The sequence below is a fragment of the Phyllobates terribilis genome, unplaced genomic scaffold, assembly GCF_046119375.1.
Source record: "Phyllobates terribilis strain yellow unplaced genomic scaffold, ASM4611937v1 Scaffold_4__5_contigs__length_816908805, whole genome shotgun sequence".
Classification (NCBI taxonomy): domain Eukaryota; kingdom Metazoa; phylum Chordata; class Amphibia; order Anura; family Dendrobatidae; genus Phyllobates; species Phyllobates terribilis.
In genome coordinates this window covers 261,656,043-261,800,221 of record NW_027362764.1, presented here as the reverse complement: position 1 = coordinate 261,800,221, position 144,179 = coordinate 261,656,043, and positions in this window count along the sequence as shown.

Below are 144,179 nucleotides of genomic sequence, written 5' to 3'. Positions count from 1 at the left end.
ACATCTGGGACATCATGTCTCGCTCCATCCATCAATGTCATGTTGCACCCGACTGTCCAGGAGTTGGCGGATGCTTTAGTGCAGGTCTGGGAGGAGATCCCACAGGACACCATCCGCAACCTCATCAGGAGCAGGCCCAGGTGTTGTAGGGAGGTCATACAGGCATGTGGAGGCCACACACAATACTAAGCCTCATTTTGACTTGTTTTAAAGGACATTACATCAAAGTTGGATCAGCCTGTAGTGTGTTTTTCCACTTTAATTTTGGGGGCGACTCCAAATCTAGGCCTCCATTGGTTAATAAATTTGATTTCCATTGATGATTTTTGTGTGATTTTGTTGTCAGCACATTCAACTTTGTACAGAACAAAGTAAAGTATTCAATGAGAATATTTCATTCATTCAGATCTAGGATATGTTATTTGAGTGTTCCCTTTATTTTTTTTTTTTGAGGTATGTATGTATGTATGTATGTATGTATGTATGTATGTATGTATGTATGTATGTATGTATGTATGTATGTATGTATGTATGTATGTATGTATGTATGTATGTATGTATGTATGTATGTATGTATGTATGTTTAAAAACGTTAATTGTAAAAGTGGCAAAAGATTAAAAAAAAAAAAAAAAGATACATAAATATGGTTTCGCTGTTATCGTACTGACTCCAAGAATAAAGCTCCTTATCAATTTTACCAAATGCAGAGCAGCATAAAAGGGAAAAAAAAAAAAAAAGAAGAACAAACAATTCGTGAATTGCTATTTTTTGTTAGTTCTGCCTCCCAAAATTGGAATAGAAAGGGATCAAAAAATGTCATCATGTGCCCAAAAATGATACCAATAAAAACTTCAACTCGTCCCGCAAAAAACAAACCCTCACATGACTGTCCACAGAAACATGGAGAAAAAAAAAAAAAAAAAAAAAAAAAAAAGCATCTTTTGGTGTGTAAAAGCAGCCAAACTATATAAATCTGGTATCGCTGTAATCACACTGATCCGAAGAATGAAGTCGTCTAATCACTTACACTGCACGAGAAATAGCGTAAAAATAAAAAATTCTTAACTCGCTGTTGATTTATTCATTCTGTCTCCCAAAGATCGCAGTAAGGCTCAGCTCACATTTATCCTGCGCTCTGCACTTACACTGGGGTTTACGTGTAAATCTCTGAAATACGTGAAGCAGGCTGAACCACCGGCTGAAGATAAGCTAAAATGAGTAAGATGGAGACACTAGACATGGTCTGGCCTGTGATCCAGTGGTGTCCGTCTTTTTAGAAAAGGGAAGACGGCCACAGTTGTGTGCACTTCTGAAAAGGAAACCGCTGAGCAGAGACCAGGGCAACTCTGCTGCCTCATTATAGTGAATGGATCCCTCTGGGGTTTTAGCTAAATCACGTCACTCGGAGATTTAGATGGCAATGCCGATGTAAGTGCTCAGTGTAGAGCGCCGGATAAATGTGATCCAAAATGTTATGCAAAGTGTTCCCAATTAAAGTTTCAGCTCAATCCACAAAAAAGCAAATCCCCACTGAGGTCTCATCTGTCAATGGAAATATAAGGGGCTTCTACATTACTGGTAGCACAAATACTCTGAAAAAGCGCTATGGCTCCTTTCCCCCCCAAAAGAAATTCAGCAAATTCGGCACTCCCAAATCCAAATGCCCCCCTACCTTCTGAGCCCCAGTGTGCCTAAACTTAAACGTGGGTGAGGGTTGGCCACAGGACAAGAGGTATAGCAGCAATCAGCAGACACGCATAAAGATTAGATAATATAATATGAACATTTACTAACCAGTTTATTAAACAAAAAGGACAGGATGGTAGGTAAACAGCATATATAACAAATACAATGACAGCAGCTACTCTAAATAACACCGACTATACACCGGTATAATTAACATTTATATGCAAGCAAAAATACATGTGATTAACCCTTTCTATGCATATATCCATAAAACGACAGTATTGTACCAGTACTTTAGTAATCACATGCTAGGAGCAGATTTTTAGTGTCTCTTACAGAAGAGGCCTTTTCTCCTAACTAGCTAGACCTCCATAAAGTTATTTATATATGCGCATATATATTCAGCTGTAAATGGTAGCGGTACATCCTGAGACTGAAGTGTCCTTGTTGGGCTGAGTCCTGAATAAACAAACGCTGACTTGAAGCTCTTACAGAATGCAGATCTCTCAAAGGCAGGACTTCTCTAAGTCCTTAGAAATAAGGCCTCACGTGGCCTAGCCCAAGATGCTGTGTCCTTGGTTATGCTCAGAGTCGGCTCATGTCAAACCAAACAACGCGTCCCAGAATCACCAAAAACAGATCAGAGTAGCACCGCTCTATCCAGACCTTTTTCCATCAATGCACAGCTTCACTCTCTCCTTGAACTTCCCTAGCAACAGTCACCAAATACCAAACCCCAGCGCTGCAATTCTGGCCTCTCCACTGTCTGCTACTGGCCAGATCATATTACACCACAAATCTCCAACAAATACAGTAAACTGTGATTAACCCTTACATAATCTGCAGTTAGCGTCCACATGTTAGGAAATTCTGTAGCGATTAAAGCCTGCCTAATTTACGGGTGCATGTCTCCAGAAGCATGAGCTGGGCACAAACGTACTGGTCACTACGACGGTAGTTAGCAGTTTTCACTCAGCAACATCCACTGCTGTGTCACGCAAGGTGAGGGAAGGAACACGTGTACAACGACGAGAAGTAGGGGAAGGGAGCCCAACAACTAGGGAAAGGGGGAGTGGAGACTCCTAGGAAGATCTAGTATCACCCTGACTACCCCATTGTCCCTATATAGGTTCCGCACCTATCGCTGAGCAGGAAACCTAATCCCTGAATGTCCCTAGAGCTAGGCCCCAAGTAGGGAGGTGATGGGGTGAACACTAGTCAGGCCCCACTTTAACTAAAGACAACAAGGTAAACAAATGGGACACACTAAGCTTGAGAAGACACCGGAGACATAATGCCAACTGTCCTCCAAGGGAAGTCCAAGAAGAAACTAGCCAACTACTAGGACTCCAGGCATGAACAGAGAAATGAAGAACTATCACCGGCGACTCTGGAAACAGAGTTTTTAACTACCAAGCAATGGTGTGTCAATTAGCAGCAGAAGGTGGAGGTCGCTGCTGGGTCCTAAAGGAAGAAGGGTATCACTACTGTAACATCCCTGGCGGCGTGCTTGCATGGCTTACCATCTCCCACCATGCAAGACCGCAATCTTACCTCTCAGGCCAGGCTGCACATTTTGCTCCAGTACCTGCTGTTTGTATGTCTCTTGTCTGCTGGATTAGGGCGTCGGCGCTGTTGCTTTCTGATTCTTAAAGCTACAGTGTGCGCAGTCCTAATGCGTCCCCAGTAGAGATGAGCGGTGTTCGACTCGAACTGTTCGCCAATCTCAATTTCGAGCTGTTTTGGGCGGTGTTCGAGCCGTTCGGCGAACACGAACGATTTGAAAAAAATTTGGCTGTTCTAGGTTATGTTCGATAACTGTTCGTGCACCAAAATCAGTAATGCTGAAAATTAATGTTAATACGCAGTTTGAGTGTACAGCGGGGCGGGGGGAGGGGCAGGGGATGGATCTCTGCAGAAATAATGAAGATCTCCATTTTTTTTCTCTTTCCCGCATTTACAGTGGGGAGGTGCAGTCTGTCTGATTATCAGCAGCGCACAGACGGAGCGAAGTGCTTTTTTTCACACAAGCAAGGGCATGTGTCATTGGCAGTGAATGTCACATGTCCTTGCCCTATAAGATCCAGCCATTTTCCCCGTCGCCACCATTTTCTCACTGCTGCAGCTGCGTGTTAGACGGCACCGCTGTTGCTGTGTGCGCTATACCTTGTTAATTTCAAGCCAATTTTTGCACAAATCTACAGATAGCTTGGGAGTAGGGAAGAGTTGTAATTGCAGTCCTTTTCAGGGCTAGGTTACATCAGTTCCTATCACTTTTTGCCAGGCAGGTCTGTACCAGTGCTGTGCAAGTTTTTTTTCACAGCATTTGGCTAAATCTAGCAAAGCTAATCCTTTTTGGCCTCTTGCAGAGTGTGTTAGTCAGTGGAGTAGCCTATCTGTGTTGTAAGCTACACCAAGTGTGTATAGAATACAAATTTTTTTACTGCACCTAGTGAAGTAAAACCTTTTGGGCATAGCATTATTCTATTAGTCCATCTATACTAACCTCCATCAGGTTGCAAATTCAATATAATTTTTATCTGCATCTAACCCAGCCAATACTTTTGGGCTAATACCACAGTTTGGCCACTCAGCTCTGCTCGGTTCCCATCCATTGTTTTTTGTGCAAACAACTCCAGAGTTGTGAATTAGTTAACCACCAAAATGAGTGGGAAAAGGCCTGCTGCTGGTGGAAAGGGGAATAGGCGTGTTGGGAAGGGAAAAAAGGTTGTGTCCGTGGGGTAGGTGTTAAAGCAACAGTAACATCTGCAGAAGAAAGACCATCTTCCAGCCAAACTAAGAGGTCTACTTCTTTTAGCGGACAATGTGATAAGATCCCTTTCTTACGGCCATGCCAATCTCTACAAATTCTAGATGATGCACAAAAACAGCAGGTGCTTCAACGGATATCAAGTGCGCCTTTAAGTGGGCTCTCCTCCACATCAACTTCAACATCACAAATACTCCAGTCCTCAGAGGTGTCACCCCAATCGCACTTGCTTCCTCACAGCTCCCAAGTCTCCAGCTGCCCATCTGAGTATGAGGTAGAACAGATGGTTGAGTCTGCAGAGCTGTTTACTCATACTACAGCCTGGGAATCAGAGGTCGGCTCCAGAGCTTCTGTGAATCCAGACGAGGAAGTGATCTGCACTGATGCCCAGAATCTTTAGGAGTCAGATCCAGGACCAGACGCAGAAGGTTCTGACCATAAATGTAGACCCTCGTTCCCAAACTGTAACTCCTGTTGGTGGAGACAATGAGGAAGACTATGATGAGACTCAAATACCTGATTGGAGCGACAACTTGACTTTTCGGTCAGGGCAGGAACAGGTTAGCTCTGAGGACGACGGGTGTGAGAACACACAGGGTGATGATGACGAGGTTGGAGATCCCACTTACTGTCAACCCACAGTCAGCCAAGAGATTAGGTCAGCAGAGGAGGTGGAGGAGGATGCTAGTGACGACGAGGTCAGGTTGCACCTTCCTGGACAGAGACGTAGTACTGGAAGCACGTCAACAACTGCATCCTCAAACACAACTCTGCCTCTCACCACAAGTCGTGGTGGCTCTTCAGGTCGCATGGGTGCTAAGCCTTGCATAGCCTGGGCATTTTTTCAGATCGATAAAGATGACCCAACTCGTGTTATCTGTAACATTTGTCAGAAAAAGCTAAGTAGAGGCCAAAAAATACATAGTTTGAGTACTTCATGCATGAACCGGCACATGGATATGAAGCATAAGTAGGAGTGGGAAGCTCACTGTGCTACAAAGCGGCCAAGCCGGCCGGGCCGACCACAGTCTGCCACATCTTGTGCATCCGCGGCCTCTTCATCCTCTGTGACTGGGGGGACAGCAGTCACCTGTTTTGGGACGCAGACCTGCCACCTCTTTACCCGCAACAGCCAGCGAGATTGGCAGTTCATCATTTTCTTTGGAGGTGGAAACACCAGCTGGTGTTCAGCGCTGTCCGACATCGATAGCACCACCTTTGGATCAAGGCAATCTAACATGTCCACCTGCATCTTCCTCATAGACCGGCAGTTTGCCGGGTACACCCTTCTCAACCCCGTGTAAGCACAACAGCTAGCCCTCGGTCCCTCAGATGTGGACAAGTAAAAGGCCATTTCCTCCTAGCCATGAGAAAGCTAAGAGGTTGAATTTCACCATCTGCAAGCTCTTGGCTACAGAAATGCTGCCTTTCCGCCTGTTGGACAGAGGATTTTCGAGACCTTATGTCCGTCGCAGTGCCCCAGTACCAGATGCCCAGTCGGCACTACTTCTCAAAGAAAGGTGTGCCTGCGCTCCACCAGCATGTCGCACACAACATCACCGCTTCTTTGAGAAACTCTGTGTGTGACAGGGTGCATTTCACCACAGACACTTGGACGAGTAGGCATGGACAGGGGTGTTACATGTCGCTGACTGGGCACTAGGTAACTATGGTGACAGCAGGACAAGGGGCTGCTGTCCAAGTCTTGCCGTCCCCACGAGTTGTGCGTCAATCCTCTTTATGTCAAAGTTCCTCCACTGCTTCTGCCTCCTCAACCTCCTCTCGGTCCTCCACCTGCACCCAAAGCCTGTCTGGTCATGCCACAAGCTTTCTAACTGCGCAGAAGGGATCCTGCACACCTCCTTACTATGCTGGCAGCAGGTCTCATTGTCATCAGGCGGTTTTTACTTTGAAATGTCTGGGAAATGTGAGTCACACAGCTGAGGAGTTGTGGTCAGCTCTGGAGAACCAGTTTCATGAATGGCCGTCTCCACTGGACCTGAAACCAGGGAAGGCCGTGTGCGACAATGCTGCAAACCTGGGTGTGACCCTTCGCCGGGGCAATGTCACACACGTGCCTTGTATGGCTCACGTATTGAACCTGGTTGTCCAGCAATTTTTAGCCCACTATCCTGGACTAGATGGCCTTCTGCAGAGGGCACGGTCGCTGTGTGCTCACTTCCACCGTTCGCATCCCGCAGCTCAGCAACTTACATCTCTACAGAAGTCGTTGGGCCTGCCACTTCACCGGCTAAAATGCGATGTGCCTACCCGGTGGAATTCAACTCTGCACATGTTGCAGCGACTGTGGCAGCACCGACAAGCCCTGGTGCAACATATTGTGACGTATAGCCTGGGCCAACGAGATCCAGAGGTGAGGCAAATTACGCTGGAGGAGTGGTCTCAGATCAGGGACCTATGCACCCTTCTGCACAGTTTTGAAATGGCGACGAAGATGTTTAGTGCTGACGATGCCATTATCAGAATGACTATTCCGGTGATTTACATGCTGGAGCACATGTTAAACAGAATTCGGAGTCAGGTGGTGGCACAAGAGGAGGAGTTGTATGCAGAAGGGCTAACATCTGCAAGGTCCAGATGGTCGGCAGCACCAAGGCGGCAGACATGTGAGGGTGGGGGAGATGGTTTTACCAGGGCGCATGGTAGTAGCCAAACTAGTGAGGAAGGTGCAGGAGCCCAGGAAGAAGTGGAGGACGAACTGATGGAAGACTCATCAGATGAGGGAGACCTTGATCACATTTCTGTTGTGCGAGGTTGGGGGGAGAGGACAGAGGAAGGAAGCATGATTATTACCTTGCCACCAACACAACAGGGACTTGGTGCTCCTGGATGCGCAAGACACATGAGTGCCTTCTTGCTGCACTACCTGCAACATGACCCTCAGATTGTCAGAATTCAAAGTAATCCTGACTACTGGGTTACCACACTCTTCGATCCCCCACAATCTTCGATCAACCTTTTCATTTTAATAAAGAACCAAAAAATGGTCATTTTTGAAATTATAAGCAATAGCAGGTTATTAGAAACTGAAATCAAACAGTTTTCAACTCAAAACTTTATTCTAGGTGATGTTACATTTTCACATAGGACCCCTTGTTCGAAAGGAGCTTCTGAACTCTTCCATTGAATTTGTCAGGTTTTGGATGGTTTCTGATTCAATTGTTTTGCATGAGGACAGAATACCCTCCCAGAGCTGTTGCTTAGATGTGAACTGCCTCCCGCCATCATAGACACTCCTTTTGATGATGCTCCAGAGGCTCTCAATGGGGTTGAGGTCAGGGGAGCATGGGTGCCACACCATAAGTTTGTCCCCTTTTATGCCCATAGCAGCCAGAGATGCAGATGTGTTATGTGCAGCATGAGACGGGGCATTATCATGCATGAAAATGATCTTGCTGCGGAACACATGGTTCTTCTTCTTGAACCATGGCAGGAAGTGCTGTTTGAGAAATTCCACATACATTATGGAGTTCATCTTTAGCGCCTTCAGGGATCCTAAAGGGGCCGACAATCTCTCTCCCCATGATTCCAGCCCAAAACATTACTCCACCTCCTCCTTGTTGGCGCCGTAGCTGTGTTTGCGTGGGGTGTCCATCAACCAGCCATCCTCCACTCCATCCATCTGGACCATCGAGCATTGCACGGCACTCATCCGTGAACAAAACAGTTTTGAAGTCAGTCTCCATGAATTGTTTGGCCCACTGGAGCCGTTTCTGCTTGTGTGCAGTGGATTGAGGAGGTCGACAGGATGGCTTACGCACAGCTGCAAACCTCTGAAGGACTCTGCATCTTGTTGTTTGGGGGACGTTGGAGGCACCAGCAGCTTCAAAAACTTGTCTGCTGCTATGACAAGGCTTTTTTGCCGCTGCTCTTTTAACCTGACGTAATTTCCTATAGGAAAGAGTCCTCAATTTTCCCTTATCAGCACGCACACGTGTGTACTGTGAATCAGATACATACTTCTTGATTGTGCGATGATCAGGATGAAGTGTCTTGGCAATGTTGATTGTAGTCATGCCTTGACCTAAACACTCCACAATTTGTTGCTTCTCAGCAGCCGACACATGCTTTTTCTTTCCCATTTTGGCAGAAAATGTAGGCTGCTTAATAATGTGAGAGAGCCTTCTTAAGTAGTCTTGCCTTTCATTGGACACACCTGCCAAACTAATTAGCACAGGTGTCTGCAATTGCTTACAGTGATATAAAGAGCCCTGACACACATCACCATCAATGAGTTTAACTGACAAACAAACAAATTCTTCCCTTATCACTCCTAAACACTTTTTGCATAATAATTTGGAACACAGTGTACATGTGCTTTTCCACAAAACACCAGTGGTTCACGTAGTGAATCTTACAGTTCTAACTTGCCAACCGTGGTCTGTATGGAGTTGTTCAATAAAGGGCCCAAAATTAAGATAACATAGATGGGAGAGGTCTCTATGAATAGGAATTCCTAAGTATTTGATACCCTGTGAGGGCCAGGCAAAGGGAAAGTTGGACTGGATGGAATCCTATATGGATTTGGGGAGGGAGACATCGAGGGCCTCAGACTTCGCTGCATTGATTTTAAAATTTGACCATGTAACAAAGTGATCTATTTCAGCCATAACAGCAGGGATGGATATATGTGATTGAGTGATATATACTAGGACATCATCAGCAAATAGAGAGCACTTGTACTCGGTGCCTCCCACCACAATCCACCTAATATTGGGGTTATGGCGAATTGATGAGAGCAGGTGCTCCGTAACTAGGATGTATAAGAGAGGGGACAGAGGACATCCCTGCCTTGTCCCATTGGTGATTATGAAAGATGATGAAAATGTTCCATTTATCTTCAGCCTAGGTGACGTATTGCGATACAGGGCTGTGATTTTGGCTATAAAAAGGGTCCCCTAGACCCCAACCCCAAGCTTTTTAAGGGAATAATATATGGCGTGCCAGAAGACTCTATGGAATGCTTTCTCAGCATCCAACGAGAGTATCTAATTACAAATTTTTAACTGCATCTAGCCCAGGAAATACTTTGTGCCTAGTAGCAGTGTCTGCTAGTCAGCGGATTATCCCAGCTGTTAAGCAAGCTATACCACCTGTAGTTTGGACACTTAATTTTTTCAAAGGAAATGCTTCGGGCCCCCGGGACACTCCGTGAAGAGCATCGAGGAGGCACCCCAAGGCATAGGGGCTGGGACTGGCGGTAGGACGCCTTGCGGTGGGCCGCCGAGCTCGATCCTTATAAAAGCTTTTTAACTGCAGCAGCTTTAGTGGACGCTACTGGAGCTGGAATTACGTGGCTGCTGGCATAAGACTTGCCCTCCAATAGATCCTTGTAAATGGATTTAAAGTGTATTCATTCAAATTAGAGAGACAATTTAAATTAAAAAGCTTAGAGCTGCCTCCACCACAGGGGGGCTCGCTCAACCCACCAGCGGACAGGCACCAGTATTGGGAGAGGGGGGCTGGCTGTCAGGGTCTACCGCAGCTCTGGCACAAACTCGGCGACACGGAGGTCGCACGGGCAGGAACGGACTGGCCGTGTCGGCTTCGCACTTTTTTGGTTTTAGAAGGGCATGACATGCCTATATATCTGTGTCTCCCCCTCCTTTTACTCCTCCACCTCTTTTCTTTTCGCATGACTATATGTACTTGTCACTTTTCCAAGTGTTAGTTTTGTCTTCTGAGCAGTTTGTCAGCTTTTGGACACCTTTGAAGGTGTTTTCTATGTGTTTCTATGCGTTTTTGTTTGCCTGCCATTGGTTTTAACCGTGTTCGACGAACAGTTCGGCGAACATACGGGTGTTCGACGAACCGAACTGAACTCGAACACTACGGCGGTGGCTCAACACTAGTCCCCAGCCTATTGCTGTGAGTCACTGGATACTTAACCCCTATATCCCTAGAACGCATGACCATAAAAATCTACACTTTCACATACCTGGGGCCTTTTAGGCCCGTGTGCAAATAATAAATAAATGACCAACTGGAAATGACAAACAACTATATACCTGAGGAATACCTACAGTTTCAAAATTCTAACTAAAGAAATCTTGCAGAAAATAGAAAACAGGGCAGGCCTGCGAGGCCCCAGGTATGCGTTCTAGAGTTAAAGCCCATGACGTACTAATACGTGTCTGTGCCCTGTGACTTAAGAGCCTGACCCGTATTAGTAAGTCATCGCGATCGCGCGCGCACACAGGCTGTGCGGGCGCGATCGCCGCCGGGTGTTAGCTGTGATAATGTGCAGGGAGCGGTCCCGCACCGCTCCCAGCACATTAACTCCCGCAATGCTGCGATCGAAGTCGATCGCAGCATTGCGGTGGCTAAGGGAAGGTAATCGCAATGCTCACCTCCTCTTCCGGCCTCCAGCGCTGTCTGCCGTGGCTTCCCGGGTGTTGCCATGACAACCCGATGTCGTCATGACAACATCCGGGTCACCAGACAGCAGGAAGATTTTTTGGTCATGCGCAGTGCATGACCAAACAATCTTCTCACTGTGCAGCGCTGACAGCCTGCATGGCACAGGGATGGTGCCCCATCCCTATGCTATGCAGGCGATTAGAATAAAAAAAGTGAAAGTCCCAGAGTGGGACAAAGTAAAAAAGTAAAGAAAACTCAGAAAGTGGATAATAATAATAAAAATAAAAAATAAAAATAAAAAATAATAATAAAATTAAAAAAATAATCCACCAAAAATAAAAATATAATGTACCCATCAATAAATATTATGAAAAAACAAACAATAAAAGTACACATATTTGGTATCGCTGCGTCCGGAACGACCTGACCTATAAAATTGTCCCACTAGTTAACCCCTTCAGTGAATACGGTTAAAAAAAAAAAAAAGCAAATATCAATGCTTTATCATCATACCGCCAAACAAAAAATGGAATAACACGCGATCAAAAAGACGAATATAAATAAAAATGGTACCACTGAAAATGTCATCTTGTCCCGCAAAAAACAAGCCGCCATACAGCTCCATCATCTGAAAAATCAAAAAGTTATAGCTCTCAGAATAAAGCGATGCAAAAAAATGCTATTTTATTGAAAAAAATTTTTATTGTGTAAAAGCGCCAAAACATAGAAAAATGATATAAATGTGGTACCGCTGTAAACGTACTGACCCGAAGAATAAAGCTACCTTATCAATGTTACCACATGCGGAGTAGAATAAAAAAAAAAAAAACAATTCCTGAATTATTGGTTTTTCTCTATTCAACCTCCCAAATCTGTCACATGCCTGAAAATGGCACCAATAAAAACGTCAACTCATCCCGCAAAAAACAAGCCGTCACATGACTGTCGGCCAAAATATGGAAAAATTATAGCTCTCAAAATATGACAATGCAAAAACTAGATTTTACAAAATATGTGTCTTTTAGTGTGTGACAGCTGTCAATCATAGAAACCCGATATGATTCTGGTATCTCTGTAGTCGCACCGACCCGAAGAATAAGGTAGTCTATTCACTTATACCGCACTAGGAACGGCGTAAAAAATAAACGCTAGGGCTGGGGTTGGGGTCAGGGTTGGGCTAGGGTTGTTTTTTTTTCTTTGTTTTTTTTTTTTACTTTTGAAAAAAACAAGACAACGATATGGCAACTAGTGTTGAACGCAAGTGCTCGCTACTTGAGTTTGCATCGGGTGCTCGGGTATGCATTGAGTATCGCGGGTGCTAGAGTCTCCGCCCCATATGCTTCACGGCCAAAAAAACCTAGTGGGGATTGCCTGCCATGCACGAGCAATCCCCACATGTTTTTTTTGGGGTGTCTAATAACCGTGAAACATGCGGGCGGGGACTCGAGCATTTCACTTGAGCACCCGTGATACATGGTGCATACCTGACTACCCGATGCAAACTCAAGTAGCGAGCACTTGCGCTCAAGACTAATGACAACTTATTCAATAGGATGACCTAATGTCATCAAATTCTATGTCGTACCTCTGGGTTCAAAATGTTCACTATACCCCTTGAGGGGTGTAGTTTCCAAAATGGGGTCACTTGTGGGGGGGGGGGGGGTTTCTACTGCTTAGGCACATCAGGGGCTCCCCAAATGCAACATGGCATCCACTAATTATTCAAGCAAATTTTACATTCAAAAAGTCAAATGGCGCTCCTTCCCTTACGAACCCTGCCGTGCGCCCAAACAGTGGTTTTTCCCTCACATATGTGGTATCTGCTTACTCAGGAGAAATTGCACAACAAATTTTGGGGTCCATTTTTTCCTGTTACCCCTGCGAAAATAAAAAAAAATTGGGTCTAAAGTAACATTTTTGGGAAAAAAAGTTAAATGTTCATTTTTTTCTTCCGCATTCCAAAAATTCCTGTGAAGCACCTGAAGGGTTAATAAAGTTCTTGAATGTGGTTTTGAGCACCTTGAGGGTTGCAGTTTTTAGAATGGTGTCACTTTTGGGTATTTTCTGTCATAAAGACCCCTCAAAGTGACTTTAAATATGATGTGGTCCCTAAAAAAAAAATGGTTTTGTAAATTTTGTTGGAAACATGAGAAATCGTTGGTCAACTTTTAACCCTTATAGCTCCCCAATAAATAAAAAAATTTGGTTCCAAAATTATGCTAATGTAAAGTAGACATGTGGGAAATGTTATTTATTAACTCTTTTGTGTGACATATCTCTGATTTAAGGGCATAAAAATTCAAATTTTGAAAATTGCAAAATTTTCCTTTTTTTTTTTTGCACAAATAAATGCAAGTGATATCGAAGAAATTTAACCACAGTCATGAAGTACAATATGTCACGAAAAAAGAAACTCAGAATCAGGGGGATCCGTTGAAGCATTCCAGAGTAATTACCTCAAAGTGACAGTGGTCAGAATTATAAAAATTGGCCTGGTCATTAACGTGCAAACCACCTTGGGTTGTAAAGGGGTTAAACCCCCTGCACCGAGTAGGAGGGGCCTGAGCAACACTTTCTTGCAGTGTGTTCTGTGCAACTGTGAGTTGCCAGGTCCTGTCCTGACTCTAGTCTGTTTCTGCCATCCTGGGGGCTGAGTTCCCAGGCTCATTCCTGTATCTTGTTCCTGGTTCAGGCCCTGTCTGAACAGTGTCCTAGTCCGTTACTTGTTTGTCTCTATGTCTGTATCTTCCCCTTTTCCTGCAGTATCTGAACCTGCACCTAACTCCAACTCGTTGTCTCTGTACTTCTGTTTGAGTTTTTTTTGTCCACTCGCTACTTCATTGTGTATGTGTGTATATATATGTGTATGTGTGTATGTGTGTATATATATGTGTATGTGTGTATGTGTGTATATATATGTGTATGTGTGTATGTGTGTATATATATGTGTATGTGTGTATATATATGTGTATGTGTGTATATATATGTGTATGTGTGTATGTGTGTATATATATGTGTATGTGTGTATATATATGTGTATGTGTGTATGTGTGTATATATATATATATATGTGTGTATATATATATATATATATGTGTGTATATATATATATATATATATATATATATATATATATATATATATATATATATATATATATATATATATATATATATATATATATATATATATATATATATATATATATATATATATATATATATATATATATATATATATATATATATATATATATATATATATATATATATATATATATATCTCTGGTTCCCTACCTCTGTATCTAACTCCTTTGTTTCAGCTATCTTCTTGTGTATTCCAGTCTGTTCCATGTGACTAGAGCCTGGTCCTGTCTACCGCATCTGCGGGTTTTGCTCTGCTTTGCTTGCTCACCGCATCTGAGGGTTTTGCTCCGCTCTGCTTGCTCACCGCACCTGCGGCTCTGTTCCTGTATCCCAGTCTGTACTGGTCCCTATCCTGCCTACGTTCCTACTTGCCAGTACCCGCCTGTCTGCATGTCAGCCGTGCCTGCCAGTGCCCACCTGTCTGCATACCAGCCGTGCCTGCCACTGCCCACCAGTCAATATGCCAGTTTAACCTGCCTGTTCCTGCATTCCCCGCTGTGGTTCAACAGCTGTGACCGGGGTCTGACCTGGAGTAGCAACCTGGTCCCTCTCTGGTTCACGGAGTTGACTGAGCCGCCATGCGACCTTGGTCGGATCGGGTTGATACTTAGTTACGCCCCTCCAGGCACTCCTCGGTTCATGGTACAGTGGGATCACTAATCACGCTCACGCTACACTACAGAGATGAGAGGGTCAAGAAGGTGTCTGCAATGCCAAGTGCAGTGACCTTGTACAGCCGGATCCAGAGAGACTGTCTGTCACACTAAATACACTCGTGACATGCCACTTGTTTCTGGATAAGACCCATGGAGTCAAAATTGTCACTACATCTGTAGATAAATTCCCAAAGGGGTATAGTTTCCAAAATGGGGGTCACTTGAGGGGGGATTCTGCTATTCTAGCACTTAGGGGCTCTGTATATGGAGTCCACATACTATTCTAGGAAAATGTGCTCCAGGATACAACTAGTGCTCCGTCCCTCCCGAGTCTCGCTGTGTAACTAAGCAGTACTGTACAGCTACATGTGGGGTATTACTACATTCAGCAGAAATTAGGTACAAATGGCACCAACATTTGCCCCACATTTCCCAGTGCGAAAATGTAAAATCTGGGGCTGAAACAAAATTTTGGTGGGAAAAAAAAAAAAATGTAATTTTTATCTTCACTTCCCAATGTTATAAAATTCTGTGACCCACCTGTGGTGTCAATATGATCACTGCACCCCTAGATGAATTCATTGAGAGGTGTAGTTTGTAAAATGGGGTCTGTTATGGGGGTTTCTGCTGTTCTGGCACCTCAGGGGCTCTGCCAATGTGACATGGCACCTTCAAACCATTCCAGCAAAATCTGAACTCCAATATGTTGCTTCTTCCTTTCGGAGCTTTGCACTGTGCCTCAAAAGTAGTTTTCGACCACAAATGGGGTATTGGAATAAACAGGAAAAATTGCACAACAAATTTTGGTGTCCATTTTCTCGCGCTATCCTTGTGAAAATGAAAAAGTTTGGTTCTAAAATATTTGTCGGAAAAATATATATTTTTAATTTTTACCGATACACTTTGTAAGATTCTGTGAAGCACCTGGGGGTTCAAGATGCTTATCACACATCTAAATAAATTCCTTGAGGGGTCTAGTTTCCAAAATAGGGTCACATGTGGGGGTTTTCCACTGTTTAGGCACATCAAGGGCTCTCCAAACGCTATATGACAGCCGCAGGCCATTCCAAAGTCTGCATTCCAAAACATCACTCCTTCCTTTGATCCCTGCCATGTGCCTAAACAATAGTTTACACCCCCATATAGGGTATCTGTATGCTCAGGAGAAATAGTATAACAAAATTATTCCAGCAAACTTTGCATTCAAAAAGTTAAATGGTGCTTCTCCCCTTTCGAGCCCTGCCATGCACCCAAGCAGTAGTAGTTTTCCCCCACATATGGGGTATCGCCACGCTCAGGAGAAATTACACAACAAATTTTGGGGTCTATTTTCTCGGCTTATCCGTAAAAATTGAAAAATTTGGATCTAAAGTAAAAAATTCTGAAAAAAAGTCAAATGTTCATTTTTTCCTTACACATTCTATTAATTCCTGTGGAGCACCTGAAGGGTTAATAAGCTTCTTGAATGTGGTTTTGAGCACCTTGAGGAGTGCAGTTTTTATAATGATGTCACTTTTAGGTATTTTCTGTCATATAGACCCCTCAAAGTCACTTCAAATGTGATGTGATCCCTAAAAAATGGTTTTGTAAATATTGTTGGAAAAATGAGAAGTAGCTGGTCAGGTTTTATCCCCTATAACTTCCCAACAATATATAAATATATATATAATTTCCAAAATTGTGCTGATTTAAGAGTAGACATGTGGGAAAGGTTATTTATTAACTATTGTGTGACATCTCTCAAGGAAATTTTACCACTATCATGAAGTACAATAGGTCATGAAAAAACAGTCTCTGAATCAGTGGGATCCATTGAAGCTTTCCAGGAGTTATTAACTCGTAAAATGACACTGGTCAGAATTGTAAAATTTGGCCCGGTCATGAAGGTGAAAACAGGCTCAGGGATGAAGGGGTTAAAAAGGAAAGGTGCCTTAAAAAAAAATTCTCAACAATTGAAAAAATTGTAAAGCATGTTTTTTTTTTTTTTTAAAGGTACATCTGTTTTTAATTAAATAAAATATGGAAAATGATTTATGAAGGTTTGCCATTTTGCACTTTTAAACACTAGGGGGGAGCAGTTGCTGAAATTTGCCATGGTAACCTAGTATAGTGCTAGCTCACAATAACACTGCAGTAAATGAGGGGTGGATCTGCTCACTTTTGTGACATCACTCCTCCGCTCCAATTCTGGATGTTTGCAAAAGGATAAAAATGGATGAAGTTTAGGATCATAGTGCAGAGCCATTTTGTTGGTGACTACAAAGTGATAATCATAAGTAGACTGTCACCGAGGACAGCCGGCAGCACAGATTCTGTTAGTTGGTGCTGCTTGCTGTATCATAAGCTGAGGTTAGATACGTGGAGTGTATCATGTGCTGCGATTAGATACGCTTAGAATAACACACACACTGGGATTAGATGTTGGGCTATGTGGAGTTTATCACATGATGGGATTAGATGCGCAGTAGTTTATGTATGACCCCGCTCCATTCACTTCCATAGCTCCCAACCGTCCTGAATTCTACGGGACTGTCCCGTCATGGCTCAGCTGTTCTCCCAGGTTATATTTATACTCCTCTCCGTTGTCGCTCCGTAGCTCCTCCTCGGGGGGCAGGGCCGCTTACTGGTCAGTGAATAAATTTAATCATATTACACACCTCTGTGAGCGCACCTACCCAGGACTCAAACTGGGAACTCCGTTTTTAGAGGCTGCAGCTCTAACCACTGAGCTACAGCTCACAATGGTGAACATAGGAGGATTTAGTTAACTTGACTCTACAATGCAGTCAATGAATCCGGAGGCAGAGTATACATCTCCATAGAAATACATTGTGTATAGCAATGTATTTTTATGGTGCCTGTATACTGAGCTGAAGAAAATTATTTTTTGGTCCTATAAAAGAAAAGTAGTAAATTTATGAGCAATTACAAAAATGTGTTTTTTTTGTGAGTCCATGGTCTTGAACCCACAACCTTAAATCATTACTGACACAGACACTTAACCTGCAGAGCCAGAAGCTGTAGTGATATCATTACTAGAATTCGGTCTGCTTGATCTGTCCTGCAGAATCTGCCTAGGATGATAGAAATACACTGCTGTGTACAATTAATGTACTTTTATACATACAGTGGTGGCCAAAAGTATTGGCACCCCTGCAATTCTGTCAGATAATACTCAGTTTCTTCCTGAAAAAGTTTGCAATCACAAATTCTTTGGTATTATTATCTTCAATGAAAAAACACAAAAAGAATTGTCCTAAAGCCAAATTGGATAAAATTCCACACCAAACCTAAAAAAGGGGGTGGACAAAAGTATTGGCACGGTTTGAAAAATCATGTGATGCTTCTCTAATTCATGTAATTAACAGCACCTGTAACTTACCTGTGGCACCTCACAGGTGTTGGCAATAACTAAATCACACTTGCAGCCAGTTAACATGGATTAAAGTTGACTCAACCTCTGTCCTGTGTCCTTGTGTGTACCACATTGAGCATGGAGAAATGAAAGAAGACCAAAGAACTGTCTGAGGACTTGAGAAACCAAATTGTGAGGAAGCATGAGCAATCTCAAGACTACAAGTGCATCTCCAAAGACCTGAATGGTCCTGTGTCTTCTGTGCGCAGTGTCATCAAGAAGTTTAAAGCCCATGGCACAGTGGCTAACCTCCCTAGATGTGGACGGAAAAGAAAAATTGACGAGAGATTTCAACGCAAGATTGTGCGGATGGTGGATAAAGAACCTCGACTAACATCCAAACAAGTTTAAGCTGCCCTGCAGTCCGAGGGTACAACAGTGTCAACCCGTACTATCCATCGGCGTCTGAATGAAAAAGGACTGTATGGTAGGATACCCAGGAAGACCCCACTTCTTACCCCGAGACATAAAAAAGCCAGGCTGGAGTTTGCCAAAACTTACCAGAGAAAGCCTAAAACGTTTTAGAAGAATGTTCTCTGGTCAGATGAGACAAAAGTAGAGCTTTTTGGCAAAAAGCATCAACAGAGTGTACAGGAAAAAAAAAGAGGCATTCAAAGAAAAGAACACGGTCCCTTCAGTCAAACATGGCGGAGGTTCCCTGATGTTTTGGGGTTGCTTTGCTGCCTCTGGCACTGGACTGCTTGACCGTGTGCATGGCATTATGAAGTCTGAAGACTACCAACAAATTTTGCAGCATAATGTAGGGCCCAGTGTGAGAAAGCTGGGTCTCCCTCAGAGGTCTTGGGTCTTCCAGCAGGACAATGACCCAAAACACACTTCCAAAAGCACTATAAAATGGTTTGAGAGAAAGCACTGGAGACTTCTAAGGTGGCCAGCAATGAGTCCAGACCTGAATCCTATACAACACCTGTGGAGAGATCTCAAAATGGCAGTTTGGAGAAGGCACCCTTCAAATATAAGGGACCTGAAGCAGTTTGCCAAAGAAGAATGGTCTACAATTCCAGCAGAGCATTGTAAGAAACTCATTGATGGTTACCGGAAGCGGTTGTTCGCAGTTATTTTGGCTAAAGGTTGTGCAACCAAGTATTAGGGTGAGGGTGCCCATACTTTTGTATGGCCCATTTTTGGAGTTTTGTGTGAAATGATCAATGATTTGATTTTTGCTTCATTCCTTGCAAGCAAATTAAATGAAGATAATACCACCAAAGAATTTGTGATTGCAATCATTTTCAGGAAGAAACTGAGTATTATCTGACAGAATTGCAGGGGTGCCAATACTTTTGGCCACCACTGTACATTGTACACAGCAGAATAAGATTTTTTCAGCCTATAAAATTGTTAAAAAATAAGGAAAAAAAAAAGTTTTTAAGGTGTTTTGTAAAAAATAATGATCACCACAAATCAGCAAACACAGACTTACTTGGTGTCCCTGTAAACGTAATGACCCGCAGAACACAGAGATCAGATTTATGGGGGATCGGTAAATGACGTAAAAAATAAAAAATGGCGTAATTGATATTTTTTCTCTATTAAATACATAAAAAAAATAAAAATAAAACTGTAATGCTGAGAGGCAATGTTCACATGTAGCATAAATGCTGCATTCTTTCTGCAGGTGTCCGAACCACACGACGCAATAACAATCTTCTATGACTATTGTGTGTTTGCGTCATATCTGCCCCAAAATTGCATCAAATAAGCAAGAAAACGCATAAAAGAAACGCAGCAGAGTTAACGCTTTTTAATAGTACAGAAAAACTTTGATTCAGCGCTTAAAAATGCAGCAGAGTTTTTTTTTTTCAGAACAAGCCTATAGAGAGAAATGCTCCAAAACCGCAGAGTATTGATGAGCGAGAGTGCATTGTTAACCCTTTCGGTGAGCATGCTCAGGTGCTCGCAGAGTATTTTCGGTGTGCTCAGCATCTACGTTTGAGCCGCAGCTGCTGCATGTGTTGCGGCTGTTAAACAGCCACACTAACATTCATGCCGAGCACGCTGAAAATACTCGGCAAGCGCCCGAGCGTGCTCGCTGAAAAGGTTAACAATACATGCTGGCTCAACACTACCACAGAGTTCAGCAGCGTCTTCGGACGCTTCTATGTGGAGCCTAAAATAAAAACGCATATATATTTCATTAAGTGCAAAATCAAGCTTTTCTGTACTATAAAAAGCACCATCTGCTTCACATCTGCACCAGAAACGCATCAAATAAAGGTGAGAAGATTGTTCTTGTGTAGTTAGGTGCGGACATCTGCAGGATGCACAGATGACGTCGCGTTGCCCTGAAAGATAAGAAAATTGCGGCCTCCCTACAGCCGCCAGGTTGCACTGATCTGGACGCTGGACCAGAGACCTGGGAATCCATCCGCTCATCTCTAGTCCCAACTGTCCTGGATTTGGGTCTGCACCCTGCAGTCTCGGGCGTCTGCTGAATTTTCCTCACTACCACCGCCCCTCTGACAACTCCTCCTGCCAGGGGAGAAAGATAATGGTAAATGGTCGTGGATTGGGGTGTGGCCAATGTTTGCCGCGGCACGCGTATAGTTTGTCCCCCTTTCTATTCTTCAAAAGTTGGGAGGTATGCACTTATGTGAGCAGTGGTGTAATGTGTGACCCCGGTCTGTCCACTATATTACTACTCTCATAGAAGTAGACAGAGTGGGGTCACACATCTCACTACCACGCCCTTAAAAATGTGACCCCGCTCTGTCTAATTCTATGGGAGCAGTGATGTAATGCAATGGGCATTAGATACACGGCTCTGGGTGGTATCACCAGGGGCGTACATAGAAATCATTAGACCCCATAGCAGAAGGTCTAAGTTGCCCCCCCCCTCCAAAAAAAAGAAATAATATTCAGCAGGGGGGGGGGGGGGGGGGTGTCACAGAACAGCATATCTCATAACTTGCAGCCCTTGCAAAGTAATTTTTGTCCTCTTGAACACGCTAGTGCACCATACAGTAAAATGGACCCCACGCAGTACACCATGATGGGCATTAGATACACCACTCTGCTATGTCACTGTAAATTGACATAGCAGAGCCGAGTCAGAGCATAGCAGTGTGAGGATATCTCCGCTGTGCTCTGAACATGTCAGAGAGCGGTGATCTGCAGCCTTGTATTGTACTACTGATGTCAGGCTGCGCCACCAATATTCACCTCATCCAGGACCTGAGCTCCCTGCAACTCCTGTCACTGCTTGGTTGGCGCTGACGGGGGAGGGGAGTGTAGACTGCAGCATATGTAGTGGGCTTCACAAAAAAGGCGCTGATATCCTCCAACAGCTGTGATTTGGACTGCCCAGGGGGATGTGCCAATGTCACAGCAGGAGGCAGCCGCAGTGTAAGAGATGCCTTCAGACAGCGACCCCAGACTTCTATGTACAGGGGCTGCTGTATTTGAAGTGTGCAAGTGTGGCGCCCCTGAGGGTTCAGTCGCCACAGAGGTACTGCACCTCACCCCGAGGTGTGGCGTCTCTCTTCTCTCAGGTAAGGAGGGAGTGCTGCCCAGAACCCCTACACCTGCATCCAACACTACACTACTCCAGGCCAGCAGGAGGGGCAACATGCAGAGCGCAGCTGCTGAGCCCTGACCCTGGCTGGAGTGGGGGGGAACCAGTAGTGGGTGTGGGAGGAGGAAGTAGTTAAAGGAAGCACTTTGGTAGGAGTATAAAATAGGGAAGCCATCTTAGGGTGGCAGTTCAGAAGAGGGAGATAGTTCAGAAGAACAGCTCGGGACCGTTCAGAAGAACAGTCTGGGAGCAGACTTTCATTAGGAGCTCTGCTCCAAAAGTAGGGCCAAGTCTGGAGGCCCAGGAGGGGAGCAGGGAGTAGGCTCCGTTCTAAGAAAGGATCCCAGGGGGTACGGCGAGTGCAGGAAGGCACCCGTACGCCCCCCATCTGCCAGAAGACAGAGGGATCGTGAGCCGCATTCTAATCTCCAGGAGGGTCAAGCAAGTCAGGGATCCGACGTACAGGAAGGACTTCAGAGCACCCGAGCGGGATTGAGAGTGGGCAGCGCAGGGCAGGAGGGAGAAAGGCCCAGTGTGAAGTCGGTCTAGTGAGGAACACGAGAAAGTGGGGTTCTGCCAGGCATTCCCAAACCCCCCCCCCCCCTGAGGAAGAGCTGGACCCCTGTCGGGTGAACGCAGCACGACGTGGGAGGCTGTAAGCTCACAGTGCACCCTGTGGAACTAAAGAACTGAGTAAAGACACGGATGACTGCACCGCACCGCCTCTGTCCAGTTATTTCGTCTGCGCCATCATTCCCTCCCTGCACTACAATGCCCAGCGCAACTGTAGCACCCTGAGGATTCGGCTGCTACAGGGGTATTGCACCTCAACCCAGAGGTGTGATATTCCACTCCCGGGTAAGGATGGAGTGTGGAACTGAGCTCGGTAGGCTGCATGCACTACACACATCCCATTTCCGAGGAACAGGCCGACGGTACTCCCACTTAGAAATGTGCAGGTACGACCGAGTCTGTTCCTGGCTGGAGTGGGAGGGGGGTGGTACATCCCAAGTAGTGTAGGGGCAGATAGGGGGAGCAGCCTGGGTAAAGATAGGAGCTCATTGGGTGCTGGTCACCTGAGCTCACACATAGAGGGTGTATATAAGGTGGGCACCAACTAAGAACAGGGTCAGATGTAGAGAACAAGTCAGATGCAGAGAACAAGTCAGCCAGCAGAGGAGAAGAGAGACCCAGAGCGAGAGAGGAGAAGAGAGACCCAGAGGGGGAAACAGAAAAGAGGACTCCAAGAACCCAACTTAAATCCCCGGGTGAAGAGTCGGCACAGGGTACCGGATCCCAAACTGGCGGGGGCAGAAAACACACCCTAGCCAGAGACCGGAGGCCGTGGGCAGCATCTGCCACGGCCACCCATCACATCCACCCCGAAGGCACACCACATGAAGGGTCAGGGAACCCAAGGCCAAGGGTGTCCCAACAGAAGGCCCGAGGGAGCTGGACCTAGGTGGATCACTGGTGGGGACGGCCAGAGAACGGGACAGAAGGAGAGCTCAGGGCCACGCTCCGGACTTGTTTGGGGGTTGGCTGGATCCAGGACCTGGTGGATGCAGCACGGCTCGGGTGGTCACTCGAAGCTGGAGTGACCAGTACAACATCTGCAGTAAGTAAACACCCTTAACTGCACAACCCGACTCTGTCTTCATTGCCGTCTGCACTGCACCACCACAACTCCCATCCTCTGCACCTGTCCCCCCTGAGGCTATACCCCTCCCGTTGGGGGTTATCCCACCAAGCTGCGCACCCACCATCAGCCTCAGCGGACCCTGCTGCAGCGGCGGCCACAGTGACCGCATCACAACGGGTGGCGTAGTCGACACAAAAGAACTCTTAATAACATCTGTAGGACTGCCACATAACACTGAGTTTGACGCCCTGGGCACGGGCCGGGTCACAGCCGCTCGGAGACTACAACCCCCCCCCCATCTGATCCGGTGCCGGGTATTCCCCTCAAAAAGGAATATGTCCCAGGGGGCGAGTCACAACCACCACACCATCTTACACTGCCCTGGAGCTAGCTCTACCCGTGGAGAGCCACACCATCCCTGCTGCCGTAACACCAGCTCCAGAGGACTGCTCCGCAGCGGCAGCTCCCTCTAGCCACGATCCACGGATGGAGTCACGAAAACTTAAATCCCTTATAAAAATCCCCCTTTCTACTGACCGCCCTGGGTCACGGACCGGGCCAGCCACCGTGATATCCCCCAGCAACCAGAGGCCCGGCTGCTGAGTATCCCACGGCCCTGGGGGCGCGTCACAAGTGTCATTACACACCAGCAAATGGCAGCCCACAGTGGCTGCAGGAAAACAAAAAACAACCTTGAAACAGTAAATTTAATTTTGAAATAGAAATTATAAAATATAGTCAGTTATTTTTAATTCAAAATTAGCCATCAGCGCCGGGCAGAAGAGGTTGTTAGCTAACAAATACCTGCCTGTAAATTCTTAGCCCCTTAGGGGAAAATAAGAAAAGTCCCACAAGACCCAATTAAAGAAACATCACCAAAAAGGGTACAAGCACACAGATGCCACAGGCAACTACAGTGTGATGCACTAAGCCAGCAGTTGGCGCTGTATTTAAATTGCTTGTAATTACCACATTATTTTGGGGGTAAATGGTTGTGTAACCCATAAAATTGCATGACCTTTTTACAAATAGGTGATTTCCAAATCAAGGTTACCCTGCAAGCAAACATGACCTGTTCAGTGTTTTTAACAATGGTAGACGTGTGCAACCATATAGTTTACAGTTGCACATGTATTTAGGCTATACACAAAGCGACCTAAAAAACTCCAGAAAATTGTCGAAAAACCCTTGACAAGTCGCAACTTTTGTGCAAAACTAAGTTTTTTGACTTGACATTTTAAACACCAGCTTAAGTATGCTTTGCCAAAATGGGCAGAGCTAAGGCATGGTCACATCCACCCGTCAAATTCATCAAGTGTGCTGGTGTTTTGTACGCCAGGAATGCTACTCCAGTCAGTGACTAGAATAGCATTTCTAGCGCAAGCCAATAAGAAAAGGTGCCGAATTCATTACACAACAAGGCCCTTTTTTTTTTCTCCTAGTTGTTCGGATTTTTTGTTTGTTTTTGGGGGGGGGGGGGGGATTTCACTCAATACATTCTATTTGTCTTTTTTTTAAAGTCCATTTTATACATGTTCGCCTATTTGTTTTTCCACTTTGTCAGTGGTGTTTAGCGATTCCGCATGTTTTTGTCTGATTCAACTGCAACATTTTAAAAAGTTGCCAAATTTGGTGCAACTCCACTCCAGCTCCCCGCTAGTATATTTTTGAAAATGGCAGTAATTTTGCACCCTTTTACAAAATGTTGTGCCAAATTCATGGATTGCGTGTGCCATTTTTGAAGAATTTGACGCAAGAAATGTCAATTTACACAAGACAAAAAAAGAAAGGGAGTTGCAAAACCACCACAAATTTTGAATCAGGGGCCAGAATGCGGTGTGGACCGGGTTGTTTTTTTAATCAATTTTTATTGAAACCATTCCAATATTTTTTTTTACATTTTCTGAGATAAAACCAAAGTACAAGCCAAAAGGCATGCAAGTAGGTAATGTACAGATAAACCGACGACCAAAACTCCCTCCCATCCACATGAGATCTGAGACCGCACTATTCATCTAGAACAGGGTTTCTTTAGTATTGCATGGGTGATGGAATTATAATCAAGGCATCAGAAACTGACAGAGGTTCTCTCATATGTGTAATGCTAAGGAAATCCAGACTACATGATGTGTTAGTGTGTTGGGGGCCAGTGAAGACTAAATTTGGGAAACACGGATCTAGACTATTAAGCAAAAAAAAAAAAAAGAAGCAAATAACTGCAAATGACGCAACAACAATATGCACTGCTTGTTTGAAGAGAACACTTCAGGCCATATATGTGGCTTTTTCCTGAAGAATTTTTTTTATTTTTTTTTGCAACGCTTTCATGACCGCTTGCTGTGTTGCTTAACTGTTGGCATTCTCCCCCATTCCCCTCATCCTCTTTGGGTCTTATTAAAGTAACACTATAAAAAATAATGCTGGAGTGTTGATTTAAACATGGAAACCTGAATGAGGCCTTTAAGTGGGTAATCACAGAATGACTGCTCTAACCAAGTACAGGCGCTCGGTGCACCCTTGGCGTGGCCAAAGATTTTAGCGCACCTGCCCACCTACTTGTTTTCCATCCATCTTTGCCTCTCTCCACAGTCCCTTATTTGATCGACAGCTCTGGCTTTTTATTGCTAGAGAAGGGTGGAAATAGATGGAAAACAAGTTGGTCAGAATGTGCACTGAATTGTTTCGCCATGCCAAGGGTGGCCCGAGCGAGCACCTGTAGGATCACTTACGTCCAGGCTACATAGTGATTGTAGGGTGAGAGTTACAGTAAGACCGCTGGAATACCACAGTACTATCATTAAGAAAACCCTGCACTATGTGAACAAGGTCCTGCTCCAGTTTTGTAGCAAATCAATAAACTTTGACAATTTCATGAACTTGTTAGAGAGTCAGCCGAACCCATGCAAATTTGATGGGGGGGGGGGGGGTGTCATTCAACCAACTAATGTATACAGGCTCCCCACCCCACCTTTCAACATCATTAGGCATTCTGAAGCGGAATACCTGAAGATAATTTTCTGCTAGAGTTGTCTGGCAGCACAGTAATCCATTCTCCCCATTAAAAAAAACACATGTACATTTGGCTGAACCAAGTGTTCATTTGTGTTTGGGGTCTTGAGAGATGGCCATTCACTTCATTGGTTGCTGTGGTTGAATAAAACACAATAAGGCTATGTGCCCACGATGCAGAAATGAAACAAATTTTCTGCAGCGTTTCTGCATGTTCTTGTCAGTCAAAAACGCTTGCGGATTTTACACACGTTTTTCAAATTCATTGGGACCTCAAATCCGCATGCAGAAACGCACAAATGATGGACATGCTGCGGATTTTCCCGCAAGGAATTCTGCAGCATGGGCACAGAACTTGCAGATTTTCATTGGCGATCATGGGGCATGGATTACCAAGCGTTTACGCTGCGGAAATTCCGCATCAAAAACGCATAGTGGGTACAGCCTAAAAACGCCTTGCGAAAACTCAGCCTCGTTCAGACGAAATAATACTCACCTGTGCTGCCTGCATTAAAGTTTGGACAGCGTACGGATTAACCCCCTTCACCCTCAAGCCTGTTTTCACCTTCATGATCAAGCCAATTTTTACGATTCTGACCATGGTCACTTTATGAGGTAATACCTTTGGAACGCTTTAACGGATCCCACAGATCCTGAGATTGTTTTTTCGTGACCTATTGTAGTTCATGATAGTGGTAAAATTTGTCCAATATGACTTGCGTTTGTGAAAAAAAAAAATGCTAAATTTTCACCAAATTTCCAAACTAATTTTTATGCCCTTAAATCAGAGTTATGTCACACAAAATAGTTAATAAATAACATTTGAAGTGACTTTGTGGAAAATGCCTAAAATTAACACCAATTTAAAAACTGCAAGGTGCTCAAAACCACATTCAATAAGTTTATTTACCCTTCAGGTGCTTCACAGGAACTGAAGCAATGTGGAAAGAAACAATGAACATTAACTTTATTTCACAAAAATTTTACTTTAGACCCAATTTTTTTTTATTTTCACAAGGATAACAGGAGAACTTGCACCATAAAATTTGTTGTGCAATTTCTTCTGAGTATGCTGATCAAAAACTACTTCTGAGGCACAGTGCAAAGCTCAGAAGGGAAGAAGCGCCATATTGGAGTTCAGATTTTGCTGGAATGGTTTGACTGTGCCATGTTACATTGGTAGAGCTTCAAAAGGTGCCAGAACAGCAGAAACCCCCATAAGTGACAACATTTTACAAACTACACCTCTCAATGAATTCATCTAAGGGTGCAGTGATCATACTGACACCACATCTGTGTCACAGAATTTTATACCATTGGGCAGTGAAAAACAAATACATTTTTACCACAAAAATTGTGTTTTATCCTCAGATTTTACATTTTCACAAAGTGAAATGGCACTAAAATCTGTCTCACAATTTCTTCTGAACTTGGAAATACCCCATAAGTAACTGTACAGTACTGCTTAGCCACACGGCGAGACTCGGGAGGGATGGAGCGCAGATTTTCCTAGAATAGTATGCAGACTCCATATACAAGCCACTGAGCGCTAGAAGAGCAAAATATCCTCAAGTGACCCCATTTTGAAAATCATACCCCTTTAGAAATTTAGATACAGGTATAGTGATGATTTTCACTCCTTGGGTGTTTTCCACAAACAAGCAGCAGTGAATGCTGGTGTGAAAATTGCAAATCTGCTATTGTAGCGCCAGTACATTGTAGTTCCCAGTAAATTATACCCAGTTCATGCGTCTGGAGACATGCACCCATAAGTTAGGCGAGCTCTCATCGTTACAGAAATGTCAAACATGTGGACGTTAAATGTGGTTTTGGCACACTGAGGGGCATTTGCATTTTGGAGCGCAGAATTAGCTGGATTTCTTTTCGGGTGTGAGGAGCCGTAACGGTTTTCCAGAGTCTTTGTATTAACCGCAACATGGAAGCTATGCTTTATAACGGTCAGTGCTGCACTGACAAATGCTAGTTAGAGCATGCATTGCGCATGATGTAACTAGCTCTGGTGACCCGGATGTTGTCATTATGACATCGGGTCACCATGGCAATGATTAGCCCCACACAATGACGTCACGAGGGTGCTGATCAGAGGACAGAGAGATCCCCATGTCTCTCCCTGCCTCCTAAATGCTGCAATCGATCGCAGCATTTAGGGGGTTAAACTGCTGGGAGTGAGTGTTGGGTGTCAGCTGACCACCCTGCTGCCAACGCGCGCACAGCTTCAGTGCGCGCAAAATCGCAATGACGTAACCATACATCTAAGGTAGGGAAGCACTTCCTGGATATATGGATACGTCTAAGGTCGTGAAGTGGTTAATGTTTGGGCTCATGCAGATGTCTGTGCAAATCGGTCTGATCTCAGACTGCGATACTAGGATTGGTGCGGCTCTACGCAACTGGAGCATCATAGCTTCATATATATTTCTATGAAGCCATCAAGCTGGGGTCAGGAGACCCGTGGCCAGTCCAAGCATTGCAGTCAGATCTGCCATCTGCATGAGATCTTATTCATTTGGGATGTTCAAATACGTTTATACACACAGATCAAGTGTCAATGAGGAAAAAAATAAATAATCGGATCCCATACAGATAAAGGGAACTATTAAATTAGATTATTAAACACAAGAAACTATTTGATATTGTATACTTTAAATTGTTGATGTATAAATACAGATACCACACGTATGGAATACTGATGAAAATCGCTAGAGTTTTCTTGATGGAAAAAAACAAAACATTTTTTTCCATATGCTCGCCTGTATCCAGCCTAACAGATTACAAAAGCCTGAATTAGAAAGAAGCAGTCAAGATGTCGGCTATTGTAGGTTTGTAATATTTTAAAGAAGAACACAAATTGTGGCTTAGGAGTGTGAATACAAAGCCAGATCAGACAAAGAATGAGCAACTACATTACAACTTTACTTTTATAGGCCAATCAATGACTGATTTGGCTGGTATCCATTGAAACCGCTCTTACTTTCTAGTCTGTGCTTTACCTAAATCACAGGCCTTCTTTTCCTGCTGGTATTCAATAGGAGCATGTAGCAAAACAGTAGAGTTCTCCAAGTTCACGGGCATCCAGAGACTTGCAGCCATACTCTCCGCTGACAAATCAACATACGCCTCCATCTCTGCTGCAGCCAACATAGTCCTACAGTGTTTCATCTGCTGTGTGGTCGACCAGCCTCCTAACCACACCTGTACTACTTAACATGGCTCATGTGTCTGTAACCAATGCCTCATTCAATGGGAATAGGGTCTTCTAATATTCAAACACATGTGTGAACTTTCACACTTTTCTGGAAAACTAAGTCCTCAATTAATCAAGACCAGAGTTGTTCACATGGGTCTTGATGAGGACATGTGTGCCTCCTCATGAATCAGGAGCCTCTGACGAGTGGCCTGAAACTCTGTGTGCGCCACACCAGAAGGCTTACTCCAGTGTCTGCTGGAATAAGATTTGTGGCGTAGTGAACGTCGTTTATAGTCATGACTTTGAGCAGCGGTCGACACGCCCCATCCCAGGTCCGCATACTTTTGTCAGAACTGGGCAAAAATTACGTGAAAGCACCAAAGGTCACCAATAGGTGAGTTTACACAGCATAAAAAATCAGAGTGGGCATGAGATTTTTATAAATCCCATCCACTTTGCTACAACTAGCCAACTGCACTTTTATTTATTTTTGCTATGCTGTGCAAGCGAGATGCGGTGCGTGTTTCAAAACCGTAACATGTCAATTTCTCTAGCAAGAAAGTTGCATTTTATATGACGATTTTCCCAATAGAATATCATTAGATGTGGAAATGCATTAAAAACGCATAATTTTAATCAAAGTCAAGTACCAGGAAGTACCAAAATCAATGCAGCTTTATTTAAAATGTGACATACCAAAAAGAGACAAACTACAAGTGAAAAACATGATAAAAATGCAGATAAAAATGCAGTTAAAAATGGACGTTTACCTAAGGCCACGTTCACACGTTCAGTATTTGGTCAGTATTTTACATCAGTATTTGAAAGTCAAAACCAGGAGTGGGTGAGAAATACAGTAGTGGTGACGTGTTTCTATTATACTTTTCCTCTGATTGTTCCACTCCTGAGTTTGGCTTACAAATACTGATGTAAAATACTGACCAAATACTGAACGTGTGAACATGGCCTTATAGGTGCAGAAATGCTGCAATATTAAAAACTCACATTGTGATAACGCAGTCTGAGACGCTGCATTTTGGCGCACGGAAACTTTGCAGTCAATGAAAACACATTGTGGGAACCAACCTTATACAAGCAGATTTTTAACCAATTAAAAAAGAAAATACAATAAAGGACACTTGGAGAAAAATGCTACCAATTAATAGAAAAAAAAACATGATACTAAGGCTATGTGCCCACGATGCAGAAATGCTCCGGATTTTTCCTGAGCGTTTCTGCATCTCCCTGGCAGAAAAAACGCATGCGGATTGTACATGCATTTTTCCTGCCAGGGACATGCGGATGTGAAGCGTTCTTCACATGCATTTCCGCATGCGGGTTGTCAAGCGCTTTCCAAGCGATTTTACCATCACTTGGAAAGTGCTTTGCAACTTGGTCACACTATATAAATCCATGCAACCAGTATGGATTTATATAGTGTGACCGAAAGAATGGTAAAAAATAAATATTATACTTACCTTCTGATGGCCCCCGGTGTCTTTATCTGATGCGTCCTGGCTTGCCGGCAGCTCGCGGTAGACTAAAGGACCTGGAGATGTCAGCGGTCGTGTGACCCGTCACATGACTAAATGACGTCATGGCAGGTTCTTTAGTCTACCGCGAGCTGCCGGCAAGCCAGGACAAAGACACCAGGGGCCATCAGAAGGTAAGTAGAATGTATATTTTTTATTTTATTCTTTTTTTACAGGTTCTATGGTACCTGGGCCCAGAGGAGAGTCTCCTCTTCTCCAAACCCGGGTACCATCCTCATATTGAAACGCTTGGATTCCGCATGTACAGATGCAGTGATGCGGAATCTAAGCGTTCCAATGCAAGTCAATGGCGGCTAAAATGCAGCGCTTGCGCAAAATAATTGGTAATGCTGCGTATTTTTCCGCAATGATAATCCGCAGCAGAAATTTCCGCAGCATGTGCACAGCACATGCGGATTATCATTGGGGAACATGGCAGACCTTCTACCAAGTGTTTTTTAAGCGTTTCTGCAGCGGAATTGCCTCTGCGGAAACGCTTAAAAAATGCATAGTGGGCACACAGAGTTACAGCATGCTGCATTTTAAAAAAAATGTAAACAATAAAAAAAAAAGTGTATGTCCAGTATATTGTGATGTCTTACCGACTTGTAGTCAATGTCTGTTTTTTTTTTTTGGAGGGGGGTTAATTATTGTGTAAGGACAGGCTTAAACTGCTTATTTTATCTCACAATTGCCCACACCTGCAGATTGTGATGTGGATCTGCATGCAATCCAAAACAGGCTTTGCATGATGTTGATTTTGTTGCAAAAAGTTCTGCAACTGTTTTAGCACTTTGAGGCTACGTTCCCATGATGAGCTTTTGACCCTGCATGTTTTTGCTGCCTCAAAAACAGTGTTTTAGGGATTGTGCACACGGTCAGGAATGGCTGCGGATTAGATGCAGCGCACTTGCGCTGCATGTAATCTGTAGCAGCCAGATATTAGAGCATAGTGGATGGGATTTCAAGAAATCCCATGCCCACTATCCGTTTCCATGCTCCTGCGGCTCACCCGCGGACACAGACATGTGGCGTGTCTTCACAGACAGAAGTGTGGCGCCCCTGAGGGTTCGGTCGCCACAGAGGTATTGCATCTCATCCAGAGGTGTGGTATCTCACTCTCAGGTAAGGAAGGAGTATGGCACAGGACCCTAAGACTACATCCACTACACCACATTTCCGGGGAACAGGGCGAGATTGCTCCTACGGGAGAGCACAGTCCCTGATCCCTGGCTGGAGTGGGGAGGAACCACTTAGAGAGGGGGAACTATGTAGTGGATGGGTGGAGGACGTAGATCCTGGGAGCACATGTGTAGAAGATATAAAAGTAAGGAACCATCTTAGTTCAGACAGTGAGAGAAAGGAGTCTTAGAGTGCAGTAGCAGGGGCTCAGTAGGAGCTCTGCTCCAGAGGCGGGTCTAGTCAGGAGGCCTGAACCTGAATGAGAAAGGAGAGAAAAGGGGAGCAGGAGAGGCTCCAGGATGAGAAGAGAAGGGACCCCAGGGGTACGGGCCGTGCAGCAAGCCACCCGTACGCCCGCCGCTACCGGGAGGTAGGGGCGTCAGGCCGGAGAAAGGGAACCGGTCCCTTAACTAGCCAAGAGCTACAAGGCCTAACTAGAGAACCGGAGGCTGCAGCATTTCAAATACCGCAGACCATAAGTTCATACCAGTGTACTAGGAAGGTAGCCGCATAGGACCCAGGGGACGGAACACACGTCACCCACCAAGACCCGAGGACACCGGACAGGAGTGCTACTAGGTGTGAGGTGCAGGGAGAAAGCCAGAGATTACACACAGAAGGGGGTCCTGATAAATACTCTGGAGATATCTGAGGGTCGTCCGAGCCCCTCACTGCGTGAGCACAGAACGCCGTGGGCTCTTACAGTGGCCCTGTAACTGGAACTGCTTTAACCGTGAGTAAAGGATCTGGGACTGCATCATTTGGACTCTGTGATTATCCTTTCACACTGCCCTGAAGCTACACTCTTCCTGTGGGGAGTTACATCAGCTTGCTACACATACCACCAGCTTCAGCAGACTGCTCCGCAGCGGCGGTTCCCAATAACCGCATTCCACAGGTGGTGTAGTCGGACTATACGTAAACTACCTTGGTTTGACCGCCCTGGGTCACGGACCGGGTCACCGCCACGGTGAGTAAACCCCCAGCATCTAGAGGCCCAGCTACGGGTACCCCACGGCCCAGGGGGCGCGTCAGCAGCATGTCAATTTCTCTTGCGGACACGTTAGTCTCCGCAAGAGAAATTATAACAGTGTAATGTATAGGATGCGGTGAATCAGCATGTGTTCAATGAACACATGCGGATTTACCTGCATGCAGTGCTTTGGACGCAGCATAGAGTATGCTGCGTTCAAAGCGCTGCCAGAAAGGATTGTGTGCACATACCTATACAGTTCTAGCAAAGTGGATGGGATTTATAGAAACCTCATGCACACTGTGCTTTTTTTTTTAATGCAGCATAAACTGACCTGCAGTGCATTTTTCAAATCTGTAGCATGTCGATTTCTCTTGCAGGTACGCTCAGTTTTTTGTGCAGATTTTCCCCATAGACTTACATTAGATAATCGAATAGGATTTATAGAAAATTCATGCCCACTGTGCTTCTATTTGACGCCGCATAAACTAACTCAATTATCTGCAGAGGAGATGCTAGTCTCCGCAACAGAAATTTCGCCAATAGAATGTATTGGATGCGGTAACTCCGCATTGTTCAATGAATACATGCGGATTTACACGTGGGATCGGACTCAGCGAAAATATGCTGCGTCTCAAGCGCCGCTATAACCTGATTTTGGTCACATACCCTAAGGCTATGTGCCCACAATCAGGAATAGCAGCATTTTGGAAGCAGCGTATTTTCATTGCTTCCAAAACGCTGCGTTCTAATCACACAGGTAAACCAGCATGTGTTCATTGAACCATGCGGATTTACTGCATCCAATACATTCTATTGGAGAAATTTCTGTTACAGAGACTAGCATCTCCGCAACAGAGATTGACATGCTGCGGCAAAGACGCTTGAAAAATGCATAGTGGGCACACAGCCTAAGTCACATTGCAATTCTCATAAAGTCTGTGTGCCCACTATGTGTTTTTTAAGCGTTTCCGCAGCGGCAATTCCACTGCAGAAACGCTTAAAAAACGCTTGGTAGAAGGTGTGCAATGTTCCCCAATGATAATCCGCATGTGCTGTGCACATGCTGCGGAAATTTCTGCTGCGGATTATCACTGTGGAAAAATCCGCAGCACTACCAATTATTTTGCGTAATCACGGCAATTTTCGCCGCCATTGACTTGCATTGAATCTCTTAATATCCTCATGACTACATGTGCACATGCGGTTATTAAGCAATTCAATGTGCGGATGGTACCCGGGTCTGGAGAAGAGGAGACTCTCATCCAGACCTGGGTACCATGGTACCTGTTAAAAAAAAAAAAAAAAAAAAAAAAAAAAAAAAAAAATTAAAATAAAAAATATACATTATACTCACCTTCTGATGGCCCCCGGTCTCCATAGCGATGCGTCCTGGCTTCCCGGCAGCTCCCGATGGTCTAAAAGGACCTGCCATGACGTCATACAGTTATGTGACGGGTTACGCGACCGCTGGGAAGACCGGACGCATCGGATAAGGAGACCGGGGGCCATTGGAAGGTGAGTATAATGCGTTTTTTTTTTTGTTGTTGTTGTTTTTTTTTACCATTTGTATTCTTTTTTTTAACTAACTTGGTCACACTATATAAAATCCATGCCGTTTGCATGGATTTACACTGTGTTCCAAATTATTATGCAAATAATATTTTCTCAGATTTTCCCAAATTACCTATATGAATTGCAGTCATTGTAATTTTCCAGTCAAATAACTATTAGAGTACAATTGAAAGGTTTTTGTACAAACTGCCTATGATAACAGTATATTTTTAAAAAAATAAAAAACTCAAACTGCACTCGAAATGCATGTTCCAAATTATTATGCACAGCAGAGTTTTCAACCTTTTCATTTTAATAAAGAACAAAAAAATGGTCATTTTTGAAATTATAAGCATTAGCAGGTTATTACAAACAGAAATCAAACAGTTTTCAACTCAAAACTTTATTCTAGGTGATGTTACATTTGCACATAGGACCGCTTGTTCGAAAGGAGCTTCTGAACTCTCTCGTCCATTGAATTTGTCAGGTTTTGGATGGGTTCTGCTTTAATTGTTTTGCCTGAGGACAGAATACCCTCCCAGAGCTGTTGCTTAGATGTGAATTGCCTCCCGCCATCATAGACACTCCTTTTGATGCTCCAGAGGTTCTCAATGGGGTTGAGGTCAGGGGAGCATGGGTGCCACACCATAAGTTTGTCCCCTTTTATGCCCATAGCAGCCAGAGATGCAGATGTGTTATGTGCAGCATGAGACGGGGCATTATCATGCATGAAATGATCTCGATGGTCCAGATGGATGGAGTGGAGGATGGCTGGTTGATGGACACCCCATGCAAACACGGCTACGGCGCTAACAAGGAGGAGGTGAAGTAATGTTTTGGGCTGGAATCATGGGGAGAGAGATTGTCGGCCCTTTTAGGATCCCTGAAGGGGTAGAGATGAGCTCCATAATGTATGTGGAGTTTCTCAAACAGCACTTCCTTCCATGGTTCAAGAAGAAGAACCGTGCATTCCGCAGCAAGATCATTTTCATGCATGATAATGCACCATCTCATGCTCCACATAACACATCTGCATCTCTGGCTGCTATGGGCATAAAAGGGGACAAACTTATGGTGTGGCACCCATGCTCCCCTGACCTCAACCCCATTGAGAACCTCTGGAGCATCATCAAAAGGAGTGTCTATGATGGCGGGAGGCAGTTCACATCTAAGCAACAGCTCTGGGAGGATATTCTGTCCTCAGGCAAAACAATTAAAGCAGAACCCATCCAAAACCTGACAAATTCAATGGACGAGAGAGTTCAGAAGCTCCTTTCGAACAAGCGGTCCTATGTGCAAATGTAACATCACCTAGAATAAAGTTTTGAGTTGAAAACTGTTTGATTTCTGTTTGTAATAACCTGCTAATGCTTATAATTTCAAAAATGACCATTTTTTTGTTCTTTATTAAAATGAAAAGGTTGAAAACTCTGCTGTGCATAGTAATTTGGAACATGCATTTTGAGTGCAGTTTGAGTTTTTTATTTTTTTTTTAAATATACTGTTATCATAGGCAGTTTGTACAAAAACCTTTCAATTGTACTCTAATAGTTATTTGACTGGAAAATTACAATGACTGCAATTCATATAGGTAATTTGGGAAAATCTGAGAAAATATTATTTGCATAATAATTTGGAACACAGTGTATATAGTGTGACCTAGTTGTCAAGCACTTTCCAAGTGATGCTAAAATCGCTTGGAAAGCGCTTGACAACCCGCATGCGAAATCGCATGATCAAAACGCTTCACTTACGCTTGTCCCTGGCAGGAAAAATGCATGTACAATCCACATGCGTTTTTTTTGCCAGGGAGATGCAGAAACGTTCAGGAAAAATCCTGCGCATTTCTGCATCGTGGGCACTTAGCCTAAAGGGTCGATAGTGACTTGTAGGATCGTTGCTTCCAACAGGTGGCGCTATAGAGTTCTAGTTATCTTCCTCACTAAGGCTATGTGCCCACGATGCAGAAATGAAGCAGAAAATTTCTGCAGCATTTCTGCATCTCCCTGGCAGAAAAAATGCATGCAGATTGTGCATGCGTTTTTCCTGCAGAATACATGCGGAATACATGCGGATTCACATGCGTACCCACATGCGTTAACGCATGTGTTTCCGCATGCGGACTGACAAGCACTTTCCAAGCGATAGCATCACTTAGAAAGTGCTTGACAACTAGGTCACACTATATAAATCCATGCAAACGGCATGGATTTATACAGTGTGACCGTAAAAATAAAAAAATAAAGCTATACTTACCCCCGATCCCCCGCCGCGTGTGCTGTCGCACTCGTCCTGGCTTCTTCCGGGTTGCCGGCATCTCGCAAGACAGCCTGAGGTCACATGACCGCGACGTCATCTCAGGTCCTGGAAGGAGAAGCGCTGCTGGGGCCGCCGGACAGGTGAATATAAACTTTATTTATTATTTTATTCTTTTTTTTACAAGTACAATGGTACCCAGGTCTGGATGAGAGTCTTCTCTCCTCCAGAACTGGGTACCATCCGCACATAGAGACGCATAAAATCCGCTTGTACAAATGTACAGACACGGATTCTATGCGTCTCAATGCAAGTCAATGGCGGCGCTTCCGCAAAATTAATGAACATGCTGCGGATTTATTTGCGCTGCAGAAGCGCTGCGGAAAAATCCGCAGCATGTGCATTGACATTGCGGAATGCCATTGGGGACCATGGGGTGCGGATTACCATGCGTTTTTTATGCGTTTCCGCTGCGGAAATTCCGCAGCATAAACGCATGAAAACGCATCGTGTGCACGCAGCCTAAAGTGGCAATTTGCATATTTAATTTTCCAGAGGAGCATTGCACGGTGAATAAGGCTCCTTCCATTGGCATGCCTGAGCCAGTGTGTCACTCTTCACAAGGAGAAACCTTACCTCTCATTATTTCCTATAGTGTTGCATTGTGACCTACAACCTGCTACTGTGATTTGTGTGTGAATTATCTGCAATCTGGATATTTTTTGTAGCAAAATCACAGCTCTAAATTGGCTTCCAAATGACTTTGGTCTCACTAATTGTCTGAGAATTGCGGCCACGAGACACGTCGTTGTGTACCCCTACCCTATGAATGTGTTCTTTCAAAAAATAGGGATGACGGTTGCAGAATTTTCTGCAACAAAATCTGCAGTGTGTGAATTCAATGAGGATACGTGTACAAGGGACTTATACTCAGAGGATCATTCATCCTGATTTTTGGGTTGAAATCCACTTTTTACTATAGTAGCAGATATTTTGAAATCTTTGACTTCAATGGAAAAATCCATCTTACTTTTCATATCATGTGTTTTTGAGAGTGGTGGTGAAATTTACCAAAGTTCTGAAAACAAAAAAAGAGATTCCTGAAGTAAATTCTTCTTGAAAACTGCATCATGTTTTTCCATTTCCAAAAAAGCTCAGTGTAAACATTCCCAAAGACAATGTTCACATGATATGTGTTCACATGATTCCAGAAAACTGTGTCAAAAAACTGCATCGCAAATGCAATGTGTGAACGTGGCCTTACTGATCTTAATACTGATCGCAATGCAATATGACCTGTCAATTAAAGTAAATTAGGTGCGGTTGAAAACCATATGTGGTTTTATCATGAACTGTGGAGGTTTTGCAATGCAGTCATTGAGGATGCATTTTTTACTTGAGAATTACATTTTACATTTTTCATGGATACCACCAGAGACCAATAAAACTGGTGCAATTTATTGTATTGCCATGTACAATGTCATATGATAGGACACCTGTAATTGAAGAGCTCTTTCTCTGTTGTATTTTTTGTCATTTTGAAATTACACTTGTAATAAACCAGAGTGTGTTGTGGTAAAGCGACTTGCTCGGCTCTCCGGAGGCAGACACAGGACACGCTGCTCTGGTAAACTTCCTGCGGGTTTATTGTGTGGCATAAACTCCGGCAGCGTCCCATGAAAAAAATAAACAAGCCCTCTTGGGGTTAACGGGAAAAGAAAAGAGAAAGTACAACAGAGTCTATTAGCAAGCAAGGCTCGGCCTGCTCCAGGTAGCATGGTGTTGCTCTCTGGCTTCAGCTCAACACAGCCTGGAGACTTCCCTCTCCAGACCACACAATACACAGAACAAACTACTGACTGAGTACTTAACTCTGCTCAATCACACCCTAAGGGGAGGTAGGGGAATGGCCTCCCACCCTCTTTGCCATTCCCATAAAACCACACCCTTTAAGAGAGTTAACCCCCAGCATATAACATGTTGGCAGAAATGTAGTAGGTTTCAGTTCACACAGGAGAGCAACCTGAGTGACACATACCTCCCCTCGTATATCATACCAGTGAATCTGTCACATATTCCCCCCCTCTGCCCAAAGCCGGGGGTTTGGGCACCTTCCGATACCAGACAGGGAATCCTAGAGAGAGCATCCGCGTTCCTGTGTAACTTCCCGGGTCTATTCTCCATGTGAAAGCTAAAGTCCTGAAGACCTAGGAACCATCTAGTTACCCTGGCATTTTTACCCTTCTTTTCCCTTAACCATCTGAAAGGGCCATGGTCTTGCACCAACTTAAACTTCTGGCCTAGTAGGTAATATCTTAGTGTATCTACGGCCCACTTTATGGTAAACACTCTTTTTCCACTATTGCATAGTTCTTCTCGCAGGACAAAAGTTTCCGGCTCGGGTAGAGAATGGGATGTTCTTCCCCATTTATCTCTTGAGAGAGTACGGCTCTTAGACCAACCTCCAAAGCATCTGTCTGGACCACAAACTCCTTCTTGAAGTCTGGTGCGACCAGGACCGGCTGCTTACACAATGCTAGCTTCAACTGTTGAAACGCGGTCTCTGTTTCCTCCATCCACTTTACCATAGTTGATCTGGTGCCTTTTAGGAGATCCGTCAGCGGCACGGCCATCATGGCAAAATTTGAGATAAACCGCCGGTAACATACCACCATTCCCAGGAATGCTCTTACTTGCTTCTTGGAGAGCGTTTGAGGCCAGGTCTGGATTGCCTCCACTTTATTGACTTGCGGCTTTATTTCGCCTCTCCCAGCGACATAGCCCAAGTACTTGGCCTCCTCTTTCCCAATGGCATATTTTCTTGGATTTATAATAAATCCCGCATTCCTCAGTGCATCCAGAATGGCCTGTAGTTTAGGTAGATGACTAGCCTAGTCTGGGCTAAAGGCTACAAAGTCATCAAGGTAGGCTGTGGCATACTTCTTATGTGGAGCTAGGATCCAATCCATAGCCCTCTGGAAGGTGGCTGGGGCCCCCTGTAGTCCGAACGACATCCAAGTGTATTGAAAGCACCCATCAGGTGTCGAGAAAGCTGTCTTCTCCATGGCCTACTGGGACATGGGTATCTGCCAATAGCCCTTCGTCAGGTCAAGAGTGGTGTGATGTACCTTGACGGTTCAAGCCTCTCGATGAGTTCAGCGATGCGGGGCATCGGGTATGCATCACACTTGGACACCTCATTCAGCCGGCAGTAGTCATTACAAAACCTCCACTCTCCGTTGGGTTTTGGTACGAGGATGATTGGGTTTGACCATCCACTCTTTGACTCCTCTATCACACCGAGGTCTAACATCCTCTTCACCTCGTCGGAGATCACCTCCCGGCGTACATCCAGAATCTGGTATGGCTTCAGATTCACTATTACATGTGGCTCCGTCAGTACGTCATGCTCTACCACCTGAGTATGCCCTGGCACCTCTGAGAACAGTTCACGACTCTACTGTAGTAGTTCTGGACACTGTTGCCTCTGGGCCGGCAAAAGAGTCTCTGCTATAGTGCCCTCTTCCACCTTGCCTTCGGGAGTGGCTTCCAGGCAAGGAGTTTCCACAGGTTCCCGGTCCCGGAAGTTCACATGGTATACTTGCTGCGGCTTTCTTCGGCCAGGCTGGTGGACTTTATAATTAACTTCGCTGACTTTCTCAACCACCTCATATGGACCTTTCCACTTGGCCAGGAACTTGCTCTCGACTGTAGGGATTAGCACCAAAACACGGTCCCTGGGCTGGAACTGCCTCAGCCTCGCCCATCGGTTATAGACCCTTGCCTGAGCTTCCTGCGCCTGGAGGAGATGAGCTTTCATGATCGGCATCACTTTTGCTATTCTTTCCTGCATATGGGCGACATGTTCAATGATGCTCCGGTGTGGCGTAACCTCTGCTTCCCATGTTTCCTTCGTGATATTCAGGAGCCCTCGCAGATGTCGTCCATACTGGAGCTCGAACGGAGAAAAACTGGCTTGTGGGACCTCCCTTACCAAGAAGAGCAGGAAGGACAGCAGTTAGTCCAAGTCAAGTCCATCCTTCTCCACGACTTTCTTGAGCATCGCTTTCAGGGTCTTGTTAAAGAGCGCTCTACTAAGCTGTCTGTCTGCGGATGGTACACAGAGGTTCACAGCTGGGTACTCTGGAGGACCTTGCACAGCGCCTTCATTACCTTGCTCATAAATGGGGTCCCTTCGTTCGTTAGGATTTCCTTCGGCAGACAGGTCCTGGCAAATATATGGATAAGTTCCCTGGCAATGCATTTACTCGATGAGTTTCTTAGCTGCACCACTTCTGGATACCAGGTCGCATAGTCCATGATCACCAGAATGTATTGATGGCCTCAGGCTGATTTGACTAAGGGCCCTACTAGGTCTATAGCAATCCTCTCAAAAGGGATCTCTATCACCGGTAGTGGAACTAATGGACTATGGAAGTGGGAAGATGGAGCAGTTATTTGGCAGGCGGGGCAGGACCTACAATAGTTGATGATTTCTCTGTAACATCCAGGCCAATAAAACCTTCTTAAAATCCTCTCCTGAGTTTTTTTCGACTCCTAGGTGTCTCCCCAGAACATGTGAATGGGCCATATCCAGTACCCTCCATCTGTATGGCCCCGGCACTAACAGTTGTTCCACTATCTCACCGCCCCTTAGTTTGGCCACCCGATCTAACAACTCCCCCTGAACTGCAAAGTGGGGGAACCTGGTGTTGGCCCCCGGCTCTTGGGCAACCCCATTACATACAGTAACCTAGTCAAATGCCCCCTTTATGGGCAGGTCCCAAACTTGAGCAGTCCCAAAGTTCTCTCCGGATACATCCAACTCAGGGAGGTCGGTCTCCTCAGTCACCATCTCGCCCTCATAGCCGGCAAGGATGCACAGTGGGAACTCATCCACTTGAGACTTCATCGGGGGTTCTTCTCCAGAGAACTGTTTTTTTATCCACACTACTTAGTCCGGTTCTCTTCCCCCCCCACAAGTCCCAAAACAAAGAAAAATCACGGCCCAGTATGATGGGATGTATCAGGTCCTTAATCACCCCGACCTCGTGGGACTGGGCACCACAGTCTGTTCCCACTGTCACTGTGGCCACGGGGTAGTCCTTGGCGTCCCATTGGATGCACTGATCGCCCACAGTTTTGGAAGGGACCAACTGGTGGGGAAGGGTATCTCTGATTTAAGCTCACCAGATTCCCAGAGTCCAACAGTCCAAGCACCTTTACTCCATTAATGGATATGGCACACGCCTGCGGCTCCTCGCAGGTCGACCATCCATGCTGCAGGCTGGATAAGCATAATAGGAACGCTATCTGCCTAGACTGCAGTCCATGGGCTCAGGGGATATATGACACTGGGCAGCTACGTGTCCAGGGTTCTGACACCGCCAACAGACTATATCTTTAACCACAGTCCTTGTGGCACCTTCAGTGGGAGTGGGATGCCCCCAAGTGGTGGCTCTAGACCCCTTCCGTGGTGAACCCGCCCCCTTTTGGGTATCCCAGTACAGTGAAGTGACTATATCCGGTTTCCCGAGGGATTTCTCAACCACCTTGTACCTCTCTACCAGGCCAATGAAGTCATCTGCGTTCTGAGGATCGCTGTTGCTGTAGCTGATGCTGGAACTGCGCTAGCTGCTGCTGGTGCTGTGTTTGCTGTGCCTGCAACAGATGCCTAAGCAGGTTCTCCATTCTGTTGGACTTCTCTGGCTGGCGGCCTTTACCCAGGACATCCACTGTTCTCTGTGGCAGGTACACGTGTTCCTGAACACTTGCCCGCATTCTCCACCAACTGTGGTAAAGTGACTTGCTCGGCTCTCCGGAGGCAGACACCGTACATAGGGTTCTGGTAAACTTCCTGCGGGTTTACTGTGCAGCATAAACTCTAGCAGCGTGGCATAAAAAAATAAACAGGCCCTCTCTCGGTTAATGGGAAAACAAAAGAGAAAGTACAACAGAGTCTATTAGCAAGCAAGGCTCGGCCTGCTCCAGGTAGCACAATGAAGTCTCAGCAACACCAGTCCTCTGGTGTTGCTCTCTGGCTTCAGCTCAACACAGCCTGGAATCCAATGGAAGAAGTCGACACTCCGTTATCAAGTGGTGGTGCACGTGGAGAGACACAGTTCATAGAAGAAAGGATAAATAAATAAATCCCGGCACTCACATCTGTTTCAATGCTTCTTTAATGAATATCCACAAGGAAGACATTTCTGCCCATCCCGAGCTTTTGTCAATTGTGGACAAAAAGTCACAACAACAATTTATAGTGTACAACTCTGGAAATGGTATACTAATATTTAAACAAGAATATCCAAGGAAAGAAAACTAAGATGAAAAAAATAAAAAATATAAACATTCCATTTCCATATCACATTTCCACAATCATGTAAATCAGTCTATCATAACAATATCACATACATAATTCTTTACAAAAGTATGTGAAAAACACTCATATATGGCATATCAGATTTAATTAAGTTACCCCACTTCTCATTATCCATATACATATTTATGCATACATGATCAATTACAGCGTCATTCTCATATAGAAAATTTATATACATCTTAATGACTAGATCATTTTTTTAGATACGTCAAAATATGAAAAAACATACCATATTTCATTTTTCATATCATATCCTTTTTTATTTTTCTATATTTTTTATTTCATTCTTTATTTCCTCTAACTAAATTGAATAAATCTTTCATTTTGGATACTGGAGATTTTCTTGAAAAATAAAGAGGGTTAATGACATCTCTCCCACTGCTATTATTACCACTATAGATGTAGTGAGCCTATATACCTCTATTGAACACACTAAAAGTATTAATGCAGTGTTATGGGCTTTGAACCAACACAATTTTCCTAATGAACAAAAGAACTTCAAAATTGAAAGTTTGGAATTAGTTTTACATGAAAATGATTTCCTTTTTCAAGATACGTTTTATAAACAGAAACAGGGTTCGGCAATGGGCGCTAATGTGGCCCCCCATATGCAAACATCTATGTAACCACCCCTTTAGTGTTACCACGGTACACTGGGTGTTATGGGGGGTCTCGCCTCTCTAGGGCGCAGTGCCTCCACCCTAATCTTGATTGGGGCTCTCTCTCTGGGACTGCAGAAGGACTGTTATCTTTTGCCAGGGGCTGATTCGGGAAGCCCCTGACACAGCTCAGTACCCACTCACAGGGAACAGGAGTAAAACCGTTTAACAGGTTTATTGCTATGCAGCAGAATTGAGGTGGGTTTAAAGGAATAACTTACAATACAAGTAACAGTGCTCTATAAAAGTCATATACACATCACAATCTACTTCTACTCCGACCCTGCAAATATAACGTAGCAGGTTTTCCCTTTTTGCATTAACTCAGTCCAAATGTTGGGGCCCAGTTGCCACGGATGTTGGCGCGCAAATGAGAACCGTTGGTGCACTTAGATGAATATTAATGTCAATAGTCGGGGTTGTAGTGTACTCACTGTAAATTGCGCTGGTAGAACCACAAGTCTCAGAAGGGCACTCACTGTGTGTCTCAAACGGTCGGATGGTTCTCTGGACACCAGCTGGGGTGGCAGGATTCAGGCCTTTATATGGTGGGAGTGCCGGTAGAACTCTCCGAGTCCTTGATGTAACTTGCTTCAGAGGGTGACAAGACCACGCCCTCTCCAGCAGGGTGGGTATCTCAGAGGGGGCCGCTACACTCGACAGCGTAGAGGAATGCAGATCCACACCGCTCCGTCCCTCACAGCAAGCTGCCACGCTCTTTTTTTTCTCTGAACTTTCACTTTTACTTCCTGCCCAGCTCCCTCCCCCAAGTCCCTCCTCATCCAATCCACTCTCTCTCCATCTATCCTTCCAGGCTGTGTCATCTGACTGAAACAAGGGTCCCTGGGAATTGTAGTCCACTGCAGCTCAGGGGAAAAACTGTTAATGTCTGTAGGTCCCTGTTTAACAGCAGCTGCAAAGCACTTCTTAGTGTCTGTAAGTTCCAGTATACCAGTAGCTGCCCTGACAATTCCCTGTGAGGGTGTTACATTCTCCCCCTGGTGAGTCATTGAAAGTGTCCCATCATGACATGAGGACTCACCACCTGAAACATGAATGGGGGTTAAGGCATCCTGACTAACACCAAATTTACATGCACGCAAACCACCACCTGGACACATGGGAGATACCTGGAAATAAGGCCAAACAGAATTTGAATTGGGGTGTATCAGCCTGGGGACCTCAGTGGTATGTCCCATTCTATCATAGGTCAGCATCATGGGTGGCCTAGTGTCCCGTTTGGGACGAGTGTGTACCGAGGGGGCCCCCTTCTCAGCCCCCGACTCTTGTCTCTCAAGAACGGGCTCCTCCAGATGGATCTCTTCATTCAATAAATGTCCTTCTTCTGAACTCTCCCCCAATTGTGGGCAGAGCACCCTTGCCTCCTGACAAATGTCCTTTTTTCGTCTTTCCACTTCAGGAGTCTGGTTTACAGGGTCCGCGCCTATGGGGCATGGGTCCTCGGTCCATCTGTAGCTCCATTAACCGTCGGGTCCCCATTCATCCCCAGACTCGCTGTCACTTCCTCCTGAGGCAACCCCACGCTGGGGTGGTTGTTTACACCTACGACTTCTCCTATTGCACAGAAGGGTTGTATGACCTCCTTGGGTTGGCAATGGTGGTAAAGGGATGTTTTTTACCACAGGCAACAGATGGTGTCGATGATAGCTTTTGACAGCTCGGCCCCCTTTTCACTCTGTAGGCCGGGACACCGGGCAGCTTCTCCATCACCACATAAGGGTCAGGACACCACCGATCAGCAAGCTTGTGCTTCCCGGGAAGGCCCAGAAGTTGGATACGGACTCTGTCTCCAGGCAGTAAAACTTGTTCTCGAACTCTACAGTCATAGCGAGTCTTATTGTGCTTCCCTGACCAACAAGAGGCCTGCTCTGCCAATCTGTAAGCTTTTTTCAAATCTTCTTGTAGCTGGGACACATATTTTAAGTAGGTCTTCCCATTAGAACTGTCAAAAGATGTCCCAAAACTAATATCCACTGGTAGCCGGGCTTTTCTTCCAAACATGAGGAAATAAGGCGAGTATCCAGTTGACTCATTTGTGGTGCAGTTGTAGTCATAAACCAACTGACGCACATGCCTGCTCCAGTGTCCCTTCTTCCTGGGATCCAAAGTGCCTAACATGTTCAGAAGGGTACGGTTGAACCTCTCAGGTTGAGGGTCCCCTTGGGGGTGATATGGTGTGGTTCTGGATTTCTTGATCCCACAGATGGCGCATAGCTCCTTGATTAGTCTACTTTCGAAATCACTTCATTGATCGGTATGGATGCGGGCGGGCAGCCCGTAATGTACGAAGAACTTCTCCCATAGTGTTTTTGCCACAGTAATTGCCCTTTGATTTTTAGTGGGGTAGGCTTGGGCATATCGGGTGAAATGGTCAGTGACCACTAACACATTACTGACATTGCTTTCATCAGGCTCGATGGAGAGGAAATCAATACACACTAGCTCAAGTGGGCCATCACTGGTAATGTTCACAAGGGTGGCTGTTCTCAAAGGCAAGGTTTTTCTCAACACACACCGGGAGCATGATTTGCAGTATTCTTCAATATCCGCTTCCATCCGAGGCCACTAAAATCGATCGGCCACAAGACTCGTGGTCTTTTTGATGCCAAGATGTCCATGATCATCATGCTGGGACTTCATGACCATCCTCCAAAATCGGGTGGGTAACACCAGCTGTCTGCGGACTCCTCCCTTCTGGCGCTTTGCCTCCCGGTATAGTAGTCCATTTCTTACTACTAGAGACTCTAGCTGCCGACTCAGCAGGACAGACTCCTCTGTTCTTAATGCATTCTTTTGAGGCCTCCAGACCCTCTTAACCCACCATCGGACTACCCCCACCGACCGATCCATCTGCTGCGCCTTTCTGACTTGATTACGAGTCAGTTGAGAGAGAGTCTGGGGTTACATTTGTCACTCGGCAGTACAACAACAGGAGCGCTCAACTGGATACTCCTAAGAATTTAGCATAGTACTGCATAGGGAGGGCATTAGTTTGATGTCTATGGCACAGAGTCTTCACCTCAGGGGCAGGGACCTCTATCCATCCTCCTTCTTCTTCCTCATTTAAGGGTTCCTTAGGCAGGCGAGAGAGTGTGTCTGCATCAATGTTACTGATCCCTGGTCGATATTTTAAGCTGAAATCGTACAAAGAGAGTGCGGCAAGCCACCGGTACCCCGTGGCATCCAGTTTTGCTGTGGTTCTCACGTAGGTTAATGGATTGTTGTCGGTATGAACCACGAAGTGTACCCCATAGAGGTAGTCATGCAGCGTGTCCACTACAGCCCATTTCAAAGCCAGAAACTCCAGTTTGTGAGCTGGGTAGTTGCGTTCACTGGGAGTCAATCCTCGACTAATCTAGTAAACGGGACGCAGACAGCCATCATGGTCCTGATAGAGAATCCCTCCTAGTCCGTCGAGAGAAGCATCTACATGTAACACATATGGTTTACTGGGGTCTGCATAGGCCAACACTGGAGTTTGGGTCAAACATGACTTCAGTTTCTCGAATGCCTCATCGCATACAGGTGTCCATCTTTTCCCAAAAAGTTCATTAACTCGGAAGTAGACTCTCTTTCCTGACCTTGAGGAGTGGGCTGTCCTCCCGGAAGGGGGATACCCCTGGGTAAGGGCAGTTAACTGCTTCGCAATCCGAGAGTACTGGGGTACAAATCTTCGGTAATATCCACAAAATCCTTAAAAGGACCTAAGCTCCCTCAGTTTGGTGGGCTTAGGCCAGTTTACAATAGCCTCCACTTTGGCGGGGTCGGTGGAAATTCCTTGTCTGCTGACTATGTGCCCCACATATTTCACAGTCGTCCAGCAAATCCGGCACTTGTCAAGGGACAACTTCAACCCAGCCTCCTTCAACCAATCCAGCACCTTGAACAACCGCTGGTTGTGTTCTTCCAGAGTTCCCAAAAACAATAAGATCATCTAGATAAACCAGGACCTCACATAAGTGCATGTCCCCACTACTTTGTCCATACATCTCTGAAAAGTGGCCGGAGAACCTCTCAGTCCTTGAGGCAGTCTCTGAATCTCGAAGAACCCAATGGGGCAGATAAAAGCGGTCTTCTCTTGATCTTCTTTTGACATGGATATCTGATAGTAGCCACTCCGGAGATCTAACACAGAAAACAATTGGCTCCCTTGCAGGCAGTCCAAAGCTTCATCGATTCGGGGCACAGTGTACTGGTCAGGGACCGTACGTTTGTTCAAGATACGATAATCCACACACATCCGAATAGCTCCATTTTTTTTTTTTAGAGCTATCACGATGGGGGAAGCATAGGGGCTACTAGACTCTATGATGACTCCTGTGTCTAACATACCACGTAGATGCTGCCTGACATCTTCGATATCCGCCGAGGCCAATCTTCGGGAGCTCTCTCGGAAAGGCTTTTGATCCTTCAACCGAATGCAATGCTCTACTCCTTGGGTGAGGCCCATGTCCCATTCGCCTAAAGAGAAAGCTGCCCACCGCATCATCATGCCGTCGATGACCAGCTCCCTCTCTTCTCCTTTCAGCTCACTTCCTTCAAAACAAGGGTCAAAGCTTTCAGGTTGTAGTTCCCTCTTCTCCTCCTCCGTTCTCACATAGGCTTCCAGACAGACTGGGTGGATGGATAGGGTCTGCGAGTAATTTTCTCCCCCAACTTCCCGACACCACTGAGCTAACGTACGGAAGATGTTGGCATTTGTTCCCACTATGACAGGTGTTGGTCTCTCATCTGCCTCTGCCTCCGGGCAGATTAGCATTATGACGGGTATCTCTTTATCCACTCCAACAACAGTCTTTGGGAATCGTAGTGTCACGGACACGTACCCTCTGTAGGGGTAGCTGTGCTCACTCAGTCCCCACACCACGACTCCAGACAATGGTTTCAGAGGCATGTTGGATAAATATCTCTTATACCATCCTTCAAAGATGATGGACACTTGAGACCCGCTATCCAGCAATACTGTACAAGGTTGACCATTGATATATGCGGGGACATGTGGGGCTGGTCCCACTAAACCTTCAGGCAGTGTTTTTGATGAGGCACTAGTGGATGGGGCGGTAGAGTAGGTCTTAGTTGCTGATGGGGGCTCAGTATGGGGTTCTACTGGCCCCCTTTCCTGTTTCACGACTGCCTCTGAGTGTGATGGGGAAAATGTGAAGAGCTCTTTGAGCTCCACCTCTTCGGACACTGACGAGCTATATGGCCTGGTCTCCCACAGAAAAAGCACCCTTCTGGTTTCCTACTCTCTACTTTAGAGGTCATCATTCTCACTTCCTGAAGCCAGGGTTTGCTTCTCGGCTACCTCCGCAGCACTTTGTAGCCGCTGTATTGTCTTGGCCTGGGCACTTAACAATTGTGTAATCTGCTCCCCCTGTTTCTCGATGACTTTCAACAGTTCGATCTCTCGGCAGTCGGCTGCTGGCTTCAGGGCAACAGTAATCACCAGAGGGGATGTCTTCTCTCTTGCGGCCAAAATAACCTCCTCCTTGCGAACTTCCTTAAGCAACTCATGAAAAGAACCAGGAATCTTCTCTCTATCACAAGACCTCATCCGCTGGGCAATTGGATCATGAGTGAGAGCTCCTCTGAGTACTTGTTCCAGACGACACTGATCAACTTCTTTAGGGCTGACTCCGCCTTTAGATACTATTCTATGAACCAACTTATCTAGTCGGTATAGATAGTCGGACATCTTCTCATCTGGCTGTTGGTAGGTGGTACGGAGTTTATAGAGTAGATCAGTAGCATCTTCAGGGGATTCAAAAGCATCTTCTAAAGCACTCATATAATCTTGATAAGTTGCGAGTGGCTTGCTTCGCCAAGCAGCCTGCACCACTTCCATAGCAGTATCCTTCAAACTTTCTACTATTCTCTGCTTCTTTATGGCATCAGTGCACTGCCACTCTTCTAGGCACAGTAAAGTGACAACCCTCCAAGTATCATATCCTTCTTCTCCAGCAGGGGTGGGGAGGGCACCCGAGAAAGTTCTTAGACGATGGTAGTTCCCTTCTGGCTGCATCTTTGCAAACTGACTGACTAACTTTTCCATAGCTGTCATAAGCACATCAGCAGGGGCCGCTGTCTCTTCAGGACTGGCTCTAAGTGGAGTAGAGGGTGGACATATACTAGTCTTTCTAGGCTGAGTGGTTGATTCCTGTTGCCGGGTCTCAACTTCGGCTCAGTAGGCCAAGTGATCTTCCATTGTCGACCATACTCTGGGGACACGGCTACCATGGATGGGAAGTATTCTTTCCTCAAGATCTGCCCGGTTGAGATCAGGGCTGTGGGTAACTGTCCCCCCTTTTCCTTCCTGCGGTCGACCACTTTAGGGTGGGCAAGTTCAGTGAGTCTGTTAAATATTTTCAGTATCTCTTCATCAGACGCATCACAGAGCTCACCACTCACTGCAAAGCTTTGTTTAGCTGTAACATCCATCTCCTCACACCACAAATACACTTCTTGCTCTGTTAAAGTCTCCATACTAAATACTCCTGTGTTAGTTCTGGATCTCAGCAGTGCCTCCACTGTAACACCCCTTTAGGGCTACCACGGTACACTGGGTGTTATGGGGGGTCTCACCTCTCTAGGGTGCAGTGCCTCCACCCGAATCTTGATTGGAGCTCTCTCTCTGGGACTGCAGAAGGACTGTTATCTTCTGCCAGGGGCTGATTCGGGAAGCCCCTGCCACAGCTCAGTACACACTCACAGGTAACAGGAGTAAAACCGTTTAATAGGTTTATTGCTATGCAGCAGAATTGAGGTGGGTTTAAAGGAATAACTTACAATACAAGTAACAGTGCTCTATAAAAGTCATATACACATCACAATCTACTTCTACTCCGACCCTGCAAATATAATGTAGCAGGTTTTCCCTTTTTGTATTAACTCAGTCCAAACATTGGGGCGCAGTTGCCGCAGATGTTGGCGTGCAAATGAGAACCTTTGGTGCACTTAGATGAATATTAATGTCAATAGTCTGGGTTGTAGTGTACTCACTGTAAATAGCGCTGGTAGAACCATAAGTCTCAGAAGGGCACTCACTGGGTGTCTCAAACGGTCGGATGGTTCTCTGGACACGAGATGGGGGAGGCAGGATTCAGGCCTTTATACGGTGGGCGTGCCGGTAGAACTCTCCGAGTACTTGATGTAACTTGCTCCAGAGGGTGACAAGACCGCACTCTCTCCAGCAGCGCGGGTATCTCAGAGGGGGCCGCCACACTCGGCAGCATAGAGGAATGCAGATCCACACCGCTCCGTCCCTCACAGCAAGCTGCCACGACCTTTTTTCTCTGAACTTTCACTTCCTGCCCAGCTCCCTCCCCCAAGTCCCTCCTCATCCAATCCACTCTCTCTCTCCATCTATCCTTCCAGGCTGTGTCATCTGACTGAAACAAGGGTCCCTGGGAATTGTAGTCCACTGCAGCTCAGGGGAAAAACGGTTAATGTCTGTAGGTCCCTGTTTAACAGCAGCTACAAAGCTCTTCTTAGTGTCTGTAAGTTCCAGTATACCAGTAGCTGCCCTGACAATTCCCTGTGCAGGTGTTACATCTATATGTCTTATTCTGAGGAACATTTCATCTATGTGAATGATTTATTTAAGCAACATAATAAAATTTGGTATAGATTTATAGATGATGTGTTTTGCATATGGGAGGGACCACCTGAAACATTGCTCACATTTTTAAAGGTGTCTAAATTCACAGTGGAGTGAATTACAATTCACTCTAGAAAATGATAATTGTAAGATTAATTTTTTAGACACAGTTGTTATCAAAAATGTGGGGGCATTGATGTGGATTTGTATAAGAAAAAAACGATAGAAACAGTGTTCTCCATTTGGATAGTGCACATGCATATTCTCTTAAATGGGCAATTCCAAAATCGCAATTTTTAAGGGTACATAGAATTGTTACTAATCCCATCACAAAGAAAAATAGACTTAAAGGGGTATTCCCATCTCCAAGATCCTATCCCAATACGTAGTAGGTGTAATAATAATAATATTAGCAAATAACTCCAATTAGAAATGTAGTATAGTATTTTTGATTCGCTATGCCACGTACCTCATGTGCAGGCAATACAGGACCTTAGGTGTCCACGGTTACGACCACTAGCAGCTAGCTAACTGTCACTTTATCAGTGGACTTAACCATGGATACCTAAGGTCCTGCAATTCCTGAACATGAGGAAAGAGACATAGCGAAACAAAAATACTATACTACATTTCTAATTGCAGGTATTTGCTAATTTTACTATTATTACACGTACTTCATATTGGGATAGGATCTTGGAGATGGGAATACCCCTTTAATGAAATACGTAGAAATTTTTAATCTAGAGGGTATCCATTACACCTGTTGCAAGAAGCCGATTTGAAAGCGCGGACTCAACAGGAATCCAATATGAATAAAAAAAATACAAATGGTATACATGTTTTTTTTTAAGAGAATTTCATCCGTGAACTTGAAAATTGATCATATATTAAAAAAATATTGGCATATTCTTGAGCGGGCATATCCTTGTGTCGATGAATTCAAAAACCCTCCGTTAATTTGTAATAAAAGATTACCAAATATAAAAAATAAATTAGTATGAGCCGATGTAGGGAGTGCTATTAAGAGTTTGAAATAACCTCTTTTTTTCTCATAAAAATAATGGTACTTTTCCGTGACTGAATTGTGCCGAATGCAACAATGTGATTAGAGGCCAATATTTCACACATCCCCATACGGATAAACAATTTGAAATAAAAGGTTTTTATACTTGCAAAACTAGCAATGTCATATACTCAATTAAATGCCCTTGTGGCTTGCTTTACATAGGTGAGACTATGCAACAGGTTGGTAATAGGATAAACAAGAATAAGTCAACTATACTCTGCAATGATCTTACATTGTCCCTCCCTCACCATTTCAATGAAAAGAACTATAGCCCAATTAAAATATCAAATATTTGAACAGGTTAAAATGCCCAGGCGTGAAGGTAACATAAAAAAGATTCTTTGGCGAAGAGAAGCGTATTGGATTTATATTTTAAATATATTAACCCCTAATGGTCTAAGTAGAGAGTATGAGCCAAATCGCTTTCTGTGACTTGTAGTCCGTTTATTTATATCATGTTTCTTTTCCAGACATCGCAGGCACGGTATTTCTGAGACTAAACAATGTCACTATGAGTGGACAAGAATGGATATGAATATTCTTTATATAGCAAACTATATTGATTTATATCTAATTAATGCAAGTTTATATAGTGATAACATCGTAATATGAGTGGGTAATCGAGATATAAAATGAAAAGGAGTAAATGAAAAAATTAAAATAAGGACATTTTTATTAAAAAAAAAAAAATTGAAAAAGAATGAAATAAAAAATATATATAAAATAAAAAAGGATATGATATGAAATAAAAAATGAAATATGCTTCACATGTTTTTTCATATTTTGATGTACAGTTATATGAAAAAGTTTGGGCACCCCTATTAATCTTAAGCTTAATGTTTTATAAAAATTGGTGTTTTTGCAACAGCTATTTCAGTTTGATATATGTAATAACTGTTGGACACAGTAATGTTTCTGCCTTGAAATGAGGTTTATTGTACTAACAGAAAATGTGCAATCTGCATTCAAACAAAATTTGACAGGTGCATAAGTATGGGCACCCTTATCATTTTCTTGTTTTAAATACTCCTACCTACTTTTTACTGACTTACTAAAGCACTTTTTTTGGGTTTTGTAACCTCATTGAGCTTTGAACTTCATAGCCAGGTGTATGCAATCATGAGAAAAGCTACTTAAAGTGGCCACTTGCAAGTTTTTCTCCTGTTTGAATCTCCTCTGAAGAGTGGCATCATGGGCTCCTCAAAACGACTGTCAAATGATCTGAAAACAAAGATTATTCAACATAGTTGTTCAGGGGAAGGATACAAAAAGTTGTCTCAGATTTAACCTGTCAGTTTCCACTGTGAGGAACATAGTAAGGAAATGGAAGAACACAGGGACAGTTCTTGTTAAGGCCAGAAGTGGCAGGCCAAGAAAAACATCAGAAAGGCAGAGAAGAAGAATGGTGAGATCAGTCAAGGACAATCCTCAGACCACCTCCAGAGAGCTGCAGCATCAACTTGCTGCAGATGGTGTCACTGTGCATCGGTCAACTATACAACGCACTTTGCACAAGGAGAAGCTGTATGGGAGAGTGATGCGAAAGAAGCCGTTTCTGCAAGCATGCCACAAACAGAGTCGGCTGAGGTATGCAAAAGCACATTTGGAGAAGCCAATTTCTTTTTGGAAGAAGGTCCTGTGGACTGATGAAACCAAGATTGAGTTGTTTGGTCATACAAAAAGGCGTTATGCATGGCGGCAAAAAAACACAGCATTCCAAGAAAAACACTTGCTACCCACAGTAAAATTTTGTGGAGGTTCCATCATGCTTTGGGGCTGTGTGGCCAATGCCGGCACCGGGAATCTTGTTAAAGTTGAGGGACGCATGGATTGCACTCAGTATCAGCAGATTCTTGACAATAATGTTCAAGAATCAGTGATAAAGTTGAAGTTACGCAGGGGATGGATCTTTCAGCAAGACAATGATCCAAAACACCGCTCCAAATCTACTCAGGCATTCATGCAGAGGAGCAATTACAATGTTCTGGAATGGCCATCCCAGTCCCCAGACCTGAATATCATTGAACATCTGTGGGATCATTTGAAGAGGGCTGTCCATGCTCGGCGACCATCAAACTTAACTGAACTGGAATTGTTTTGTAAAGAGGAATGGTCAAAAATACCTTCATCCAGGATCCAGGAACTCATTAAAAGCTACAGGAAGCGATGAGAGGCTGTTATTTTTGCAAAAGGAGGATCTACTAAATATTAATGTCACTTTTCTGGTGAGGTGCCCATACTTATGCACCTGTCAAATTTTGTTTGAATGCGGATTGCACATTTTCTGTTAGTACAATAAACCTCATTTCAAGGCAGAAACATTACTGTGTCCAACAGTTATTACATATATCAAACTGAAATAGCTGTTGCAAAAACACCAATTTTTATAAAACATTAAGCTTAAGATTAATAGGGGTGCCCAAACGTTTTCATATAACTGTATCTAAAAAAAATATCTAGTCATTAAGATGTATATATATTTTCGATATGAGAATGACACTGTAATTGATCATGTATGCATAAATGTATATGGATAATGAGAAGTGGGGTAACTTAATTAAATCTGATATATGCCATATGGAAATGGAATGTTTATATTTTTATTTTTTTCAACTTAGTTTTCTTTCCTTGGATATTCTTATTTAAATATCGGTATACTATTTCCAGAGTTGTACCCTATAAATTGGTGTTGTAACTTTTTGTCCACAATTGACAAAAGCTCGGGATGGGCTGAAATGTCTTGCTTGTGGACATTCATTAAAGAAGCACTGAAACAGATGTGAGTGCCGGGATTTCATCAGTGGGGTCCCATTTTCACAAATTGTCAGAAAGGAGAGGATGGAGAATTTTTTTTCTCCATGTACGAGAAACTGATGACACTGGGACCACACTCTGATTAAACTCTGATTAAAGTCTGATCAGAATAATCAGTCAGTTTTTCTCCTACATACAATACCAAAAGGTATATGGTAATCACTGGGCCTCACAGTTTTCTGTGTTTTGTTACATTCGAGTAACTAAATCATTGCAATTATTAGGAAGACTCATTATGCATCTATAACAAGTGCATAGAATATATTTGAATATGTATAATGAATATAGAACTTTTTTCAGAAGTATGAATAGTTGCTTTCAATATTGTAATGCTTTCAGCCACAAGAGGGCAGAAAAATAACTACAGATAGAAACAGTGAAATGGTGAATGGTATCATCTAGGAATATGTTCTGCGACTAGGAATATGTTCTGTAATTATAAACTATGTTCTGTCGCTTTTTATTGCGGTGTAGCTTACTATTTTTCTTTTTTAAGTCTTAAGTTTAACCCCTTCATGACCTTGGGATTTTCTGTTTTTGCGTTTGTTTTTTTGCTTCCCTTCTTCCCAGAACCATAACTTTTTTATTTTTATGATCAATATGGTCCTGTGAGGGTCTGTTTTTTGCGGGACAAGTTGTACTTTTGATCGACACCATTGGTTTTTACCATATTGTGTACTGGAAAATAGTAAAAAATTCCAAGTGCCGTGAAATTGGAAAAAAAAGTGCAATTCCACAATTGTTTTTTTTTTTACCATGTTCACTAAATGCTAAAAGTTACTTGCCATGATGATTCCCCAGGTCATTACGAGTTCGCAGATAGTAAATATGTATAGGTTCTTTTTTATTTAAAGGGAATCTGTCACTGCCTGGGACTTTTCAGACCGCTAATATGGGCATACATGTGATAGAAATGTGAATCTATACTTACCTGTATGGCCCATATTAGTGATCTGGCTGCTGTGTAATAGTTTTTTTATTAAATTATTTCTGCTAAGCTTCGCATCCCCCGGGTGCCAAGAAATCCCCGCCTATTAGCCCTATTTCCATACTCAGCCCACCTCCCCTGCACGTCACAGGGCCCTGTGACGTGCAGTTCACGGCCGGATCCCGCGCCTGCTCTGTTTCCTCTGTACGGACGGGGCTCTTCTCCCTGCCGCCAGTGTAGTGTTTTGCAGCAGGGAACTTGTGCGTAGGTGATGGTGAGTCACTCTGCCTTCCCTTATGATGCGCTTCCGGTAAGTGCGAGTTAAATGCCTCTGTCAGAGATTGACAGAGGCATTTAACATGTTAACAACCGAGGGTGGATCGCGGCTGTTAGGGGCGCATGACAGCTGATCAGATCAGCTGCCATGTGCCTGAAAAGATGTGGACTCCGCGTCAAAGCCCGCATGGAATGCAGGGACTTGACCTATGATGTACGTATAGGAGTTAAACATATAATACTTAACAGAGTTGGGAGTGTGGGGTGGGCACCCGCCTAGGAACCTACTTTCCTCTTGCCTTCCCGAGGGGACACACTTTAGAAAAACAAAAAACGTGACAATGCTGAATGCCTGCGTCCATCCGGCACCTTTCTCCAGCCGCAGTCATTCGGCACACTGACTGCCAGGGCTCACGCACAAAGGTGAGCAGTGTCAGTCAATAACACCGTTCACTGCCTGCTCCCAGCCATCGCTTCCTCCTTGCACTCAATTGTCTATAAGATGCAAATACAATTGATGTGAGCGCTGCCTGGGACAGGAGCAGAGGAGCTGTAATCAACTCCCTGCTCTGTTGGTAACTCTATCAGAACACAGGCCTGTGCTCTCGTGGAGACAATGCATGCAAGCAACGTTGCATGGCACATTGACGTCCAGTCCACTCAGTCCAGTTCCCACTGCTGTACCTGGGAGCTTGGATTAGGTGAGAGGCCATTATAAAGTATCAGTGACTGGGGGGCCATAATACTGTATGGGGTGCTGAAGGGCTATAATACTTCCTGGGGGCTGTGGTGGACATCATATTGCATATGAGGCTCTGGTGGACTTCATAGTGTATATATGGGGGCTGTTGTGGATATCATACCGTATTGGCGCCTGGAGTGACCATCATACTGTGTAGGAGGACAATCTGAGGAGGGAATATAGTTTGGAGAGGGCAGTGTAGTAGTCAGTATGAGGGCAGTGTATGAATAGGGTGCACAGACTGGATATGGAGAGGGGGCAACATGAAATGGGGGCTCAGTATGGAAAGAGGTTAGCATATGTGTAATGTATAATGTATAATAAAAGCTGTGTCTGAGAGCAAGGGGGAGGTTCTCTGGTCAGGGACCATTAGCATGCAGCACCTCCTGTCCCAGGCCAGTAGGCTGCCCCTATAAAAGCTGGAACTGGTGGCAGGATTAGAGAGTTCTGGACAACCTGTCTCTGGAGTGAGAGGTGTCCCAGAGAAGGGAGAGCCAGTTCAGCTGAGGCTGAGGAGGACGAGTGGCAGCAGAGTAGCCACAAGCCAGGGACGGAAGGCAAGGGAAGCCTGTCCTGGCTGAGCGAGAAACTGAACTGAACTACCGGACTTTGGTTTCCGAGGCTGTTAGGATTCCAAGTCCTACAGAAAATAACCAGTCCGCAGGGGATTGTATGTTCCTTGGCCTTAGAAGCCCGGAGGTTCCGCCACAGCAGAAGGGACCAGCAGAGCTGCACCAAGCCAAGAGTAGAAAGGGACCCAAGTTGCAAGCCATACGGGCGAGAAGACACGGTGAGCTCAGGAACGTGGGTTGTTACACCACAAGGAGGGAAATAGCCAGAAAGAGCGCAGAGAGTACGGTAGGCCTTCACCCTCACCCTGACCAGGGCCAGTTTCCCACTAGTTCTCAGACATCCAGGCCCCCTCCTAGCCCGGACTGTTCTTGGGTCGTCTCACCTGTTCTAATAAAGACCCTGAACTGTTTAAGAGGCCTCCATTTCCTGGCTATTGCGGTCGGAATCATCCCCTCCATCATCCATCTATATACTGCCCTGGGGCCATACTCCTCCCGTGGGGAGTTGTACTATTCAGTGCTGCACATTTACATCTGCCCCAGCGGTCTGCACGGCAGCGGCGGTTAACCGTGACCACAATCCACGGGTGGCGTAGTCGGACATTGCAAACCATATAAATAGACTGCCACAACAATTGGTCTGACCACCCTGAGCCACGGACCGGGTTGACACTACTACCCCCAACATTGCACTGAAGCCCGGTTCCGAGTGCCCCACGGCCCACGGGGCGAGTCAGCTTTGGCGTAGTCGGCAGGATTATGACCAACCCGCCACAAACGGGTATTGCGTACCTTAAAAAGAGGTTTCCCGCCATCCGGAGCCGTTTCCCGCCATTTTCAGCCGTCTCCCACCATCTTCAGCAGTTTCCCGCCATCTTCAGCCGTTTTCCCGCCATCGGACGCCATCTGCAGGACGCCGCGCGGGAAGAAGAGGGGCGTGGACGTCCAAACCGCCGAGACCTGAAGCTCCGCCCTACGCACCAACGCTGCGCAAGGTCCTGGAAGGGAGAGAGAGCGACGCTGACGACACCAGGACGCGACGCAAGGTCCTCGTCCAGAGCAGCACCAGCGGAGCCGCGGCCTACAGAAGAGGATCATCGGAAGGTAGGCCACGCTTAACTAGGGGGGAGGAAGATGACGGACGCGGAGGGACCTTCTACCACCAGTGTGGCTGCAGCAGCGGTGATGCCCTTCTCCATGCCCTACATCCCCGGAGCAGCCTGGCTGCCCCAGTACTCAGGGGAATCCCATACATTAACTGACTTTTAAGAAAGACTGCATAGTTTATTTAAAGTTGATCCCCTGACAGAAGAACAGAAAGTGAGCATTCTGACGGGGCAGCTAACAGGTGCAGCCCAGCGGGAAGTGAAATCATGGTCAGATGAAGAGAAAAGGACTGTAAAGGACATTCTGACCCGGCTGCGGAGTACCTTTGATACCCGTACCTCAGCAGAAATTAAAATGCAGTTCTATGGCTGTAAGCAGCGAGCCCAGGATAGTATCAGAGACTATGCCTTGAACCTGCAAGAAGCCCTGAGAGCTATCAAACAAGCTGACCCTGGTAGCATGCAGGACACCGATAAGCTGTTAACTGACCAGTTCATAGAAGGTCTGCTGTCCAGCGCCCACAGGACCCAGCTGTGCCTCATGGCCCTACAGAACCCCGATTTGACTTTTGCGCAGTTCAAGGATAGGGCCATCCAGGTGCTCCGAGAACCCCCACCAAGTGGCGCTGTAGCTTCCCGGCGCCCTGCCATTACTTACCACCGGGGGGCGGCGCCCTACCCTGCAGACCTTGTGGGGGCTGATGCGCAGGTCTCAAGCCCATCCCCGCCCGCAGACCTGCACCATCAGGTCCAGGAACTAACCAGAAGTGTTGCTGCATTAACCAGGACCGTACAGTCGTTACAGGTGGACCCATCAGGACCCATCAAGCTGGCTTCCAGTCCGGAGGATGTCCCGTGGCGTCGACAGAGGAGGATCCCGCCGTTCAGAGGGAGGCCCGCCGACCGCTACACTGAGGATGGACAGCCGATTTGTCGCCGTTGCAGTCAGCCAGGGCACATAGCAAGGTACTGTACTTTAAATGGGCCCGACCTGGGGCAGAGGGCCAACCCCCAGGCATAAGGTCACCAGGCCCATCTAATTGGCGTGATAAGTACGTGGGGGGATGCCCGGTCTTACCCGTAGTGCTGGACGGTATCCCCATGAGTGCACTGCTGGACACCGGGTCTCAAGTGACTACCATCCCCTACGTACTTTTCATGCGGTACTGGAATGACGCGGATATAACCCGTTAACCAAACGATGACTTAAGCATCATCGCCAGCAATGGCCAACCTGTGCCGCAAGTGGGGTTCAGAGAGATGACCATCAAGATTGGTAAGGTTGAACTGCCGGCACAGGGAGTGATCATTGTGGACATTGATCGCCGTGAGAGTCACCCTAAAATAACTGTGGGTACTAACGTGATTGAAAACTGTCTTTCAGAAGTAATTATGATTTTGCAGCAGGTGGCGATGAATGCTAGTTCCAGCCAACAGAGAGTCCTCAACAAAGAGATAAAGGCTCTGATGAGACGGCAGCAGGTAGAACTGTCTGGTGGTGAGATCGGTAGCGGCGTAAGAATGAGTGACCCATTCCCCATTTCCATGCCGCCCAAAAGTGAAATGATGATCTGGTGTCGGACTGCAATCAGGTTGAGAGGCAGAGACTACCAAGCCATGGTAGAACCCGTGTACTCAGACAGCAGGCCCACCATTTTGACAGCCCGGGGGGTGATTGATGTCCGTCATGGGAGGGTGCCCGTTCGCATTCTCAACATTGGGGAGAGGGAGGTACACTTACCCAGGTACGCTACACTTGCCAAACTGTTTGCTGTTGAACACAAAGCTATCAGGGCCGTGGAACCTTTGCCTCCATCTCCACAGGCGGAGGGTAATGGCTCCCAGAAACAAAAGGAGGACTGGTGCCAGGAACTCCATGTGGGTGCTGACTCCACTCCCCTGCACCAAAAACAAGGAGTCTACCGGGTGGTACAGGAGTACGAGAGAATCTTTAGTAAGCACCCGCTAGACTTCGGCAGAGTAAGAGGGATAGAACACCACATCCCCACGGGGAGCCACCCACCAATAAAAGAGAGGCACAGACCTGTACCCCCTGCACATTATCAGAATGCAAAGGGCATGCTAAGAGAAATGAAAGAAGCTGGGGTCATTAGAGATAGCTGTAGCCCCTGGGCAGCCCCCTTGGTTCTGGTAAAAAAAGAAAGACGGTACCATGAGAATGTGCGTGGACTATAGACAAATCAACCGTATCACCCATAAAGACGCGTATCCGTTACCTAGGATAGAGGAGTCTTTAGCAGCCCTAAAATCAGCTAACTTCTCTACTTTGGATCTTACTAGCGGGTACTGGCAGTTTCCTGTGGCAGAGGCTGACAAGGAGAACACCACCTTCACCACCCCGATGAGACTGAGCGAGTTCAATTGTATGCCCTTCGGGCTCTGCAATGCACCAGGGACCTTCTAGAGGCTGATGGAATGCTGTCTAGGGCACCGAAACTTTGAGACGGTCCTACTTTACTTGAACGACGTGATCGTCTATTCGAAGACCTATGAGGACCATCTAAAACACCTGGCAGAGGTGTTCGAAGCCCTGGCAGGCTATGGCCTGAAGGTGAAACCCTCAAAGTGTCATCTGTTGAAACCGAAGGTCCAGTACCTGGGACACGTGGTGAGTACAGAGGGAGTAGCCCCCGACCCCGACAAAGTGACAGCCATCAAGAGCTGGCCAAGCCCCTCTAACATCAAAGAAGTGAGGCAATTCCTCGGGTTGGTGGGCTACTACCAAAGGTTCATCCCCGGATTCACTAAGATGGCAGCCCCTATGCAGGACCTCCGGATAGGACAGTCTAAGTCCAGAAGCCAAAAAGCCACCCTTCAAGTGGGACAAGCCGGAAGAGGAGTCCTTCCGCCAGTTGAAGATGGCCCTCACAGGGGATGAGATCCTGGCCTACCCCGATTATAGCCAGCCTTTTATCCTCCACACAGTACGGCTCCCAGCCCCACATTACTGGCGTCCATCACAAAACCAACAGGGCAGAGAAAGGGTGATCGCGTACACCAGCCGGAAGCTGAGACCCACCGAGAGAAACCCGGAGAATTACAGCTCTTTCAAGCTAGAATTCTTGGCAGTGGTGTGGGCCGTAATGGAGCGTTTCAAGCATTACCTGGCCTCTGCGAAGTTCACTGTGTACACGGACAACAATCCGTTAACGCATCTGGACAATGCTAGACTTGGTGCCCTAGAACAGCGGTGGATGGCCCGGCTAGCAAATTATGACTTCACCATCAAATACCGGGCAGGCCGAGCCAATGCTAATGCAGATGCCCTATCGAGAATGCCCCACTTGCCCGATGAGGGAGAAGATCCGGACGAGCTGGAAGAAGTAGAGCTCCCTGCATTCCACCGGTATGGGGCCACTGAATACTCCCACTGCATGAAGGAGGAAGACTTAACAACCATCATGATCAATCCCCTACCTCACTACAGCTGGGCCAAGACCCAAGATAGTGACCCTGCAATCCGCATGGTGAAGGACCTGCTGACCCGAGAAGACGCCCGTCTAGATCCGGATGCTCCAGAGGAAGCCAAGCAACTATGGAAAGAGAAGAGCAGGCTGTTCCTCTATGAAGGTAAGCTGTGCCGAAGACTCGTCAACCACCGGACGTACGAGCTGACCTGGCAAGTCGTGGTCCCAAGGCGAGATGCAGCTATGGTCCTGGAGGCTTACCATGACAGAGCGGGGCACTTCGGCTGGAAGAAACTGGAGTTCCTGCTAAGAGGACGGTTCTTCTGGATCGGCATGAGAGGGGCTGTAGAGAAGTGGTGCAGAGACTGTGGCCCTTGTAATCTAAGGAGGAAGGACCGCACCAGCCAGAAGACACCCTTGAGGCCCATCGTCACCAAGCAGCCTCTTGAGCTGGTAGCTCTGGACCACGTCAAATTGGCTCCAAGCCGGTCGGGATACGTTTATGCCCTGACAATCGTGGAACACTATTCCCGATTTTTAGTGGTGGTCCCGGTAAAAGACTTGACAGCTCAAACGGCAGCCAGAGCCTTCCAGCAAAACTTCTGCCGCCCACACGGGTATCCGGAACAGGTCCTGACAGACCAGGGTCCAGCGTTCGAGGCTGAAATCTTCCAAGAGTTCTGCAACCTCTATGGCTGTAAGAAGATTCGGACAACGCCTTACCACCCACAAACCAACGGGATGTGTGAGAAAATGAACAATATAGTCATTGATCTCCTGAAGACGTTGCCCCTGGAGGAACGCAGCCTGTGGCCAGAAAAACTGCCGGACCTGATAGACTTATACAACCATATCCCGGTGAATGCTACAAACTGCACCCCGGCTTACCTGATGCGAGCCCGACCAGGTAAGCTTCCCATAGACCTGGAGATGGGAGTCCTAACACCCGAGGACACCTCCCCAGATGCGGACTGGGATACGGAAAGGCGACTGAAGTACAAGAAGGTACAGGAGAGTGTGGAGAAGAGCCTGGCCCAGGTGAGAGAAAGGCAAGAGAGACTCTTCAATCAACATGCCCCTGCTGGTCCCCTAGAACCAGGTGAGCAGGTCCTGAAGAGAAAGAGAAGGCTACACAAGCTGGACGACCAGTGGGAAAGGGAACCCTACACAGTACTGCAGTCTGATCACGACAACCCGAAGGTGTGCGTGGTCACTAAGGATGGAAGAGAAACCACTAGTGCCGTCTCCAGAGACCACCTAAAAAGGTGCCCCGAGCAACTACGGAATGCAGAAGAGGATCAAAGTGACCTTGAACCCGCAGAGGACAAGGAAGAAATGATCAGCACCGTTCTCGGAGAGTTCCCCCGGACCTGGACTCGGATAAACGATGCCGTAGTGGTACCCGTCCTGCATTTCCTGCAACCAACTCAGCAGCAACCTACACCAGAGAGGGAAGGTGGAGAAGAACAAGCAGTTCCAGAGGCAGAAGAGCCTGTACCAGCAGCCCAGGAGAATCAACCCTCTGCTGACAGTGAGCCTGCCATGCCTGCGGTAAGCCAGAGGACCCGCAGACAGCTGCCTGCCCTGCCTGTAAGTCTAGCCAGTGATTGCACCCCGAGCGCTAGTGAGAAAAACCAGGTTAGACCACCACCAGACAGTGGGTTACGTAGGTCAACCCGGAGCACTAAGGGGCAAATACCAGCTCTCTGGAGAGTAAATGATAGCAAATGTAAATAGCCTGCCAAATGTTGAATTGTTTAAAATGTATTGCATGACCAGTAACTACGCGTTTTCTCAGTTTCTTTCAGTTAATACATGGACTAACAGGTTATGAACTGTGAGTAACCGAGACTTTCCTATAAATACGTTTGTAGCTTAACCAACAGAAGGAACAAGGACTCTCAAGGACTTGGGGCTACGGCAGACCCCCCACCTGGTAAAAGCTCCCCGTTGTTGTTGCTGAAATGGGCACCCGGTCACAGACCACACTGTGACCTTAAGAACTCAACCTGTGCGTCGTTTGCTTTTACTTGCCTAATAATGTTTTTATGGTCATGTATACTACTCTTGTTTTAAGCTTAGTCCCGGAGTACTAAGTTTTACTAGGGGGGAATGTGTCACCCTGGCCTGGATGCCACAAATGTATAATAAAGCTGTGTCTGAGAGCAAGGGGGAGGTTCTCTGGTCAGGGACCATTAGCATGCAACACCTCCTGTCCCAGGCCAGTAGGGGGAGCAGGCTGCCCCTATAAAAGCTGGAACTGGGGGCAGGCTTAGAGAGTTCTGGACGACCTGTCTCTGGAGTGAGAGGTGTCCCAGAGAAGGGAGAGCCAGTTCAGCTGAGGCTGAGGAGGACGAGTGGCAGCAGAGTAGCCACAAGCCAGGGACGGAAGGCGAGGGAAGCCTGTCCTGGCTGAGAGAGAAACTGAACTACCGGACTTTGGTGTCCGAGGCTGTTAGGATTCCAAGTCCTACAGCAAATAACCAGTCCGCAGGGGATTGTATGTTCCTTGGCCTAAGAAGCCCGGAGGTTCCGCCACAGCAGAAGGGACCAGCAGAGCTGCACCAAGCCAAGAGTAGAAAGGGACCCAAGTTGCAAGCCATACGGGCGAGAAGACACGGTGAGCTCAGGAACGTGGGTTGTTACACCACAAGGAGGGAAATAGCCAGAAAGAGCGCAGAGAGTACGGTAGGCCTTCACCCTCACCCTGACCAGGGCCAGCTTCCCACTTGTTCTCAGACATCCAGGCCCCCTCCTAGCTGGGACTGTTTTTGGGTCGTCTCACCTGTTCTAATAAAGACCCTGAACTGTTTAAGAGGCCTCCATTTCCTGGCTATTGCGGTCGGAATCATCCCCTCCATCATCCATCTTTATACTGCCCTGGGGCCATACTCCTCCCTGTAACGGGTCTGGGAGGCGGAACCTCTGAGCTACTATACAAGGGGCGGTCCTTGTAAGGGAGCGGGTGGCGACCAGGCAGGCAGTCACAGCAGGTGACCGGGTCAGTCTCTAGAAGAACGGGCAGGAGATCACGGCAAGTGACCGGGGCAGTCTCTGGATGAACGGGCAGATGGTCACGGCAAGTGACCGGGGCAGTCTCTGGATGAACGGGCAGATGGTCACGGCAAGTGACCGGGGCAGTCTCTGGGTGAACGGGCAGATGGTCACGGCAAGTGACCGGGGCAGTCTCTGGGTGAACGGGCAGATGGTCACGGGAAGTGACCGGGACAGTCTCTGGGTAAAGGGTTGGTACGACCTGTGGCGGCTGATGGTAGACGTGAGCTCCCAGGTGAGCGGGCAGAAGTCTCTGGACAGGCGGGTGGTCACAGCATGTGACGGCGGAGCCTCCAGGTAGGCTAGCAGACAGGCAGCAGATGAGCGCTCCCAGGTGAGCGGGCAGGAGTCACTGGACAGGCAGGTGGTCACAGCACATGACGGCGGAGCCTCCAGGTAGGCTAGCAGGCAGGTAGCAGATGTGCGCTCCCAGGTGAGCGGGCAAGCTGGTCCATAGACAGACTGACAAGAGTTGGAAGGCAGACCGTCGGACCTCAGGCAAGCAGGCAGGTAGTTGATGTGCGCTCCCAGGTGAGCGGGCAAGCTGGTCCTTAGACAGACTGACAGGAGTAGTAAGGCAGACCGTCGGACCTCAGGCTAGCAGGCAGGTAGCAGGATATCAGGCAGGAATTAGACCGCAGACTGGCAGGAATCTGGCAGGTAACTGGCAACGGGACCTGAGGGCTGAAGCAGAGTAGTGAACAGTGCTACAACATTGCTCGGGCACCTCCATTTTGGAGGAGGTGCCTTTTATATGGGAGGTCCTCCGGCAATTGGCCGGGGACTCCTTAGGACGGCGCGCGCGGTCCCTTTAAGAGAGGGGGAGCGCGTGCGCGCGCGCCCTAAGCACACTGCCGGGGAAGGAGCGCGTGCCGGAAGCAGCGGGGAGAGCAGCGCTGGAGGACGCCGCGCCAGGAGCGGGGAGGTGAGAGGGACGGCGTCTCTGCCTAGAACGGGGCAGAGACGCCGATGCTACACTCCCGTGGGAAGTTGTACTATTCAGTGCTGCACATTTACATCTGCCCCAGCGGTCTGCACTGCAGCGGCGGTTAACCGTGACCGCAATCCACGGGTGGCGTAGTCGGACATTGCAAACCATATAAATAGACTGCCACAACAATTGGTCTGACCACTCTGAGCCACGGACCAGGTTGCCACTACCACCCCCAACATTGCACTGAAGCCCGGTTCCGAGTGCCCCACGGCCCAGGGGGCGAGTGACATAGAGGGGACAGTGTGGATATATAAACAGTGTAAGGGATAACAGTGGAGGGAACAGCCATGGTATAGGCCAATGTTCATAACAGCAGATGGAGTGGCGGTTATAGCTGGTAATGACGGATTGAGTGGTGGTTATAGCTCATTAAGATGGACAGTGTGGTGAGTGTAGCTCATTATGGCAGACAGTGTGGAAGTCATATACCATAGCAGGCTTGTTTGGAACATAGTATGGACAGATATTTTTGTGCAGAGGGCATTATAACACTCTTATTATTAAGTGCACCATATGGAAATGTGCAGCAGAAGACCGGAGAAGATGGAAGTCTGCTGAAATGACCTGTGGATGTGAAAAGTCATGATGAAGTCTTGGCAAGATTGAGATGAGAAGAAAGACTCCATCAGAGAAAATATCACTTATAATGTAATAATAATAATAGAATGTAAATGTTTACTTGTTGATACTGACTACGTTTCATGAGTACTGTGGTTCCTATATGATCTGCAGTCTGATAATGACTGATAACAACAATTTCCAATATCTCCTTACAATTGTTAAGGACACACTGGGTAGGTTCATGTGATACAAATTTATATGTGTAGAATCGGCGTCTCTGCCCCCTGCCAGGCAGAAACGCCGTCCCCCTTACCGCCTTGGTCCTGCTCCGGCGTCTTCCGGCCTCCCTGCAGCTGCTGCTGGTCCACGCAGCTTCCCTGGCTCTGTGCTTAGGGCGCGCGCACGCTCCCTCCCTCTTAAAGGGGCCGCACGCGCTGTCCTAAAAAGTCCCCAGCCAATGGCCAGAGGACTTTCCCTTTAAATGGCACCTCCTCCAATATGGAGGTGCCCGTGCAAGGTTGTTGCTCTGTGATATTTACTTTGCTTCAGCCCTCAGGTCCTCTGCAAGTCAGTCCTGTCCACCAGTCTGATCTTCAGCCCAGTCCGCCAGTCTGACTACTTTCCAGCCCGACAGTCTGCCCACAGTCTGGTCCGCCAGTCTGTCTATAGGCTCTGCCCGCCTGCTTACCTGGAAGTACCTGCCTGTTACCTGTGATGCCCGCCAGCCCGCTTAACTGGAAGCACCTGCCTGTTACCTGCCGTACCCACCAGTCTGCTTACCTGGAAGCACCTGCCTGTTACCTGCCGTGCCCGCCAGCCCGCTTACCTGAAAGCACCTGCCAGTTACCTGTTGTGCCCGCCTGCCTGCTTACCTGGAGCACCCGTCAGCCTGCCTGCCGTGCTCATCTGGTGTACCAGTCAGTTCCTGCCTTCTGACTCGTGGGAGTCACCTGCTGTCATACAAGGTCGGTCCCTGAGTGGCACCTGGTCCCTCTGCTCGATTCCTCCCTGGTTCATGGAGTCGACTGAGCCGCCGTGCGACCTTGGTCAGGCCGAGTAGATACTTAGTCATGCCCCTCTCGTCCCTCCTTGCACCACAGCACAGAGGTTCCACCACCCGGATCCGTAACAATATGGGGCTGACATGACATTTGAATTGATTGCTGTACTAAACTTGGTGATGTACTCATTTACTGATGGTCGTTCTGGTGATGTATTCATGTACTGATGGTGGATTGGGGGAATGTGTGAGGAAACAGTATGGAAGGGGGAAATGTGTGAGGAGACAATATGGGGAGGGAAAAATTTGGAAGAAGACATTATGGGGAGGGGGGAAGTGTGTGAAGGAGACAGTAGTGGAAAGAAATGTATAGTGGAAGAAAAGTGTGAGGGGACATTATTGAGGGGAAAAGTGTGTGGAGACAGTATAGGAGGAGAAAAGTATTAGGAGGCACAGTCTATACACTGAGAGAAAACTATGGGGGACAGTATAGAGAAGGGGCAGCATGTGTTGACAGTGTGAAGGCATAGCAATAAGGGGGCAGAATGGTGAGGAGGGGGAGTATAAGATGGGGGCATAGTATAGAGACTGGGCAGTATAGATGGGACACAGTATGAGGTGACAGTGTGAAGAGGGGGCCTAGTACGGAAAGGAGAATACAATGTTGAGGCCATGTAGCATAAAAGGGATAGTGTGGGGGCAATTATTTATTCCGGGGCACAGTGTAGAGAAGATATTTTTATTCAGGAGTATTATAATCATGCTGCTATTTTTAAGGCAGCAGAAGCACGGAGAAGAGAGAAGCTTGCAGAGATGAGCTGGGGATGTGAAAAGTCTCATGATGTGTGCACGAGAAGGAGAAGAAAAGAAAAAGAATAATTCCAATCATGTGTATTTGTGTTACTGACTATGTCTCATTAGTACTGTGGTTCCTGTATGGGCCGCAGTCTGATAATGACGGATAAAACAACTCCCAGCATCTCCTTACCATTGTTAAATACTGGGAGTTGTAGGTTCATGAGATACAAATATATATGGGCCTGACTTGACATTACAATTGATTGCTGTACTAAGCTTGGAGATGTAGTCATATACTGATGGTGGTTCCGTTGATACATTAATGTACTGATCATGGTTCTGGTGATGTATTCATAAACTGATGATGATTTTGTTTTCTTATTCATGTACTGAATACAGCACCAGAACCATCATCACTTCATGAATACATCACCAGAACCATCAGTGGTACATGAATACAGCACCAGACCATACAACCATCACTATATAAATACTTCACCAAAACCACCATCAGTACAGGAATACGACACCAGAACCACCATCAGTATCTATAATATGTCACCAGAACCACCATTCGTACAGGAATATGGCATTAGGACCACCATCAGTTTTGTTGCAAACTATTTGCTGCATGACGGATGCAAAAAACACCATAAGTATCCCTTTATCTATAATGGGCCCTGTTTAGTTTCCATTAGGTTATCTGCCAAATACTGGGCACTTTAACTGAATCAAACGGCCTCCATTATAGTTAAGCTATATTCGTTTCCATGACTGTCCTTGGGTTTGACACTTAAAATCTAGGATGTCAGGGTGAATATCGCTATTTGTTTCTCGTATTGTATAAATGGTCTGCCTACAATGAATGATTCTATATCTAACTTTGAAAATGTACTCCCTGTTGAGGCTCGCCCCTAAAGTACACCATTTTTTTCCACTTTTGCTGGTATGTTCTGGTGAAAAGGGTAACAATTCTTGTGGGATTAGTCATCATATCTTGTTACTGGACCCCTCAGATGGGGAGGTGGGTGAGTTAGGGGTCCTTTTACCTTAGTCTCTGACCCATTCCTTTACTTGGGGGCTGAAAATTCATAAGGAGGGTAGCGCCATTGTCTTCATCTGCCTAGGGCACCAAAATACCTTGTCATGGCCCTGATACTTAGTTATAGAATATTAAAAAAGTAAAAATGACACTGTCATCGCCACATTTATCATGTATTACTAGTCTTCCCACATCTAGACCAGTAGTGGAGTAGTGGACATCAGATGTTGACACTCACTCTTAATTGGAGAAGTGACCATGCATGTATGTAATGTATTTTAGAAAAGGTGATATACTGACTGATTTTCCTCAGTGGCTTTGCACACAGTTTTTGGGAGTATTTGGAGCTGAAAGTGAAACTGAGTGGAATTTCTCCAAATCCACTGCAAGAGTGTCCGGACCAAACAAACATTCCCATATTTCTGTCTTGCACTACTAGAACATTCCTTAATAAAACCACAGATGACGAGTCAAACACCTGACATTGCGTGCTAGATTATCCACAGCTATTTACTGATTCCTAAACAAAATCAAAGCTTTTCTGTACAATAAAAAAAGCACATTAAAAATCTTCTTCAAAAACACATTAAAGAATGGGGATAAGGCATTAAAAATTGCAGGAGAAATGCAATAACCAGAGAAGCCTATTATTATCTAGTTTGGTTCAAACACCTGCAGAACACATGCAGACAAAAATGTAGCATTTACGCTGTGTGACCACCATTACAGATGTGTTTGGGAAAATGGCAATCATCTCGTAAAAAAGCAAAATCACATATAGTGAAGCTTACGTAAAAAATAAAAAGTTATAGTTGCTACAAGTATGAATAAATGAAAAAAAATACATAGGTCCCAACAGTCCCACACACAGCAGGACAGTTCTGGGTTTGGGTCTATGCCACACTGTCCTGTGCGGTGCGCTGAATGTTCGTTGCTGCCACCATGACAGCTCTAACAACTCATCCTGCCAGTGTAGAAATAAATGGTAAATGGGTGTGGATATGGGGTGTGGTCAGTGGCATAACTAGAGTCTGATGGACCCCAGTGCAAGATTTGGACCGGGACCACCCCATCCTGAATAAATTATATATATGCGTCTACATTCTGGTATATATGTATTACGGGTCCGGGTGGTGGAACCTCTGTGCTTCGGTGCAAGGAGGGACCAGAGGGGCGTAACTAAGTGCCTACTTGGACCGACCCAGGTCACACGGCGGATCAGCCGACTCCATGAACCAGGGAGGGACCGGGCAGGTGAACCAGGTGCCACTCTGGGACCGACCTTGTGTGAGAGCAGGTGACTCCCACGGGTCAGATGACAGGAGCAGACCGGTACAGCGGATGAGCACGGCAGGAAGGCTGATGGGTGGTCCGGGTAGATAAGCAAGCAGGTACGGCAGATAGCCCGACAGGTGCTCCGGGTAAGCAAGCAGGCGGGTACGGCGGAAAGCCAGACAGGTGCTCTGGGTTGGCCGGCTGGTGGGCAAGGCAGGTAACTGGCAGGTGCTCCAGGTAGGCAGGCTGGTGGGCACGGCAGATAACTGGCAGGTGCTCCTGGTACGCAGGCTGGCGGGCACGGCAGATAACTGGCAGGTGCTCCTGGTAGGCAGGCCGGCGGGCACGGCAGGTAACTGGCAAGGGCTCCTGGTAGGCAGGCTGGCGGGCACGACAGGTAAATGGCAGGTGCTCCAGGTAGGCAGGCTGGCGGGCACGACTGGTTACTTGGAGGTGCTCCGGGTAGGCAGGCAGGCACGGTAGGTAACTGACAGACTGGCGGGCAAGACTGTTAGACAGACTGGCGGGCTGGACTGTTAGACAGAGCGGCGGGTTGGACTGACAGGCAGAGGGACCTGAGGGCTGAGGAAAGTGTTAGCACACAAAACAACAACCTTGCACAGGCACCTCCATTTTGGAGGAGGTGCCTTATATAGGAGAAGTCCTCCGGCTATTGGCCAGAGACTCTTTAGGATGGTGTGCGCGACCCCTTTAAGAGGGAGGGAGCTTGAACGCGCCCTAAGCACAGAGCCCGGGAAGCTGTGCATGGTGCACGCCACAGCAGCAGCAGGGGAGCAGGAAGACACCGGACCGGGACTGCGGCGGTGAGGGGAACGGCGTTTCTGCCCGGCAGGAGGCAGAGACGCCGATGCTACAATATGTCCCTCATCCTGGACCCATCCTGGTATATATATCGCCCATTTTGCTATATGTCCCTTATCCTGGACCCCATACTGGTACATTTCTTCTATTCTGTCTGTTCTTTAATATATAAAAGGAAATAAACCATTATACTCACCAGGGGCCTATATAGAAGTCATGGGGCTCCATAGAAGAAGTATAATGCACCCCTCCCATAGTCCTCCATGTAGTATAATGCATTCCATAGTTCATATAATATACTGCACTGCTCATAGTCATCCATCCAGTATAATGCACCCCATAGTCATCCATGTAGTATAATGCACCCCATAGTCATCCATAAAGTATAATACTCAGCTCCTAGCCATCCATGCAGTATAATGCACCCCCATAGTCATTCATGTAGTATAATGCACAGCCCAGAGTCATCCATAAAGTATAATGCGCTACCATGGTCATCCATAAAGTATAATGCACCCCATAGTCATCCATAAAATATAATGCACCCCATAGTCATCCATAAAGTATAATGCACATCCCATAGTCATCCATATACTAATATGGCCACTGATTTTTTTCTTTTTAAATAAAATAAATAAATACTCACCTTTCCTTCACTCCCTGTCACGTGCTTCCTCTTGCAGCTGACTTCGTCGTGCGACGGGAGCGTTTGACGTCTCTGCCATGTGCCCAGTTAGGTGAACGCCAACGTCCGCTGCTGGCCTCTGATTGACCTGTAGTGTGTATTTGCGGTGCGTGGACCCGATATGCCTGTGCGCCGCAAAACACTTCAACTGTTAAAGTTGAACTTTCTGCTGGCGTCGGCGGGCCCCTGACCTACTGGGCTTGATCGCAGTGGAGACCACTGCGACCGCGGTCGTTACGCCGCTGGGTGTGGCAACAATTGCTATGTTATGCTGTATAGTTTGTCTCTTTTTCTCTTCTGTAAAAGTTGGGAGGTATGACATTGCTAACAAATAGTAATTGCCGTCTGGTTACTGAAACCCCTTTTAACATCAGTGTCATCTATAAATTATGGATTACATGCAGAGTCTCAGTTTTCGACATGTTCATACCATATTTTCTAATACAGCATTAGCAACACTCTCCACGTGCTGCCAGACGGCTAATGTATATCCTCTGACCTTACAAAATGTGCTCAGCCAGCAAATATAATCTGTACACCAGTGTTAATGGCTATATTCAATATGTTTTTCTGATAAATCTATCACAGCATAACAGTCATTGACTGACCCTGGCACAGGCAGCTGAAATCGACCTCATATTCATGGAATTCTGTTTTTCTCTGTAACGTAGTAGAAGGTTCAGCAGTATTTACGAGACGTTGGATCATTACCAATGAGTGATAACTCTTGGATTGTGCAGTTCCTTCGTTCTCATTACATCTAAAATGACCCATACAATAAGCTCTATTCATATCAAAGACTAAAGCTCTGGCATCTGTTACTGAGGATGACTGGAACCCTCTGAATCACTGAATGGATTACTGACCTTGTTCAGATAGCTTCACACCAAATGTTTCTACTGTACAAGGACATATACACATATAATATATATGTTAAAATTGCAGCACCAAGAAAGAACAGTCATGGAATTATGTCACTGTGCGATGCGCACAATCACAGCATGGGCTGTGTTGCCAGCTCAGATCAGTAATAAAGAGCAAGCAATAGGGCAGCGCGCATTGTCAGGATACCCAGCGTTCAGAGACAAGTGTCTTCACTCCTGCACAATGACAGTGCGCAGGGACTAGCCCTGCCCCTGAAATGAGCGTTACTGATAACACTTCCTTTCAAGGAGGGGGCAGAGGCTGTGGCAGTGACCCCAGCCTCTGCCTTCTCCAGATGATGTTTCATTTGAGTATCCCAGGATGCATCATCAGAAAAACGAAGCATCATCAGATAGGAAGTAAGGAAAAGAAATGCAATTTGAAATTACAATTTATTTGACCTTCAGACCACCCCTTTAATGATGAAAAAATGGAAACATTGATGAAGATAAAACACCTTAACATTGAAGTTGCAACACCAAGATGGAAAAGTCGTGCAATTATGGAAAGCACAGGATCGATAGAGATGTTAATGATATGCAAATGCTGAAAAATTAGAGTATGAGTGCCGCACAGAATACTGGCTCTTACACACCTGAGTGAGATTATTAGGCCACGGTCACACGTTCAGTATTTGGTCAGTATTTTACCTCAGTATTTGTAAGTCAAAACCAGGAGTGGAACAATCAGAGGAAAAGTATAATAGAAACACTTCACCACTTCTGTATTTATCACCCACTCCTGGTGACGCGCCCCCTGGGCCATATTCTTTAGGGGAATACCCGGAGCCGGATCAGATGGGGGTTGTAGTCTCCGAGTGGCTGTGACCCGGTCCGTGCCCAGGGTGTCAAGCTCAGAGTATGTGGCAGTCCTACAGATGTTATAAAGTTCTTTATGTCGACTACGCCACCCGTTGTATTGCGGTCACTACGGCCGCCGCTGCAGCAGGGTCCGCTGAGGCTGATGGTGTTGGTGCAGCTTTTGATAGTATAACCCCCAACGGGTGGGGTATAGCCTCAGGGGGTCAGGTGCAGAGGATGGGGGTTGTGGTGGTGCAGCGTGGATATAATTAAAGACAGAGTCGGGTTGTGCAGTTCAGGGTGTTTACTTACTGCTGATGTTCCGGTCACTCCAGCTTCAAGTGACCACCCGAGCCGTGCTGCGTCCACCAGGTCCTGGATTCAGCCAACTCCCAAGCAAGTCCGGAGCGTGACCCTGAGCCCTCCTTCCTGTCCTGTCTTCTGGCCGTCCCCACCAGGGATCCACCTAGGTCCAGCTCCCTCGGGCCTTCTGTTGGGAAACCCTTGGCCTTGGGTTCCCTGACCCTACACGTGGTTTGCCTTCAGGGTGGATGTGGTGGGTGGCCGTGGCAGATCCTGCCCACGGCCTCCGGTCTCTGGCTGAGGTGTGCTTGAGCCCCCACCAGTTTGGGATCCGGTACCCTTTTGCCAACTCTTCACCCTAGGTTTGTATATGGGTTCTCAGAGTTCCTGCTTGTTTTCTCTGGGTCCTTCTGACTCTCCTCTCTCACTCTCTCTCTTGGGCTGGGGCTGCTCTTCTGCTCTCCTCCTCTGGCTTCTCACAGACTGACTGACTGTGGCTGACTGACTCCTCTGCAAAGACTGACCCTGATCTTAGTTGGTGCCCACCTTAAATACTCCCTCTATGTGTGAGCTCAGGTGACCAGCACCCAATGAGCTCCTATCTTTACCCAGGCTGCTCCCCCTATCTGCCCCTACACTACTTGGGATGTACCACCCCCCTCCCACTCCAGCCAGGAACAGACTCGGTCGTACCTGCACATTTCTAAGTGGGAGTACCGTTGGTCTGTTCCTCGGAAATGGGATGTGTGTAGTGCATGCAGCTTTCTGGGCTCAGTCCCACACTCCATCCTTACCCGGGAGTGGAATATCACACCTCTGGGTTGAGGTGCAATACCCCTGTAGCAGCCGAATCCTCAGGGTGCTACACTGGTTTTAGCTTACAAATACTGAGGTAAAAAAACTCACCAAATACTCAACGTGTGCATGTGGCCTTAAATGTTTTTCTGAGGAATGTTCTGCCACGGTAAATGCACACACAAATCATTAAAATCCACTGCTGGCAACTCCCTTTGCCATTGCCGACCAATGACCTTCCAGATGTGCTCGATGGGAGACAAGTTGTGAGATGCTGCAGGCCATGGTAGCACGTTTTGGCCACACAGGCACTTCACAGTAGCACGATCAACATGTGGCCTGGGGTTGCCATGTTGAAAAAGTCTCCTCGGACGCTTTGGAAAAATGTAGTCCTTTTAATTGGGTTATCAGGGACATTTATAAAATGTGTCAGGGACTGTAACATGCAGAATACTGACGGAGTACAATGTACTCATTGTTAGATCTCCTATATTTCCACACTCTCCGCACTTGTCACGTGACAGCTCCATGTGAAATCTGTGTTCAGCTGATCCCATGCCAACTGCATTCTCTTGTGTGAGCGAGCCCTTAGAGAACCACAAGCATATAACACGGACAAGTGCAATCCAATGTTTTATCTTATAGCACTCGCCCAATGTTATACTATGGGGCGGTGCTGACCCTTTTTCTCATGTCGATTTCGGTATGAGAAAAAAAATCACAGCATGCTACGAGTGCAACTGATAATACAAGTCTATGGGTGCATGTGAAACATTGGACTGCACTCGGATGTCACCCGATGGCAGTCCAATTTACTCAGACATAGACAATGGAGAAGATTGAGAAATTAAGTTCTCCATCTTCTCTGCACCTGTGATACGATTCTCTTATGCGAGAGAATTGGATCACAGTAAACTCTATATAAATACAGTCCTGTGCAGATTAGGCCTTTTTCATAGGTCCATGTCTCCAGTACGTGTGGTGACAGTTTTCACACGTACTGGAGACACATACACAGGTAGACGCATCCCTCACCTGTCCAAAGAAGATGTAGAAAAGTCAGTCAGATGGATTACAGTGTGGGACACTGGATTATTACATCTTCAGACAGGTGAGGGATATTGTTCTTTTTTATTTTTGGTTTGTTTATAGGGGACAATGGCTTCAGGGAATTAGGTTTAAAGATGAGTACAATGTGTTTTTATTTTATTCTTATTTTTACACTCTATGTAGACAGCTAGGGCTGAATACAACTCTAATCATTGTCCCCTGTGGGGCGGGGACTCAAGCATGTCACTCGAGTACACGCGATACTTGTTGCATACCCGAGTACCCGATGCAAACTCAAGTAGCCAGCACTTGCGCTCAAGACTAATGACAATTTATTCAATATGATGACCTAATGTTATCAAATTCTGTGTCGTACCTCTGGGTTCAAAATATTCACTATACCCCTTGTAAGGCAGCGCTAGTCATCATAATGGGGGATACTCGCTGCACCGGGTCAATTAAGGCACATAAGCAATGTCCTTCCGATAATTCACAATGCAGTTTATTATTTCGTCATAAACCGCTAATCACACAGTCCATCTTAGTATACGCCCGGCATGTTTACACCTATCACCTCCGGGAGCTTCTCAAGTGGCAGAACGGCATATTACACACATCACAATTCGGGAGCCTTTCCAGCGACAGATACGTCCACTTGGCTCCCGTTATAGCCCTCGGCTAGGCAACAACATGAATGTTCATATAACGCAGCGTTTTTACCTTTAGCGGGTTTTGGCTGCTACAGTCCGTTTATTCCGCCACCACTGTGGCTTTGCGGCTTTCCCAGGTGAGGGTCTCTAGCCGTCGTCCCCTCACAGGCTACTGGTATGTCTTCCACACTTGACATCCAGCCTGCACCTTTCAGGGTTCTTCACTAAGCCGGCTCTCCCTCAAAGGCCACTGACATCCACGCACAGGATCCAGGCTCAGCCTTTCAGGCTGCCAGGCTTCGCTCTCGGCCTCACTAGGCCTCTCACAAACGGTGTCCCACACACACGGAGCACAGGCCTCACGCCTCTCTCACTGAACACACCTGTCTCCAATTACCGGGGTTTATATATCCTGTGCACACATACACCCATACTGACAGGACCTTGCTGATGTCACAGTCATGTGATCAGTCAGCTGTGTGTATAGGTCCTGTGTGCTGTCCCAGTCATGTGTACAGACCTTTACTGTGCATACAGGACCTGTGTGATGTCACAGTCATGTGACCAGTCAGTTAAAGGGGAAGGTACATGGTCAGGTAAAACACATTTTTGCACTTTTGTATTGCTTTCAACCGTGACAAATGCATTCACCGGGAAATGTCATTTTAACATTTTACAATCTTATCTGGCCATGTGCTGTGTGACACATGCATACAGTGCTGAAAAGACATGGGAACAGCATGGGGAAGACCCCTGGAAGCATCTCTGACACCCAGGTCACTGCCTAAAAGTGTGGTCATCAGATGTGATCCTTGCCGCATCAGAAGATGCAGACTTGCAACTATCCCCGTGCAAGTCCTTATCCCAGGGCAGTGTTCAATTGTACCTCCCCCATTCCTTGCAATGCAATTGCAAGTATGCAGCCTGCCTCCCACCCACCCCCAGGCTGCAATACCATACTGCTAGCTTGCTTACACTTGAAATTGGGCCTTTTAGGCATGTGGAGGCAGACGCCGGCCACTATGTCATGGCTGCGTCGGCGGCCCGGTATCCATACTCAGTCCCCAGCCGCCTGGAGGCCGAGTGTCCACGCTCGTTCCCCAGCCGCCAGGTGGCGGCCGGGTGTCCATACTCGGTCCCTAGCCGCCCCGCGGCTGGGTGCCCACACACGGTCCCCAGCTGCCTGGGGGCGGCCGGGTGTCCATAAACGGTCCCCAGCCGCCCCTATTTCTCCTGTGAACTTCCCCCCACACTTTTCTTAGCCTGGCCTGCTTTAGGGCAGCATTGGACGAGCCCACCAGAGAACCAGACTCCTCCGGTGGGCCCTGGCTTCTCCATCAGGGGAGTTGAGAGTGCCAAGGTGAGGAGCATGATGATGATGATAGAAGTTAGCATCTGCTTTGTTTTCTTGGAATGCAAGCGTAAGTGTGCAACCTGCCACCCACCCACCCCCAGGCTGCAATACCATACTGCTAGCTTGCTTGCACTTGAAATTGGGCCTTTTAGGCATGTGGAGGCAGACGCTGGCCACCATGTCATGGCTGCATCGGCGGCCTGGTATCCTTACTCAGTCCCCAGCCGCCCGGCAGCCGGATCTCCACGCTCGGTCCCCAGCCACCTGGGGGCGGCCAGGTGTCCATAAATGGTCCCCAGCCGCCCCTATTTGAAGGACAGCCTAACCACAAACACGTGGACAAGCGAATGTGGCCAGGGATGGTCCATCTGACTGACGCCTTCACACTGGGTTAATATTGTGGAAGCCGGGACACAGTTGGACACTGGGATGCAACACATCCTCCAGACATAGAGGATTGCGGGTCCTGGGTCAATCAGGCTTCAACACATAGTTCAGAAGGTAGACAGCAGCAGTGGTCGGCCTCCTACACAATGAGTAAATTATTCATGATCATGAGGCCATCCATCTCCTTAGCTTTCTGTTCCTTGGAATGCAAGCGCGTGTATGTAGTAGCAGCTAGGCCTGAGGTGGTCAGCGTTTTGGCGCATATCCTACCTCCTCCGAGGATTGCTGGATATTTTCCTGCTACTATCCCAGTTCTATGACTCCCGTTAAAACAAAGCTTCAGGTGATGAATGATGGATGAGGTGGTGGCAAAGGAGAAAGAGCAGGAGGAACAGGGACCATTCACATCAATATCAGGCCAGTCAACCACACATCTTGTAGGATATGTTTCTGTACCAAAAGGAACGGTTCGGCTACAAAGCTATAGGGCATACAGTGAGTGCAATGCCTACCAAAAATTTCGAGGCACTCCAATGCCCCTTGGAAGTGACATGGAGGTCAGAGGGCCTTAACTAAACCGTTTTTTCCATTTATGGCAACTGGGTCTCCTGTACACTGTTGGCCTAAGCAGTGAATGGAAGGCTTTCCAAAAATTATGAGGAACTGCAATGCCCCTTGAAACAGACGTGGATTACAGCATGTTAAAAACTTTCTACCCATTATTGGGGAGTGGGTCTCCCTCAGTGTTCGCCTATGCATTGAAAAGCAAAAGCTGACTAAAATTAGGAGGAAATGCAATGCCCGTTGGAAGAGTCGTGGAGGTTAGAGGAAATTAAAAACAACATTTCAATGCCCCTCAGAAGAGTTGTGGAGTTCAGAGTGGTTTAACAAGACGGTTTTAATGCCCTTTGGAAGAGACGTGGAGGTCGCAGTAGCTTAACAAGACGGTTTTAATGCCCCTTGGAAGAATGGTGGAGGTCGCAGTGGAATAAAAAGACAATATCAATGCCCCTTGGAAGAGTGGTAGAGGTCGCAGTAGCTTAACAAGATGGTTTTAATGCCCCTTCGAAGAGACGTAGAGGTTGCAGTAGCTTAACAAGACGGTTTTAATGCCCCTTGGAAGAATGGTGGAGGTCGCAGTGGAATAAAAAGACAATATCAATGCCCCTTGGAAGAGACGTAGAGGTCGCAGTAGCTTAACAAGACGGTTTTAATGCCCCATGGAAAAGTGGTGGAGATCGCAGTAGCTTAACAAGACGGTTTTAATGCCCCTTGGAAGAATGGTGGAGGTCGCAGAAGCTTAACAAGACGGTTTTAATGCCCCTTGGAAGAGACATGGAGGTCGCAGTAGCTTAACAAGACGGTTTTAATGCCCCTTGGAAAAGTGGTGGAGGTTGCAGTAGCTTAACAAGACGGTTTTAATGCCACTTGGAAGAGATGTGGAGGTCCCAGTAGCTTAGCAAGACTGTTTTAATGCCCCTTGGAAGAATGGTGGAGGTCGCAGTGGAATAAAAAGACAATATCAATGCCCCTTGGAAGAGTGGTGGAGGTCGCAGTGGAATAAAAAGACAATATTAATGCCCCTTGGAAAAGTGGTGGAGGTCGCAGTAGCTTAACAAGACGGTTTTAATACCCCTTAGCAGAATGGTGGAGGTCGCAGTGGAATAAAAAAACAATATCAATGCCCCTTGGAAGAGTGGTGGAGGTCGCAATAGCTTAACAAGATGGTTTTAATGCCCCTTGGAAGAATGGTGGAGGTTGCAGTAGCTTAACAAGACGGTTTTAATGCCCCTTGGAAGAGACGTGGAGGTCGCAGTAGCTTAACAAGACGGTTTTAATGCCCCTTGGAAGAATGGAGGAGGTCGCAGTAGCTTAACAAGACGGTTTTAATGCCCCTTGGAAGAGACGTGGAGGTCGCAGTAGCTTAACAAGACGGTTTTAATGCCCCTTGGAAGAGACGTGGAGGTCACAGTAGCTTAACAAGACGGTTTTAATGCCCCTTGGAAGAATGGTGGAGGTCGCAGTGGAATAAAAAGACAATATCAATGCCCCTTGGAAAAGTGGTGGAGGTCGCAGTAGCTTAACAAGACGGTTTTAATGCCACTTAGCAGAATGGTGGAGGTCGCAGTGGAATAAAAAGACAATATCAATGCCCCTTGGAAGAGTGGTGGAGGTCGCAGTAGCTTAACAAGATGGTTTTAATGTCCCTTGGAAGAATGGTGGAGGTTGCAGTAGCTTAACAAGACGGTTTTAATGCCCTTTGGAAGAGACGTGGAGGTCGCAGTAGCTTAAGACGGTTTTAATGCCCCTTGGAAGAAACGTGGAGGTCGCAGTAGCTTAACAAGACTGTTTTAATGCCCCTTGGAAGAGACGTGGAGGTCGCAGTAGCTTAACAAGACGGTTTTAATGCCCCTTGGAAGAGACGTGGAGGTTGCAGTAGCTTAACAAGACGGTTTTAATGCCCCTTGGAAGAATGGTGGAGGTCGCAGTAGCTTAACAAGATGGTTTTAATGCCCCTTGGAAGAGACGTGGAGGTCGCAGTAGCTTAAGAAGACGGTTTTAATGCCCCTTGGAAGAGACGTGGAGGTCACAGTAGCTTAACAAGACAGTTTTAATGCCCCTTGGAAGAGACGTGGAGGTTGCAGTAGCTTAACAAGACGATTTTAATGCCCCTAACAAGAGCCATGCAGTACAGCATATTAAAATCAATATTCCCATTATTGGAGAGTGGGTCTTCCATAGTCTTTGCCTATGCCTTCCAAGCAAAAGCTGCCAAAAATTAGGACAGAGGAACTTGTAATGCTGGCAACACGGACCACGGTCACCCTGGTGCTATAGTTGTGGTGGAGGCTGAGGATAAGGAAAAGAGCAAAAAACAGCCGAAATGAGGAAGCGTATACCCATGTGTGGGTGTGAAGCGGTGCATGGGAATACACCTCCCGAAATAACACAGTGGATTTCACTTTATGTTACTCTGCTGTCATTTGGTGGTGATGAGAAGTCTGGCCCAATCCAGCCCTTGTTCATTTTGATAAGGGTCAGCTTGTCAGCATTGTCAGTTGACAGGCGAGTGCGCTTATCAGTTATAATTCTCCCTGTGGCACTAAAAACATGCTCCGATAACACGCTAGCGGCAGGGCAGGCCAGGACCTCCAAGGCTTACAGAGCGAGTTCATTCCAAGTGTCCAGCTTGGATACCCAATAATTAAAAGGCACTGAGGAATCACGGAGGATGCTGGTACGGTCGGCAAGGTACTCCCTCACCATCTTTTGAAATTTTCCACTCCTTGTGAGAGTATCCCACGCCTCAGGGCCTGTAAGCTGGACGGGTCTCAGAAATCTGTCCCACAATGTTGACAGCGTTCCCCTGCCTCTGCTGGATTGGAGTTGCGTCTCTCTCACCTGTACGCCTTGGTTGGTCAACGAACTGTGACCTCTGCCACTAGCGTGTTCAGATGGGAATTTTTTTAAGAGTTCTGCAGCAAGGGCCTTCGGGTACTGCCACATTTTTGTAGACCTCTCCACCTCAGGAATAAGAGAGTGAAAGTTCTCCTTGTAGCGGGGGTCTAAAACTGTCACCAACCAGTAATGAGGTTAAGGCAGCGTAACATAAAGTCAGCCATGCGTGCCAGACTGGTAGCGGGCAAGACTTCCGTGTCCTCACCAAGATGACGACTGACCATACTCTCCTCCTCCTCCTCCTCCCCCCTGTCCTCAGGCCACCCACGCTTAACCGACTGTATGACAGTTGTACAAGTACTACTGTCTACAGCGCATGATACCAGCTCCTGTTCTTCCTCCTCCTCCTCCTCTCCCTCATTGTCCCTCAATGCACGTTGGGATGAGATGAGGCTGGGCTGTGTGTAATCGCCCATTACGGCTTCTTGATCCATCTCATCATACTCTGGCTGCAATGCCTCCTTTTTAATTCTCTGCAGAGAGCGTTGCAAAAGACAGACAAGTGGGATGCTGACACTAATGATGGCGTCATCGCCACTCACCATCTTGTTGGACTCCTCAAAGTTTGTCAAGATGGTACATATGTCAGACATCCAGGTCCACTCCTCAGGTCTTATGTGTGGAGTCTGACCTGAATATCGACAACCTTGTTGCAGCTGGTACTCCACAACTGCTCTCTTCAGCTCACAAATCCTTTACAACATGTGGAGGGTAGAGTTCCAATGTGTGGGGACATCACACACCAGTCGGTGTGCTGGAAGCTGCCAACGCTGCTGCAACACAGCAAGGACGGTGGTAGCTGTAACCGACTTCCGAAAATGAGCTGACAGGCAGAGTACTTTGACGAGCAGATCTGGCAACTCGGGGTACAATTTAAGAAACTGCTGAACCACGAGGTTAAGCACATGAGCCAGGCATGGTACGTGTGTGATCTCACCTCTCCTGAGATCCGTCACCAGGTTATGGCCATTGTCACACACGACCATGCCTGGATGTAGGTTCAGCGGTCTCAGCCACAGATCTGCCTGCTCTTTCACAGCTGTCCACAACTCACAAGCAGTGTGAGGTTTATCACCTAAGCTTATGAGTTTCAGCACAGCCTGTTGCTGCTTGGCTAAGGCAGTACTGCAGTGCTTCCAGCTTGTAACTGATGTGGTGATATCTGAGATGGAGGCTGAACATGAGGAGGAAGAGGAGGATGATGCGCAGGAGCTGTACACTATGGGGGCAACTCTGACTGACATAGGGCGTGGGAAGGATGTGTTCCGTCCCAAGGTCCGACTGGGTCCCAGCTTCCACTATGTTTACCCAGTGTGCCGTCAGGGAGATGTACCGTCCCTGGCCACAAGCACTTGTCCAAGTGTCCGTTGTCAGGTGGACTCTCCCAGTAACTGCGTTGTTGAGGGCACGGCAGATGTTTTGGGACACGTGCTTGTGTAGTGCGGGGATGGCACACCGGGCAAAATAGTGTCAGCTGCGGACCGAGTACCGAGGGACAGCCACCGCCATAATGTTGCGGAAGGATTCCATCTCCACCAGTCTAAAAGGCAGCATTTCCAATGCAAGCAGTCGTGAAATGTGCGAATTGAGGACTGTGGCCTGTGGGGCGTTAGCTGCGAATTTCCGCTTTCGTTCAAAGGTCTGGGATATGGACAATTGAATGCTGCGGTGGGACGTGGATGTGGATGTTGATGCTGTTTCTTGAGAAACTGCCATAACAAGTGAAGACTGAAAGGAGGGGGCATCTTTGCATGCAGTATGGACAGGGGATTGCCTTTCACACACAACAGGGGGTTCTATTGCACGCACAACAGCGGAAGAAGCAGTGGTGACACCCGCTGACACTGGTCGTGGACCCTGGGGTTCGCCCCACAAAGTCAGGTGCTTTGCTGCCATGTGCCTGATCATGCTGGTGGTGGTCAGGCTGGTAATTTTGTCACCCCTGCTGATGCTGGCATGGCAGGTGGTACAAATGGCCTTTTTGGGGTTATCAGCAGAGTCTTTAAAAAAATTCCAGACTCTGGAAGAACTACAGGTTGTACTGGCAACGTCCCTCGTGATGGTGTTACGGGGAACTGTTGCCTGCCTTCTGTGTGCGGCCACCACACTGCTTCTTCCTGCCTGTTGGGGTACTCTGCCTCCCTCACCCTGTGTGCTGCTGAGCTCGCTCTGCATGTCCTCCTGCCACGTTGGGTCAGTTACTAGATCATCCACCACCCCCTCCTCTTCCACTTGCGCACCACGATCCTCCTCCTCACTTCCTGGCAATTGTGTCTCGTCATCGTCCACCTCTTGTGACAAATTGCCATCCTCGACTTCCTGTGGCCGTGGCTGTTCAAATATTTGGGCATCGCTACATGGGATCTCCTCTTCCACCACTTCAAGCGAGCAGGCAAGGGGCACAAATATGGAAATGGACCAGTGAACAGCTCTTCAGAGTGTCCAAGTGTGGGATCAGTTGCTGTCTGACGACACTCGGCATGGTGGGAGGAAGGAGCATCAGGGTGAGGAGGAGTATGCGGTCAAGACTCACGGCTACTAAGATTTGACCGTGTGGAAGACAGGCCGGAGGTGGTGGTGCCCAGGTAACTGGAAGTATTATATGCTATCCAATTAATAACCTGTTCACACTGATCAGTTCGCAATATTGATGTTGTAGTGTGCTTCCCTAGTAATTCGGTCAAGAAGTGGGAGTGCGAAGATGTGGCTGTTGGTTGTGGCACATTTTCACCTTGACCACGGCCCCATCCTCTACACGCACCATCACCAGAAAGTCCAGTTCCACGTCCCTTGCCACGTGCCTTGCCCATTGTAAATGAAGGAACATAGCTTACACTCGCACTATCAATGGAAAAAGGGTAATAAAAAGGAGATTAGAACCGTGGAAGAGGAAAACCACAGTTCTATTTCTCTGGCCTACACCAGACTCTTTTAAACAGATATATTGGTGTCTGAACAGTCAGGGAGACACTATTACTGTTTTTTTTACGGAAAAAATGCCAAAAGCAGGATAATACAGAGATTTGACCCGTGGAACTGCAAAACCACAGTTCTAGTTATCTGGCCTACACCAGACTCTTTTAAACAGATATATTTGTGTCTGAACAGTCAGGGAGACACTATTACTGTTTTTTTTTACGGAAAAAATGCCAAAAGCAGGATAATACAGAGATTTGAACCATGGAACTGCAAAACCACAGTTGTATTTCTCTGGCCTACACCAGACTCTTTTAAACAGATATATTTGTGTCTGAATAGTCAGAGAGACACTATTACTGTTTTTTTTTATGGAAAAAATGCCAAAAGCAGGATAATACAGAGATTGGACCCGTGGAACTGCAAAACCACAGTTCTAGTTAACTTGCCTACACCAGACTCTTTTAAACAGATATATTTGTGTCTGAACTGTCAGGGAGACACTATTACTGTTTTTTTTTACGGAAAAAATGCCAAAAGCAGGATAATACAGAGATTTGACCCGTGGAACTGCAAAACCACAGTTCTATTTCTCTGGCCTACACCAGACTCTTTTAAACAGATATATTAGTGTCTGAACAGTCAGGGAGACACTATTACTGTTTTTTTTTTTAAAGAAAAAATGCCAAAAGCAGGATAATACAGAGATTTGACCCGTGGAACTGCAAAACCACAGTTCTAGTTATCTGGCCTACACCAGACTCTTTTAAACAGATATATTTGTGTCTGAACAGTCAGGGAGACACTATTACTGTTTTTTTTTACGGAAAAAATGCCAAAAGCAGGATAATACAGAGATTTGAACCATGGAACTGCAAAACCACAGTTCTATTTCTCTGGCCTACACCAGACTCTTTTAAACAGATATATTTGTGTCTGAACAGTCAGGGAGACACTATTACTGTTTTTTTTTACGGAAAAAATACCAAAAGCAGGATAATACAGAGATTTGACCAGTGGAACTGCAAAACCACAGTTCTAGTTATCTGGCCTACACCAGACTCTTTTAAACAGATATATTTGTGTCTGAACAGTCAGGGAGACACTATTACAGGTTTTTTTTTATGGAAAAAATGCCAAAAGAAGGATAATACAGAGGTTTGAACCGTGGAACTGCAAAACTACAGTTCTAGTTATCAGGCCTACACCAGACTCTTTTAAACAGATATATTGGTGTCTGAACAGTCACAGACACACTCAATTTTTTGGGGGGGAGGAAAAAAAATACCAAAAGGTTAATAAGACGCGAATTTGTACAGTCTGACTGAGGAAAAATAAAATACAGGATTTAGATGAAAAAAAAAGGATTTTTCCTGGCCCCTGAGACTGGGGGATAAGTCTAGCAATTTGACCAACAGGAGCACACAGGACTGTAATGCAGCGTTTGCTGGTATAACCACTGCGTCTCCTATACAGCCTACCTGCCTGATATCTGGGATGGATATTAGTCCTGAGAAGGACTGTTTGTTTGATTTGGCAGGCTTTAGAGACCCTACACTACCTATTTCGCACTATATATCTCTCCCTAACTCAGCAGCACTCTCCCTACACTGTCTGATCCAGAGCAACTGTGTCCAAGATGGCGGCGCCCTGTTTTAAATACTCGAGGTGACGCTGTGCGGCCAGCCAATCACTGTAATGCCCACAAACAACATGGCTGCGGCATTACAGTGACTGGCTGGCAATCCCTGCATGTTCATTGGCTCTGTAAAGAGCACCAAACGTGCAGGGTGGAGACCCGAGCTCAAGCCCGAGTAACCCGGAAATGCTCGGTGCTCGCCGAACATCCCGAGTAGTGAGATGCTCGGGCAAGTACCAAGCAGTGTCGAGCATGCTCGCTCAACACAAGTAATAAAGCAATTCCCGGTAAATGGCCAAAATACAGTTCTCTCAGTCCTCAAATTCCCAATCTGGGTTCAGTAGTTCCATTGGCTTTGTATCAGGCCATACTCACTGTCTCCCAACTTTTGGTTGGCCCACAGATTTCGTATCTCCAGCCAGTATAGTCTGTAGCCACAGTTCATGATCCTCTAGATGGCAGCTAAACGATGAAAGCACAGGTATCCAGTAGCAGCAGTCCTTTTAAGAAAGTGTAAATCCAAACGACATAATCCATAATGGTAACATGTTTATCCATTCATCCTTCCAAGTCCACGGTCTCCATCCTCTTCCTTCAATCTTTCCACCCAACTCCCTAAAACATGTCTCCACTTTCTTCCACTGGGATCAGTCCCCTCCCAGGTCAGAAGTGATCACACCCTCCCCTTTAAACCTTCACTGTCCCCTAAAACAATGAAGAATATTCTAGAAGCCTTCATCTGAGACTACATGTAAGACCCCCTGTGGTGACGGCTCCACTGTGTCTACAATCTACACACACATAATGAGATTATTGGCTATTGGAACAATGGTTAGATGCTCCTGAGATACGGATATCCTGGACATTTTACAAGTGAATCTAGTGCACATACTGACAAGTTAGCAGAGCTATATAAAACATAACAAGTAAATCACTAACAAAACACAATAATAATATTAACAAAAATGGTGGTCCGTTGCTGGAAAAGTAACATAGTCTTTAGTAAGTGGGTAGCTCCTCACATACCTCCACTTTTTCAGCATGGACACGAATGTAAGAGGTCTCACCTCTTATGAGAACGAAACTCTGTATCATCCAGTTTCCTCAAAGCATATTCCATGTCGTCCTTGCGAATATACTCCACAGTCCCCATTCCACCCTGGTATACGTCAGTGTAATAGACATCTCCAGCTTCTCTCATATAGTCTTTGAGATCCTGCCAACTTCCCGATGGGTGAATCCCTGAGACAAGGACTCTGTATTTAGTTCGCTGGAGCAGAGGTCTATCCTTTCCGCGGGGTCCTCCATATCCCCCCCTGATCCCCAGTTTGTCCTGGGAAACTCCCCACGTGCCAAATGAGAACCAAACTTGTATCCATTGCGACCAACCCCAGAGTGCTGACACCCAGTTAGGGGGATGGTCACTTGGCGGCCTGGTAAAGGGAGCTCTGGGGGGACAGTATCTGGGCTGACCAGGGTGAGGGTAGATCCAGTGTTCCGAAGTCCCTGGGCCTCCTCTCTGATGTAATTTACCTCCCCAGATTACATTCCTTCATTGTGACAGTCATTGCATTTTGTGTATTACTCACCACAGGTGGGGGATTAGTCTGCAGATAGTGCCGCTCCCTCTCAGCTGAAGCAGTGAGAACCGGTCTTTGGCTTTGGGTTACGACATTGCCCAGTGGCACACCAATCCTCGTCCTAGGTTGTGATGTGGGCTAGAACATTCCCAGAATTCCCTGGAAAAGTGTCCCATGTGTCCACAGTTATGGCAGTTAAGCCTTCCTCACCCCAACACGGGCCGTATTTGGGGGCTTGGGCAACCTCCCCCTCTTTGTGAAGTCCGAACTCCCTGCCGTTCCTCCTCTGGCCAGTCCATGGGTTTCAATGGCCTCCCTGTAAGCTCCTGTTTTCGACTCACTGGGGCTGTACTTCCACGTTGCCCTGGTCGATTAGCAGACCAATCATCAGTCAATCTTGCAGCCTCATCCAGGCTGAGTGGTTTTCTATCTGCCACCCATTCTTTTAAATTACCTGGGAGCTCTGATGTAGCACCCTGAGGATTCGGCTGCTACAGGGGTATTGCACCTCAACCCAGAGGTGTGATATTCCACTCCCGGGTAAGGAAGGAGTGTGGAACTGAGCTCGGTAGGCTGCATGCACTACACACATCCCATTTCCGAGGAGCAGACCGACGGTACTCCCACTTAGAAATGTGCAGGTACGACCGAGTCTGTTCCTGGCTGGAGTGGGAGGGGGGTGGTACATCCCAAGTAGTGTAGGGGCAGATAGAGGGAGCAGCCTGGGTAAAGATAGGAGCTCATTGGGTGCTGGTCACCTGAGCTCACACATAGAGGGTGTATATAAGGTGGGCACCAACTAAGAACAGGGTCAGTTGCAGAGAGAAAGTCAGCGAGCAGAGGAGAAGAGAGACCCAGAGTGAGAGAGGAGAAGAGAGAGAGACCCAGAGGGGGAAACAGAAGAAAAGGACTCCAAGAACCCAACTTAAATCCCCGGGTGAAGAGTCGGCATCAGGGTACCGGAACCCAAGCTGGTGGGGGCAAAAACACACCCCAGCCAGAGACCGGAGACCGTGGGCAGCGTTTGCCACGGTCACCCACCACATCCACCACGAAGGCATACCACGTGGAGGGTCAGGGAACCCAAGGCCAAGGGTCTCCCAACAGAAGGCCCGAGGGAGCTGGACCTGGGTGGATCAATAGTGGGGACGGCCAGAGAAAGGACAGAAGGAGAGCTCAGGGTCACGCTCTGGACTTATTTGGGAGTTGGCTGGATCCAGAACCTGGTGGACGCAGCACGGCTCGGGAGGTCACTCGAAGCTGGAGTGACCAGAACATCAGCAGTGAGTAAACATCCTAAACTGCATAACCCGACTCTGTCTCTGATTGCCGTCTACACTGCATCACCACAACTCCCATCCTCTGCACCTGATCCCCCTGAGGCTATACCCCACCCGTTGGGGGTTATATCACCAAAGCTGCACCTACACCACCAGCCTCAGCGGACCCTGCTGCAGCGGCGGCCACAGTGACCGCAACACAACGGGTGGCGTAGTCGACATTAAGAACTTAGTAACATCTGTAGGACTGCCACATACAACTCAGTTTGACACCCTGGGCACGGACCGGGTCACAGCCACTCGGAAGACTACAACTCCCATCTGATCCGGCTCCGGATATTCCCCCTAAAGAATATGGCCCAGGGGGCGCGTCAACTTTGGCGTAGTCGGCAGGATTACGTGCCCGCAACAACCGGGTACTGCGTGCCTGAAGAAAAGATCGCGTTTACCTCAAAAAGAAGTCTCCTGCCGGTTCCGGAGGGTCCCCGCCATCGGACTCCATCACCAGTCGATTCCCGCCGGTTGTCCGCCATTAACAGCGTTTTCCCGCCATCTGCGGAGTTTCCCGCCACTGGGAAGCGGTTCCCGCCATTTCCAAAGGTTTCCCGCCTTGTCAGAGCGGACGCCATTATGGGCGTGCCAGAGGGTGGCGAGAGGCCACCTCCCATCGTGGGCCAGGACCGAAAATGGCGCCAAAAGTGGAAACCGCCCCCACCAACAGAGACTGTGATGCTAGAGGTGTCTGTCAGCGTGAAAGAACCGCCCCTGGAGCTGACAGTCACCCAGTGGCCCCGGGACCGCCCTCGAAGTGGGAGGAGACGAAAGAAAAGAACGAAGATGGGTGCCGCCTGGAGCAGTCTGGAGCGAGCGCACCCGGAGGCAGGAAGCCTGGAGAAGAGTAGCAGAGAAGCTCACCCGGAGATGGCGAGAGAGCAGAGCAGCACCGGCCCGCTGGCCAGGAGCCTGCTGGAAGAAGAGCAGAGCAGCACCGACCCGTTGGTCAGGAGCCTGCTGGAAACCACGACCCCACTAGGCCTAGTGGAGGTCCTTGCACAGCTCCCCCGAGACCGGGAGTGTGCACAGACTGCCCTGGAGGACCTCGCATGGAGGATGGCCCGGGTACAGCGAGAGACATTGGCGGAGTGGAGCCGAGAGATGGCCCAGCAAACCAAGACCCGGAGCACGCCAGCCAAGATGAGGAGACAGACCGCCTCTGAGGATGGCGCGGGAGGACCCAAGGCCGGAGACGGCGCCGAGAAGGGAGCCGAACGCATGGAGGCAGGTAAAGGGGACGTCTATACCCCAAACCGGGAAACCGCGTACCTGCCCCAGCTCCCCGTCGCAGAGCCCGAAAGTCCCCCTGCTGTGCCCGAAAACGCCATGTCACCGACGCAGACTAGGCCCCAACCGGAAGCCGCCGCCGCGACCCCTGTGACGCCATGCGCACCGACCCCGAGCGTGGCAAAACAGGAAGTAACACCAGCCTGGTCGCAGGGCCTAGAATTCCCGGGCGTCGCATCACCAACAGCGCCCCCTACCTCCGCGGAGCCTCCGGCCTGGCCGCAAGGCCAGGTAGCCCAGGGCGCCGCCGTCCTAACGGTGCCCTTCACCTTCCAGGTGCCCCAGGCCTGGCCGCAAGGCCTGGGCAACCCGGGCGCCACCACCACCGCGCCCGCACCCGTAAAACCAAGGGTGCCGCGTCTGGGAGAGGACTTGTTTGCCCAGCACACGTGGCCGGACGGGCAGCCTTTCATCTGGCCCCAGAAATATTATGAACTGGAGCACCAGAGGAGAGTTGGGGCCATGTGTGCACCCCTGATTCCGGCTCCGAAGCCCGTGATAAGGATCTCGCCCCCGCTTGAAGAGACCCAATTTGAGTGGGACCCCACCGGAGAAAACCTAAAGGGGTTCACTCAGGAAACCAGGGCAGCTGCAGCGGAGCGTGCTGAGTGCTGCCGACAGCAGCTCGAGGAGTTTGCGAGGGAGCGGAGAGAGAGGCGGGTCCGGGAACAACAGGCCCAAATAAGGAGCGCCGAGCAGAAGAGCCGAACCAGGAGGGACCCCCGTGCAGCGCACAGTCCCCGCACCACCGGTACTGTAATTAAGTTCAATATGCAGCATGGGTGGGGCTTCATCAGAGACCACAACACCCCCGGCGACGTCTTTGTCACGCGCAGAGATGTGGAGTCCCATCTGCCGGAGGGGCACAGAGGTCGTGACCTTTATATCGGGGACGAGGTCACCTTTACCCGGCACAAGTGTGCCAAAGGACCTTACGCCCTCCATGTGCATCGCCTGACAGAGGAGGAGCTGCGATGTGAGGAGGAAGAGCAAGAGGATCCGGACGGGTCTGAAGCTGAGATCCCCAAAGAAGGAGCAGGAGGAAGACGTTGTTGAGTACAGCGGAGTAGGTGCTGTAAATAGTTACCCGATCGGGGTATAAAGAAACTGTTACTGCAAATATAGTCCCCGTTGGGACCAGTTGATGTGAACTGTTCACCTGTTTACCCTTAATCCCACTGACCGAGGACTGAGAGCGGTCATTCCTCCCCAATACCTGGCCGAGGACTGAGAGCGGCCATATCCCTGTATATAGTTGCGCGTCCTAAAGCGCCCCCTACCGGTTTTATAGGAAAATCATTTTTCTAGAAAGACTGTCGCACTTTGCCCGGTCAACAGTTGCCCAGTGACCGAAGGAGGAACAAGAGACGACGAGAATGTTTATTATAAAAAGTTTTATTGATGCTGCTAATTTATATGATGTTTTATATGTTTTATATGTTTATGGAAAAAAAAAAAAATGTATGTTTGTGGTGTTGTTTATGTCTTACAGCCCGAGGACGTGCTGTGATTTACCAGGGGGGAATGTAGCACCCTGAGGATTCGGCTGCTACAGGGGTATTGCACCTCAACCCAGAGGTGTGATATTCCACTCCCGGGTAAGGAAGGAGTGTGGAACTGAGCTCGGTAGGCTGCATGCACTACACACATCCCATTTCCGAGGAGCAGACCGACGGTACTCCCACTTAGAAATGTGCAGGTACGACCGAGTCTGTTCCTGGCTGGAGTGGGAGGGGGGTGGTACATCCCAAGTAGTGTAGGGGCAGATAGAGGGAGCAGCCTGGGTAAAGATAGGAGCTCATTGGGTGCTGGTCACCTGAGCTCACACATAGAGGGTGTATATAAGGTGGGCACCAACTAAGAACAGGGTCAGTTGCAGAGAGAAAGTCAGCGAGCAGAGGAGAAGAGAGACCCAGAGTGAGAGAGGAGAAGAGAGAGAGACCCAGAGGGGGAAACAGAAGAAAAGGACTCCAAGAACCCAACTTAAATCCCCGGGTGAAGAGTCGGCATCAGGGTACCGGAACCCAAGCTGGTGGGGGCAAAAACACACCCCAGCCAGAGACCGGAGACCGTGGGCAGCGTTTGCCACGGTCACCCACCACATCCACCACGAAGGCATACCACGTGGAGGGTCAGGGAACCCAAGGCCAAGGGTCTCCCAACAGAAGGCCCGAGGGAGCTGGACCTGGGTGGATCAATAGTGGGGACGGCCAGAGAAAGGACAGAAGGAGAGCTCAGGGTCACGCTCCGGACTTATTTGGGAGTTGGCTGGATCCAGAACCTGGTGGACGCAGCACGGCTCGGGAGGTCACTCGAAGCTGGAGTGACCAGAACATCAGCAGTGAGTAAACATCCTAAACTGCATAACCCGACTCTGTCTCTGATTGCCGTCTACACTGCATCACCACAACTCCCATCCTCTGCACCTGATCCCCCTGAGGCTATACCCCACCCGTTGGGGGTTATATCACCAAAGCTGCACCTACACCACCAGCCTCAGCGGACCCTGCTGCAGCGGCGGCCACAGTGACCGCAACACAACGGGTGGCGTAGTCGACATTAAGAACTTAGTAACATCTGTAGGACTGCCACATACAACTCAGTTTGACACCCTGGGCACGGACCGGGTCACAGCCACTCGGAAGACTACAACTCCCATCTGATCCGGCTCCGGATATTCCCCCTAAAGAATATGGCCCAGGGGGCGCGTCACTGACATAAATTGTTCCAGCATGATTATATCCATTACATGCTCTGCTTCCTGAGCCCTCAGTCCTTCTATCCACCGAGTGCATGCCGTATGTAGTGTGTTGGCAAACTCCCGATGTGTGTGTGCAGCGGGCTTGTCAGTCTCCCGAAACTTCCTCCGGTAGGTTTCCGGCGTGACAGCATACCTCTCTAGCAATGTGCTGTGAAAGGTAGAGTAACATCTCTGATCCCCAGAAGACAAGTTATTAAAAGCTTCTCTTGCTTTTCCGGTCAGGCCAACGCTCAAAAATCTGGGCCAGTCACTGACTGACACGTCATGCAGCAGACAGAGGTTCTCAAATAACCGGAGATGTTCATCAATATCCGAGGTGTCCTCATTGGACTGTGGTTTATCCCGGTACCTTAAAGATGCGGGCCCCTCTCTCCTGTTATCCACTGTCCTCTGCAATGGGGCGGGTTAGGGTACTGCTACATGCACACCCAGATATTTGCTTAACACTGCCGCCCGCTCTATCTCTGTTACCCGATCTCCTAGCGCATCCAGCATCCGCCTCAACTCAGTCGGTCGATACTCCACCATCTGGATGACAGCCCTGGGCTGTTGTCCCTTATCCACGTCTGAACTGACCTCCTCATGTGGTTGTTCCTGGTCCCAATCGTACAAGTGTTGCATTAGGGTCGCCCGATTGTCCTCCGGAAACCACTCTAGTTCTCTCTCAGAGCAAAGGGCTCTCAGCTCCTCCTTCTTGAGCCTCTTGTAGATGGAGTCTGCCATCTCTTCTGCCAAGTCACCTCTCAGTAACTTTCCCTGGTGTGCTGTCCAGAGATAGGTGATCCCACCGCTGCCACCACTTGAAAAGATCTGAGGTTGTGGGTTGTAAGTAATCACGTAGGCAGGTTAACGATGCAACAATATTTTATTGATCACAGCCATGGTAATAAAGCAATTCCAGGTAAATGGCCAAAATACAGTTCTCTCAGTCCTCAAAATCCCAATCTGGGTTCAGTAGTTTGTTTGTTTTAAATGTTTTATTTAACAAGAATCAAAAATACAGATAACAAATCAATGGAACTCCGAATACGAATGTACAATAAGAGCATACTAAGAAAAAAAAAAACGTACAATAAATTTGAGTTGTATAAAACTAGGGAAAGGAAGTGATCCCCAACGGGAGGAAGAAAGGAGAGTGATTCAGAATTTGTATATAGTAAGAGTAATTAGAACACTTAAGTTTAAATAAAGTTAACTCTACAAAATAGTAAATATAGAGAGGGAAGAGGATACTTAGGGGTTGATAGGTGCAAAAAGGAGGGAACGAGGATGATGATGGAAGGAGTAAGATGGGTGGGAGGGAATGGGAGGGGGGGGGGAGGTCCGGAGGTAAATTAATGGTTTGTTGTCAGGTTGGTATTTCTAGGAGATTAAGGAAATAAAATTAGCAGATTTCCTAAACTTTTCCCATGGGGCCCATATTTGAGTGAAAAGGTAGAGGTTCCTCTGTGAAAGAGCTGCTACTTCTTCAATGAGGTATATTTGATCAATTTTAAGTTTTTAGTTGTGCGCCAGAGTGTGGGAATAAGAAGTTTGCTAGCTGATAAAATGAAAAAAGCCAGCTTTGACTCAGTTTTTCTGCTTGGATCAAGAGGTAGGTTCAAGAAAATATGTTCAGGTATTAAAGCAATATGAAAGTGGAGGACTTCAGATATAATTTGGGAAACTGTTTTCCAAAAAGTTTGAATGGTCTGACAGGACCACCATATATGAAGGTATGAACACTTTCCAGTTATACATCGCCAGCATAGATCTGAGGTGGTAGGAAACCATCTATGCATCTGAATGGGGGAGGTGTACCATTGGGAAAGTATTTTGTAATTATTTTCCTGGACTCTAACGCATTGTGAGGGGCTATGGGAGAATTTATAGATTTGATTTATTTGAGGTTCAGTAAAGGTGTAACCAAGTGCCTTTTCCCATCTCAGTAGGAAGGCTCTTTTCAGAGAAACATCCCTTGTAATTAAACTATTATAGAGTGATGAAAGCATCTTTTTTGGAGTCTTTACCTGTGAGCACATGGATTCGAATATAGTTAGGGATCTTGTGGAATCTCCTCTAGTTATGTATTGTCGTATTGTTTTCTTTAGGGATTCGTAATGGATGAAGGTGTAGTTTGACATTGTGGGTAATGTCTTTAGATCTTGGAAAGATATAAAGGAGCCTTCATTATATAACCTAACTATTAAGGGTGATGTGGTAGAGGTTGTGTCAGAATCTAGGTCTGGAGCTATGATGTCAGATATTCGAGTTAGTGAAGATGGGGCTGGAGAGAAGTGGGCCGCGACAAGTTTCCAACTTTTGACCGATGAGTTTGTAAGAGGATTGAAGAATGAAATTTTTTGAGAAAGTGTTAAGGGGGAGAAGATAATTGAGCGCAGTTGGATAGGAGACATGTGCTCTTCTAAGGAAAGCCAAGGTTTCTCTTTTGGCTTCCTTACCCAATCAATAGTCCTAGTCAGCGTGGCAGCTAAATAATAGTTGTGTATATTGGGAGCTCCCATACCTCCAAGTCTCTTTGGTAATGAAAGAGTATGTGAGTTCAGCCTTGATCGATGTTTGTTCCAGATATAATTAAAAAATATAGAGTTGATTTTGGAGAGGAATGATTTTGGAAGAGCAATGGGTAACATTTGAAAAAGGTAAAGGATTTTAGGCAGTAGAATACTTTTAATTAGGTTTTTTCTACCCATCCAGGAAAGAAAGGGGGCCTTCCATTTTTTAATCTGATCTGGGAATGAGGTGAGGAGTTGTTAGTAGTTTAGATTGAAAAGATCTTTATTGGACGTGCTAATTTTAATGCTCAGATATTTTATATATTTATCTGGCCAATTAAAGGGAAATTGGGATTTAAGATGAGATAAAGTACTTATAGGTATGTTTATTCCCAGAGCCTCAGATTTGGTTAGGTTTATTTTAAAGTTAGACAGGAAACCATAATGTTCTAAAATTTGCATAAGGGCCGGAATGCCTTTGCAAGGTTGCTTCATTGTAATAAGAAGGTCATCAGCAAAAGCCATAGTTTTGTGTTGGGTTCCTTGTATATTAACGCCCCTTATATCTTTGCAGGTATTGATGGCCTTAATCAGAGGTTCCATTACCATTATGAAAAGTAAAGGTGAAAGTGGGCAGCCCTGTCTAGTACCATTGAGTATATTAAATGGTTGAGTGAGTGAGTTGTTGAGTTTAATCTTGGCGTAAGGGTGGGAGTACATCTGTAGAATAGCTGCTGTCACTGGGGGAGGGAAATTGAAGCAATTTAGAGTTTCTTGTAGAAAGGTCAAGTCCACTCTGTCGAACGCTTTCTCCGCATCCGTGCCAAGAAGCACCAATGGGACTTTATGATGGGTAGAATATTTTATCAAGTGTAAAACTCGCCAGGCATTTTCCTTCCCCTCTCTCCCTCTGATGAAGCCCGTTTGATCCGGGGAGATCAGGTTAGGTAGAAAGCCAGCAATTAGTTTAGCCAACATACTCGCATAGGTTTTGAGATCAACATTTAATAAGGAGATAGGTCTGTAATTACTACAATATTCTGGATCTTTACCTTCCTTATGAATAAGAGATATATGGGCTTCTAGAGTTTTGGGGGGGAAGGGTTTACCCTGGAGTATTTCATTACACATTTTGAGAAAAAATGGTTCTAATGTCTTGGAAAAGGTCTTATAATATAATGTAGGGAGGCCGTCAGGGCCGGGGGCTTTCCCTTTAGGGTTTCTAGTCTGGGTGGATCGGACCTCGCCCAGGGTGAACGGTTTGGAAAGAGTTATTTGTTGTTCCAATGATAGTTTAGGTAATTTAAGTCTAGTTAGGAATGATTGTATCTCTACACGTTTCTTTTCTTTATCTATGTCCGATTCATCTGGGTGAAGATTATAAAGGTTTGAGTAATACTTTAGGAATTCTGAGGAGATTATTTTGAGATCTGATGAACTTTGGCCGGTGGAGGTTCTGGGTTCAGTAGTTGTACTGGCTTTGTATCAGGCCATACTCACTGTCTCCCAAATTTTGGTTGGCCCACAGATTTCGTATCTCCAGCCAGTATAGTCTGTAGCCACAGTCCATGATCCTCTAGATGGCAGATAAAACGATGAAAGCACAGGTATCCAGTAGCAGCAGCTCTTTTAAGAAAGTGTAAATCCAAACGGCATAATCCATAATGGTAACATGTTTATCCATTCATCCTTCCAAGTCCACGGTCTCCATCTTCTTCCTTCAATCCTTCCACCCAACTCCCTAAAAACATGTCTCCAATTTCTTCCACTGGGATCAGTCCCCTCCCAGGTCAGAAGTGATCACACCCTCCCCCTTAAACCTTCACTGTCCCCTAAAACAATGAAGAAAATTCTAGAAGCCTTCATCTGAGACTGCATGTAAGACCCCCTGTGGTGACGGCTCCACTGTGTCTACAATCTACATACACATAATGAGATTATTGGCTATCGGAACAATGGTTAGATACTCCTGAGATACAGATATCCTGGACATTTTACAAGTGAATCTAGTGCACATACTGACAAGTTAGCAGAACTATATAAAACATAACAAGTAAATCACTAATAAAACACAATAATAATATTAACAAAAATGGTGGTCCGTTGCTGGAAAAGTAACATAGTCTTTAGTAAGTGGGCAGCTCCTCACACCTTGGTTGATGAAATCCAGCCTGTGGTTCTTGTGTAATCTTTACTTTCAGTTTGGAGATAATGATATGTTTGTGCTCTGAGGCGGCCTGTGGGGGGTGGTCTATCAGGTGCTCATATTCATCTGTAGGCTCTTATGACAGCTCATTGATCATTCACTGCCCTGCCTCCTATTTTACATAATGCATCTAGTGGTTCAGGACTAGGTAAAATAGCAGGCAGGTGAGTGAAGGCACAGTGAGCTGTCATAAGAGCATATAGATGCATATGTAATCAGAGCACCAGATAGAGCCCACTCCACAGGCCGCTGTAGTTTATTTATGCTGGTCGACCTGTGTAAAGGGACCCATAGGTACAAGCGGCTTCAGCTGGTTATAGGCATGAATAGTTCCTGTGCCAACATCACCATTTCTTAATATCTTGGCTATTTGTGTAAGGCAGGAGTCCCACTAGCGTATGGCATCCGATGCAAGAACATCAGATGCAATATGCTAATGATACTTGGCTCCTGCTCTGCTGTGAGTACAGCTGCGGAGGAGACGGAGAAATTAATTTCTCCATCTTCTCAGTTGTCGGCGAGAATCGGTTGCTATCCGAGTGAAGTGCGATGTTTCATACGCACCCATAGACTTATATGGTGCTGGCGATCCGATTTGAGGATGCAATCGTAGCATGCTGCAATTATTTTGGCATCCCGAATGGACATGAGAAAATAATCGCAGATATGCGCTGCCCCATAGGGTAACATTGGGGCGAGTGCAATCCGATATAGGGTAACATTGGAGCGAGTGCAATCCGATATAGGGTAACATTGGGGCGAGTGCAATCCGATATTTTATCGGATTGCAGCTGTGCGATTGCATCACAAGTGGGAGCCAGCCCTAAATGACCCAATCACAGCGACATATTATAACATTAAAGTGCAGGAACTGGCTAAACTGTTTTAGAAAATTTAAAGCAATATTGAGATTGTTTGCTATGGGCAACAAGCTAATTTTTTTTCTGTATGATAAATAAAGCCCAATGTCTTAAAATAATAAATGCTACCTTATTTTTAATGTATTCATTCACGTAGCCACACACGATCGCTGCTTTGCATCTACCTAGCCAAAGCAGAGAACAAAATACTTTTTTTAAACAGCTTTGTAATTAGGAAGATAAAAAATACCAGGTGCTCTCATGCAAAGTGTCTGTTGGTTACATAGCTATGCAAATACAGGTCACAGGGCCAGTTTTACACTAATGACACCTGTATATAACATGTCTTAAGTAATTCAACCCCCCCAAAAAAAACTTCATTCCTTGGTTTATTTTTTTATGCTATTCAACATGTGGTCTAAATAATAATTTTAACTTTATTCTGAAGGTTATGAGGAGAGGAAAGATTAAAAGATTTACATGTATTTAGGTGCGAGAGCATCAGATGCAGCATGCTAATGACACTCGGCTCCTGCCCTGCTGCGAGCGGGAGCTGAGTGTCAGTGCTCTGTGCTCCGATCCTCTCGCATGAGAGGTGAGAGGATCACATCAGAGCTGCGGAGCAGACGGAGAAATCAGAGAGTCATGTCACACAAAATAGTTAATACATAACATTTCCCACATGTCTACTTTACATTAGCACAATTTTGGAAACATAATTTTTCTTTTTTAGGAAATTGGAAGGGTTAAAACTTGACCAGTGATTTCTCATTTTTAGAACAAAATTTACAAAATCATTTCTTTTAGGGGTCACATCACATTTGAAGTGACTTCAAGGAGTCTATGTGACAGAAAATACCCAAAAGTGACACCATTCTAAAAACTGCACCCCTCAAGGTACTCAAAACCACATTCAAGAAGTTTATTAACCCTTTAGGTGCTTCACAGGAATTTTTGGAATGTGGAAGAAAAAAATGAACACTTAACTTCTGATACCTCATATGTATGGGAAAACAACTGTTTGGGCACACGGCAGGGCTCGGAAGGGAATGAGCGCCATTTGACTTTTTGAATGTAAAATTTGCTGGCATAATTAGCGGACGCAATGTTGTGTTTGGGGAGCCCCTAATGTGCCTAAACAGTGGAAACCCCAAACAAATGACACCATTTTAGAAATTAGACCCCTCAGGGAACTTATCTAGATGTGTGGTGAGCACCTTGAACCCCCAGGTGCTTCACAGAAGTTTCACTGAAGTTGATCCGTGAAAATAAATCACACAATATAAAACACACACATCACTATTCACATTACATGTACACATGACACTGTACGTATAGCGCGATTGTTGTCTTCCAGGGGTAGGAACGCAGCAGAACAGTTCATCACTCTTACATTGAAACCACAAGTGCCTCAAAGAATTTTATATCATTGGGCAGTGAAGAAGCAATATTTAAATTTTTACCACTAAAATGTTGTTTTAGCCCCAAGTTTTTAATTTTTAGAAGGGCTAATAGGAAAAAATGGACCTCAGTTTGTTGTGCAATTTCTCCTGAGTATGCCAATGCTCAAATTTTTACCACACAAATTTGGTTTTACTCCCAGATTTTACAATATCACACTGGGAAATGGGTAAAAATTGCACGGAAATTTGTCAAACGAATGAATGTAGAAATACCCCACATGTGACTGTACAGTATTGCTTAGCCACACAGTGAAGACTCGAGAGGGACAGAGCGCTATTTACCTCCTGGAGCACAGATTTTCCTATAATAGTTTGCAGACTCCATATAAAAAGCCCTTAACTGCTAGATGAGCAGAATACCCCCCTCCATCTTGGAAAGTATACCCCTTCGGGAATTTATCTACAGGTGTAGTGATGATTTGACTCTTTGGGTGTTTTCCAGAAACAAGCAGCAGTGGATGTTGCTGAGTGAAAATTTCAAATCTGCCAGTGTAGTTCCCATACGCTGTAGTGCCCATACATTGTAGTGCCCAGTGCACTGTAGTGCCCAGTAGATTATGCCCAGCTCGTGCTTCTGGAAACATGCACCAGTAAATTAGGCGAGCTCTCATCGCTACAGAAATGCCAAACATGTGGTTGCTAAATGTGGTTTAGGCACACTGGGGCTCAGAAAGGAGAGGGGTACTTGGATTTGGGAATGCCGAATTTGCTGAATTTGTTGAATTTCTTCCAGGAGGTTCCAGGGAGGAGCCATTTCGCTTTTCCAGAGACTTTGATGGACCTAAGTGGGGACTTGCCTTTTGTGGATTGATTTGAACCTTTTGTTGGGAACATTTTTGATCACGTATACCCTGTGTTCTACGCTAAGCAATTAAATTGGGGTTTCCATCTAAATCTCCGAGTGACGTGATTCAGATGAAGCCCCCGAGAAATCCGTTCACTATAATGAGAAAGCAGAGTTACTCTGGACTCCGTTTGGCCTCTGTTCAGCTGTGCTCAAAACTGTGGTCAACCGCGCTTTTATGCACGCTTCAAAAGACGGACATCACCGGATCACAGGCCAGATGGCATCCTGAGTGTCCCATCTGCCTCATTATAGAGAATCTTCCACCAGAGGTTCCGTCTGAATCACGTATTTCAGAGATTTACATGGACAACCCAGTGTAAGCACTCAGCATAGATCACAGGATAAATGTGAGATGAGCCTTGCTGCGATCTTTGGGAGGCAGAATGAACAAATCAACAGCAGGTCAAGAAATGTTTTTATTTATTTTTTATGCAATTACTCGTGTGGTATAAGTGATTAGTCGACTTTATTCTTCGGGTCGGTGCGATTACAATGATACCAGATTTATATAGTTTTTTTTAGGTTTGGCTGCTGTCAGACATTAAAAGACGCTTTTTTTTTTACAAAAAAAAGTTTTTGCATCGCCATATTTGAGAGCTATAATTTTTCCATATTTTTGCAGACGAGTCATGTGTGGGCTTGTTTTTTTGTGGGACGAGTAGACGTTTTTATTGGTACCATTTTCGGTCACATAACATTTTTTAATCGCTGTCTATTCTAGTTTGTGAGAGGCAAAAGGAACAAAAACCAGCAATTCAGGAAATGTTTTTTGACTTTTTTTTTAATGCTGTTCTGTGTATGGTAAAATTGATAAGGTAGCTTTATTCTTCAGGTCAGTACGATTAAAGAGATACCACATTTATATCTTTTTTTATGTTTTGGCGCTTTTACACAATAAAAACTATTTTATAGAAAAAATAATTATTTTTGCATCTTTATTCTAAAAGCTGTAACTTTTTTATTTTTCCACTGATGGAGTTCTATGGTGGCTTGTTTTTTGCGAGACAAGATGATGTTTTCAGCTATACCATTTTTATTTACATTGGTCTTTTTAATCGTGTTTTGTTCTACAGTATGGTGAAAAAGCATACGTTTTTTACGGTGTTCACTGAAGGGGTTAACTAGTGTGACACTTTTATAGGTCGGGTCGTTACGGATGCGGAGATACAAACTTGTACTTATTTTGTTTTTTCTTACATAAAATTACGTATTTATGGGTATAATATATATTTTTTGTGATGTTTGAAAAATATTTTTACAATTTTTTTAAACTTTTTTTTTAAACTTTTTTACTTAGTCCCTCTTACACTTTTAGCAGTCTGATCGCTGGTATAAAGCATTGCAAGGCACTATCATTGCAATGCTTTATGCCTGACACAAGCCTCTTAGACCATACTCTGAGCACAGTCAAACAGGCATTCCGTAGCCCGGTGACCCGGATGTCGTCATGATGACCTCGGGTCACCATGGCAATGATTGGGCCCTTGTGATGACATCGCGGGGTTGCCGATCGGAGGGGAGAGGGAGCTCCCCCCCTCTCCCTGCCTTCTAAATGCTGCGAGGGGCAGTGCAGGCATGTTAGTTGAATACTTGGCGGTGATCGTGCGTGCACAGCTCCTGTGCCTGCGCAATAGCCAGGACGTATTACGTCCTAGGTCAGGAACCCCTTCTCAGCCAGGACGTATGGATACGTCTAAAGTTGTTAAGGGGTTAAACGCTTATGTGAAAAAATGGTACCGCAGTGTCAGCAGTATTTTGCAACGGTGTCATCAGTGTATAGTCCGTTTGTCAGTTTTTACCATCAGTGTGTCATCGGTGTTTTTCTGCTATCCTTTGCTATATTAAATATGTACAGCACACGGATGCCACCCGTGTGATGTCCATGTTTTTCACAGACCCATAGATTTGTATTGGCTCTTTTTATTCATGATAACAGACATGTCTCTGTGAGTTTTGTAAGGACACATAGTCTGTTAAAAACAAACAGGCGTGTAAAGAGCCCCCCCATAGATTACAATGGGTACGTGTTGTATCCATGAAAAAAGACAGATAGAACACGTACGGACAACACGGACGTGTGAATGAGATCTAAAATGGTCTGTATGTGTTTTGAGGTGGCACATGTTAGGTCTCACACCTGTTAGCTAGGACATACTATGGAGAGAATTTAATATAACTAGCAATTCATAGGCCAGTTGTAATATCTAGCTAATAGAAGCTATGCCTTCGCCAACCCAGGAGTTGATGTAGATTTACACTATAATTTACAATGTCCTTAGGCTTAACGTTAATAAATGTGTATTAAATGGGTTGTCCAGGTTTGGCATAAAAGTCTGCAGTCACTTTAGACTTGTGAATCCTCAGAGCGCATACTGTCAGGATTCTCTGGTGCTGGTGGCGAGACCGGGTAGTCATGTGACCACAAGTATGCAATATGCATACTTTCAGCCACATTCCTACTAGACGTGCACTGACTAACTTAATTCACTAGTCACAGAATGACTGCAGACTTTTGTGCCAAACCTGGACAACCCCTTTAAGTACCCATAATGCATGATCAAGTCTGCCCCAAAGTCAAATTCCCCCCTTTGGTCCCCAGTGTTGATCGACTGAATCAACAATCTGAACTAGAATTTTACACATGAATAAAAGTATTCATGTTTTTTTTCTTATAAAAAACGCATCTAAGCCCTTTTTTAACCCGTTCCTGACGTGCCGTATATGTGCGACACTGTGGGAGCTGAATCCCGCATACTGCCGTACATATATGGCTGAGCACCGCCACGATCGAGTTCGGGTGTCAGCTCTATATGAGAGCTGACACCCTGCAGCAACGCCCACGATCGGTGCTAGCACCAATCGAGGACATTTAACCCCTCTGATGCCATTGTCAATAGTGACAGCAACATTGAGGAGCATCGCAGTGGGCGTGAGCTCCCTCTGTGCTCCCATTGGCACAATGTGATGCGATCGCGTTGTGCTGATGGTCTCCATGGTGACCCCGGGTCCCAAGATGGCCACGGGGTCCTTCAGGGAAGGTGGCCTATGAGAGTCCGTTCACAGCAGGAGCTGACACGCCTCCTCCCTGCCTGTCAGATGCAAATCTAATGCCCTGCAGTGCAGAAGGATTGCAGAGTATCAGATCAGCGATCTGTCAGTATAAAGATGATGTCCCATTTTTGTTTAAAAATGTGATTTTTTTATTTTCACGTGTCAACATTATAAACTTATGTGAAGCACCTGGGGGTTCAAGGTGCTCACAAACAGTTTAGTGTTTGCATGGGGTGTCCATCAACCAGCCATCCTCCACTCCATCCATCTGGACCATCGAGATCATTTCATGCATGATAATGCCCCATCTCATGCTGCACATAACACATCTGCATCTCTGGCTGCTATGGGCATAAAAGGGGACAAACTTATGGTGTGGCATCCATGCTCCCCTGACCTCAACCCCATTGAGAACCTCTGGAGCATCATCAAAAGGAGTGTCTATGATGGCGGGAGGCAGTTCACATCTAAGCAACAGCTCTGGGAGGGTATTCTGTCCTCATGCAAAACAATTGGAAGCAGAAACCATCCAAAACCTGACAAATTCAATGGACGAGAGAGTTCAGAAGCTCCTTTCGAACAAGGCGTCCTATGTGCAAATGTAACATCACCTAGAATAAAGTTTTGAGTTGAAAACTGTTTGATTTCAGTTTGTAATAACCTGCTAATGCTTATAATTTCAAAAATGACCATTTTTTTGTTCTTTATTAAAATGAAAAGGTTGAAAACTCTGCTGTGCATAATAATTTGGAACATGCATTTTGAGTGCAGTTTGAGTTTTTTATTTTTTTAAAAATATACTGTTATCATAGGCAGTTTGTACAAAAACCTTTCAATTGTACTCTAATAGTTATTTGACTGGAAAATTACAATGACTGCAATTCATATAGGTAATTTGGGAAAATGAGAAAATATTATTTGCATAATAATTTGGAACACAGTGTAGTGTTAGTAAAAAGTGGGTACTTCCTGGTAGAGATTCAGATAGGGAAGTACCGTGACAAGGTCATGTTCAGGTGTAGTTGGCTACTAGGGTCAGCATGTTCCAGTTGTTCAAAGCAGTTGGAAGCCCTACTGCAATTCCGAGCTGACACCCCTGTCGCGTCCGGAGTCCAAGGTCTGGCATAGGGGCTGCTGGGCACATCGTGTCCTCTGGCATATAGTGGAAGATGGTCAGGGACCCATGTAGACGGAAGGTGGTGGATCCTGGGTGCATTGCTGAAGTGGACAGGAATTTCCCGAGGCTGACAGTCAATGGGCCTAGGGATAGTCCAGGACGAACGAGTGGTTGGGCTGAAGATGGGTTGTACTTAGGAAAAAAGAAACATGAAGTGTTGTGCCCTGTCCCAAGTTACAACCTGATGAACTTGAACTGACCAGTAAAAGTTTGCTTGTTGCAATAAACAGTGCCCTCAGAGTTGTGTGCGGCGCCTCCTGAAGATGGAGGCCTGGAGACAGAAGAGGCCTGCGGCCTACAAGGGAGTGTGATGCACCCCACACCTGACAGCGCAGTGGGACATGGACACTGTTTTCCTGTAAAGTGTCAGAGTGTAACCGGACAGCAGCTCAGTCATGACTACCTCTCTTGGCAACTTTACATCAACATGCTCACTGCACCCCTAGATTAATTCATTGGTGGATGTGTAGTTTGTCAAATTAGGTCACTTTTGGGGGGTTTCTGCTGTTCTGGCACCTCACGGGCTCTGCCAATGTAACATGGCACCCTCAAACCATTCCAGCAAAATCTGAACTCCAATATGGTGCTTCTTCCATATTAAGCTTTGCACTGTGCTTCAAAAGTTTTACCCCACATATGGGGTATTGGCGTACTCAAGAGAAATTGCACAACAAATTTTGGGGTCAATTTTCTCCTGTTACCCTTGTGAAAATGAAAAATTTGAGGCTAAACTAACATTTCTGTGAAAAAAAGTAAAATGTTTATTTTTTTCCTTCCACATTGCTTTAATTCATGTGAAGCACCTGAAGGGTTAATAAACATCTTGAATGTGGTTTTGAGCACTTTCACATGTGCAGTTTTAAGAATGTTGTCACTTTTGGGTATTTTCTGTCATATAGGCCCCCCAAAGTCACCTCAAATGTGATGGTCTCTAAAAAAAAATGGCTTTGGAAATTTTGTTGGAAAAATTAGAAATTGCTGATCAACTTTTAACCCTTCTAACGTCCAAACATAAAAATGTTTCAAACATGATGCAAATGTAAAGTAGACATGTGGTAAATGTTATTTATTAAGTATTTTGTGAGACATAACTGTTTGGTTTAAGGATATAAGAATTAAAAGTTTCAAATTTTGCCAATTTTCCAATATTTTCACAAATAAACGCAAGTCATTTTGAACAAATTTTACCACTATCATGAAGTACAATATGTCACGAAAAAAAACTCTCTCAGAATCACTGGGATCTGCTAAAGCATTCCAGAGTTATTACCTCATAAAGTGACACCGGTCAATATTGTAAAATTTGGCCTGGTCATGAAGGTGAAAACTGAAAGAGTTAAACACTGATATGTGAGTGAAGCCTCAAGACAATCGCTCCCACAGTCAGGTAAAGCTTGTTCTCCTCAGATTGAGACAAAATGTAAAAGGATTTTTTTTTTCCTTAAATGCATGCATTTGGGACTAAAAATAATTTTTTCAGTTGGGTTTCATAAAAAATGTTGCTCTGTCTTGCTTTTACATGCTTTTTGTTTCCCTGTACAAACAATAGACACTGCAGTAGAGAGGCTATAAAAGGCAAACCAAATAGCAAAAATAATTTTTAGTCCTAAATACACACATTTATGTAAAAAAAACAACAGCCGCTCACAACATATTTAAGGAACTCCCCAGCTAACTTCTAATAATGTCTAGCTAGAGACATGGACTATCTAGAAATGGAAGCCTTCTATTCCCACTCCAGAACCCCAATGAATGGCTGAAGGTGTATAAAACTACGGCTACATGGCGAGGTGTGGCCGCACACAAAACCTTAATGCTACATGTGGGGTATTTAGGACACTGACGAGGAAATTAAGGGGTTATTGCTGTCTGGAGTTGGATACACGTGCTACGGTAGTGGGATCTGTTATATGGAAAAGCATGGGCTGTGACTGTAGACTGTAGACTATACTAGCGGGAGATACAACAGCTGTGGGCCAACCAAAAGTGGACATTACATTGTAACAATCTGCCTGGAATTGCTGTAAGACCTTGGACGTAAGGAATAAAAATAGTTACATTGTTAACATGCCTAGGTGATTATTACAACCTACAACTTCAGATATTCACACCCAACTTCAGTCCTCAACGCCCACCAACAGATCATGTTTTTAGGATTTCAGGTAACCTATGGAATACAAAAAAATCCTGAAAACATGACATGTTGGTGAGCATAGAGGACTGGAGTTGGGGAACACCCGTTAGGATACTGGTTGGCTGATAGACCTCCTTCAAGGGCCTCTCATTGAGCCAGGCAGTATCCTATTGTGCACTGACAACAGCAAAAAACATAAAAACAGCTGTCTGCAGATGGAGATTTTTTCATTTTGGAGAAGACTCTGGTTTGAATGAATTTCTAAATAATGTGGCAAGGTTACTGATTGAGTCGACATTGACTTATAGGATGGCTACTTCAAATGGTTGAATCTACAGTGGCAGCTTCCTTCCTTTTGAGAGAGGGCTAATTGCCATTCCTTTTTTTCCCCAGAGTGTATTGTTTGCCTTACAAGTCTCCCTATACCAGCTCTCACAAATCAGAAACCTTACCACTTGTGAACCTTTTAAACTAGATTTACAATCGCAGATTTATGACCAGCTAGACAATATTATACTTACACATAATTTGTTGGGATAGAACCAATTCTTATTTTCCTCATCTATTATTCCTTACTATAAACAGTCCTTTTAAATGCAGTTTACAACATACAATGATTGTAATTAGAAGACAAATTTCTACACAGAACAGAGGTTTTCTGGCAGAATATTAATATTTTAATCAGATCAATTGACCATATATACAAGCAAATTTGATTCATGTTAGTCTGACTGGATAAACATTGATCAGATATGAGTATGTGTAATGGCACCCTTGAAGAGGTTGTACGACCATGAAATCCACTTTTTTAAGCTAATCTGGGCTGTATTGAAATGTACAACACCCCTATAAATTTAGTTGTTTATTTCTGCCTCTCATTCCTCCTGAATTTCACTTCTTTCCCTACAGCTGCTTTGTTTACCTGCAGCTCTATCAAACTTGAAAGCTCTCTGTGCTTTATTATCTAACCTCACAACCAGAGTGGCACCACCCGGCCACAGTGTCCACCACCGCCCTTTGCCCGCCCACTGCACACTCACTCCAGTATTGAAAATAACAGAGCAGTGTCCTCATCTGTGGAAAGCAGCCCAATCACTGCACTCCCCACCACATCCACAGTGGTGATAGAGCATCACATGTCTCCATATCACCCCTGACATATGCGTACTTTTAAATCTATAGTCGCGTGTGTGTGCGTGTAAGAGTAAGTATGTGTGTGTGTATATATACATATATATCACACTTCAGCTGCTGCAGAACCTCAGTCTATAGTGATGTGTGGATGGATAGAGGGATGGATGAGAGAGGCATGGATGAGAGACGAGTGGATGGATGGATGAGGGATGGATGAAGGAGGGATGGAAGAGGGAGGGATGGATGAGAGAGGGATGGATGATTGATGGATGAGCAAGGGATGGATGAATGGATTGATGGATGAGAGCGGGAGGATTAGATGGGTGGATGGATGGATGAGAGAGGAAGGGATCGATGGAGGAAGGGATGGATGCACACAGCACATTATATTCACCTAAGTAGAAGCCTTTTCCTTCCTGTTTCGTCCAATAAGCTGAGTCATTCCCCTGCTGCATGCACTGTGAGCTGCACGGAGCCTGGAGCACAAGGCAGAGGGAAGGTCTGGCAGAGACTGGGGGTGGTGTCTGTTGTGACATCTAGTGTTGAGCCACCCCCGTAGTGTTCGAGTTCGGTTCGGTTCGTCGAACACCCGTGTGTTCGCCGAACTGTTCGTCGAACTGTTCGTCGAACACCTTCGAACACCGTTAAAACCAATGGCAGGCAAACAAAAACACATAGAAACACATAGAAAACACCTTCAAAGGTGTCCAAAAGCTGACAAACTGCTCAGAAGACACAACTAACACATGGAAAAGTGACAAGTACATATAGTCATGCGAAAAGAAAAGAGGTGGAGGAGTAAAAGGAGGGGGAGACACAGATATAGGCATGTCATGCCCTTCTAAAATCCAAAAAGTGAGAAGCCGACACGTTTAGTCCGCTCCTGCCCGTGCCACCTCCGTGTCGCCGGGTTTGTGCCAGAGCCACGGTGAACCCTGACGGCCAGCCCCCCTCTCCCAATACTGGTGCCTGTCCGCTGGTGGGTCGAGCGAGCCCCCCTGTGGTGGAGGCAGCTCTAAGCTTTTTAATTTAAATTGTCTCTCTAATTTGAATAAATACACTTTAAATCCATTTACAAGGATCTATTGGAGGGCAAGTCTCATGCCAGCAGCCGCGTAATTCCAGCTCCAGTAGCGTCCACTAAAGCTGCTGCAGTTAAAAAGCTTTTATAAGGATCGAGCTCGGCTGTCCACCGCAAGGCATCCTACTGCCAGTCCCAGCCCCTATGCCTTGGGGTGCCTCCTGATGCTCTTCACTGAGTATCCCGTGGTCCCGAAGCATTTCCTTTGAAAAAATGAAGTGTCCAAACTACAGGTGGTGTAGCTTGCTTAACAGCCGGGATAATCCGCTGACTAGCAGACCCTGCTACTAGGCACAAAGTATTTCCTGGGCTAGATGCAGTTAAAAATTTGTAATTAGATACTCTCGTTGGATGCTGAGAAAGCATTCCATAGAGTCTCCTGGCACGCCATATATGATTCTCTTAAAAAGCTTGGGGTAGGGGTCTAGGGGACCCTTTTATAGCCAAAATCACGGCCCTGTATCGCAATACGTCACCTAGGCTGAAGATAAATGGAACTGTAGCACCCTGAGGGCTCGGTTGCTACAGAGGTATTGCACCTCACCCAGAGGTGTGATAACTCACTCTCAGGTAAGGATGTAGTGTGGATCAGGACCCGACACCTGCATGCATTACACCACATTGCCGTGGGGCAGGGCGACCAATATGCCCCTGAGATGGGCACGACAGTCCCTGTCCCTGGCTGGAGTGGGGGGAGGGAACACTGAGGAAGGGGAACCCTGTAGTGCAGGAGCAGGGAGGAAGCAGTTCCTGGGTGCATTGAGAAGGGAGTATAAAAGGTGGGCACCATCTTAGTTCAGTGCAGAGAAGTCTGAGCAGAAGTGGCAGGGAGCAGGGGCTCTGCATGAGCTCTGCTCCGGAGGCGGGCCTAGTAACAGAGGCCCAGGCCTGGAAGAGGGAGAAGGAAGGAAGAGGAGCGGAGAAGGCTCCAGGAACGAGGAACGAAGGGATCTCAGGGGTGCGGACGGGCGAGTCGCCACCGCACGCCCGAATCCACCTGCGTGGAGGGGTCAGGCCAAAGGGGGAGACCGGTCCCCGAAACTAGTGGAGGCAGGAAACGACCCTCAGCTAGAAACAGGAGGCTGTGACATTTTATGTGGCGCAGCCCCTCGCTACACCCGCTAGGAAGGCACCACACAGGGTCAGGGAAACTGGCGCCAAGTTTACCAAGAGGAGGCCCGAGGCAGCCGGACAGAAGGGTTGGTAAGAAAGGCCAGACAAAGGACACACAAAGGGGGTCCTGTGAAGCACTCCAAAGTTATCTGGGAGTTGTCTGAGCCCCTCACCTGGTGAGCACAGTACGACGTGGGCAGCCGTTACCTGCAGACGTGGTCTGGATAATAAGAACTCTGAGTAAAGGCCCTGGACTGCATCACTGCATCATTACTGCTGCTGCCCTGCACCATCACCCCCATCCTCCGCATACACTGCCCTGAGGCTATACTCCTCCCGTGGGGAGTTATGCTACGCTCTGCTGCACCCACAACACCAGCCTCAGCGGTCTGCCCTGGAGCGGCGGTTCACTCTGACCACAATCCACGGGTGGCGTAGTCGGACATTTAAACATCAAAACCACATAAATAGTTCCGCCACTGGTTTGACCGCCCTGAGCCACGGAACCGGGTTGCCGCCACGGAGACTACAACCACCAGCATCCACCAAAAAGGGTCCGGCTCCGGGTGTCCCAAGGCCCAGGGGGCGCGTCAGAACATTTTCATCACCTTTCACAATCACCAATGGGACAAGGCAGGGATGTTCTCTGTCCCCTCTCTTATACATCCTAGTGACGGAGCACCTGCTCTCATCAATTCGCCATAACCCCAATATTAGGTGGATTGAGGTGGGAGGCACCGAGTACAAGTGCTCTCTATTTGCTGATGATGTCCTAGTATATATCACTCAATCACATATATCCATCCATGCTTTTATGGCTGAAATAGATCACTTTGTTACATGGTCAAATTTTAAAATCAATGCAGCGAAGTCTGAGGCCCTCGATGTCTCCCTCCCCAAATCCATATAGGATTCCATCCAGTCCAACTTTCCCTTTGCCTGGCCCTCACAGGGTATCAAATACTTAGGAATTCCTATTCATAGAGACCTCTCCCATCTATGTTATCTTAATTTTGGGCCCTTTATTGAACAACTCCATACAGACCACGGTTGGCAAGTTAGAACTGTAAGATTCACTACGTGAACCACTGGTGTTTTGTGGAAAAGCACATGTACACTGTGTACCAAATTATTATGCAAAAAGTGTTTAGGAGTGATAAGGGAAGAATTTGTTTGTTTGTCAGTTAAACTCATTGATGGTGATGTGTGTCAGGGCTCTTTATATCACTGTAAGCAATTGCAGACACCTGTTCTAATTAGTTTGGCAGGTGTGTCCAATGAAAGGCAAGACTACTTAAGAAGGCTGTCTCACATTATTAAGCAGCCTACATTTTCTGCCAAAATGGGAAAGAAAAGGGATGTGTCGGCTGCTGAGAAGCAACAAATTGTGGAGTGTTTAGGTCAAGGCATGACTACAATCAACATTGTGCGATGATCAGGATGAAGTGTCTTGGCAATCAAGAAGTATGTAGCTGATTCACAGTACACACGTGTGCGTGCTGATAAGGGCAAATTGAGGACTCTTTCCTACAGGCAATTACGTCAGGTTGAAAGAGCAGCGGCAAAAAAGCCTTGTCATAGCAGCAGACAAGTTTTTGAAGCTGCTTGTGCCTCCAACGTCCCCCGAACAACAAGATGCAGGGTCCTTCAGAGGTTTGCAGCTGTGCATACGCCATCCTGTCGACCTCCTCTATCCACTTCACACAAGCAGAAACGGCTCCAGTGGGCCAAACATTACATGAAGACTGATTTCAAAACTGTTTTGTTCACGGATGAGTGTCGTGCAGCGCTCGATGGTCCAGATGGATGGAGTGGAGGATGGCTGGTTGATGGACACCCCACGCAAACACGGCTACAGCGCCAACAAGGAGGAGGTGGAGTAATGTTTTGGGCTGGAATCATGGGGAGAGAGATTGTCGGCCCCTTTAGGATCCCTGAAGGCGCTAAAGATGAACTCCATAATGTATGTGGATTTTCTCAAACAGCACTTCCTGCCATGGTTCAAGAAGAAGAACCGTGTATTTCACAGCAAGATCATTTTTCTGCATGATAATGCACCATCTCATGCTGCACATAAAACATCTGCATCTCTGGCTGATATGGGCAGAAAAGGGGACAAACTTATGGTGTGACCCCCATGCTCCCCTGACCTCTACCCCTTTCAGAACCTTTGGAGCATCATTAAAATGAGTGTCTATGATGGCGGGAGGCAGTTCACATCTAAGCAACAGCTCTGGGAGGGTATTCTGTCCTCATGCAAAACAATTGAAGCAGAAACCATCCAAAACCTGACAAATTCAATGGACGAGAGAGTTCAGAAGCTCCTTTCGAACAAGGGGTCCTATGTGAAAATGTAACATCACCTAGAATAAAGTTTTGAGTTGAAAACTGTTTGATTTCAGTTTCTAACAACCTGCTAATGCTTATAATTTCAAAAATGACCATTTTTTTGGTCTTTATTAAAATGAAAAGGTTGATCGAAAAGTTTGGGGGATCTAAGAGTGTGGCAACCCAGTAGTCATGATTACTTCGAATTCTGACAATATGAGGGTCATGCTGCAGGTAGTGCAGCAAGAAGGCACTTATATGTCTTGCGCATCTCGGAGCCCCAAAATTATTTTCCGGGCTAGATGCAGCTAAAAATTATTATTAATTTTAAATCTGGTGAAGCTTTAGTATAGATGGCCTAATAGGATCAGTGCTGCACACTGCTACAAAGCCCAAATTATTTTCCAGTCAAGATACAGATAAACATGATTAGTAATTTTAAATCTGGTGGAGCTTATTATAGATGGCCTAATAGAATCAGTGCTGCACACTGCTACAAAGCCCAAATTATTTTCCAGCCAAGATACAGATAAACATGATTAGTAATTTGAAAGCTTAAAACGGTTGGTAGGGTGATTTTAACCAATCATCAAGCTTTTACTCTCCCCAGGATGACACAGGGGTAGAAAAGTCGTTTCGGATCCATGATTTGTTCATCTTTATGAACGTGAGTCTGTCTACATTATCAGTGGAGAGCCGCGTGCACTTATCTGTCAGCACACCACCAGCAGCGCTGAATACACGTTCAGACAGAACGCTGGCTGCGGGGCATGACAAGATCTCCAAGGCGTAAGTGGCTAGCTCCGGCCATTTATCCAGATTGGAAGCCCAAAAAGAGCAAGGGTCCAGTGACACAGTCATGGCTTCAATGTTTACTTGGAGATACTCCTGTACCATCGTCTCTAGGCGTTGACTATGTGTCAGACTTCTTGTCTCCTGTGGCCTTGCAAAGGATGGGCTAAAAATGTGGTGAAATGATTCCGCAAAATTGATGTTACCAGCAGATACTGTGGTTCTGTTACGGTTTGAGTGCTGAACACTTGACGGTCCCACGGTTGGCAAGTTGGAACTGTGAGATTCACTACGTGCACCACTGGTATTTTGTGGAAAAGCACATGTAAGATTCTGCAACAGTCTCTGCTGATACTCCTGCATGCGTGCATCCCTTTCTATGGCAGGAATAATTTCTGCAAATTTACTTTTGTACCGGGGATCTAACAGTGTGGCAACCCAGTAGTCAGGATTATTTCTAATTCTCACAATTCGAGGGTCATGTTGCAGGTAGTGCAGCAAGAAGGCACTCATGTGTGTTGCGCATCCAGGAGCACCAAGTCCCTGTTGTGTTGGTGGCGAGGTAACAATCATGCTTCCTTCCTCTGTCCTCTCCCCCCAACCTCGCACAACAGAAATGTGATCAAGGTCTCCCTCATCTGATGAGTCTTCCATCAGTTCGTCCTCCACTTCTTCCTGGGCTCCTGCACCTTCCTCACTAGTTTGGCTGCTACCATGCGCCCTGGTAAAACCATCTCCCCCACCCTCACATGCCTGCCGCCTTGGTGCTGCCGACCGTCTGGACCTTGCAGATGTTAGCCCTTCCGCATACAACTCCTCCTCTTCTACTTCCTCCACTTCCTCTTGTGCCACCACCTGACTCCGAATTCTGTTTAACATGTGCTCCAGCATGTAAATCACCGGAATAGTCATGCTGATAATGGCATCATCAGCACTAAACATCTTCGTCGCCATTTCAAAACTGTGCAGAAGGGTGCATAGGTCCCTGATCTGAGACCACTCCTCCAGCGTGATTTGCCCCACCTCTGGATCTCGTTGGCCCAGGCTATACGTCAGAACGTATTGCACCAGGGCTTGTCGGTGCTGCCACAGTCGCTGCAACATGTGCAGAGTTGAATTCCACCGGGTAGGCACATCGCATTTTAGCCAGTGAAGTGGCAGGCCCAACGACTTCTGTAGATATGTAAGTCGCTGAGCTGCGGGATGCGAACGGCGGAAGTGAGCACACAGCGACCGTGCCCTCTGCAGAAGGCCATCTAGTCTGGGATAGTGGGCTAAAAATTGCTGGACAACCAGGTTCAACACGTGAGCCATACAAGGCACGTGTGTGACATTGCCCCGGCGAAGGGCCGCACCCAGGTTTGCAGCATTGTCGCACACGGCCTTCCCTGGTTTCAGGTCCAGTGGAGACAACCATTCATGAAATTGGTTCTCCAGAGCTGACCACAACTCCTCAGCTGTGTGACTCACATTTCCCAGACATTTCAATGTAAAAACCGCCTGATGACGTTGAGCCCTACTGCCAGCATAGTAAGGAGGTGTGCAGGATCCCTTCTGCGCAGTTAGAAAGCTTGTGGCATGACCAGACAGGCTTTGGGTGCAGGTGGAAGACCGAGAGGAGGTTGAGGAGGCAGAAGCAGTGGAGGAACTTTGAGATAAAGAGGATTGACGCACAACTCGTGGGGGCGGCAAGACTTGGACAGCAGCCCCTTGTCCTGCTGTCACCATAGTTACCCAGTGCCCAGTCAGCGACATGTAACGCCCCTGTCCATGCCTACTCGTCCAAGTGTCTGTGGTGAAATGCACCCTGTCACACACAGAGTTTCTCAAAGAAGCGGTGATGTTGTGTGCGACATGCTGGTGGAGCGCAGGCACACCTTTCTTTGAGAAGTAGTGCCGACTGGGCATCTGGTACTGGGGCACTGCGACGGACATAAGGTCTCGAAAATCCTCTGTGTCCACCAGGCGGAAAGGCAGCATTTCTGTAGCCAAGAGCTTGCAGATGGTGAAATTCAACCTCTTAGCTTTCTCATGGCTAGGAGGAAATGGTCTTTTACTTGTCCACATCTGAGGGACCGAGGGCTGGCTATTGTGCTTAGACGGGGTTGATAAGGGTGTCCCCGGCAAACTGCCGGTCTGTGAGGAAGATGCAGGCGGACATGTTAGGTTGCCTTGATCCAAAGGTGGTGCTATCGATGTCGGACAGCGCTCAACACCAGCTGGTGTTACCACCTCCAAAGAAAATGATGACCTGCCAATCACGCTGGCTGTTGCGGGTAAAGAGGTGGCAGGTCTGCGCCCCAAAACAGGTGTGACTGCTGTCCCCCCAGTCACAGAGGATGAAGAGGCCGCGGATGCACAAGATATGGCAGACGGTGGTTGGCCCGGCCGGCTAGGCCGCATTGTAGCACACTGAGCTTCCCACTGCAACTTATGCTTCATGTCCATGTGCCGGTTCATGCATGAAGTACTCAAACTATGTATTTTTTGGCCTCTACTTAGCTTTTGCTGACAAATGTTACAGATAACACGAGTTGGGTCATCTTTATCGATCTGAAAAAATGCCCAGGCTATGCAAGGCTTAGCACCCATGCGACCTGAAGAGCCACCACGACTTGTGGTGAGAGGCAGAGTTGTGTTTGAGGATGCAGTTGTTGACGTGCTTCCAGTACTACGTCTCTGTCCAGGAAGGCGCAACCTGACCTCGTCGTCACTAGCATCTTCCTCCACCTCCTCTGCTGACCTCATCTCTTGGCTGACTGTGGGTTGACAGTAAGTGGGATCTCCAACCTCATCATCATCACCCTGTGCGTTATCACACCCGTCGTCCTCAGAGCCAACCTGTTCCTGCCCTGACAAAAAACTAAAGTTGTCGCTCCAATCAGGTATTTGAGTCTTATCATCGTCTTCCTCATTGTCTCCACCAACAGGAGTTACAGTTTGGGAATGAGGGTCTACATTATGGTCAGAACCTTCTGCGTCTGGTCCTGGATCCGACTCATAAAGATTCTGGGCATCAGTGCAGATCATTTCCTCGTCTGGATTCACAGAAGCGCTGGAGTCGACCTCTGATTCCCAGACTATAGTATGAGTAAACAGCTCTGCAGACTCAACCATCTGTTCTACCTCATACTCAGACGGGCAGCTGGAGATTTGGGAGCTGTGAGGAAGCAAGTGCGATTGGGGTGACACCTTTGAGGACTGGAGTATTTGTGATGTTGAAGTTGATGTGGAGGAGAGCCCACTTAAAGGAGCACTTGATATCCGTTGAAGCACCTGCTGTTTTTGTGCCTCATCTGGAATTTGTAGCGATTGGCGTTATCACATTGTCCGCTAAAAGAAGTAGACATTTTAGTTTGGCTGGAAGATGGTCTTTCTTCTGCAGATGTTACTGTTGCTTTAACACCTACCCCACGGACACAACCTTTTTTCCCCTTCCCAACACGCCTATTCCCCTTTCCACCAGCAGCAGGCCTTTTTCCACTCATTTTGGTGGTTAACTAATTAACAACTCTGGAGTTGTTTGCACAAAAAAACAATGGATGGGAACCGAGCAGAGCTGAGTGGCCAAACTGTGGTATTAGGCCAAAACTATTGGCTGGGTTAGATGCAGAAAAAAATTATATTCAATTTGCAACCTGATGGAGGTCAGTATAGATGGACTAATAGAGAAAGTCCCACACACTGCTAGAAGGCCAAATATTTTTTCAGAGCTAGATGCAGATAAAAATTATTTTTAATTTGCAACCTGATGGAGGTCAGTATAGATGGACTAATAGAGAAAGTCCCACACACTGCTAGAAGGCCAAATATTTTTTCAGAGCTAGATGCAGATAAAAATTACTTTTAATTTGCAACCTGATGGAGGTCAGTATAGATGGACTAATAGAGAAAGTCCCACACACTGCTAGAAGGCCAAATATTTTTTCAGAGGTAGATGCAGAAAAAAATATATTCAGTTTGCAACCTGATGGAGGTCTGTATAGATGGATTAATAGAACAAGTCCCACACACAGCTAGAAGCCCAATATTTTTTCAGAGGTAGATGCAGAAAAAAATATATTCAGTTTGCAACCTGATGGAGGTCAGTATAGATGGACTAATACAACAAGTCCCACACACAGCTAGAAGCCCAATATTTTTTCAGAGGTAGATGCAGAAAAAAATATATTCAGTTTGCAACCTGATGGAGGTCTGTATAGATGGATTAATAGAACAAGTCCCACACACAGCTAGAAGCCCAATATTTTTTCAGAGGTAGATGCAGAAAAAAATATATTCAGTTTGCAACCTGATGGAGGTCAGTATAGATGGACTAATACAACAAGTCCCACACACAGCTAGAAGCCCAATATTTTTTCAGAGGTAGATGCAGAAAAAAATATATTCAGTTTGCAACCTGATGGAGGTCTGTATAGATGGACTAATACAACAAGTTCCACACACAGCTAGAAGCCCAATATTTTTTCAGAGGTAGATGCAGAAAAAAATATATTCAGTTTGCAACCTGATGGAGGTCAGTATAGATGGACTAATACAACAAGTCCCACACACAGCTAGAAGCCCAATATTTTTTCAGAGGTAGATGCAGAAAAAAATATATTCAGTTTGCAACCTGATGGAGGTCAGTATAGATGGACTAATGCAACAAGTCCCACACACAGTTAGAAGCCCAATATTTTTTCAGAGGTAGATGCAGAAAAAAATATATTCAGTTTGCAACCTTATGGAGGTCTGCATAGATGGATTAATAGAACAAGTCCCACACACAGCTAGAAGCCCAATATTTTTTCAGAGGTAGATGCAGAAAAAAATATATTCAGTTTGCAACCTGATGGAGGTCTGTATAGATGGATTAATAGAACAAGTCCCACACACAGCTAGAAGCCCAATATTTTTTCAGAGGTAGATGCAGAAAAAAATATATTCAGTTTGCAACCTGATGGAGGTCAGTATAGATGGACTAATACAACAAGTCCCACACACAGCTAGAAGCCCAATATTTTTTCAGAGGTAGATGCAGAAAAAAATATATTCAGTTTGCAACCTGATGGAGATCTGTATAGATGGACTAATACAACAAGTCCCACACACAGCTAGAAGCCCAATATTTTTTCAGAGGTAGATGCAGAAAAAAATATATTCAGTTTGCAACCTGATGGAGGTCAGTATAGATGGACTAATACAACAAGTCCCACACACAGCTAGAAGCCCAATATTTTTTCAGAGTTAGATGCAGAAAAAAATATATTCAGTTTGCAACCTGATGGAGGTCTGTATAGATGGATTAATAGAACCAGTCCCACACACAGCTAGAAGCCCAATATTTTTTCAGAGGTAGATGCAGAAAAAAATATATTCAGTTTGCAACCTGATGGAGGTCTGTATAGATGGATTAATAGAACAAGTCCCACACACAGCTAGAAGCCCAATATTTTTTCAGAGGTAGATGCAGAAAAAAATATATTCAGTTTGCAACCTGATGGAGGTCTGTATAGATGGATTAATAGAACAAGTCCCACACACAGCTAGAAGCCCAATATTTTTTCAGAGGTAGATGAAGAAAAAAATATATGCAGTTTGCAACCTGATGGAGGTCAGTATAGATGGACTAATACAACAAGTCCCACACACAGCTAGAAGCCCAATATTTTTTCAGAGCTAGATGCAGAAAAAAATTATATTCAATTTGCAACCTGATGGAGGTCAGTATAGATGGACTAATAGAATGATGCTATGCCCAAAAGATTTTACTTCACTAGGTGCAGTAAAAAAATTGGTATTCTATACACAGGTGGTATATCTTGCAACACAGACAGGCTACTCCACTGATTAACACACTCTGCAATAGGCCAAAAAGGATTAGCTTTGCTAGATTCAGCCAAATGCTGTGAAAAAAACTTGCACAGCACTGGCACAGACCTGCCTGGCAAAAACTGATAGGAACTGATGTAACCTAGTCCTGAAAAGGACTCCAATTACAATTAGTCTTTACTCCCACAATCTATCTATTTAAGAGCACAGACCTGCCTGATAAAAGTCGTAGGAAATGCTGTAACCTAGTCCTTAAAAGGACTGCAATCACAACTATTCCCTACTCCCAAGCTATCTGTAGATTTGTGCGAAAATTGGCTTGAAATTAACAAGGTATAGCGCACACAGCAACAGCGGTGCCGTCTAACACGCAGCTGCAGCAGTGAGAAAATGGTGGCGACGGGGAAAATGGCTTGGTCTTATAGGGCAAGGACATGTGACATACACTGCCAATGACACATGCCCTTGCTTGTGTGAAAAAAAGCACTTCGCTCCGTGTGTGCGCTGCTGATAGGCTGACAGATTGCACCTCCCCACTGCAAATGCGGGAAAGAGAAAAAAAAATGGAGATCTTCATTGTTCCTGCAGAGATCCATCCCCTGCCCCTCCCCCCGCCCCGCTGTACACTCAAACTGCGTATTAACATTAATTTTCATCATTACTGAGAAAAAATCCAGTTATGATTTTGGTGCACGAACAGTTATCGAACATAACCTCGAACAACCGAATTTTTCTCAAATTGTTCGCGTTCGCCGAACGGCTCGAACACCGCCCAAAACAGCTCGAATTTGAGATTGGCGAACAGTTCGAGTAGAACAACGCTCATCTCTAGTGACATCACCAACCATTCTCTGCCAGACATGAAAACTCTAGTCGGGGAGTGAGCAGCTCCTCCAGAATCAGGAGAGAGCTGCTCACATGGCTATGTGTGCTATCTAGGACACCATGCAGAATGCTGACAGGGAGTATATTACAAACTGGCAGCATTCTGCAGCCTAGATACACACAAATTATATCCCGGACAACCCCTTTAAGACAGGTACAGAATTTATAATTTCATATAAGCCAGGAGACCCACAGTCAGACCGTATATTGGAGTCAATATATACAAATGCTTCTCAATAAATTAGAATATCATCAAAAAGTTAATTTATTTAAATTCTTCAATACAAAAAGTGAAACTGAAATATTTTAGAGAGTCACTACAAACAGAGTGATCTATTTCAAGCGCTTATTTCTGTTGATGTTGATGATTATAGCTTACAGCCAATGAAAACCCAACAGTCATTATCTCAGTAAATTAGAATACTTTATAACAACAGCTTGAAAAATGTTTTTAAAATCTGAAATGTTGGCCTACTGAAATGTATGTTCAGTAAATGCACTCAATACTTGGTCGGGGCTCCTTTTGCATCTGTGGCGCCACTGAGGGTTCGGTCGCCACAGAGGTGTTGCATCTCAGCCAGAGATGTGGCATCTCACTCTCAGGTAAGGAAGGAGTACAGCTCAGGACCCTAACACCTGCATCCAACACACAACACTCCAGGCCAGCAGGAGGGGCAAGATGCCTCTGATGCTTGCTGAACCCCTTCAAGTCTGAAGAGAAGGAGAGAAGATAGGAGAGGGAGCAGGGAAAAGGCTCCAGGAATCAAGAAAGGACCCTAGGGGTTCGGGCCGTGCAGAAGGCCACCCGTACGCCCGCATCTGCCAGGCGGTGGAGTGGTCAGGCCATCTAAAGGAAACAGGTCCCTCAACTAGCGGAGGACTTTATGCCCAACTAGAAACCGGAGGCTGCAGAACTTTATATCCTGTAGCCACAAATCCACGCCAGTCTCACCGAGAAGGTAGCCACATAGGACCCAGGGGACGGAACAAACATCGCCCGCCAAGGACCGCGGGTACCGGATTGGAGATACTAGGTGTGAGGTGCAGGGAAAAGGCCAGAGAGAGGACACAGAAGGGAGTCCTGCTAAGTACTCCGGAGTTACCTGGGGGTAGACCGAACCCCTCCCTGAGTAAACACAGGACGACGAGGGCAGTTACATGGATCCCTGTAATCTGGACTGCAACAACTGTGAGTAAAGACCCTGGGACTGCACTTCCTTGTCTCTGTGTTTCTTGCTGCGCCATCAACCCCTGCACTACAATGCCCAGCACAACCTGCAATATCTACACTACCCTGGAGCTAGCTCTTCCTGTGGAGAGCCACACCATCCCTGCTGCAGTAACATCAGCTTCAGAGGACTGCTCCGCAGCGGCGGCTCCCTTTAGCCGCATTCCACAGGTGGCGTCACGAACTTTATGAACTATAATCCCCTGTAAATATTCCCCTTTTATTGACCGCCCTGGGTCACGGACCGGGTCACCGCCACTGTGACATCTCCCAGCATCCACCGGCCCGGCACCGGGTACCCCACAGCCCAGGGGGGCGCGTCATACTTGGGCATCACGAACAGGATATGTAACCCACCCGTTATCACTGGGTATTGTGTGCCCAGAGACTGTGTTTAAATACTGAATGTGGCGCCTGGCCCAGAAGAACGGGCGCCATTATGTGCGAGCCAAACAACAACAAGAGATCAACTCCCATCGTGGGCTAGGTCCCAGAATGGCGCCAAAAGCGCAGCCCACCCACTGCAACTGTGGCCATAACCCTGGACCTGTCCATCGGTCTGGAGGAGACGCCCCCAGGTGGGACTGACAGCAAGCAGACATGGGACCGCCCCAAAAAGGGGAGAGGGAAGAATAAAACTGGGAGACGGGGTGTGGTCTGGATCCATCCAGACAGACCATACCCGGCAGGGAATATGGAGGGAAGAGAGAGATGAGTCACTGCCAGTGGCCTGTTACAACCGGAGGTGCCCCTCACCCTGGAGGGGTTAGTTGCCAGACTGTCCCGGGAAGATTCAGAGTTCCTCTGCGCCGGGATGGAAGACCTGAACCGGAGGATGGAGAGGGCCCAGCAAGATGCTATTACAAGCTGGAAGAAGGAAATGGTGGAAAGGTTGGTAAGCCGGCAGCAAACACCGCTACCAAGTACAGGCAGCGCCCCAGCCTTGGCGGATCCGGACCAGCACCAGGAGGCAGAGTGCAGCGCAAGAGCGGCCGCGGGAGCAACTAAGAGGAGTCTTCCTGTCCCGGGCACTAGAACCGCTGACCTGCTCCTGGGCCCCCTGGTGGAACCGCTGATCCTGGGTGCTACTGACACCGGCCCGCTCCTAACACCCCAGCAAGGCCCTCTGCCCCCAGGCGCGGAAGACGCGGACCCATTCCGGACCATCCTCCCAGGACATCTGTCCTCGGGCGCTACTGACACCGGCCCGCTCCTAATACCCCAGCAAGGCCCTCTGCCCCCGGGCGCGGAAGAAACGGATCCATTCCAGACCCTCCTCCCAGGACATCTGTCCCCGGGTGCGCCCGCCCTGGACGTCCTTCAGGCCCCAGAACCGTCACCTCCGGGCACCAGCAACACCGGCCCGCTCCTGGGCCCCTTGCAGGAACCGCCTCCTCCGCCACTTGAATGGGTGTGTAGACGCCGTCCCTGGGATTGGTCCGCAGAGGTGGAGGACCAGCGGCTCACACTCCTACCAGCTCCTCTGCCCCCTTCCGTCTCCCGAGGTGAGGAAGATCAGTTTGAGTGGGACAACCCTGGAGGAGACCTCATGGGGTTTCCCCAAGAAACAAAGGCCGAGGCGGCCCGCAGGAAAGAGCACTGCAGGAGGGAGCTAGAGCAGCTCGAGAGGGAGCGGCACTTCAGACGGGTGCGTTGGGAGAAGCTGGAGGCCCGCAACATGGAGGAGCAGGCCCGGGTCCGCAAAGACAGTAGGGCAGCATCCGGTCCCCGTGCCGAAGGGACCATAGTGAAGTTCAACCTGGAAGGAGGTTGGGGCTTCATCCGGGACCCGCAGTCCGAGACCGACCTCTTTGTGAACCGGAGGGACGTGGAGTCCCACCTAAAAGAAGGTCACCCAGACCGGAACCTGTACCCGGGTGATTACGTCACCTACACCAGACACAGAGGTGAAAGGGGCTGGTATGCCCTGAATGTCCACCGGGTGGGGAACGGGAGCAGTTCCTCATCCTACAGCGCTGAAGACCCTGCTGGGCCAGCCTACAGTGGACAAGAGCTTCCCTGGAGGGAGCACCGCTACTAAGCATAGTAGCTGGAACCTTGAACTGTACATAGTTGCCCGGAAGGGTATAGAGACACTGCAAGTTTAAAGAAGAAAAAAAAATAAAATTAAAAGAGCGTGTTACCCAGTTACCCGGTAATGGTACCAAAGACTGACAGGCTGAGGACTGTGAGCAGCCAAGAACTGACCTTGTAAATAGTTGCACTTTTTAAAGTGCCCCTTATTGGTTTTATAAATCTACAACAAATGACCTCAGAACAAAAACCCGTTTGGCGTGGCCGAAGACGTGGTCCAACGACTGGATCACCTATGCCCTGCAGCCACGCCCAGGGCCTACGTTGAGGGTTTTTGGACGGGTCCCTCATACTCCAGTTTGCTAGTTTGCACCTTATTAAATAAGATGGACACCTGGTTGCAGATTATGCTGTAACCTGTTAAGGAACAGTTTATATGACAAATGCTTTGTCTGGAAAATGTTTTATAAGTGAGAGAAAATGTTATTTAAAAAGTCTTATAATGTTTTTGGTAAAGAAACGTAACCAGTAACATTAAAGAAAATGTGCCTCCCATAAAGGGAAGAAAAGGTGTTATGTTTAATGATCTTCTATGAGAATGCATTCCAAAATTTTGCATGTCTTTAAAATATTTGTCTTTTACTCTGTTCCTGCCCGTGGACGTGCAGTGATTTACCAGGGGGGTATGTGGCACCCCTGAGGGTTCGGTCCCCACAGAGGTGTTGCATCTCAGCCAGAGATGTGGCATCTCACTCTCAGGTAAGGAAGGAGTTCAGCTCAGGACCCTAACACCTGCATCCAACACACAACACTCCAGGCCAGCAGGAGGGGCAAGATGCCTCTGATGCTTGCTGAACCCCTTTCCTGGCTGGAGTGGGGGGAACCCAGAGAGGGGGAACCACATAGTGGGTGTGGGTGGAGGAAGTAGCTTAGGGGAGCACATGAGAGGGAGATATAAATTGGGAAGCCATCTTAGAAAGAGAGTCCAGTCAGAGAGATCAGTCAGAGGAGGAGAAGTGAAGGAGCAGATGCTCTGCAGGAGCTCTGCTCCAGAGGCGGGCCTAGTCAGTGAGGCCCAAGTCTGAAGAGAAGGAGAGAAGAGAGTAGAGGGAGCAGGGGAAAGGCTCCAGGAATCAAGAAAGGACCCTAGGGGTACGGGCCATGCAGAAGGCCGCCCGTACGCCCGCATCTGCCAGGCCATCTAAAGGGAACCGGTCCCTCAACTAGCGGAGGACTTTATGCCCAACTAGAAACCGGAGGCTGCAGAACTTTATGTCCTGTAGCCACAAATCCACACCAGTCTCACCGAGAAGGTAGCCACATAGGACCCAGGGGACGGAACAGACGTCGCCCGCCAAGGCCCGCGGGTACCGGATTGGAGATACTAGGTGTGAGGTGCAGGGAAAAGGCCAGAGAGAGGACACAGAAGGTAGTCCTGCTAAGTACTCCGGAGTTACCTGGGGGTAGACCTGCCCTGGAGAGCCACACCATCCCTGCTGCAGTAACATCAGCTTCAGAGGACTGCTCCGCAGCGGCGCTGGCAGCTCCCTTTAGCCGCATTCCATAGGTGGCGTCACGAACTTTATAAACTATAACCCCCTGTAAATATTCCCCTTTTATTGACCTCCCTGGGTCACGGACTGGGTCACCGCCACTGTGACATCCCCCAGCATCCACCGGCCCGGCATCAGGTACCCCACAGCCTAGGGGGCGCGTCACATCAATTACTGCACCAATGCGGCGTGACATGGAGGCGATCAGCCTGTGGCACTGCTGAGGTGTTGGAAGCCCAGGTTGCTTTGATAGCAGCCTTCAGCTCATCTGCATTGTTGGGTCTGGTGTCTCTCATCTTCCTCTTGACAATACCCCATAGATTCTCTATGGGGTTAAGGTCAGGCGAGTTTGCTGGCCAATCAAGCACAGTGATGCTGTTGTTTTTAAACCAGGTATTGGTACTATTGGATAGGTGCCAAGTCCTGCTGGAGAATGAAATATCCATCTCCAAAAAGCTCGTCGGCAGAGGGAAGCATGAAATGCTCTAAAATTTCCTGGTAGATGGCTGCGCTGACTTTGGTCTTGATAAAACACAGTGGACCTACACCAGCAGATGACATGCCTCCCCAAACCATCACTGATTGTGGAAACTTCACACTAGACCTCCAGCAGCTTGGATTGTGTACTTCTCCATCTTCCTCCAGACTTTGAGACCTTGATTTCCAAAATGAAGTGAAAAATTTACTTTCATCTGAAAACAACACCTTGGACCACTGAGCAACAGTCCAGGTCTTTTTCTCTTGACCCAGGTAAGACGCTTCTGGCGTTGTCTATTGGTCATGAGTGGCTTGACACAAGGAATGCGACACTTGTAGCCCATGTCCTGGATACGTCTGTGTGTGGTGGCTCTTGAAGCAACGACTCCAGCAGCAGTCCACTCCTTGCGAATCTCCCCAAAATTTTTGAATAGCCTTTTCTTAACAATCCTTTCAAGGCTGCGGTTATCCCGGTTGCTTGTTCACCTTTTTCTACCACACTTTTTCCTTCCACTGAACTTTCCATTAATATGCTTGGATACAGCACTCTGTGAATAGCCAACTTCTTTAGCAATGACCTCTTGTGGCTTACCCTCCTTGTGGAGTGCGTCAATGACTGCCTTGTGGACATCTGTCAAGTCAGCAGTCTTCCCTATGATTGTGGAGCCTACTGAAACAGACTAAGGGACCTTTTTAAATGCAAAACAGGGTATAAATTACAAGCAAATTTTTAGACGCATCCGCATATAAGATTGTAAAACTCAACATTTCTTCCCTTTATGGGAGGCACATCTTCCTTAAACGTTACAGGTTACATTTTCCAGAGACATTATAAAACTTTCTTAAATAACATTTTTCTTTTTCAATAAGTGCAACTGGTAGCAGCATGAGGGACACGTCCGCAAACCCTCAACGTAGGCCCTGGGCATGGCTGCAGGGCATGGGTGATCCGGCGTTGGACCACGTCTTCCGCCACGCCAAACGGGTTTTTCTTCTGAGGTCATGGTTGTCGATATAAAACCAATAGGGTGCACTTTAAGAAGTGCTGAACTATTTACAATGTCAATGTCCGGCTCTTCACAGTCCCCAGCCTGTATACCCTGACGGGTAATGATAGAAACGCACACTCAAAACATTATTATCAACCGTTCAACTGTACCCTCACGGGCAACTACATAAGCAGTGTTCAGTCCCACTTGCTGGCCCAATAGTGGGGACCCCGCCTGGGGTACTTTTCATTCTTCCCTGACCCAGCCGGGTCACAAGGGACTTCCTACAGGGGTGTGTCCTCGCTGACACGATACACGTGCAGGGCGTACCAGCCACGTTCACCATGGTGCCGGGTGAACGTGACGCGGTCTCCCGGATACAGGTTCCGGTCGGGATGGCCTTCCTCCAGCTCGGGCTCCACATCCCGCCGGTTGACAAATATGTCCCTCTCAAAATCGTGACTGCGGATAAAGCCCCACCCAGCGTTCAGATTGAATTTAACTATGAGGCCTTCCTCACGAGGGCTGGGGTGGGCCGACTCCGCCTGGCATACTTGCACCTTAGCGGCCTTGTCTCGGGCCCCCAGGCACTTACAGCGCGCCTGCCGCGCACGTCGTTCCTTCTCCAGTTGCCGGAGCTCCGCCTGCAGAACTCTTTCCTCTGCAGGGCGGCGGCCTCGGTCTCTTGTGAGAACCCCATCAGGTCCCCCTCCGGTTGTCCCAGCATAACTCTTCTCCGCTGGGGCAGGCAACCGGGGACGCTGGTATTGGGAGGATCGGGCACGGCTGCTGGTCCTTAAACCGGGCGGACCAGTCAAAGACCGGCGCGCCATATACCCACTCTGGTGCCGGAGGTGGCGGTGGCGGGAGGGCTCCCAGCAGTAGGCCCGCAGCTTCAGCGCCCGGGAATCGAGGTTCCGGATGGGCACTATATAGGAGGTCCTCCGGTGCAGCGCCCGGAGGTGGTGGTTCCGGGAAGGCACTATTTGGGGGATCCTCTGGTTCCGTGCACGGGGGTGAAGGTTCTGGGCTGCACAGCTGTTCCAGCCAGGGTACGGCAGCATACGGCGAGGGCTGGGGAAAGAGGCCCAGGAGCAGGTCGGCGCTGGCAGCGCCCGGGACTGCGGATTCTCTCCTACCTGCTCCTGTACTCCATACGGCCTCCTGGTTCTCCACGGGCTCCGCCGGGGCTGGGACGCTGCTGCATGCTTCCGGCGCTGCTTTCCGCCGTACTGTCAACTTTTCCAGCAGCTCGCTTCTCCACTTTGCGACCGCTGTTTCCTGGGCCCGCTCCACCTGTTGGCCCAGCTCGAGGACCTCGCTCTGGAGGAATTCCACGTCCTCCGGGGACAATTTCTCCACTTCTCCCTCCTGGGTGAGGGGGGTCACTTGATGCTGCGGGAGGCCAGAGGCGGAGGCCGAACTTGTGCTTCCTTCAATTCTGGCTGCCGTGTGCGGTCTGGCTAGACTGATTAAGGCCTCACCTTGTCTCCATTCCTTCTCTCCACCTCCTCTCTTCTTTCGGGGGCGGTCCCATGGCGATCTGCTGTATGTGACTCCCTGTGACGGCCTCCCTGCCTTTGCGGACACATCTACGCGGACAGTCACTGTTGCAAGGGGCAGGGTATGCTTTTGGCGCCATTCTGGGACCTGGCCCACGATGGGAGGTGCCATACTGTTGTCTTTGATCACGCACATAATGGCGCCTGTTCTTCTGGGGCGGGCGCCACATTCAGTACCATAACACAGTTCTTTAGGCACACTTCACCCGCCGGTACAGGCTGGTCACGTATCCTGTTCGTGACGCCAGATCTGACGCGCCCCCAGGGCCGTGGGGTGCTCGAAGCCGTGCCTCTGGTTGCTGGGGGGATATCACGGTGGCTGGCCCAGTCTGTGACCCAGCGCGGTCAGTGCAACAAGGGGGTTATTTTTAGAAAGTTCGTGACGCCACCTGTGGTGTCTGGTGAGGATCACCAGCGCTGCAACAGTCCTCTGAGGCAGATGTTAGGGCAGCTTGTGATGTTAGGGCTCCCCACAGGTGGAGCAGGCCTCAGGGCAGTGTAGCGAGAGAGCGTGGGTTGCGCTGGGCGTTGTAGTGCAGGGGGAACAATGGCGCCGATGAAAGAATGGACGGAGGCAGTACAGTGCAGTCATCCGAGATTTTACTCACAATTCTTCAGACAGTCCACAGGTGCACTGTACAGGTGCAGGCCTCCCGCGTCGCGCTGCATTCACAGGGCAGGGGTTCAATCCTTCCTCAGACAACTTGGGAAAGTCTGGCAGAACCCCACCTTCTCATGTTCCTATTTTGACCGTCTTCACACTGGTCTTTCTCCCTCCTGCTCTGCACTGCCCACTCTCAGTCCTGTTCGGGTACTCTGAAGTCCCTCCTGTCCGTCGGAGTTACACAGATTTGCTTGACCCTCAGGGGACTAGAATGCGGCTGCGATCCCTCTGTCTTCTGACAGATGCGGGGCGTACGGGTGCCGTCCTGCACGCGCCGTACCCCCTAGGATCCTTTATTAGAATGGAGCCTACTCCCTGCTCCCCTCCTGGTCCTCCTGACTTGGCCCTACTTGTGGAGCAGATCTCCTAATGAGACTCTGCTCCCAGACTGTTCTTCTGAACTGTCCCGAGCTGTTCTTCTGAACTGCTCCCTAACTCCACTGAACCCCCACCCTAAGATGGCTTCCCTATTTTATACTCCTACCGAAGTGCTCCCCGTAACTACTTCCTCCACCCACACCCACTACTGGTTCCCCCTACCTTTGGGTTCCCCCCCACTCCAGCCAGGGTCAGGGCTCAGCAGCTGCACTCTGCATGTTGCCCCTCCAGCCGGCCTGGAGCTGTGTAATGTTGGATGCAGGTGTTTGGGGCTCCGTGCAGCACTCCCACCTTACCTGAAAGAAGGGAGACAGCACACCTCTGGGTGGGGTGCAGTACCTCTGTGGCGACTGAACCCTCAGGGGCGCCACAGCTTCTTAACCAATCACAGTAATGCCGCAGACATCTTGGTTGTGCTGCTAGGGAGAGTGTTTAGGCCTCTTGATCAAACAAAAGCCATTGTAAGGGCTACCTGAAGTGTACTAGTTCTGTGATTAACTCCTTTCTGACCCAGGGCGTATTAGTACATATTTGTGCCCTGGGCCTTATGGGCCTGATACGTATTAACCCCTTAAGCCCCGCGGGTGGTTTGCACGTTAATGACCGGGCCAATTTTTACAATTCTGACCACTGTCACTTTATGAGGTAATTACTCTGGAACGCTTCAACGGATCCCCCTGATTCTGAGATTATTTTTTCGTGACATATTGTACTTCATGATTGTGGAAAAATTTCGATATCACTTGCGTTTATTTGTGAAAAAAACGGAAATTTGGCGAAAATTTTGAAAATTTTGCAATTTTCAAAATTTGAATTTTTAAGCCCTGAAATTAGAGCGATATGTCACACAAAAGAGTTAATAAATAACATTTCCCACATGTCTACTTTACATCAGCACAATTTTGGAACCAAAATTTTTTTTTGTTAGGGAGCTATAAGGGTTAAAAAGTTGACCAGCGATTTCTCATTTTTCCAACAAAATTTACAAAACCATTTTTTTAGGGACCACATCACATTTGAAGTCACTTGGAGAGGTCTTTATGACAGAAAATACCCAAAAGTGACACCATTCTAAAAACTGCACTCCTCAAGGTGCTCAAAACCACATTCAAGAACTTTATTAACCCTTCAGGTGCTTCACAGGAATTTTTTGAATGTGGAAGAAAAAAATGAACATTTAACTTTTTTCACAAAAATGTTACTTTAGACCCAATTTTTTTTATTTTCACAGGGGTAACAAGAAAAAATGGACCCCAAAATTTGTTGTGCAATTTCCCCTGGGCACGCAGATACCCAATATTTGGGGAAAAAACACTGTTTGGGCGCACGGCAGGGCTCGGAAGGGAAGGAGCGCCAGTTGACTTTTTGATTGTAAAATTTGCTTGAATAATTAGCGGACGCCATGTTGTGTTTGGAGAGCCCCTGTGTGCCCAAACTTTGGAGCTCCCCCACAAGTGACCCCATTTTGGAAACTAGACCCCCCAAGGCACCTTTATAGATGCATAGTGAGCACTTGGAACCCCCAGGTGCTTCACAAATTGATTCGTAAAAATGAAAAAGTGAAAAAAAAAACACTTCCGGTCCCGGAAGTTGCCATGGTGACCCGACGTCATCATGACAACATCCGGGTCACCAGAAGGCAGGAAGTTGCTTTGGTCATGCGTAGTGCACGACCAAATTAACTTCTCCCTGTGCAGCGCTGACAGGCTGCATGGCATAGGGAGCTGCTGCTCTCTATGCCATGCAGGTGATCAGGCTGCAAAAAGTGAAAGTCCCATAGTGGGAAAATGTGAACAAGTAATAAAAATGTCAGAAAATGAAAAAAAAAATAAAAAAAAAATTGTAAAAATATATAAAAAAAAAAATGAAAATAATAATAATAAAAAATATATATATATTGTACCCATAAATAAATAATCTTATGAAAAAAAAAATAAACCAATAAAAGTACACATATTTGGTATCGCCGCGTCCGGAACGACCTGACCTATAAAACTGTCCCACTAGTTAACCCCTTTAGTGAACACGGTAAAAAAAAAAAAAACGAAACATAAAACAATGTTTTATCATCATACCGCCAAACAAAAAATGGAATAAAACGCGATCAAAAAGTCGAATGTAAATAAAAATGGTACCGCTGAAAACATCATCTTGTCCCTCAAAAAATAAGCTGCAATACAGCTCCAACAACAGAAAAATAAAAAAGTTATAACTCTCAGAATAAAGCGATGCAAAAACAATTCTCTTTTCCATAAAATAGTTTTTATAGTGTAAAAGCGCCAAAATATAAAAAAAAAAAAAAATGCGGTACCGCTGTAAACATATTGACCCGAACAATAAAGCTACCTTATCAATTTTACCACACGCAGAACGGCATAAAAAAAAACCCCAAAAAACAATTCCTGAATTGTTGGCTTTTGTTTATTCTGCCTCCCAAAAATCGGAACAGAAAGCGATCAAAAAATGTAATTTGCCCGAAAATGATACAGATAAAAATGTCAACTTGTCCCGCAAAATACAAACCGTCACATGACTCTGTCGGCCGAAATATGGACAAATTATAGCTCTCAAAATATGGCGATGCAAAAACTAGTCTTTGCAAAAAAATGCGTCTTTTAGTGTGTGACTGCTGTCAATCATAAAAACCCGATATGAATCTGGCATCGCTGTAATCACACTGACCCGAAGAATAACGTCGTCTAATCACTTATACCACAAGAGGAACAGCGTAAAAAATAAACTTTAGGGTTAGGGTTGTGCTAGGGTTGTGCTAGGGTTTGGGTTAACGTTGGGCTAGGGTTAGGGTTGGGCTAGGGTTGGGGTTAGGGTTGGGGTTAGGGTTGGGCTAGGGTTGGGGTTAGGGTTAGGGTTGGGCTAGGGTGAGGGTTGGGCTAGGGTTAGGGTTGGGCTAGGGTTAGGGTTAGGCTAGGTTTAGGCTAAGGTTAGGGTTAGGCTAGGGTTAGGGTTGGGCTAAGGTTCGGTTTGGGGTTGGGATTTTTTCAGAAGTAAAGAAAAAAAAATTATGGCGATATGGCGACTAGTGAGCGCAAGTACTCGCTACTTGAGTTTGCATCGGGTGCTTGGGTATGCACCGAGTATGGCGGGTGCTCGAGTGACATGTTCGAGTCTCCTCCCCAAATGTTTTGCAGCTGTTATACAGACAAAAAAACCTTGCGGCTATTGCCTGCCATGCACGAGCGATCCCCGCATGTTTTTTTTGTGTGTCTAATAAAAAAAACATGCGGGGCAGGGACTCGAGCATGTCACTGGAGCACCCGCGATACTTGGTGCATACCCTAGTACCTGATGCAAACTCAAATAGCGAGCACTTACACTCAAGACTAATGACAACTTATTCAATATGATGACCTAATGTTATCAAATTCTGTGTCTTACCTCTGGGTTCAAAATGTTCACTTTACCCCTTGATAAAATCCTGGAGGGGTGTAGCTTCCAAAATGGAGTCACTGGGGGGAGGGTGGGGTGGTTTCCACTATTTAGGCACATCAGGGACTCCCCAACCGCAACCTGTTACCCTTGTGAAAATGCAAAATTGGGGGCTGAAAAACATTTTTGTTGAAAAAATGTGAAAATGTTATTTTTACGATTCAATGTTATAAACTTATGTGAAGCACCTGGGGGTTCAGGGTGCTCACCACACATCTAGATAAGTTCCCTAAGGGGTCTAGTTTCCAAAATGGTGTCACTTGTGGGGGGTTTCTACTGTTTAGGCACATCAGGGGCACATCCGCTAATTATTCAAGCAAATTTTACATTCAAAAAGTCAAATGGTGCTCCTACCCTTCCGAACTCTGCCGTGCGTCCAAACAGTGGTTTTCCCCCACATATGGGGTATCGACTTACTCAGGAGAAATTGCACAACAAACTGCATGGTGTAATTTCTCCTGTTACCCTTATGAAAATGCAAAACTGGGGGCTGAAAAACATTTTTGTTGGAAAAATGTGTACATTTTATTTTTACGACTCAATGTTAGAAACTTCTGTGAAGCACCTTGGGGGTTCAAGGTGCTCACCACGCATCTAAATAAGTTCCCTAATGGGTCTAGTTTCCAAAATGGTGTCACTTGTGGGGGGTTTCCACTGTTTAGGCACATCAGGGGTTCCCCAAACGCAACATGGTGTCCGCTAATTATTCAAGCAAATTTTACAATCAAAAAGTCAAATGGTGCACCTTCCCTTCCAAACCCTGCCGTGCGCCAAAACAGTGGTTTTTCCTCATATATGGGGTATCTACATGCTCAGGGGAAATTGCACAACAAATTTTGGGGTCCGTTTTTTCCTGTTACCCCTGCGAAAATAAAAAAATTTGGGTCTAAAGTAACATTTTTGTGAAAAAAGTTAAATGTTCATTCTTTTCTTCCACATTCCAAAAATTCCTGTGAAGCACCTGAAGGGTTAATTAACTTCTTGAATGTGGTTTTGAGCACCTTGAGGGGTGCAGTTTTTAGAATGGTGTCACTTTTGCGTATTTCTGTCAAAGTCACGTCAAATGTGATGTGGTCTCTAAAAAAATGGTTTTGTAAATTTTTTTGTTAAAATGAGAAAACTTTTAACCCTTATAGCTCCCTACTAAAAAAAAATTTTTGTTCCAAAATTGTGCTAATGTAAAGTAGACATGTGGGAAATGTTATTTATTAACTATTTTGTGTGACATATCTCTTTGATTTAAGGGCATAAAAATTGAAATTTTTAAAATTGCAAAATTTTCAAAATTTTCACCAAATTTCAGATTTTTTCACAAATAAACGCAAGTGATATCGAAGAAATTTTACCACTATCATGAAGTACAATATGTCACGAAAAAACAATCTCAGAATCAGGGGGATCCGTTGAAGCGTTCCAGAGTTATTACCTCATAAAGTGACAGTGGTCAGAATTGTAAAAATTGGCCTGGTCATTAACGTGCAAACCACCCTCGGGGGTAAAGGGATTAAAGGAGCTGCTCACTAGCTCCATAATACCACCAAAAAATAGCTCAGAGCTGAAGACTCCCAACAAAGTCAGAGTACAGGGGAGAGCTTGTGTATTAGCTAGGGAGAGGATAAAGTATTCTTCCAGTGTCCATCTTAAAACAGCTCTTGTCAGAGGCAAAGCAATATTTTTTCCTGCACACACAGAATTAGCATTGTGTGCTGTCTTTTTTTTAGCACTGGTCTATTTTCCCTGCTGTTTTAGGGGTCAGAGCCTGACTTCTGTCCATATTAGTGTACGTGAAAAATCTTTGATTGCCCTGCACAAAGCAGTAGTCCAAACATTTCCTACTGCCTGCTACAAACTAGCACCAGGCCATTTTAACCACTATTTTGGGGTGTCAGCCTGCCTTCTGTCTGTATTAGTCTACATAAAAAATCTTTGATTGCCCTGCACAAAGCAGTAACATAGTAACATAGTTTTTAAGGTTGAAGGAAAACTAAGTCGATCTAGTTCAACCCATAGCCTTACATGCAGAGGAAGGCAAAAAAAAAACATGTGGCAAACACTAAGCTCCACATTGGGGAAAAAAATTCCTTCCTGTCTTGACTCCATATGGCAATCAGACTAGTTCCCTGGATCAACGCCCTATCAAGGAATCTAGTATATATAACCTGTAATATTACTCTTTTCAAGGAAGGCATCCAGGCCCTTCTTAAATTTTAGTAGTGAATCACTCCTTACAACATCATGCGGCAGAGAGTTCCATAGTCTCACTGCTCTTACAGTAAAGAATCCGCGTCTGTGATTATGATTAAACCTTCTTTCCTCCAGACGTAGAAGATGTCCCCTTGTCCCCGTCTCAGGCTTCAGAGTAAAAAGATCAGTAGAAAGGTCACTGTACTGTCCCCTTATATACTTGTACATAGTAATAAGATCACCCCTAAGAATTTGTTTTTCCAAACTAAATAACCCCAAGTGTAATAACCTGTCTTGGTATTGGAGACCCCCCAGTCCTCTAATAACCTTGGTCGCTCTTCTCTGCACCCGCTCTAGTTCAGCTATGTCTTTCCTATACACCGGAGACCAGAACTGTACACAGTATTCTAAGTGTGGTCGCACTAGTAACTTGTATAGAGGTAAAATGATGTTCTCCTCATGAGCATCTATGCCTCTTTTAATGCATCCCATTATTTTATTTGCCTTTGCAGCAGCTGCCTGACACTGGCCACCAAACGTGAGCTTGTCGTCCACTAATACATCAATAGTCCAAACATTTCCTACTGCCTGCTACAAACAAGCACCAGGCCATTTTGACCACTATTTTGGGGTGTCAGCCTGCCCTCTGTCCATATTAGTCTACGTAAAAAATCTTTTATTGCCCTGCACAAAGCAGTAGTCCAAACATTTCCTACTGCCTGCTACAAAGCACGCACCAAGCCATTTTAACCACTATTTTGGAAGTCACCATCCCAAGGGCCACCAGTCACAAATAGTAGTTAGGCTGGAGTAGGAATACTGTCCTGGTTTGTCCATTGCACAATCTGTAGGGTTTGGACAAATTAGCCCTATAGGCTGAGTCATGGTTGACCCAGGAAGCCACCATCCCAAGGGCCTCCAATCACAAATAGTAGTTAGGCTGGAGTAGGAATACTGTCTTGGTTTGTCCACTGCACTATGTGCATAGGGTTTCTAAAAATTAGCCTTATGGGCTGAGTCATGGTTGATGCAGGAAGGAAATTGGTTCTTATGGGAAGGGGGTGACATTAACAGCAGTAGCATGAATCTGTATTTTGGTGAATTCAGGTTGGCTTGCTCTCATCTGGAGGGATTACAAACTGTGGAGATATCCATTCCTTGTTGAATTTAATCAGAGTAAGTCTGTCTGTATTTTCCGTGGAGAGGCGTGTGCGCCTATCAGTGATGATTGCCCCAGCGGAACTGAAAACACGCTCAGACACCACACTAGCAGCCGGGCAGGTCAGCACCTCCAAGGCATATAAGGAGAGGTCAGTCCAAGTGTTCAGCTTAGACACCCAATAATTAAAGGGAACTGAAGCGTCAGAAAGGACTCACGTATGGTTACTTTAGTACCCCTTGACCATGTTCTGCAACGTATCCCTCCTTGGCATTGTTACAGGCACAGATATCCTTTACAGCTGTGCTGGTATATTGAAAATTGCCCAATTTGTGCACATTTTCCCCCCACCTCTGTTGGAGCAGGTGTTCTTGTCTCTCCCCATTATCCCTTGGTGTTGAAAAGAGCCGGTACCTCTGCCACCTCATTGTCTGAGGGTGATGTTTTCAGCAACTGATCTACAACGGCCCTCTTGAACAATTCAATTGTAAAACTCTTTGTTGACTTCAAAAGGGGAGAAGGAAATTTCTCCTTGTACCGTGAATTGAGAAAGGTGGCCAATTAGTATAGGTCGCTCTTGTCACCTGAACCTTAAAAACGTCTCCAAAATCCGACCTTTTCTCACCTTTGAAACTGCTAAAACTCTTACTGTCGGTCTTATTCACTCTCGTCTGGACTACTGCAACTCTCTTCTGATCAGTCTCCCTCTTACCAAACTTTCTTCACTTCAATCCGTCCTGAATGTGGCAGCCAGGGTTGTATTTCTGTCCAGCTGCTTCACCAATGCCTCCATCTTGGGCCAGCCATTAAACTGGTTGCCCATTTGCTACAGGGTCCAATATAAACTCATAACTCTCACCCACAAAGCTCTCCACAGTTCTGCACCGCCTTATATCTCCTCTCTCATCTCCGTCTATCGCCCTACACGTGCCCTCCTTTCTACAAATGACCTAAGACTAACATCCCCCATAATCCGAACCTCGCACCTCAGTCTCCAAGACTTCTCTCGTGCTGCACCATTTCTCTGGAATGCTCTAACCCAGATGATCCGACTGATGCCTAGCCCCCACATCTTTAAGCGTGCTTTAAAAACCAATCTCTTTAAACAAGCCTACCACCTTAACTACTCAGTAAACTAACTTTCCCCTGTTCCCTCCTTCTAAATATTATTCTGAATCTGCACCCTACTATTCATCTGTCTCCACATCCTCCATGCACACGATAACTACACTCGATACTTGATTATTGCACTTAAACATACTGGCTGATGACCGGATCACGCACTCTTATATGAAAATCCCTACTTATTATAATTGCCTGACCTGAAATAACAAGCACTTTTCACCTATTGTGTTCACCCCCATTGCCTTGTTGAATGTAAGCTTGCAAGCAGGTACCTCACTCCTAATGTAACTGTTTAAACTGAATTTATTGTATGTACATGTCTCCGCTTAATTGTTAAGTGCTGCGGAATATGTTGGCACTATATAAATAAAAATTATTATTATTACTACTGTTGGATAAAATGTGTATCACGCGAGGGCCTTGCCACAGACACTTACACATGAACGGTGCCATGTGGGCCAAGCTGCAAAAAGACAAATGTTCTGTGTCCCCAACAGTAGAAACAGTACCCATCCTCTCCTCATGCTGACTCGCCTCCTCCTCCTCCACTTCCTCCTCTCCAGCCCATTCAGGCTGGACAGACATGAAGCTTGGGTTGGGTGTCCCCTCTGTAGCATTAAGAGTCCCCTCGGTAGCACAGAAAAACAAGTCCTCTCCCTCCTCATCTTCCTCCTCATCACCAATTGTTGTCTTAGAATATTGGCTAGGCTGGGTAGTATCACCCATTGGGAAATCTGGCTCCATACCAACATGCTGGGCACTCAAAGCTTCCTCTTTGAGATTATGCAGTGATTGTTTCAAGAGACACAGCAGCAGGATGGTTACGCTGATAATAGCCTGATCACCGCTCACAACGTTGGTGCAGTACTCAAAGTTCTCAAGAACCTCACAAATGTCAGCGATCCACACCCACTCGACAGTTGTTGTGTGTGGTGGCTGACTCTCAGTCTGACCGGCATGCTGAAGCTCGTATTCAGCTACTGCCCTCTGCTGTTCACTAATCCTCGTCAACATATGATAGGTGGAGTTCCACCGCGTGGGCAGGTCGCAATGAGTCGGTGACTTGGCAAATTCAAGCGCTTTTGCAGCGCTGTAAAAGCAGCCAAAGCAATAGAGGAAAGTTTTGAGAAATTTCTAAACAACTAGGTTCAGCACGTGAGCCATGCATGGCACGTGTACCAGCCTGCCGATCTTTAAAGCCGCCAAGAGGTTACGCCCATTATCGCAGACGACCAGACCGGGGTGGAGGTGCAGCAGGGAGAGCCACTGATTGGTCTGTTGCTTTAAAGCTTGCCACAGCTCTGTTGCAGTGTGTGCTTTCTGACCTAAACAGATCAGCTTCAGCAGAGCGTCTTGCCACTTTGCCGATGCGCTGCTGCACAGGTCCCAGCTTGGCAGTGATGGGGAGGGTAATTCAGCAGAGGATGAAGAACACGAAAAGGGGAGAGAGGAAGTGGAATATGAAGAGGTGGAAACCCTGACAGAGGTTGGGCCCACTATTCTTAGCGTGGGTGGGATGTGTGATGTTCCAGCTTGCGCCTTTGTCCCACTCTCCACCAGGTTCCCCCAGTGTGCCATGACAGAAATGTATCTTCCCTGCACACAACAGTTTGTCCAGGTGTCTGTTGTTGGTGGACCTTCTGGGTTACGGCGTTGGTGAGAGCACGGTTCAGATTGTTTAACACGTGCTTGTGTAACGCAGGGACAGCACACCGGGAAAAATAGTGGCGGCTGGGAACACTGTATCGTGGGGCAGCCACAGCCAAGAGATCACAGAAGACTGTGCTCCCACAAGCCTAAACGGCAACATCTCCACAGCTAGCAACATGGCAATGTGCGAGTTTAGTATTTGTGCCTGTGGGTGCGTGGCTGGGTATTTACGCTTTCTTTTCAAGGCATGGATAATTGGACGCTTTGCTGGCACAAGGAAGTGGATGTGGTTGATGTTTGTTGTGTGTGAGCGACCGCAGCTTGTGGGCAGGAGGTATGAGCGCATGCTTCTTGAACAGCAGATTCTGAAGGACATAGCCCAGGCGACATGGCATAAGTCTCCTCCGAACCCAAAAGCACTACAGATACTGGCTGGTGATGAACTCATGCAGCCTTTATCTATCCCTCATCCCCTCAAGGTGGCTGGACCATCATTGTAAATAAGCCCCTGTCATTTGTGTCACCCCCACCTCATTGTAGATCGTAAGCTCTTACGAGCAGGGCCATCATTATTTTTGCTTTAATTATTGTATTATCTATAGCTATGTTACTTATGACTGTTGAATATTAACCTCTGAATTGTAAAGCGCTGCGGAATAGGTTGGCGCTATATAAATAAAGAGTATTATTATTATTGGTTTGACCCGCAGACACAGATTTTGTACCTTGGTGTTCCGCCCACCTACTGGGGTGCTTGGCTGCCATGTGGTTTCTCATACTGGTGGTGTTCAGGTTGCATTTGCCCTGGCCTCTGCTCAACTTGGTATGGCAGATAACAATGTTTTTTTTATGGCAGATAACAATGCTACAGACAACAATGTTTTTTTATGAAGGACTTTCAGAAAAAAAATTCCACACAGCTGCTGAACGCCCCCTAGCCCTAACTTGGCGCACAGCGGGGGGTGCTCTTGGGAACAGTTGACCCAGTTCTCACTCTGGGCAAACCACGGCCCCTTGGTGCCTGTGTTGGTGCTACATATCCATCTTCCTCTGTGTTGCTGTCATGGCTATGCGTGCCAAAGGTTCAGGTCGGATCAGTGAACTCATCATCGACCACCTCGTCTTCTATCTCATCCTCCTTCCCAGTTGACATTGTAGGCTGACCTGATGGCAACTGTGTCTCATCATCAGCCTCCACCTCTGGAGACAGTAAATGACGTTCCTCCATGTGGCTTTCTTCTGGCCGTAGGTCCTCAAATACTTGAGCATCAACGCACTCCACCTCCTCTTGTCCCTCTTCAATGCTGCACGGTGATAGGCCAGAGCCAACCAAAAGATACATACCAAACAGATCCTTGGAGTGGCCAAGCTTGGGGTCATATGTATCCTGTGACTGATAATGACGGGAGGAAGGAGAACCAGCTTCAGGATTGGAAGGGCCAGCCTCTTGTGTATCCACAGTAGACTGTGTGGTCGTGGAAGATTTGTTGCTGCTTGACAAATGCGTAGAGTCCTTGTCTGCTAGCCAAGACAGAATTTGCTGTCACTCTTCTGGCTTCCACATACGTTTACGTTCCAGACCGGGAGCTTTTTCCAGGAACATAGTGGATGCATCAAGCTTTTTCTGACCTGACACAGACTGAGTGCCTTCTCGCGCACCACTGACAACACCACGTCCACGTAAATTAACAACAGGCTTTTTGGCATTTTGGGTTTTGTTGACAGATTTTCAGATGTTGATGGCACAAGCCAAGCTAGCTGTCACAGGCACAGCCAAAATAGTGAGTCAACCATGACACAGCCCATAAGGCTTATTTTTACAAATCCTATGCACATTTTGCAGTGGACAAACCAGGACAGTATTCCTAATCCAGCCTAACTACTATTTGTGATTGGAGGCCCTTGGGATGGTGGCTTCCTGCATCAACCATGAATCAGCCTGTCACAAACCGATCGGAGCCACGTGCCCCTGATCCTTCCTCACAACTTCCGTGAGTTCCGGGTTTTAGGATAATGTGAAGCGAGCTTATAAATTTTATATATTTATTTACTCAAAAGAGCGATGCTAGGTATAATATATACAAGCGGTTACAAGATATATATATATACAGTAGTCAGATAAATACAGTAAGGAAGCAGTAATACAATACAGTAAAATTAAAAGGAATAAAAGTGAATATACCACACTTTCATCAAAGGTCTCTGGACATGGCAGGAAGGGTGCTGTCATGGGTCCAGGGTGGTTCCTTGTGTCTTTCTGCCCATCTGTAGCGACAGGTGACTCTCAACAGAAGACCCCTCCTCTCTCACAGAGGGACACATTTATACGTAACTTGGGCAGGGCAGAAAATAGGCGATTTACATGTAATCTCCTCTTCCCCTCTATCAGACATTTCATAATCCATTTCCCAGCAATATTCTCATTGTAAGGTGCGCATGGTAATTGATCTAATACAGGAGCTTCCCCTGACTTCAGAGGTAATTCAATTAGCTATTCCTCATTGCCATGATTCAATTAGCTCCCCCATACTCTTGTCAGGAATAGGAGTTTGCACTACAAAGGTATATATCCTAGCTGACCTGTATTCAATTCTCTCCTGGCTTGTCACCCTGGTGTGAACAGAGGCTCCCAGGGGTTGATGTGTAGCACCCTGAGGATTCGGCTGCTACAGGGGTATTGCGCCTCAACCCAGAGGTGTGATATTCCACTCCCGGGTAAGGATGGAGTGTGGGACTGAGCCCAGAGAGCTGCATGCACTACACACATCCCATTTCCGAGGAACAGACCAACGGTACTCCCACTTAGAAATGTGCTGGCTGGAGTGGGAGGGGGGTGGTACATCCCAAGTAGTGTAGGGGCAGATAGGGGGAGCAGCCTGGGTAAAGATAGGAGCTCATTGGGTGCTGGTCACCTGAGCTCACACATAGAGGGAGTATATAAGGTGGGCACCATCTAAGATCAGGGTCAGTCTGTCAGCCTTTTGTCAGAGCAGAGTAGAGGAAGAGGAGCAGAGCAGCCCCAGAGAGAGAGAGAGGAGAAAGAAAGAAAGACCCAGAGGGGGTGAAAGAAAAGGACTCTGAGAACCCAAAGTCCATCATCGGGTGAAGAGTTGGCAAAAGGGTACCGGATCCCAAACTGGTGGGGGCTTAAGCACACCTCAGCCAGAGACCGGAGGCCGTGGGCAGGATCTGCCACGGCCACCCACCACATCTACCCCGAAGGCAAACCACATGTAGGGTCAGGGAACCCAAGGCCAAGGGTCTCCCAACAGAAGGCCCGAGGGAGCTGGACCTAGGTGGATCCCTGGTGGGGACGGCCAGAAGACAGGACAGGAAGGAGGGCTCAGGGTCACGCTCCGGACTTGCTTGGGGGTTGGCTGAATCCAGGACCTGGTGGACGCAGCACGGCTCGGGTGGTCACTTGAAGCTGGAGTGACCGGAACATCAGCAGTAAGTAAATACCCTAAACTGCACAACCCGACTCTGTCTTTAATTACCATCTATGCTGCACCACCACAACCCCCATCCTCTGCACCTGACCCCCTGAGGCTATACCCCTCCCGTTGGGGGTTATACTATCAAAAGCTGCACCAACACCATCAGCCTCAGCGGACCCTGCTGCAGCGGCGGCCGTAGTGACCGCAATACAACGGGTGGCGTAGTCGACATAAAGAACTTTATAACATCTGTAGGACTGCCACATACTCTGAGCTTGACACCCTGGGCACGGACCGGGTCACAGCCACTCGGAGACTACAACCCCCATCTGATCCGGCTCCGGGTATTCCCCTAAAGAATATGGCCCAGGGGGTGCGTCAGATGTATAGAAGGGAAACAAATGCTGATGTAAATAATACTTTGTCCTCTCTGAGGTGAGACTGCAGGCCCAGGTACCCATTGTGTTAATGCTGATTACCTGGAAGCAGCAGGAAGAAGGGGGGAACACCATTTTCCCTGGGGTCCTTTGAAGTCAGACAGACTAGCATTCCTGCTGAGACCTTCATAACTGGGAATATGAATTTCCTGTCCCTGGCCTCACCACACAGCCCATAGGGCTAATTTTCACAAACCCTATGCACATTGTGCAGTAGACAAATCTGGAATGTACAGTAGTCCTACCAAACTAATATTTTGCTATTGGAGGCCCTTGTCACAGGTTGTGCCACATTGTGACTGAGATAGGCGATACATATTCAATAGAAATTTACACTGACTGTTGATGACCAACTGATGGCCTTCTGAAAACTTGAATTAAAGGCCACAACTACTACAGTACTCCACTGTAGATAATGTTTGTCAAGGGAGGCCCTTGTCATGGAATCTTCATGCACCTATGACACAG